Below are 144179 nucleotides of genomic sequence, written 5' to 3' on the forward strand. Positions count from 1 at the left end.
AGTCTGTTATCAGGTCTTGGTTTTTGTTTGAATGTTTTGTGTTTTGTTTTTTCATCAATATCATTCTCTCTTATCTACTAGAATTCTGGATTCTCTAATTCCTGTTAATTGTCTGTGCAAATAACCATGGCTAAGAGTTCCAGAGAGCTGGAAATATTTAGTTCTTAGGCTGACCTTTGTGCTGTTCTAGTCCCCACCTCTCAGAATCTATTGGCCATTTCCTTGAGACATTCTTATCAATAGTGAGGAGGACAACATCCCCAATCCCATTTTCTTCAACTCATCCCTTCTTTACCTAGCCCAGAATGTTTAGGTTCTGGGCTCCCAGGCATGTCCTGTCATGCCTGCTGCTTCATCTGCACTTATCTGGACATCAGGTGAGGTACTGAAGCATTTGACTTTTTCACTCTCATAGACTCCCAACTCCAGGATGCACATTGTCTAAGAAGATTAAATTTTCAAAACTTCAGTGTGCTGTTAAACATGATTATTTGTCTCAAGCCACAAAAAGTTCTGTAATAAGCATGTAGTTCAGATCTAGTACAATGCATTCTCTAGCCCAGACTATTTTTTTAAGAGAGAGAGAGAAAGATTTATTTATTTAAAGAACTTGTTCACATAATTATGGGAATTGGCAAATTTGAAATCTGTATAGCAATCAGGAGTCTGGAAATTCCAATAAGAGTTGATATTGCAGTAGTAAATCTGAAATTCACAGGGCAGGAGTGTAGGAACTCAGGCAAGATTCCATGTTGTGATTTTAAGGCAGAATTGCTTCTTTTGGAGTCCTTAGTTTTTTGTTCTTAAGATTTTCCTCTGATTAAAAGAGGCCCACTCTCATTATTTAATTAAAATCAATTGATTGCAAATTAATCACGTCTAGCCCAGACTCTTAAAAATTCTCTGTAAAGGATTATATAGCATAGGGATTCCCTGAAGTCTAGGCAAAATTTTCTCATAAAACTTTCTGTCAACTTTCTGTTGACAAGAAATAATTTTCTTCACATTGAGTTACTTTTTATAATAAATATTCTTTTAAAAAGCATATTTTTAAAAATAAAATTTGAACTTATATTAGCATGAAGATATTTTACAATTCTTTTGTTATTAAAAGATTTGGTCCAGGCATGCTGGAGCTCAATCGTGATTTCAGCAATTTGGGCCCTGAGGCAAGAGCATCATGAGTTCAAAGCCAGCCTCTGCAACTTAGTAAGGGCCCAAGCATCTTAGAGAGATGCTGTCTCAAGATAAAAAAAAAAAAAATTAAAAGACTTGGGATAAAGCTCAGTGGTTAAGCACTCTTGGGGTCAATCCCTGATACAAAGAAAAAAATTTGATCCTATAAAATTATATCTCTGAGGATCCAGGGATTCCTACCATGGTCATTTCCCATGCTATCTCTTCAGTTTTGCAGGAACCCATTTTAGGTACCCACTACATCCTCTACGGGTCTGACTGACAAATTCTCTGCAAAAACCCAGACCCAAACAAAGCCAACAAGTTCCTAAGGAGTTCTTCATTTTCCTTTTCACAGTAGTCCTGCAAGGAACATTTTGTGCACTTCAAGACCCACAATCTAGCGGTCTGTCATGAGGGGAAAACATTATCTCTGTCTATTGGAGGATGAAAAGGGTTGTAGCAGATCAATGAGCAGAAAATGGTGTCAGTGAGCATGGTGGCCAGGGGGTCAGGAGGAGATGAAGGCCTATGTGGGAATCAGAATATGTTCAGGTTGTTAGTATCAAGGGAGATTTCTGAGATCATTCACACCTGGTTCCCTACCCATTCCAATCACAATCCATTGATTCCTTCCTTACTCCTCTTTTTACTCCTGGCATTTTCCTTGGACAATTTCTAACCAGGAAATATCTGGGCAAAATGCACAACTCAGTGGAGTTGCTGGATCTTGCCTACCATCTCATTTATGGGTGAGGTAGAAGAAGGTGTTTCTCATGGGCAAAATCTTTTTCCCTAAATGAGGGAAGGCCTCAGGAACACAGCCTGACCTTGTCAGTAAATCTAAACAGGCAAAGGGAAGTGATGATTGCTCATGGGTCTGGGGTCCCAGGACCAAAATTTGCTGGCAGGAAAAAATATTTCCTCATCCAATGGCCTCTTACCTCTAGTTATGTTTGCAGCTCTTTCTCTAAAGATTCAATGGAGTGAGATAAGGGACTGAAAGTCATATCCAGGATCTCTCAATCCTTCAACTGCAATCCCTTCCACTGAAAATGGCCTCAATTTTGGTTTCCAGTGTACCCATGCCATAAGAGCAGGAGAAGGGAGAGTAACTCTGTTCTCAGTGGATGGGGCAGAATTTGAGCATTGTGGGTGTGAAGGGAATGGAGGTTCCAGGCTCCAGTAGGGACACACAATTTTTCTCTCTCCCCAGAGGCTTTCTTCAGGCCTTGGGTCACCTGGATGTTGAGCAGTGGATTCTGTGACCTCGTGCCTGTACTTCAGACAGTACCTGAGGTCACAGAGGGGTGGCATGACAGCTCAATGGCATCATGTTTCCCATGGCCACCAGAGAGGCTTCTGGTCCTGGCTGCTTCAGACTGAAATTGAAAAGAAGTGCCAGCTCTGTCGTGATGGTAAGAGGAAAGAGGAAGGGAGTGAGGGCCAGGGTCCTGATCTTTCAAGAAATGGGATCCTAACTTCTTGGCTCAGTTGAAGTGGAGCTATTTGGTGTGCGGGGCAGAGCCCAGTGGACTGTGGATTGCTCTGGGTCCAGGCAGGACAGGGGACCCTGCTGAAGTGTGAAGCTCACACTACCCTCCAGGCCTGATAGGTGGGGCTGTGCTAGTTTGGCATCACAGGGCATCATGACAGCCCAGTCACCTAACTCCTGCTGTGGGCAGTGAGCTCACATGAGGTCTGGGGAACCAGGCAGGGATGGAGGGCTGAATGAGGTCACAGGGGTCACCTAGCTTAGCACTTGTCCCATAGGCTTTGCCCTCTGAAAACACTCCTACAGGTCTGGGCACACTAGGGATTTGGCCGAGTCAACTTGCCTAAGGTTCTATCAGAAACATGTCATGATGGCTGATGACAGCTCAGGGCAGAGGAGCATGCAGTGCATCTCCCTGACTTAGGTGATCCTTGAATTGGAAAACATTGCACCCCATGTAGTTGATTGCCCCTCCTATCAGAGACAGCCCTAACAGGAGACAGCTGCAACCTGGGGAGTCAGTCTTCCAAGTGGGAGTGGGAGACTTCTGTGATGGCTTATGAGGAAACCAGTTAGTCATTCACTCAGCATGTTGGAAGGAGGAGAAGAGGGAACACTCAGGCAAGGAGAGATGTTCTCTTCTCACTCCACCTGCCAGTGCCAACCACCTTGGCTGCTGCCTTACAACTGGGCTGCACTCAGAATTTGTACTGCTGTGATTTTTCCAGATGTCTTTCAACTCACCTTCAGATGCACAAATATGTAGCCAATATCTGTTCACTCAATGGTTTATTCCCTTGACCACACTAGTGCCTCTGTGGAACAAGGCCCTCTGAGAAAAGGCCAGGAATCCTATTACCAGCCCTTGTAAGATGCAGAGCACCAGCAAGTGGATGAAACAAGAACCTTCTCTTGGCAGGATGAACACATTTTCACAGGGCAGAATACCAAATGGGAACATGCATCATCCTGAAAGAGAAATGGCACAAAGCTTCAGGGCTAAATACTCCAAAATAAAGAGTAAGGACCTTTGGGGAGCCTGAAAAGCAGAAGGATGTTGGTGCTGAAAACCAACTTCAGTGAAGGGACACTAACAAAATGGGCATTGTTTATGGTCTATGTCCAAATTTCAGGATATTTCTTCAGCTTCAACATACTGCACAGATACTAGTGGTTTTCAGTGACAGATCATAATGTGAGCAAACATCATGACTGACCCTAATTTCCTTTGCAATGACATCAATGCCCTTACAATTTCGTGAAACTTTTCCATTGCTTGCAAGGGACAGCTGATAATATATATGCTGATTTTTAGTTTTTTCAGCACAAGGCTTCTCAAGGAAGGTTTTCCTTACACCACACCCACTACTCCAGTGACATTCAATGTCAACAACTTCATGATGAGATATGCAGCACAGAAGCATGGCTCTCAAAAATCAATAATGCAACTCAATATCAGACATTTAGTCAAAACCATCCTGTTCAATAGCAAATGTGAATAACCAAAATGGGAAAAACCTGAAAATCAAAAGAGGACACGTTAAAGAACATCCAAAAGTGTGATAGGACTTAGTGAGCAGGAAGAGTGTATTCCCAAACATTTTCTAATTTTAGCATCCTTTTTAATTTTTGGACTGGCTATATCCACCACCAACACAACACGTGCCTAGTATCTCTGCTTTCTTTCTTTCACTCTGACTTCTTTCAAATAGGGCTTCTTGTTTTATTCTTGACCCTGCAAAGCACAATTTACTCATTCCCAGAACCATGGTGCATGTGAGAACACCATATCCTTCACCAATTCTACACTGCATCTCTTAAGAACCTTCATCTGAATTAACAACAGTCTATAAAAGGGCTTCATTCCTTGTGACTCTGGACCTCCAATGATACTGGGAGACTAGGTTGCAAACACCGCCAGTTCCTCCTGAATGCTGTCAGCAGGAGTTAACACGTATGCATACCAAAATCAGACAATTTGACTTCAAGTCATTTGCAACCCGATGCCAAGGAAACCTGACTGAGAAAAGCCAGGGTCAAGGGCGGCTGTCCTAGGTCCTCACCTCTTGCTTTTCCAGATGACATGGAGGTTCTCATGGAAAGGGTCAAGCTATACAAGTCCCCTTCAGCTGCACAGCATCTGAAGTGTGCCCAAGATGCTTTGGTAATTGCCAAAGACTAGTGTAGTTGTTATTTTAAAGTTCCTGTCATTTGCAACCTGGTGAGCATCATTTCTTCATAGTTGCTGATGATATAACCTGACCAGCATACGCGTGAGAGTGAGCTAAGGTATGAGTTCCTGTGAGTTGACTCACATCAAGGAACATCTCCTCTTATGAAATGAAGGTCACTGGGAAAGCACTGCTAATTTTGACCACAGATCCATGCTGGAAGTCTGACTGGAAAAGGCTTGCATGTCCAACTGGTTTTTTTCAACTCTGCCAATTCAGATACTGATAAGAGGAGAAACAGATGAGAGGAGGGAGTGTTGGCATATTGAAAAGATTTATTTTTGTCACTGCACAATCTGAGGGTCCAAGGATTCAAACCACGTTCCTTGGGCATGCTAGGTGAGCACTCTCCAAGGGGAGTTCAGCTTCAAAGGGTCTCCTTTTACATACCCTCTAGATCCTCTACTAGTCTGACTCTGTGAACTTCTCTGTAGAGAACCAAGCCCCAAACAAAGCAAACAAATTTGTAAGGAACTGTTCATTATCCTTTCACAGCAATCCTGCAAGGAAATTTTGTGCACATCAAGACCCACAATCAAGTGATGCATAGTGAGGGAAAATATATATCGCTGTCTATTAAAGGAGGAAAAGGGTTGTAGCTGATCATTGAGCAGAAAAATATATCAGTGAACATGGAGCCCAGTGGGGCAGGAGGAGAGGCAGGCCTATGTGGGAATCAGAATATGCTCAAGTTGTTAATATCAAGGGAGACTTCTGGGATCATTCACACCTGAATCCCTATACATTCCAATCACAATCCGCTGATTCCTTCCTCACTCCTCTTTTTCCTCCTGGCATTTTTCTTGGACAATTTCTAACAAGGAGATATTTGGGCAAAATACACAACCCAGTAGAAGTGCTGGAACTTGCATATCATCTCATTTATGGGTGAGGTAGAGGAAGGTGTTTCTCCTGGGCAAAGCCTTTTTTCCTTAAAGAGGGAATGCCTCAAGAACACAGCCTGACCCCTGTCAGAAAATCTAAACAGGCAAAGGGAAGTGGTGGTTACTCACTGGGTCTGGAGTCCACTGATATTTGATGGCTCATTTTTTAAAAACTCCTCATCCAGTGTCAACTTGCTGCTAGTTACTTTTGCAGCTCTTTCTCTCAAGATTCAAGGGAGTGAGATAAATGGCTGAGTGTAATATTGGGGATCTCTCACATGCAATCTGGTCCTCTGTGAAAACAGCCTCAATTTTGGTTTCCTGTGATCCTGTGCCATGAGAGCAAAAAATGTGAGAGTGACTCTATTTCCAATGGAAGGGGCAGGCTTTGGGCATGGCGGGTGTGAAGGGCACAGAGGTTTCAGGCTCCAGTAGAAGCACACATTTCTCTCCCACCCTAGAGACTTTCTGGTCCTTGGGCCACCTGGATATTGAGGAGTGGCTTTTGTGAACTCATGCCTGCACCTCAGACAGTGCCTGAGATCATAGAGGGACAACTTGAGAGTGTGATGGTGACAAGGTTCCCATGGCCACCAGAGAGACTTCTGGTCCTGGCTGCTTCAGACAGATTGAAAAGAAGTGCCAGCTCTATGGTGATGGTAGGAGGAAAGAAGAAGGGAGTGAGGGCCAGGGTCCTGATCTTTCCAGAAATTGGATCCTAACCTCTTGGCCCAGTTGAAGTGGAGCTATGGGGTGTATGGGGCACAGCTGCTCAGACTTTGGTTTATTCTGGGTTCAGGCAGTACAGGGGACCTCGCTGAAGCTTGACAGCTCACAGTACACTCCAGGCCTGCTAGGTAGTGCTGTACTGAGTGGTTGCACTGGGCAACAGGACAGCCCAGTCACTGAGCTTCTGCTGTAAACAGTGAGCCCCCACAAGGTCTGAGCAAACAGGCAGGGATGGAGAGCTGCTTGAGGACACATGGGTCACCCAGCTTAGCACCAGCTCCATCGGCAGTGCCCTCAGGAAACACTCCTCCAGGTCTGGGAACATCTGGGATTTGGTCGAGTCAGGCAACTCGCCTAGGGCCCTAGCAGGCACACGCCATGATGGCTGATGAAAGCTCAGGGCAGGGGAGGGTGCAGGGCAGCTTCCTGGTTTAGGTGATCCTTGAATTGGGAAATGTCACACCCAGACTGGTCAATTGCCCCTCTTTTCTGATATAGCTGTAATAGGAGACAGCTACAAGCTGGGGAGTTGGTCTTCCAAGTGGAGGTGTATGACTGCTGTGATGGCTCATGAGTTGACCAGGGAGTCATTCACTCAGCATGCTGGAAGGAGGACAGGAGGGAACTCCCAGGCAAGGAGAGATGTTCTCTTCTCACTCCACCTGCAAGGGGTGGCCACAATGACTGCTGCCTTACAACTGGGCTGCACTCAGAATTTGTCCTGTCATGATTTTTAAAGAGGTCCTTCAACTCCCCTTCAGATGCAGAAATAACTAGCCAATCTCTGTTCACCCAAAGGTTCATTCCCTTGACATTATTAATGCACCTGTTGCATAAGGTACTCTGAGAAATGCCCAAGAGTCCTATTACCAGCCCCTGTTAGATGCACAGCACCAGCAAATGGATGAAACAAGAGACTGCTCTTGTCTGGGTGAACACATTTTCACAGGGCAGAATACCAAAGGTGAACTTGCATCATGCTGAAAGTGGAATGGCACAAAACTTCATGGCTGAATACTCCAAAAGGAAAGGACCTTTGGGGAGCCCTGAGAAGCAGAAGGGTGTGGGTGCTGAAAACCAACTTTAGTGAAGGGACACTAACAAAATGGTAATGGTTTAAGGTATATGTCCTAATTCAAGGACATTTCTGCAGCTTCAAAATTAGGGACAGATACAGGAGGTTGTCAATGCCAGATCATTCTGAGAGCAACAATCGTGACTGACACTAATTCCCCTTGCAAGGACATCTATGCCCTTGCCAATTCCTGGCTCTTTCCTGTTGCTTGCAAGGTACAGCTGATGACATCTATGCTGATTTTAGTTTTTTCAGCACAAGACTTCTGAGGATAAGCTTTCCTTACTCCTCACCCTCTTCTCCGTTGGCCTTCAAAGTAAATGAATATACTGCATCTCTTCAGAATCTCCATCCAAATAAACAACAGTCTATATAAGGGCTTCATTTCTCTTGACACTAGACCTCCAATAAAAGTGGGAGACTATGTTGCAAATTTCCCCATTCCTTCTGAATTCTATCAGCAGGAGCTTATGCATATGCATCCCTAAATCATACAATTTGACTTCAAGGCATTTGCAACACAATGCCAAGGAAGACTGAGTGAGAAAAGTCAGGGCCAAATGTGAATGTTTTTGGTCCTCACCTCTTGCTTTTCCAGATGACATGGAGGTTCACATGGAAAGTGCTGAGCTGTGCATTTCAACTTCAGTTGCACAGAATCTGGAGTGTGGCCAAGAAGCTGGTTATTTGCCAAAGTCTAGTTGCAATTGTCATTTTCCTGCCATTTGCAACCTGGTGAGCATCATATTGTTCAAGAAGTTGCTGATGATATAACCCCATGAGCATATGCGTGAGAGGGAGCTAAGATATGAGTTTCTGTTAGTTGACTAATGCCAACTCTCCTCTTAAGAAAACAGGTGACCAGGAAAGCACTGCTAACTTTTACCGCAGCTCCATGTTGAAAGTCTGATTGGAAAAGTCTTGCATTTCCAACTGCTTCCTTTTCAATGGTGCCAATTCAGTTGGTGAAAAGAGAGAAAAAAAGGAGAGGGACAGTAGGCATATTCAAAATAGTTTTTTTGTCCCCACCCCATCTGAGGGTCCATGGATTTGAACCATGGTCTTTGGGCATGCTAGGTGAGCTCTCTCCAAGAGGAGTTACATCTTTAGTTTCAGAGGGGACAATTTGATGTACCCTATAGATCCACTACTGGTCTGATTTTCAGTTATTCTGCAGAAATCCTAGAGCCAAACAAAGCTAAAAAGTTCCTAAGGAGCTCTTCATCTTCATTTTCAAAACAATTCTTCAACAAATATTTTGTGCAAGTCAAGAAAAAATCTAGATGTAGGACATGAGGGGAAACATTTATCCCTGTCAATTGAAATAGGAAAAGGGTCGTAGCTGATCACTGAGCAGAAAAATATGTCAGTGAGCATGGAGATTGGGGGGCAGGAAGAGAGGAAGGCCTATGTGGGAATCAGAATATGCTCGTTTTCAGTATCAAGGGAGACTTCTGGGATCATTGACACCTGGATCCCTAGTCCTTCCAATCACAATCCGCTGTTTCCTTCCTCATCCTCTTTTTCCTCCTGGCATTTTTCTTGGATAATTTCTAACCAAGAGATATCTGGGCAAAATTCACAGCCCAGTTGAGGTGCTGGAACTTGCATTACATCTCATTTATGGGTGAGGTAGAGAAAGGTGTTTCTCCTGGGCAAAGCCTTTTTCCTTTAATGAGGGAATGCCTCAGGAACAGTCTGAACCTCTCAGTAAATCTAAACAGGCAAAAAGAAGTGGTGATTGCTCACAGTGTCTGGGGTACAAAAACCCATATTTGCTGGCAGGAAAAAAAAATTCCTCATCCAGTGTTCACTTGCCGCTAGTTACTTTTGCACTTTTGTAGTTCTTTCTCTCAAGATTCAAGGGAGTGAGATAAGTGGCTGAATGTCAGATCTGGGATCTCTCAGTCCCTCAACTGAAAACTGGTCCTCTGTGAAAACAGCCTCACTTTTTGTTTCCAGTGCTCCAGGGCCATGAGAGCAAAAGATGGGAGAGTGACTGTATTTTCAGTGGAAGTGATAGGCTTCAGGCATGGCGGGTCTGAAGGGCAGTAAAAGCATGCATTTTATTTCCCACTCCAGAGGATTTTCCAGGCCTTGGGCCATCTGGATGTTGAAGAGTGGATTCAGTGACCTCCTGTCTACACCTCAGACAGTGCCTGAGGTCATAGAGGGGTGGCATGACAACTCAGTGGTGGCAAGGTTCCCATGGCAACCAGAGACACTTGTGATCCTGGCCATGTCAGGCCGAGAATGAAAAGAAGCACCAGATCCACACTGATGGTAGGAGGGAAAGAGGAAGGGACCAAGGGCCAAGGACCTGATCTTTCGGGAAATGGGATCCTAAATCTTTGACCCAGTTGAAGTGGAGAAATGCAGTGTGCAGAGTGCAGCTTTTTGGTTCTGGGATCCTTCATGGTCCAGGCAGGACAGGGGACCCTGCTGAAGCCTGAAAGCTCACACTACACTTCAGGCCTGCTAGGTAGCACTTGTACTGGTTTGGCAGCACCAGGCATCATGACAGCTGCATCACCTAGCTCCTCCTGTGGGCATTGAGCCCCCACTAGGTCTGGGGGACCAGGAAGGGATGGAGAACCGCATGAGGACACGTGGGTCACCCAGGTTAGCACCAGCCCCATTGGCATTGCCCTCAGAAATGACTCCTCCAGGTCTGGTCACACCCAAGATTTGACTGAGTCAGGCAACTCACCTAGGATCCTAGCAGCCACATGGCATGATGACTGCTGAGAGATCAGGTCAGGGGAGTGTGCAGTGCAGCTTCCTGGCTTAGGTGATCTTGAATTAGGAAATATCATACCCAGTCTGGTTGGTTGTATTTCCTTTTCCAGCCAACCATAACAGGAGAAATCTGCAACCTGGGGAGTTGGTTTTCAAAGTGGAGGTGGTGGGATGCTGTGATGGTTCATAAGGAGACAGGGGAGTCATTCACTCAGCATGTTGGAAGGAGGACAGGAGGGAGCTTCCAGGCAAGGAGAGATGTTCTGTGCTCATTCCACTTCATTGGTCAGGGCAAACCAGCTTGGCTGCTATCTTACCACTGGGCTGCACTCAGAATTTTTCCTGGAATGACTTTTTCAGATGTCCTTCAACTAACCTATAGATGCAGAAATATCTAGCCAAACTCTGTTCACACAAGGTTTCATTCCCTTGACCAGAATTTTTTCTCTGTGTCACAAGGCCCTCTGAGAAAGGACCAGGAGTCTTATTACCAGTCTCTGTAAGATGCAGAACACAGGTCAGTGAATGAAACATGGGTTTGATATTGGCATGAAGAACACATTTTCACAGGGAATAATTCCAAGGTAAGCATGTATTGTGCTGAAAGAGGAATGGCACAAAGCTTCAGGGCTCAATACTCCAAAAAAATGTGTAAGGACCTGTGGGGTCATGAAGTGCAGAAGGGTGTTGTTGCTGAAAACAAACTTCAGTGAAGGGACATGGACAAAATGGGCATTTTATAAGGTCTATGTCCAATATATAGGACATTTCTTCAGCTTCAACATACCGTACAGGTACAGGAAGTAGTCAATGCAAGACCATTTTGTGAGCATCCATTATGAATGACCCTAATTCTCCTTGCAAGAACATCAATGCCCTTGCCAATTCCTGGTTCTTTCTGGTAGCTTTCAAGTAATAGATGATGAACTATATGCTGGTTTTTAGTTTTTTCAGCAAAAGGTCTCTGAGGAAAGGCTTTCGTTAAAACACCCTCTACTCCATTGATGTTCAATGTGAAAGACTTCACATTGAGATATGCAGCACTGAAGCATGGCTCTCGAAATCAATAGTGCAACTCAATATCAGACATTTATTCAAAACCATCCTACTCAATAGCAAATGTGAATACCCAAAATGGGAAAAAACTGAATATTAAAAGAGGACACATTAAAGAACATCCAAAAGTGTTATAGGCCTTCGTGAGCAGGAAGACTATATTCTTGAGCATTTTCAAATTTAGCATCATTTTATTTCTTGGACTGGCTCTATACTACACCAACACACCATGTGCTAATGTCCCTGCTTTTCTTCTTTCAGTGTGACTTCTTTCAAATAGGGCTTCTTGGGTCATTCTATTTTTTTAAATATTTTTTAGATGTTAATGTATCTTTATTTTATTCATTTATTTATATGTGGTGATGAGAATCAAACCCAGTGCCTCACACATGCTAGGCAAGTGCTCTACCAGTGAGCTACAACCCCAGCCCTTTTATGTCATTCTTGATCCTGAAAAACATAATCCACTCATTCCCAGAACTCTGGTGCACATGGGAACACCATATCCTTCACCCAATTCTGAACTGCATCTCTTCAGAACCTCTATCCAAATTAAACAACAGTCTTTAAAAGGGCTTCATTCCTCTTGACACTGGACCTCCAATGATACTGGGACACTAGGTTGCAAATTCCCCGTTCCTCCTGAATGCTATCAACAGGAGCTTACCCACATGAATCCCCAAATCATACAATTTGACTTCAAGGAATTTGCAACCCAATGTCAAGGAAAACAGAGTGAGGAAATCCAGGGCAAAGGTCATCTGTCTTTGGTCCTCACCTCTTGCTTCTCCAGATGACATGGAAGTTCACAAGGAAAGTGCTTTGGTGTGCAAGTCCTCTTCAGTTGCGCAGCATCTGGAGTGTGTCCAAGAAGCCTGGAAATTGTCCAAGAGCAGTTAAGTTGTCATTTTGCATTTCCTGCCATTTGCATCCTGGTGAGCATTGTTTTCTTCAAGAACTTTCTGATGATATAACCCCATGAGCATACTCGTCAGAGGGAGCTATCCTATGAGTTCCTGTGAATTAACACACGTCAAAGAACATCTCCTCTTAAGAAATGCAGTTGACCGGGAAATCAGTGATAAATTTCTACACAGTTCCATGCTTATACTCTGATTAGAAAAGTCCTGCATTTCCTGCTGGATCTTTTACAACTGTGCAGAATTTGCTGTTGAAAAGAGGAGAAATAGATGAGAGGAGGGAGGGTTGGCATATTCAAAAGAGTTTTTTTTCCTCCCTTCTCCATCTGAGGGTCCCTGGATTCGAACCATGGTCCTCGAGCATGTTAGGTGAGCACTCTCCAAGAGAAACTGTTTCCTCTGCTTCACAGGGACCCCTTTGAGGTACTCATTAGATCCTCCACAGGTCTAAATCTGTTGAATTCCCTGAAAGAAAAAATAGCCCCAAACAAAGCTAATGTGTTCTTAAGGAGCTCTTCATCTTCATTTTCAAAACAATCCTGCAAGAAATATTTTGTGCAAGTCAAGAGCAAAATCTAGATGTGCGACATGAGGGAAAAATTTCATCCCTGTCTATTGAAGGAGGTAAAGGGTTGTAGCTGATTACTGAGCAGAAAAATATGTCAGTGAGCATGGAGGCAAGGGGGGTAGGAGGAGAGGCAGGCCTATGTCAGAATCAGAATATGCTCAGGTTCTTAGTATCAAGGGAGACTTATGGGATCATTCACACCTGGATCCCTAGCCCTACCAATCACCATACACTGATTCCTTCCTCACTCCTCTTTTTCCTCCTCTCAATTTCCTGGACAATTTCTAACCAGGAGATATCTGGGCAAAATGCACATCCCAGTTAAGATGCTGGAACTTGCATTCCATCTCATTTATGGGTGAGGTAGAGGAAGGTGATTCTCCTGGGCAAAGTCTTTTTCCCTTAATGAGGTAATGCCTCAGGAACAGTCTGACCCTGTCAGAAGATCTAAACAGGCAAAAGGAAGTGGTGATTGCTCACAGGATCTGGGTACCAAGGACTGGTATTTGCTTCAAGAAAAAAAATTTGCTCATCCAATGTCCACCCATGGCTAATTATGTTTGCAGTTCTTTCTCTCAAGATTCAAGGGATAAGTGTGATAAGTTGCTGAATGTCATATCCAGGATCTCTCAGCCCCTGAACTGCAATCTGATCCTCTCTGAAAAGAGCCTCACTGTGTTTTCCAGTGCTCCAGTGCCCTGCAAGCAAAAGAATGGAGAGTGACTCTATTCTCAGGGGAAGGGGCAGGCTTTGGGAATGGCAGGTGTAATGGGTGCAGAGGTTACAGGCTCCAGTAGGAGTACACACTTTCCCACTCCAGAGGCTTTCTCCAGGCCTTGGGCCACCTGGATGTTGAGGAGTGGCTTTGTGACTTTGTGCCTGCACCTCAGACAGCTCTGAGGTCATAGAGGAGCGCCATAACAGTGTGGTGGTGTCATGGTTCCTATGGCAACCAGACAATCTTCTGTACCTGGCTACTTCAGACTGAGATTGAAAACAAATGCCAGTTCCATGTTGCTGGTAAAAGGAGAGAGGAAGGGAGCAAGGGCCAGGTGCCTGATATTTTAGAAAATGGGAACCTAAACTCTTGGCCCAGTTGAAGTGGAGCTATGGGGTGTGCTGGGTGCAACTGTTGGGGTCTGGGATCATTCTGGGTCTGGGCAGGACAGGTGACCCTGCTGAAGCCAGACAGCTCACTCTACCCTCCAGACCTGCTAGGTATAGCCACCCCGGGCATCATGACAGCCAAGTCTACTCACTCCTGCTATGAGCAATGAGCCACCGTGAGGTCTGAGTGAACAGGCAGAGATGGAGGGCTGCTTGAGGACATGTGGGCCACCCAGCTTAGCACAAGCCCAATCAGCATTGCCCTCTGAAACCACTCCTCCAAATCTGGGAACACCTGGAATTTGACTGAATCAGGCAAGTCACCAAGGGTCCTAGCAGGCACATGGCATGATGGCTGATGACATCTCAGGACAGGGGATCTTGCAGGACAACTCCCTGTCTAGGTGCCCCTTGAATAGGGAAATGTCACACAAGTCTGGTTGTTTGCACCTCCTTTCTGAGGCAGCCCTAACAGGAGAAAGCTGCAAATGGGAAGTTAATCTTCCGAGTGGAGGTGTGTGGTTACTGTGATGGCTCATGAGGAGACCAGGGAGTCATTCACTCAGCATGGTGGAATGAGGACAGTAGGGAACTGCCAGTCAAGAAGAGATGTCTGTGCTAACTTCACTTGCCAGGAACAACCACTGTGGCTGCTGCCTTACAACTGGGCTGCACTCAGAATTTGTCATGTCATAATTTTTCCAGATGTCCTTCAACTCACCTTTAGATGTAGAAATACCTACTAATCTCTGTTCACCCAAGGGTTTATTCCCTTGACCACACTAGTGTCTCTGTGGCACAAGGCCCTCTGAGAAAAGAACAAGAGTCCTATTACCTGTCCCTGTAAGATGTAGAGCACCAGCTAGTGGATAAAACAAGAACCTGCTCTTGTTATGATGAACACATTTTCACAGGGCAGAATACCAAAGGTGAACTTTCATTGTGCTGGAAGAGGAATGGCACAAAGCTTCAAGGCTGAATACTCCAAAAGGAAGTGTAAGGACATTTGGGTGCCTAAAACACAGAAGGGTGTTGGTGCTGAAAACCAACTTTAGTGAAGGGACACTAGCAAAATGGGCATTGTTTAAGTTCTATGTCCAAATTTGAGAACATTTCTGAAGCTACAACATACTGTACATTACAAGAAGTAGTCAGTGCCAGATCATTCTGAGATGATCATGACTGATTCTAATTCCCTTTCAAGGACATCAATGCCCTTTCCAATTCCTGGCTCTTTCCTCATGTTTGAAAGAAACAGTTGAAAATATACATGCTGATTTTTAGTTTTTTCAGCACAAGACCTCTGAGGAAAGGCTTTCTTTAAACTACACCTCTACATCATAAACCTTCAATGTAAATGACTTCATGTTGGGATATGCAGCACTGAAGCATGGCTCTTGAAATCAAGAGTGCACCTCAATATCAGACATTTAGTCAAAACTATCCTGTTCAATAGCAAACATGAATACCCAAATTGGTTAATACTTGATATCAATGGAAGACACATAAAGAACATCCAAATGTGTGATAGGCCTAAGTGAGCGGAAAGCATATATTCTGAAGAATTTTCAAATTTTAGCATCTTTTTATTTCTTGGACTGGATATATCCACCACAAACACGTGACATTCCTTGTGTCTCTGCTTTCCTTCTTTCAGTGTGACTTCTTTCAAATAGGGTTTCTTGTGTCTTTCTTGACCATGCAAAGCACAATTCACTCATTTCCAGAAACATAATGCACATGAGAACACCATATCCTTCACCCAATTGTACACTGCATCTCTTCTGAACCTCCATCCAAATAAACTAAAGTTTATAAAAGGGCTTCATTTCCTCTTGACACTGGACATCCAATGAACTTGGGAGTTTAGGTTGCAAATGCCCCATTCCTCCTGAATGCTATCAGGAGAAGTTACCCTGTATGCATCCCCAAATAATACAATTTGACTTCAAGGCATTTGCAACACAATGCCAAGGAAAACTGAATGAGAAAATCCAGGGTCAAGCGTGGCTGACTTTTGTCCTCACCTCTTAATTCTCCAGATGACATGGAGGTTCACATGGAAAATGCTCAGTTGTGCAAGTCCATTTCAGTTGCACAGCATCTGCAGTGAGCCCAGGATGTGGGTATTTGCCAAAGACTAGTGCATTTGTCATTTTGAACTTTCTTCCATTTCCAAACTGGTGAGCAATGTCTTCTTCAAGAAGTTGCTGATGATATAACCCCATGAGCATACTCATGAAAAGGAGCTAAGCTATGTGTTTCTGTGAGTTGATTAACATCAAGGAACCTCTCCTCTTAAGAAATGCAGGTGACCAGGAAAGCACTGCTAACTTTGACCACAGCTCCATGCTGAAAGTCTGATTGGAAAAGGCTTGCATTTCCAACTGGTTCCTTTTCAACGGTGCTGATTCAGTTGGTGAAAAGAGGAGAAAATGAGAGAGGGACTGTTGGCATATTCAAAATAGTTTTTATGTCCCCTACCCATCTGAGAATCCACGGATTCAAACCGTTGTCCTTGGGCATGCTATGTGAGCTCTCTCCAAGAGTAGCTATTTCTTCAGCTTTGCAAGAGACTCTTTGATGTTTCCTATAGATCCAATACTCTTCTGATTCTATCAATTACTCTGCAGAAAACCTAGTCCCAAACAAATCCAACAAGTTCTTAAGGAGCTCTTCATCTTCACAAAAATCATGCAAGGAATGTTTTGTGCAAGTCAAGAGCAAAATCTAGATGTGGGACATGAGGGGGAAACTTTATCCCTGTATATTGAAGGAGGTAAAGGGTTGTAGCTGATCACTGAGCAGAAATAATGTCAGTGAGCATGGAGGTTTGGGGGCAGGAGAGACAGGCCTATCTCAGGTCTGAATCAGTATATGCTTAAGTTGTTAGTATCAAGGGAGACTACTGGGATCATTCACACCTGGATCCCTAGCCCTTTCCATCACAGTCCGCTGATTTCTTCCTCACTCCTCTTTTGCCTCCTGGAATTTTCCTTGGACAATTTCTAACCAGGAGATATCTGGGCAAAATTCACAACCCAGTTGAGGTGCTGGATCTTGCATTCCATCTCATTTATGGGTGAGGTAGAGGAATGTGTTTCTCCTGGGCAAAGCCTTTTTCCCTTAGTGAGGGAATGATTCAGGAACACAGCCTAACCCTCTCAGTAAATATAAACAGGCAAAGAGAAGTGGTGATTGCTCACAGGGTCTGGGGTAAAAGGACCAATATTTGCTGGCAAGAAAAAAAAATTCCTCATCCAATATTCACCTGCCACTTGTTACTTTTGCAGCTTTCTCTAAAGATTCAAGGGAGTGTGATAAGTGGCTGAATGTCATATATAGGATCTCTCAATCCCTCAACTGCAATCTGTTCCTCTCTGAAAACAGCCTCACTTTTGGTTTCCAGTGCTCCAGTGTCATGAGAGCAAGAGATGGGAGAGTGACTTTATCCTCTGTGGAAGGGGCAGGCTTTGGGCATGGCTGGTATGAAGGGCACAGAGGTTCCAGGCTCCGGTAGAAGCACACATTTCTCTCCCACCCCAGAGGCTTTCACTGGGCTTTGGGCTATGTGGATGATGAGGAGTGGCTTCTGTGACCTCATGACTGTATCTCAGACAGCACCTGAGGTCATAGAGGGGTGGCATGACAGTGCATTGGTGTCAGGTCCCCATGGTAACCAGACAATCTTCTGGACCTGGCTTCTTCAGACCGAGATTGAAAAGAAGCATCAGCTCCATAGTAATGGTAAGAGGATAGAGGAAGGGAGTGAGGGCCAGGAGCCTGATCATTCAGGAAATGGGATCCTAACCTCCTGTCCTAGTTGAAGTAGAGCTATGGATTATGTGGGGCGCAGTTGCTGGGGCCATGGTAGAGGCAGGACAGGGGAAACCACTGAAGCCTTAAAGCTCACACAATGCTCCAGGGCTTCTAGGTCGCACCTTACTGGGTGGCCGCACTGGGCATCATGACAGCCATGTCACCTAGATCCTGCTGTGGGCAATGAACCCCCACTAACTCTGGGGGACCAGGAAGGGATGGAGGACAGCACGAGGATACATGGTTCACCCAGGTTAGCACCAACCCCATTGGCATTTCCCTCGGAAACCTCTCCTCCAGGTCTGGTCACACCCAAGATTTGACTGAGTCAGGCAACTCACCTAGGATCCTAGGAGACACATGGCATGATGGCTGCTGACAGATTAGGGCAGGGGAGTGTGCAGCTCAACACTCTTGAGTTGGGAAACATCACACCCTGTCTGGTTGGTTGTGTCTCTTTCTCCAGCCTCTCCTAATAGGAGACAGCTGCAACCTAGGGAGTTGGTTTTCCAAGTGGAGGTAGGGGACACTGTGATGGTTCATGATGAGACAAGGGAGCCATTCACTCAGTATGTTGGAAGGAGAACAGGAGGGAACTACCAGGCAAGGAGAAATGTTCTGTGCTCACTCCACCTGCCAGAGCAAATGACCTTGGCTGCTGCTTTACAACTGACCTGCACTCAGAATTTTTCCTGCAATGACTTTTTCAGAGGTACTTCAACTCACCTACAGATGCAGAAATATCTAGCCAATCTCTGTTCACCCAAGAGTTCATTCCCTTGACCAGAATTTTATCTCTGTTTCACAAGGCCCTCTGAGAAAGAACCAAGAGTACAATTACCAGCCTCTGTAAGATGTAGAACACAAGTCAGTGGATGAAACAGGGGCCTGATTTGGCATGATGAACACATTTTCACAGGGCTTAATTCCAAAGGTGAGCATGCATCATGCTGAAAGAGGAATGGCAGAAAGCTTCATGGCTCAATACTCCAAAAAGAAGTGTAAGGACCTGTGGGGTCATGAAGTGCAGAAGGGTGTTGGTGCTGAAAGGTGCAGAAGGGTGTCAGTGAAGGGACACTAAAAAAATGGGCATTGTTTAAGGTTATGTCCAATTTCCAGGACATTTCTTCAGCTTCAACATTTTGTACTGGTACAGGAGGCAGTCAGTGCAAGGCCATTCTCTGAGCAACCACCATGAATGAACCTAACTCCCCTTGCAAGAACATCAATGCCCTTGCCAATTCCTGGTTCTTTCTGGTTGCTTTCAAGCTGATGATCTATATGCTGGTTTTTAGTTTTTTTCAGCAAAAGGCCTCTGAGGAAAGGCTTTCTTTAAACCACACCCTCTACTCCATTGACGTTCAATGTGAAAGACTTCACGTTGGGATATGCAGCACTGAAGCATGGCTCTCGAAATCAATAGTGCAACTCAATATCAGACATTTATTCAAAATCATCCTGCTCAATAGAAAATGTGAATACCCAAAATGGGAAAAACCTGAATATTAAAAGAGGACACATTAAAGAACATCCAAAAGTGTGATAGGCCTTAGTGAGCAGAAAGACTATATTCTTGAGCATTTTCAAATTTAGCATCATTTTCTTTCTTGGACTGGCTCTATACATCACCAACATGTTATGTGCTAATGTCCCTGCTTTCTTATTTCAGTGTGACTTCTTTCAAATAGGGCTTCTTGGGTCATTCTTGACATTGAAAATCACAATCCACTCATTCCCAGAACCATGGTGCACATGGGGACACCATGTTCTTCACCCAAATCTACACTGCATTTCTTTAGAACTTCCATCCAAATGAACAACGTTCTATAACTTCAATCCTCTTGACAGTGGACCTCCAATGTTACTGGGACACTAGGTTGCAAATTGCCCGAGTTTGTCCTGAATGCTATCAGCAGGAGCTAACCTATATGCATCCCCAAATCATACAATTTGACTTCAAGGCATTTGCAACCCGATGTCAAGGAAAACTGAGTGAGGAAATCTATGGCCAAGGTTGTCTGTCTTTGGTCCTCACCTCTTGCTTCTCCAGATGGTGTGGAAGTTCACATGAAAAGTGCTTTGGTGTGCAAGTCTTCTTCAGTTGTGCAGCATCTGGAGTGTGCCCAAGAAAGCTGGTAATTTCCCAAGAGCAGTTAAGTTGTCATTTGCATCCTGGTGAACATCATCTTCTTCAAGAACTTGCTGATGATATAACCCCATGAGCATGCTTGTCAGAAGGAGTTAGCCTATGAGTTCCTGTGAGTTGACTCGCATCAAGGAACATCTCCTATTAAGAAATGCTGCTGACCGGGAAATCACTGCAAAATTTCATCACAGCTGCATGCTTATTGTCTGATCAGAAAGTCTTGCATTTCCAACTGGATCTTTTACAACTGTGCAGAATTAGCTGTTGAAAAGAGGAGAAATAGATGAGAGGAGGGAAGGTTGGCATATTCAAAAGAGTTTTTTTCTCCCTGCCCCATCTGCAGGTCCCTGGATTCGAACTATGGTCCTTGCACATGCTAGGTAAGCACTCTCCAAAAGGAGCTATCCCCACAATTTCACAGGGATCCCTTTGAGGTACCCTCTAGATCCTTTACTGGTCTGAATCTTTCAAATTCTCTGCAGAAAACCTAGTCCCAAACAAAGTCAACAAGTTCCTAAGGAGCTCTTCATCTTCCATTTCACAACAATTCTGCAATTAACCTTTTGTTCAAATCACAATCCACAATCTAGCGGTGCATCATTGCTGGAAACTTTTATCCCTGTCTACTGAAGGATGAAAAGGGTTGTAGCTGATCACTGAGCAGAAAAATATCAGTGAGCATGAGGGCTTGGGAGGCAAGAGTATAAGCAGACCTATGTGGGAATCAGAATATGCTCAAGTTCTTAGTATCAAGGGAGACTTCTGGGATTATTCACACCTGGATCCCTTCCCATTCCAATCACAATCCATTGATTCCTTCTGTATTCCTCTTTTTACTCCTGGCATTTTCCTTTGACAGTCTAACCAGGAGATATCTGTGGATAATGCACAACCAAGTAGAGGTTCTGGATCTTGCCTACCATCTAATTTATGGGTGTGGTAGAGCAAGGTGTTTTCCTGGGCAAACATTTTTTCCTAAATGAGAAAATGCCTTGGGAGCACAGCCAGACCCTGTTAACTAATGTAAACAGTGAAAGGAAAGTGGTGATGGCTCTCAGTGTCTGGGGACCCAGGACTGATATTTCAGGCAGGAAAAAAAAATTCCTCATCCAGTGTCCACTTACCGCTAGTTACTTTTGCAGCTCTTTCTCTCAAGATTCAAGGGAGTGAGATAAGTGGTTGAATGTCATATCCGGGATCTCTCAGTACTTCAACTCCAATCCGTTCCACTCTGAAAATGGCCTTAGTTCTGGTTTCCAGTGCTCTCATGCCATGAGAGTAAAAGATGGGAGAGTGACTCTATTCTTAGTGGAAGGGGCAGACTTCAGGCATGGTAGGTGTGAAGGGTGCGGAGATTCCAGGCTCCGGTAGGAGCACATACTTTCTCTCCCTCCTCATTGACTTTCTCTGGGCCTTGGGCCACCTGGATGTTGAGCAGTGGCTTCTTTGACCTTGAGCCTGCACCTCAGATACCACCTGAGTTCACACAGGAGTGGCATGACAGCGTGGTGGCATCCCAGTTCCCATGGCAAGTATAGACACTTCTGTTCCTGTCTCCTTCAGACTGAGATTAAAAATGTGTCAGTTCCGTGGTGACAGTAAGAGAAAAGATGAAGGGAGCGAGGGTCAGGGGCCTGTTATTTCCAGGAATGGAATCCTAAACTCTTTGCCCAGTTGAATTGGATCTATGGGGTGTGTGTGGCACAGTTGATTGGGCCGTGGATCGTTCCAGGTCCATGTAGGACAAGGTACACTGCTGAAGCCTGATAACTCACACTACACTCCAGCCCTGCTAGGTGGCACTGTGCTGGTTTGGCCACACTGGGCATCATGACAGTGAGGTCACGTAGCTCCTGCTGTGGACCATGAGCCCTAACTAGGTCTTGGAGACCAGGTAGGAATGGAAAGCTGCATGAGAGCACATGGGTCACCCAGCTTAGCACCAGCCCCATTGGCATTACCCTCCAAAACCTCTCCTTCTTTTCTGGGACTACCCGGGATTTGGCTGAGTCAGGCAACTCACCTAGGATCCTAGGAGCCACACGGCTTGATGGCTGCTGACAGCTCAGGGCATGGGAGTGTGCAGTGCATTTCCCTGGCTTTGGTGCTCCTTGAATTGGGAAACATCACACCCTGTCTGGTCAGTTGCCCCTTCTTTCTGAGATAGGCCTAACAGGAGACAGCTTCATACTGGGGAGTTGGTCTTCCAAGTGGAGGTGTGTGGATGCTGTGAGGACTCATGAGGAGACTAGGGAGTCATTCACTCAGCATGTAGAAAGGAGGACAGGAGGGAGCTGAGAGGGAAGGAGAGATGATCTGTGCTAACTCCACCTGTCAGGGTCAAGCACCTTGGCTGCTGCCTTACAACTGTGTTGACTCAGAATTTGTTCTGCTGTGATTTTTCCAGAGGTCCTTCAACTCACCTTCAGATGTAGAAATATCTACCCAATCTCTCTTCACCCAAAGGTTCATTTCTTTTACCAGACTAGTGCCTCTGTGGCATAAGGCCTTCTGAGAAATGGCCAAGAGTCTTATTACCGCCCTGTAAAATGCAGAATGCAATCCAATGGGTGAAACAAGAGCCTGCTCTTGGCATGATGAACACATTTCACAGGGAAGAATACCAAATATAAACAACCATTGTGCTGATAGAGGAATGGTACAAAGCTTCAAGGCTGAATACTCCAAAAGGAAGTGTAAGGATCTTTGGGTCATGAAAAGCAGAAGGATGTTGGTGCTGAAAGGTGCAGAAGGGTGTCAGTGAAGGGACACTAACAAAATGGGCATTATTGAAGGTCTATGTCCAAATTCCAAGATATTTCTTGAGCTTCAACATACTGTGCAGGTACAGGAGGTAGTCAGTGCCATATCATTCTGTGAGCAACCATCATGACTGACCCTAATTCCACTTGCAATGATATCAATACCCTTGCCAATTCCTGGCTCTTTCCTGTTGCTTGAAAGGGTCAGCTGATGATAAATATGCTGATTTTTATATTTTTCAGCACATACCTCTGAGGAAAGTCTTTCCTTACACCACACCATTTACTTTATTAACCTTCAAGTAAATGAATTTACATTGGAATATGCAGCACTGAAGCATGACTCTCAAAACCAAGAGTGCACCTCTATATCAGTCATTTATTCAAAATGATTCTGCTCAATAGCAAACATAAATTCCCAAAATGGGAAAAACCTGAATATCAAAAAAGAACACATTAAAGAACATCCAAAAGTGTGATAGGCCTTAGTGAGCAGGAAGAGTGTATCCTCAATCATTTTCAAATTTTAGCATGCTTTCTTTTACTTAGACTGACTATATTCCCCACCAACATGTTACATGCCTAATGTCTCTGATTCAGTGTGACTTTTTTCAATTAGTGTTTCTTGTGTCATTCTTGACCCTGCAAAGCACCAACCACTCATTCCCAAATCCATGGTGCACATGAGAATACCATATCCTTCTCCCAATTCTACACTGCATCTCTTCAGAACCTTCATCCTAATTAACAACAATCTATAAAAGGGCTTCATTCTTCTTGAAACTGGACCTCCAGTGATACTGTGAGACTAGATTGCAAATGTCCCCTGTTCCTCCTGAATGCTATCACAGGAGCTAACATGTATGCTTCCCCAAATCATACAATTTGACTTTAATTCATTTGCAACTCAATGCTAAAAAAAACTGAGTTAGGAAAGACAGGGCCAAGTGATGCTGTCATTGATTCTCACATCATGTTTTTCCAGATGACATTGAGATGGACATGGAAAGTGCAGAACTGTGGAAGTCCACTTCAGTTGCACAGCATCTGGAGTGTGCCCAAGAAACCTGGTAATTTCCAAAGACTAGTGCAGTTGTCATTTTGAAGTTCCTTCTATTTTCAATCTCGTGAGCATCATCTTCTTCAAGAACTTGCTGATGATATACCCCCATGAGCATACTCATGAGAATGATATAACCTATGAGTTCTTGACAGTCAACTAATTTCAGAGAACACCTCCTCTTAAGAAATGCAGGTTACTGGTGAAGCACTGATAAATTTGACTGCATTTCCATGCTGAAAGTCTGAGTGGAGTATGCTTGTGCTTCCAGCTGGTACTTGTTCAACTGTGCTAATTGAGTTGATAAAAAGATGAGAAAAATTTGAGACCAGGGAAGGCTGGCATATTCAAAACAGTTTTTTATCTTTAAAGAATTTGGTTTTTGCTGGACTTTGTTATGCATGCCTGTAATCCCAGTGACTTGGGAGGCTGAGACAGGAAGATCTCCAGTTTAAAGACAGTCTCAATAATGCCAAAGTGCCAAGCAACTCAGACCCTGTTTCTAAATATAAGAGAAAATAGGGCTGGCAATACGGCTTAGTGGTTGAGTACCCCTGAGTTCAATACCTGGTACTCTTCCATCTTTCCCCTAAAAATAGAGAGTTGGTGTCTTTCTGTTGCCCAGTCTGGCCCTAATCTCCAGGGTTCAAATGAAGCTCTTATCTAAGCCTCCCATGTAGTGGTGACTTACAGGTGCATGCCACCACACATGGCTGTTTAGATTATTGTGTGTGTTGGCGAGAAGGGTGCTAGAGATCAAATTCAGAGCCATATGTGTGCTAGACAGACATTTGCTCTGCCACTGGTCTATGCTCACAAACAGGAGAGCAATTTAATAAAATACTATTCTTAATTTTCTAATGAAAATAGTTATGATTCAGTGTCCTGAAGTAATGAAACATTTGTATAGTTTTGTGAAGATGTTTCATTTTAAATTCTCCATAACAACCATTGCTACTTATAATAGGCCATGCCTTCCATGTGATTTTTACATATTAGTAGATGTCCCAAATAGTTGAGAAAATTTTCTTGCTATCCCACAGTCTACTGAAAGAAAATGCCCCAGCCACTTAAAAAAAAAAGAAAAAGAAAGGGGCTGGGGCTGTAGCTCAGTGAAAGAGCTTTTGTCTCACATGTTTGAGGCACTAGGTTCAATCCTCATTACCATATAAAAATAAAGATTAAAAATAAAAAAGAATATGTCCCATTTTTAGGTTGTGCTTTATATAAGCATGGTTGTATGCTTTATTCTCTCCCATAGGACCATTTTATTGATGGTCATAATTGATTGGATCAGGTTAAGGCTTTCTTACAGTCAGACATTTTGTATGCCTGCCAATGACCTAGGTGATTTGATGATGCCACAATGGGTGGCTGGTGATCATATCTCAGTAATTTGATGTAAGGACCCATGAGAGTCAATCAGTAATTACTAGGAAGAGGTAATTTATACAACAGGGAATTGAGGCATTGAGACAAATGTGATGGGGTAATTCCTACTGCTGAGGGCTGATGAGGCAATCCAGTTTTTGGGGTTGTGCTAGATCTTAGAACTCTCCAGCCTCTGATGACTGACTTCAGCTTTCCTGGGTGGTACTGGGGAGTCATCTGCTGATATTTCACTTGAATTTTTATCTCTTTCTGTTTTATGTGTTTCTTTCCCTGTCCCTTTCCCGAACAAGGGTCTGTTTCTTGTGACTAATAAGGTCCATCTTCCTCTAGGACCTTCTAATTTCTGTATCTATACTACTAACTCATCTCTCACACATGCTTAATTTTTATTACCAGTTGTTTTTCTGAGTATTTTCACTGAAATGACTTACTCTGACCTTTCCTTTATCATATTTTAAAGAGAACTAATTGACACCATCCAGCAGAGTCAATTTGGTACAGGGGACAAAAGAGTAGTGAGACTCTTGAATTTGGAACGGTTTATTGATGAATCAGGAAACCCAGGAACTGGAACCTCAAACCTTGAACCTCTTAAAAAAAACCCTCCAGCGCTCGAGGAGAGCCAGCTTATATCCCCTCTAGGAGGCGAAGGGTAGGGCTGATGCTAATTATGCAAAGATTAGGTGAGAGCTAGCTGCCAATCATGGTAAAGGTCAAAATGAGCAGGACCGAGCAGGAGCACCTGTGCACACCTGTGCGTGGACTTAATTGGATACGGCCACTGACAAGTCACCTGGGTGTGCTTATGCTATTCAACCTCCTCAACACTGATGTGATCAAAGCAACCTCTGACTGGCTGCCAAGGGCCATCCCAGCACCGTCTGCATGGCATAGCCCCCAACACTAATGATCTTTGTTTTTGTTAATGTTTGGGTGCTGGGGTTCTAACCCAGAACCTTGTGTGTGCTAATGAGCAATATCCCCAGCCCCAGAACTAATGATTTTTAACCTAAAATTCATAAACATTCCCTATTTTAGTTTTGTTCATTTTTTTCATTGTTTTTGAAATGGGTATTGAACTCAGGAGCACTTAACCACTGTATTTTATTTAGAAACAGGGTCTTGCTGAGTTCTTATGGCCTCACTAAGGTGCTGAGGCTGGTTTTGAACTTCCAATCCTCCTGCCTTACATCTCAAGCCACTGGGATTGCAGGCATGTACCACTGTTTCTGGCACCTATTTTAGTTCTTAATATCACCATCCTCCCTTTTACTAAAATTAAATTTTTTAATATTATTTTTCACTCTCCATTTTCTTTGACCCTTTTTTCAAGAAATGTTTAAAGAGGTTGAATAAAATTTGTCTATAAAATACCTAGTGCTGACATTATTATTTTTTAGGTACCTCAAAATATCTTGTTTAGTGGTTGGCATATAGTGATTGGTTCTTTTTTTTTCTTTTTTTGTATTATTGTAAGCAAATGGGATACATGTTGTTTCTCTGTTTGTACATGGCATAAAGGCATACCATTTGTGTAATCACAAATTTACAGAGGGTAATGTTGTTTGATTCATTCTGTTATTTTTTCCCTTCCCCTCCACCCCTCCCACCCCTCTTTTCCCTCTATACAGTCCTTCCTTCCTCCATTGGTTCTTAAGAGTATTTGAATTGAGTTATAAGGAGAATGAAGAAATATGCTAGAAAACAAACCAAGTTGAAACTGATTTTGGACTTCATTATTTTCTTAGTTCTTAATTTGATGAAAAAGGCTTGGTCAGGCAACAACTGGATTCTTTTGATGAGTTTATTCAGATGTTTGTTCAAAGAATCATGGAAGATAATCCACCTATTGACCTACAAGCTGGAGCTCAACATGCTAGTGGAGAAGTCAAAGAACTGGTAAGATGGTTATTCTAATAAGTTATGTGGATAGAAGATAGTTTGAAATTTCAACCCTGCTTGCACTTGGATTAAACGTTAAAAGTCAGTAAGAATTTTTTGTAGTGTACTTACAGCATCTTTAGTCAACTTCTGATTTATTCTTACTAGAGATGTGTTTTTGTAAATAAGTCAAAACCATAATTGTTATGCAGATGGGGGTATTTAATATTTGGGAAGAAGGAACTCAAAGATGAACAACTAAGAGAAGCAAGCCAGAAATAATTACTTTAGATAATTTTACTTTTTGCCTCTTTTTTCCTCTTACAGTTCTGGGGATCGAACCCAGGATCTTGTACATGCTAGGAAGGCACTCGACATCTGAGATATTTATATTGAGACACTCTTTCTCATTGAAAAGGCTGTCCTCAAACCTGAAAATCATCCTTCCTTAGACTTCCAAGTAGCTAGGATTACAGGCAATGCCATCATGACTGGATAAAAAAAAAAAAGTGTAAGTAGGACATTTTCTTCTGATTTTTGTTAATTACATAGGATGCATTATCATAACAATATGAGACTAAAAAGAGAAAAATCACAAGCTGAATGTGGGAGTACCTGCCTATAATTCTAACTACTTCAGAGGCTGAGGCTGGAGGATCTCCAGTTTGAGTCCAGCCTGAGTAAGAAGGGGAGACCATTCTCAAAGTACAAACAAAAGACAAAAAGGAAAATCATCAAAACTTATGTGCCCTTTTTATTTTTTCAATTCTTTAAAGTTTTATTCACATATGTTCATTTTTAAGCATTGTTAAAATTAGAACTTAAAATTATAGCATTGTTAAATGTATGATTTTAGTTTTATATAATGATTGTAAAGTCCAAAATAATGCATTATCTATCCCCAGTTTTAGAAATGTAGAGAGGCAGCTGTGGGATTATGTTGAACTTTGATTAACAGTGAAAACTGTAAAGCAAATAGGGTAGAGTTAGATAGTGGGAAAAGTGGTTATTTCTAGCCATTTCAGTCTTATGTCTCCATAGTTTATATTAAGAGGTTTGGTTTGTTCTGATTCTAATTGGACATGCTACACTGAATTTTGCTTTCCACAGCAAAAGTAATTGACTTTTCAGGGGCTGTGTTGAAAAAAGGGACATAAGATTTCTTCTTTCTCATTTTTTCTTCATCGTTTATGCATAAGTAGAGAGATAATAATATAACAGCATATTCAAAGTATCAATAGAAGTGATCTGTAAAGCTTACTTATCAGAGCTTTATAGAAAAGAAGAGCAGAGGAGAAAGAGGCTTAGGCCTTTCCACAAGAAAGTATCTGATATATTTGGTTTGAGAATGGGATTGGAACCATAGCAATCGACCACTGAATTTTAGTTTATCATTCCCCCACCTCCCACCCCATAATACTAGATATTTAACCCAGGGCCTCGCCTGTGGTGAGGCAAGTCCTCTACCACTGAGCTTCATTCCCAGCCCTTTGTATTTCATCTTGAGATAGGGCCTTAATGAATTGCCCAGGCAGTCTTTGTCTCAGTCACTCAAGTAGCTGGGATCACAGGTGTGTGCCACTGCACCCAGCTGATTGTTTTTGATCTTACTGGATGATAAGATGGAGCCAGATTGTCAGAGATTTTGGATGATGTGAGGAATTATTGAAATATTATCAGAGAATATGCATAAAGCATTTTTAAGAAAGGTAACTTTGGAAATGGTATTTACTTGAAAGGGAAAGAGGCTGGAAGTAGTTGAAAATCTTAGAGTAGTCTAAGATAGTTTTCTACAGTAGAGTGATGATGTAAGTAAGGAATGGAGGGTTCCTTTCCCTTGGTTCAATACTCCTACAAATTCTCTTTTCCCTTTATCTATTCCAGCTTGGGAGCCTTGGATATCAATAATTTTCCCTTAGGAAAGGGTCTGCTTAGTCTCATCTTCTATGAGATTTGATGTAGCAAGAAATCCTGTATCTGTTTCTCTCTGAAGAGTTATATTCATGGATCTTGTTTAGTTAAGCAGCAGATGTTTGAGAATTTTTTGTTTGTTTGTTTGTATTTTGTGGTGGGCTGAGGTATAGTCAGCCAGGATTGGAAGTGTTTACTACTTTATACAGAATGAGAATGATTGGGATTTCTCTTCTGGTGTGTGTGTGTGTGTGTGTGTGTGTGTGTTTGGTACTGGGAATTTAACCCAAGGATACTTTACCACTGAACTGTATCCCAAGCCTTTTGAAATTTTTTGTACAATTTTGAGACAGGGTCTCACTAAGTTGCTAAGGAGTTTGCTAAGTTACTGAGGCTGTCGTTGAACTTGCCATCATCTTGTCTCAGCCTCCTGAGTTGCTGGGGCTATAGGCATATGCCACTGTGCCTGCCCTTTTATTTATTTTTGTTTTGGTTGTTTAATGGAAGAGTTAGGTTTATTTTTTCTAATATTCTATTGATTAGATTTGAGAAGTTCTAAATGTCAATTTATTTTTGTTCATGGTTCATTTTATATTTTTGACTTAACCAGAGAGAGGGGTATGAAATAGTATAGATCATTAATAAATTTTTTTGACTGATAAAAACCTGTATGCAGTTTTTATGTACCTATGGCATAATAAGTCATTTTATTTCTGCCTTAAGAAAGCAATCAGGTGTAAAACTATACTTATATGTAGTGTGTATGTTGACTTTGAAGAGTTCTTATATCAATAAAATGGATTAATTTTGCCAATTTGAAGAGCTAAATTTACTTAAAATACTAATGTCAGTTATGAACATCAGAATCAATAAAGTATTTATGGGAAGATTTATTTACCTTTTTTCTGTTTCTTGTTTAATTTTAGCCAATGTATTTGTTAAAATTTGAACAAATTTACCTCTCCAAATCTACCCATTGGGAAAGAGATGGTGCTCCTTCACCAATGATGCCAAATGAGGCCAGATTAAGAAATCTCACATAAGAGCTCTCTCTGTATATATTTGTCATCAGCTGATACTGAAATAGATTTAAGAAAATATGTTAACCAGATGAAGATTTATGTTTTAGTAAATACCCTACTATTGCTCAACTGTGATCTACTTCTATTTTCAAAGCTGTTCTGCTCCATTTTATGTTTACATAACAAACACAATCATTAAAGAAGGTGAAGAACAAATTTAGACTCAGCATCAGAAAACTTTTACAGGAAAAATTCCAATTATGTTGCATTCAGCTTACTGCCTGTTGAATGGCTTAACGGATCATGTTCTTTGTGAGTTAAATGAATGTCCCTTGGATCCTGGTGACTATTTTTTATTAGTGGATCTGAAAAAGTGTAGTAACATTATTTTAAAACATTACAAAATGATAGTTACAATTTAAATTATTAAATTTGAAATGAAAAAGTAGACTTTCATACAGGGTAACCAGAAAGTGAATTTAGAATTATTATTATTTATGGTGTGACAACTAAACTTAAACTTTATTTAGATGAATATAATATAAACTAGCATTTCATCATTTGTTAGAGTTATATATTTTTACAAAGCATTTAATGCAAAATGGAGTTTACAAAATTTAATAATTGCTGTTTCTCTGTGAACCTTTATGATCAAGTTAAATTAAGGTGCATATTTCACTCTTTGTACTTCAATGAACTTATGCATGCAAGCTGTTGTTCCAGGAACTTATGTCTATGAGCATTGCACCTTGAATGATGAGTATTTAGATCTTTGAAGGATTCTGAACCAGATTCTTGTAAATGTCCTTTTCTTGCTGGGCACAGTGGTACAGGACCATAACTCAGGAATGTGGGAGGCTGAGGCAGGAGAATGGCAAGCTCAAGGTCAGTCTCAATAATTTAGCAAGACTCTATCTATAAATAAATAAATGAATAAAAAGAACTGGTGATATAGTTCAATGGTGGAGTACCCCTGGATTTTATCCATAGTACCAGGAAAAATAACAAAAACACCTGTCTTATTTCTATGATGTAGCTTTAAAAGAATGACAATGTATTGAGTTGTGATAGAAAGCATTTTATTTGTTTTGTTTAATGATATGCACACTTTTCTTCTGTAAATAGACAATAAAGTCTTCTAGATAGTCCTGTTGTGTTGTCTTCAATTGGTATTTCTCTGTGTTAAAAAATAAGTAAGTATAACTAAAGCCTTAGTGGATTGGATTACATAAACTTGTTACTAGGCAAGAACAGGGTTGTAGTTATCTGTGACTACTTTTAGTTATTGTTGAGTAATATATTTTTTCAGTTTATAGTTCAGCACCCTCACCTATTAAAAAGATAACAATTAGTTACATATATGGATATGGTTGACTTTCTGATTAGCAATTAGTTCAGTGTTACAGATAAATAAAGATGCTAAAATTCAGGAATAAAAGGTAGGGCATGGTGATGTGCACTTGCATGCAGTCCCAGCTTCTTTGGAGGCTGTAACAGGAAGGTCTTTTGAACCCTGGTGTACAAGGCCAGCCTGGGCAACATAGCAAGACCCTATATCTTTAGGAAAGCAAAACAAAAAGCATCGGGATAAAGGATAAATGGGTAATAGTATAAATGACATGCTGAAGTCCTCTGAGGAATTTTAGCTGTACAATGTTAGATATGGAAGGTAGTTCTGCTGTATCGTTCTATGTACAAAAGAGCACCTTATTATAGTCCTGGAAGAGGACATCTCACAAACACCAAGATGAGATCCAGCAAGACTAAGGACCAGTTGTCATTCAAAAATGCCATGTAGGTAGAAAAACTTATGGGAAATAGAAGCCATTCCAGTCAGGTTTTAGTTTTGACTCTATATGAAACATAAGTTGAAAGCCTCTAAATCATAACAATGGCCTTTGTCAGCCATCCAAATACTCATTTGGAACCATGTAATCTACATTTTTATGGCATACTTAATGCCCTTGCGGATTCCTGACTTTACTGAATTTTTATTAATAGTTGTTTTTGATGCTTTGATTCTTGGTTCAGATTATTAAACAAAAGCACTCATCATTGTTTTGAGTGGCTGTGAGATTGATTACATACCTTTTTCACTGATATTTCATGTAAAGCATCAAACACTATAATTTTTTCTGAAGCAGAAGCTTGTTCTTGGGAATTGGATGCATGGCACTCATATTCTCCAGCATCTTCCTTACTTCGGGGAGATAACTGTGGAGGAAAGAAGCATCTTTATTTCCTCTGGTAGTCTTTTGTTTTTTCCCTAGTAGTTTCCATGACATCATAATTTCCTAAGATGACTAAGGGATTTGTAGCAAAGACACTGCTAGAAGTAGTGCAAACTCTGTACTGGGAGACTTACTGTCTGTTGAGAGGATTCATACTCTGAGGAAATGTCACAGGTAACTTTTTTAATTTAATTTTTTTATATAGACACAATATCTTTATTTTTTATTTACTTATTTTATGTGGTGCTGAGGGTCAAAACCCAGTGTTTGACAACATGCTAGGCAAGTGCTCTACTACTGAGCTACAACCCCAGCCCTTGTGGTTAACTTTTGAAATATTGTTGAAGTTAAAAACTGGATAGGTGCCCATGCCAGTTTGAGGGAAAACTTGATAGGTGATATTTTCTGAGTAATATCTAATTATCAAAGGTCAAAAAAGTATTTATTAATCAGTAATCAAAATAATGCTTAGGTCATTTAGTTTCCCATGAGAATTTTGCTTTGAACTTTTAGGAAAAATAATTGAGTTCTTATTAATTCATTGGTTGTTTCTAAAACATCCAACTTCACTTCCTTTAATTCCCTTTGAATGGGACCAGTGACTATTTGGTCAGACTGTTCCAAAGAGATGTGGAAAAGGAAGTGCTTTCAGTCTGGCAGGACATTGGGTACATTTTCCAGGTCTGTGTGTGTCTAATACTAAGAACAAAATTCTTGCCAGCTCTTGGTACTCACCAGTAACCAGCCAGTTACTTCATGCTTTTCTGGGCCACCCTGGGTCTCAATGGCCATGTTGTCCTGGTCACCAGGCAAGATTTCTGTCCTTTGAACTCCATACTGACCCCTTTGTACCTGCAAAAACACAAGAGAAGTCAGTTCTCTGCATCAAAACATCAACTTGGAAATGGCTACATTGCTGGAATTGCACATGGTGGTCATCAGATGTTCTCATTGGGTTAAAACCAGCACTTTACCTACTTGTTCCATTTCCCCAAACATTTGCAAAATAGAGGTTCTCTTATATTTCCTCTTTTCCCAATATTTACAAAACAGAGGTTCTCTTATATTTCCTCTATTTCGCTCTAAGCAGCATGTTTTAACCAAAACTAATGTACTTCTCTACAAGCTTGGGGAATGCATGAGGTCAGACTTTGTGCCACTAGCTACTATCACTTACCTAGACCTTTAGAAATTCTCCTTAATGCTGGGCCTTTCTTGCCCAACAGGCCATGTTATATTGACAAACTCTCACCCAGTACTAGTTTGATTCTTGGGGAACTTGGGGCTCTTTCTATAATAGCCTAATAAATGGATAAACAGTAGCTTGAGTCCAAAGTAGTTCTATTACTTTATTCTGACAGTTAAGTATTCATAAAATAATTTACAGAAGACCTGAGGTCAAAAAGTCCTGCCAAATACATGGTGCTATCCTTGTTCTCTTATGACAAAACTTGCTGCCTATTTCTGTGCATGTCATGAAGAGATTCAGAAGATGGGTTAAAAGTAATTCTGCTGGTTTAAGGTCAATAATGAATACCATCCTTACTTTCCTCTTAATCTTAAAGTTCACTATATAAGCTTTGGAACAGAAGAAATTGTAGTCCCTCTACGTGTACTCCTTAGCAACTCAGTTACAAAGTACAAAAATTTAAAGTTTAAAAAAGATACAGGAAGCGATGTTCGTTCATTCTATCCTAGGCCTCTTTTAAGAACCAAGTGAGTGTTTATTATTAGTATCTTTGTAGTTAGGAAGAATTTACAATTTCAGAGAGGTAGTTTACTTTTCATTTTCTTCTATGCTAAAGCAATTGTTAATTTTTTTAAATGGAATTTTCTCACATTGACCATTAGAGAAAAACAGAAAATTCAATATCTTTCTCATATGAATGCTTTTGTTTTTATAGATGAAATTGATAACTGGTATGTTTTTCCTTTAGTTCTCCAAATAGCAGGCAGAAATGGTTTATGTTAGCAGGGTTTGAATTACTTACTTAAAAATGGTCTTGGGGCTGAGGGTAGAGCTCAGTGGTAGAGTGCTTTCTTCACTGGTGCAATGACTGAGGTGTGGCCCCCCAGCACATGCAACACAAGAGACACACACACACACACACACTCACACACAAATAATGGATCTTAATAAGCTGGGATAAGTAGTAATTTGATTCAGTGGTTAAAGTAATATCTCTGGCTTTTGCTTATGAAATCCCAGAATTGTACAAATTTTTGGTGGTGGATTTGTTTTTGAGAAATATCTTTATTTTATTGCTTTGGTAAAGTGAAGATAAAAAGCATGCATTTTTGTCTTTTTATTAACTGATTAAAAATATGAAATGCTTCATGAATTTGTGTGTTATCCTTGCACAGGGCCATGCTAATCTCTGTAGCATTCCAATTTTAGTATATGTGCTGCCAAAGTAAGCACTTGTATAAAGGTTTTGTGCAGGACCAAAACAAAAACACTATACCACAGATGTACTGGATCTTAGCAACTGAGTAGTTGATTCCTGCCATTGCAAACTGGTGAGTATTGTCTTCTTCATGAAATTGCTGATGATATAAACCCATGAGCATACTCATCAGAAGGAGCTAAATTATGAGTTTCTGTGAGTTGACTCACATCAAGGAACACCTCCTCTTAAGAAATGTAGGTGATCTGGGAAGCACTGCTAACTTTGACCACAGTTCCATGCTGAAAGTCTGATTGGAAAAGGTTTGCATGTCCAACTTGTACTTTTTCAAATGTGCCAATTTAGTTGATGAAAAGAGGAGAAAAAGATGAGACTAGGGAGGTTTGGCAAATTTAAAAGAACTTTCTTTATTTTTATTTCTTTTTCCCTGAGCCACATGGGATTCAAACCACAGTCCTTCAGCCTGCTAGGCAAGTGCTCTACAAAATGACCTATTTTTTCAGCACTGGAGGAACCCCTTTTAGGTACACTCTAGATCCTCTATGGATCTGAGTCTCTGAAATTCTATGCAGAAAAAACAGCCCTAGACAAAGCCAATGAATTTCTAATGCATTCTTTATTTTCTTTTTACAACAATCCTGCAAGAAACATTTTGTGCACATCATGACCCACAATCTAGGGGTGCGACATGAGGGGGAAACTTTATCCCTGTCTATTGAAGGAGGAAAAGGGTTGTAGCTGATCATTAAGCATAAAATGATGTCAGTGAGCATGGAGGCCAGGGGGCAGGAGGAGAGGCAGGCATATGTGGTAATTAGAATAGGCTCAGGTTGTTAGTATGAAGGTCATCAAGCCTGTGCATAAGAGCAGACTCACTATCTATACCAATCTACACTTGTTACCATGTTTTCTTGAGCTATTCATCCAATGGAAAGAGGAAGGACTGGGGGATATTAACTCTTCTCCTTTTGGGTCACTTGCCATGCCCTCAGCTGGAGTAGTCAGGGACTAAAACTGACTTAAATGGTTCTCAACTTTCCAGCTCATCAGCACCTGGTAGCATGGAATGAGAAAAGTACCATCCACTTGAGCTTACTCTTGACAGATTAGATTAAGACACTCCCAGAGTGCTGCTGATTTTTGGAGTTCTAAGTGGAAAATTTGAGCATCAGAAACCAAGCTCTGCATGGGATATTTTCTTGGCTGAAGTCTACTCTGGACATATCAGATAGACATACCCCTACAACCTGCTTGTGTCTGGATCTTGGGAACTTACCAATATTTCTACTTATAGGATGGAGTGGCCAAACATCTCAGGTGGTGGGGATGGGGTTTACATCAGATTCTGTGCCATACACCCCCACAACTGTGGCCTTCCAAGGTCAAGTTCTTACAAGCAATCACTTGTTCCCATTCAATCTTCCAACTCTTCAACTGGTTATCCTCACTACCATACTCAAAAGGAAAGCAGGCTGCACTCCCTTTTGTATCTCATTGTGCATAATCTTCTCTGTGCATATTTCAATAGCATTTCACCAGGGTCACCCTGGGCCACATGTAGGCACTCTAGGGTTTTCACACAGTGAACTCAGTTGTGACCTCCACAAGATGGCTCTCTGTCATAGGCCTCTGCTCACAAGTTGAGAAATATGGATTACTTGTGAGTTAAGTTCAGACTGTCTTTCTGCTCTGTAGCTGTTTTTTGCCAAATATGACCACTATGTTTTTCTCTTTTCCTTTTTGTAATACCCCACAATGCCTGCCTGCCAGGCCTTGCTTTTGTCACTGCCATCAGGCAGAGTGCTGATGTATCCTTTCTTGACCTCTATGACAAAGACCAGACTTTCTGGGTCTCTTCATGTCTCTCTAACAGTGAACTCCCTCAGTCACTTGCCTGGTTGTATAGCTGTTTTTCAGCTACTTCAATTCTGAGCCACAGGGAAACTAAAAAGTATATTTCTCATATATGCTGCCATCTTAGTTTTTTAAAACTTTAAAAACATAGTGTATTTTTTAGTTATTAAAAATAAATCTTCTTACTCTGTTTCCTTATAAGGAACTTTCCCCACTTGAAAACTTTATACTGAGAAAACATGTTGTCTGTACACTGACTAGAAACTGTAATGACTAGAAACAGGTGGGTGTACATTAGATTGGTCCTTTGTTGGAAATAAAATATGTATAATTTTATTAGATTATTCTTATTTCAATTTCCTTAAAAAAGATCTCAGAGAATATATTAAAAATGGCAAGAAGGGAAGACATAATGTTACCCACATCAAGGAAAATTAACTGTCAAAGAAAATGTCAGTTACACCAACTAAGAAATAATGACATGCCTTAGAAATAAGTTCTAGAAATACAGGACACATTGCATGCATCAGAGTCCAAAATATTTGATGATTCTTTGGCATCTTTAAATTTATTACTTTTTCTTATCTATATTCCCAAACAGATGGGTAACTAAAAGCAAGGAAAAAAAAGCTTGGTACCTCTTCCTCCATTGTCTCTTTTATTACCTTAAACTTTGGATCAGCTCTGCAAACAGGAATGCTATTCACTTAAGGAGTTTTATAAAAACTGGTAATACAAGCTTGATTAGCTCTCAGCTTATCTAACCTGTCCCATCTCCTCCAAAACTGGGGGATCAATAAGAGAATGAAGGTAATGTGAACAGTCTGTTAACTGTCAATTTCTGTGCCATCCTGTTTCAGTCCCTTAGAATGGTACCAAAGAGTCTCCAGTCATTATTCTTAATGTTCCAAAAACAGACAAATCACAATGAGACTGATTTCTTCTTGAGGTTCATAGAACCAGTTCTGAGATAATGGCCAACAAGACCAATTTGACAAAGGCTGTCCACTTATGCATACCTCCTGTTTTCTGCCCCAATTTTTCTTCTATTTGAACCTAAATCTCATATCAATATCCTCAAAGACAGGCTGGTCTTTGATCCTGCTTGTCTTTCTGATATAGCTCTGCTAATTAAATTGTCTGTCTCCAGTATTTTTTCCCATTTGATTTCTGGAGTGAGTGGTCAGATCTAATTTTTTGGAACTCTTTGAAGTTGGATCCCTATGGCCTAAATCTCTGGTAACAATCTCTGGGATCCAACCATGTGAAAGAAAAGAAAGAAAAGAAAAGAAAGAAAAAGAAAAGAGAAAGATAAAGGTAACCAACATAAAAAAAAAAAAAAAACATCTACAGCAAAAAATAGGAAGTCCAAGTTCACAGGAAGTAAATGGGCACATTTTTGAGTGTTTTTTTTTTCTGGAATTTTAAAAAATAAGCAAATAAAATTGTATTATTTATGTTGTAGAACATGATGTTTTGGAATATGTATACAATATGGAATGGTTAAATCAAGACCCCTCTCTGGAGATGGTGTGGACCTCACACAAGCCAGACATATACTTTTACCTTTGAGTTATGTCCCCAGACTGCATGAATCAAGCTCACTAACATATATGTCACATATATTTTTGGGCAGTGTGGTGACAGCAGTTAAAATTTTCTCTCTTACCAATTTTCCAGTACACAGTACATTGCTATTAGTATATTCATCACATTATGCAACAGAACTAAATGTATTCCTAACTGGAATTCAGTGTATTTTGACCAATATCTCCCTAAACTCCACCAAGACTACTTTTTGCATATTTGCAGTTTTCCAAGTTTCTATTACTTTTATAGTAAAAGTGAACTTCAATTTTTAAAAAAAACCTGCAAAATATACTCAAATATATGGTTGCCATTTAAGGGTAGCATGGTTACCTAGACAAAGCAATATCTAGGCCACAGGAGAGAATAAACTAAATAAACCTTAAACCCCTGTTTTTGAACTAAGACTGACAAGAAAAGGAAAGTATTCTTTGTAACAAAATGACTCAAATTCATATATATTTAAACCTAGAAAAGTAAATGTTTTCAAACACTGACAAGAAAAAGAAACAACAAAGTAATTTTCCAAAAGCAACATCACAAACTTATTACAAGTTATACACCCATACTAAAAGTAGACAAAATCAGAAGCCCTCAACCTTAAAAAAAAGTGCTGATAACATATATAGCCAGATAAATCAAGATGCAAATTTTAATTTATATTCCAAGAAATGATTTTAGCACCTTTTGAAAATCAACAATTATACATTTGATGACATTTCTCATAACTGAATTGATACATCTGGGAGAGGGACACAAGAGAAGAGAAAAAAAATCACTCTGAAGGACCATAATAAGATTAATTCAAAACCTTCTGCTGAGCTGGGCAGAGCACTTGACTAGCATTTGTGAGGCACTGGGTTCAATTCTCAGCACCACATATAAATAAATAAAACAAATGTCCATCAAAAATTTCAAAAAAAAGCCTACTGCTTCTAGTGTGGTGAATGGTCATTTTGTTTACATTTCCAGTTCAACACAGATATCACATTTATACAACATGTCATTCAAAAACTACTAGAAAATTTAAAAATGGAATAGAAAATATGAGTTTATATGTTTAATTATTATGACATAATAGAGAAATTACTATCAAATTAATCCACAGGTTTTTCAAAGCCTTCAGGTTCTATACTGACTACTGCAACTCCAGTGTACTGATACCTCTTCCTGGTGGGCGCAGGGTTGGAGCACTGCCAACATGACATTCACAGCTGATTCCCAGTGTTCACCAGTTAGACATCAGCCACCTGCAAATAAAGTCCACTGAGACTTCTTTTCCCACTTTTCTTTCTGTATAATATTGAATAAAATGGTATGTGAAAATTATACAAAGGGAAAAGAGTTTCCTGTCTCAAACCTAGACAAACAATACAAAATTTAAAAAATAATAGCCCAACTGGAAATTCATATGCAGTAAAATGCAACTAAACCTGAACCTCTAAACCTGCAAAACTCAACTCAAAATAGATCAAGGTTCCAGAAACTAGACCACAGACCTTGCACCAAATAGAAGAAAAAATAAGTCCAAAGCTTCATCATATTGGCTTAGGATCAGACTTCCTTAACAAGACTCCCAAAGCAAAAGAAATAAAAGCAGGAGTCAATAAATGGTATAGATTCAAACTAAAAAGCTTTATCTCAGCAAAGAAAAAAATCAACAATGTGAACAGAGAGTTTACAAAGTGGGAGAAAATATGTGCCACACACACTTCAGATAGAGCACTAATCTCCAGAATTCATAAATAACTCAAAAAACTTTACACCAAGAATAAAAATAAACCAATCAATAAATGGGCTAAATAAATGAGCAGATACTTCACAGAAAATCTAAAATCAACAGATACATGAAAAAATGTTCAACGTTTCTAGTAATAAGAGAAATGCAAATTAAAACCACCCTAAGATTTCATCTCACCCTAATTAGAATGTTTATTATCAAGAATACAAGCAACAATAGGTGTTGGTGAGGATGTGGGGAAAAAGATACACTCATACATTGCTGATGGGGTTGCAAATTGGTGAAGCCACTCTGGAAAGCAGTATGGAGGTTCCTTAGAAAACTTGGAATAGAACCACCATTTGACCCAGATATCCCATTCCTTGGCCTATACCCAAAGAACACAAAATCAGCATACTTCAGTGACACAGACACATAAATGTTTATGTAGCTCAATTCACAATAGCTAGATTGTGGAACCAACCTAGATGCCCTTCAATAGTTGCATGGATAAAGAATCTGTGTCATATGTACACAATGGAATATTATTCAGCCATAAAGAAGAATAAAATTATGGCATTTACAGGTAAATGGATGCTGTTGGAGAATACATGCTAGGTGAAGTAAGCCAATCCCAAACACGCAAAGGCCAAAGAATTTCTCTGATAAGTGGATAGTGATACATAATTGGGGGTGGGGGAATATGAAGGAAAAATGGATGAAGGATGGATTATGTAAAGGAAAATTAGGAGGGAGGAGGGGACAGGGGGAAGAAAAGATAATGAGATATCATTACCCTATCTACATGTATGTTTACACAGTGTGACTCTACTTTGTGTACAACCAGAGAAATAAAAGTTTTACCCCATTAGTGTACAATGAATCAAAATATTAATAAAAAGCCCAAGAAATAATTACTCCATTTTGATCTATTCCTTTAAGTGAGAAATACCAGGTACTAGATTTCCATTTAAAATGGGAACTATACAAAACAAGTAAATATGCTTCAGTCAGATATCAAATATTTGCCACTTCTGATCTTCTAAAACTTTGTTACTAAACTAACTATAGCATTTTCATAGAAATAAGCAGTAGAAATTGGTTTGTTTACTCAACTAGAGTAAGAATTGGTTTTGAGAGTACCCTGAATAAAGGTAAACAAACACAAAAAGCTAAACACCTGTTGACTAATACAATTTCTCCAAATGTGGAATTGTGAAGCCACAGTCATATTACCTAAGTAGGTCAACTATTTCATAAAATTATATTTAATTTTCCCTTCAAAATACAAAGAAAGAGTTAATCTGCTGGATATATTCAAAAATATTTGTTTCCAAAAAATAAATATTTGTGTCTGGTAGAATTTTTTTACCTCATTAAAGCAAAAATTTTCTGCAAAGCAATTGTAATTCTGGTCACTTAAACAAGTAATCTTAGTAATCTTTAAACTTTTCATTCTACTTATTACATTAGTAATCTGAAATACTAAACTCCAAGATTACTCATCCAGATGGTCAGATCCTGAACTTTAAATCTAATATCTGAACAATTACAATGGTTATATATATTGAAAAAATATATCACAAAACAAATGATATTTTGGAGCAGGAGAAAAAAAACAAACCTTGGAAATCCAATTACACTGCTGTGGTAGAATAAGTCTCATGTGTAGAGTCAAAGACTCAGTTTTACATTGCATATTGTGGGCACCCTGAAAAAGTCACCCAATTGTTTTAGGCTTCAGTTTCCCTACCAGGCCTATTTCAAAGAAAAGCAGGACAATATACAGAAATGAATTGAAAATGTGAATCCATACACTAAATGCTCCTAGTAAGAAGCATACCCATGCTTTGTACCCAACCACTAGGGAGCTAACCACAGCAGCATCAAATTCAAAGGTCACTTACTGACAGGAAGGGCAAAGAATTTCTAATTTGAGATTCCACCTCTGGAAGACATAAACATTTTATTTTTAGAAGTGTTGTAAAGAAAATAGAACACTACAAATGAAAAAGAATTATTTAAGCAAAATGGCTACTTGTCACATGTCAAGAAGTTACAGGAGATTCAAAGAGCAATACCCAATTAAATTATTTATGTACAGAATTTCTATATAATCTGTGTTATATATAAAATTTACAAAGATAAAACTCACAGACCATAAAAATATCACAAATGCAAGTTAAACAGATTAGTCACATATAACACCAAAATATTGCTGCCCTGCTCTCAATTCTTCCAATAAAACAGTAAAGAGGAGCAGGCAAGAACAGGTACATATCTCTGTCATTATTCTAATGTTAGCTAAAGATATATTTGATAATCTCACTCCCCCTGAGAAAACAAGGATTATATGATTGGTTCTGTTAGGACAAGAGAACAAAAGAGAATAGAGAAAGAGACTCAAATATGTAACATTTGCCATGTGCCCATAAACTAATGACAACTAGAAATTGTGCTGTTAATGAACATCTGGACAAAGGGTTAGAAATATTTTTTTGAAAAATTTTTTTAGTTGTTGATGAACATTTATTTGTTTTTAAAGTTTTTAGTTGTAGGGACACAATAAATATCTTTTTTAAATTTAATTCTATATGGTTCTGAGAACCAAATCCAATTCCTCCTCACACATGCTAGGCAAGCACTCTACCACTGAGACACATGCCAGCCAGTGTTTTTAACTCTTACTGATGTTGCTGATTCAATTATACAACTTTTAAAATTATTTTTAAGAATTTAAATTATAATTTATAATTAAATTCATGTAAATTATAATACACATTAAATTATAAAGTAAAATAGTGTCTGATATGTAAAGTAACTTCACTCTGATATGTGAAGTTACAGACTAGAGGAGGATAAAAAAACATTTCACTTGATTCTTTTCACATTTATAAAATTTAAAGACTTACTAGATTCTACTGTCATCTGAAGAAAACTATCAATGACATTGTCTAGGAGTCCTTTACGGATATTCTCAAATGACCTAATATTACTGGAACTGCTTGATACTGCAAAAACAATGTTTTCCCTTCATCTATCTTCAAATCCAAACAGAGAGAAAGAATGAAATGCCTACGTCAGGTAATCAGCTGAGAAACAATGCAAAATCATCTGCATATCAGTGGTCAAGTTGGTAACCGGAAAGATAAAAAGAGAGCATCATCTCTTTAACAAAATCAAAAGAGAAACAAAAACTAAATGACAAGAGATCACAGACTAAATTTAGATTAATTTCCCCTTAATTTGTTAGAACTCAATGAGAAAGGGAAAGAAAAGGCATTACATCTTGATAGGGTAAATTTTCTTTAAAATTTTCATATTTTAGTACTGAAACAACAAATAAGACCTATTTCTTTCTGGCATGAAGAAATAAAACATGGTTTATATTAAATATCACAAGGAGAGTTTGTTTTCCATATTTGATTATAACTGTAATATGCTTCCCAAAAATCGAACAGCATTACTTTAAATCTTTCTGAATGGTTATTTCAAAATGTAACTATATAAACTTGCCAAATGGATTTTAAATAAGGATTTCTGTTTCTGACTAAAAATTTACAAGTTGAAGAAATTGTTCTTTAAGAGTTTTAATGAGTAAAAAATAGTACTTGACTACTTTTTTCAAGAATGAACTTAGAGATAAATTATGCTCTCATTTGAATTTATCCAGTTGTGAAGCTATTTCTAAAAACAAGACCAATTTATCTTCCAAAAGAAAATTTTTAAAATATTAATTTTAACTATTTCAAAACATTCATTTTTTAAAATTTGTTATATTATTGAGTCTTTTAACAAAGTCCTGTCATTGAAATGTTACCTTTATATTCTTTACCAAAAGTCAATCTGTTGATCTTAATCAGTGTAAGATAAGGTTTTCCTTTATTTAGTCTATATGGCAGCTTTAAAAAGCAATTAGAAACTCTGCCACAATTACCATCTACAGATGTGCTCCACTGCCCAGCTCTGAGCCTAGGCTAACTCTATGCTCTTAACAAGGTGCAGAAGAAATGATGCTATGTGCTCAGGATCCCAGCCTCAAGAGCTGTTGCATTGCCAAATTTTCTGCCATATGTGAATAGGCCACATGGGAGAAAACCCAACCCAAAACAGGGAGCCCAGCCCAGAAAAATCTGTCAGTTGAGTCCATCCCAAATTACAAGTCCAAAAAATTGTGAGTTAGTAAATAAAAGGTTTTTGTAAGTCCCATAAATGCTTGGTTGTTTACATAGCCATGGACAGCTAATGTGATCTAATATACCTTAATTCAACTCTTAAAAGTTAAATAATATAAACAATAATGAAGTCTTTCAACACTGATAATAGAGAGCTATATTGTTATATGTAATATAGCTACATGTGGAGCCACATGCCTATGATACAGTGACTCAGGAGGCTGAGATAGGAGGATTGTAAATTCAAAGTCAGTCTGGGAAACTTAGTAAAACTTGTTTCAAAATTAAAAAGCAACCATTTGTTCTTTCAGTTCTATCAGGTTTTGCTTCATGTTATTGGTACATAAAGGATTATGATGTTTTCTTGATAATAAGACCACTTAATCACTCTGAAGGTTACTTGGTCATCCAATCAACCTTAATAACATTTTAATTAAGGTGTTTATTATCTCCTTTGTTGGCATTTTAGCTATACCTCTTTCCTTTTATTGGCTCTTTTTAAAATATATATTTTTAAGAAGTTGTTGGACCTTTATTTTATTCATTTATTTATATGTAATGCTGAGATCTGAACCCAGTGCCTCACACATACTAGGCAACTTCTCTACCACTGAGCCACAACCCCAGCCCCAGCCACAACCCCAGCCCCTCACTGGATCTTTTATTGGTTATTTTATGCTTTATACATAAGCATTCTTGAATTCAGAGTTTTCTCTACTGTTTTCTAATTGTCATACTTCAAGACTCTTTAAAGATGATCAGAATGTCCAATAATGTACTGAACAAAAATGGTGACAAGGAGCACATAATTCCCTTCTGTTATTTCCCCATTTTAAATAAATATTCCTTACTGTATTTTTGCCTTTTTACAGTTATCAAGAATGAACATGACAGTTTATCAAACTATGCTATATGTTGATAAATGATTTTGAATTTTCTTAATTAAATTATTAGTGGTTAAATTTTTTTCTTGTACTAATGTGGCACTGAATTTCTGATATCAACCTTATTGGATCTCTGATGAACATGTACATGTTTAAAACTGTGGCTATGGTCTGATAAAACTTTATTCATCTATGTGTGCATGGAAACACATAAGTTCTTGAAGTAGGCCTGCAGTAAACTTTACTTTGGGCTAATTGTGCCTTTCTATTCTTTTTCTTTTTTTTTTTTTTGATACTAGGGATTGTACTCAGGACACTTTACCACTGAATATGTCCATGCCTTTTTAATTTTGAGACAGGGTTTTGCTAAGTTACTGAGGGTCTTATTAAGTTGCTGAGTCTGCCTCAAATTTGTGATCCTCTTGCCTCAGTCTCCTGAGTTGCTGGGATTACAGGCATGAACCACCATGCCTGGTTCATAAGTGATCTTTCAAACAGTTACCAGTCTATCATAATTTTGAGAGCAGAAACCAAGCAAAAATAACTAAGAAGGCAGAATTATGACTTTTTTTTTCATTAGTTCACTTATCACTGGGAGTAATGACACAGAACAAACTTCAGATAAAGTAGCCAAATTAAATTATTGTCATTGCCCATTTAAAGAAACAACCATTCTGGGTCATATAATTTAGCAAACACAATAGATATAAAACTGATATATTTATTGCTTGACTACACTGGCATTACTCACTTTAACAAAAATTCTCTTAATGATTTAGAATGACAACTGGTTACAGGTAATAATTTAAAGTATATCAATTAAGTTGACATTACATATAATTAAGCTGCACACCTGTAAGTCCCAGCAACTGAGGAGGCTGAGACCGGAGGATCACAAATTTGATGCCAAGATGGCAACTTAGTGAGATACTGTATTTAAATAAAAAATAAAAAGGGTTGTGATAGAACACACCTGGTTTCAATCCCTAGTAATGGAAGAAAAAATTATGGTCATCTTTAGATGAAGCATTTCATTCTTTCTCTCTCTTTTGCCACCTCCTCCATTTCTTCTTTCCTTTGCACTTCTGGGGATTGAGCCAAGGTTTTGTGCATGTAGCATTATATTTAATTGATTCATTTCTTCATATATCAATAAATTCATTCTTATACACCAAGCACTATGCTATGTATGGATGGATAAACAAAATAAGTTTTTATCCTCAGTAAGCTAATTAGTGCAGGATTGATAAGCTTTTTTGGTATAGGGTCAGGTAATAATTTTATAAATTTTAGAGGCTACACAGTCTCTGTTGCCAACTACTCATCTCTGCTGTTCAAAGGCAATAAGAGTCACAGATAAGACATTACGAACAAGCATGGCTGTATGAGAAAATTTTATTAACAAAACAGATGGTAGACCTCATATGCTGTATAAACTATAGTTTGCCAACTTTGTTGTCTAGCAGAAAATAAAAAAAATCTATTTTATTTTATTTGCCAATTTATGTGGCAAATAACCCAACAATTTTAAGTGAAGGGTGCTATTAGAACATTATTTAAGAGGATCAAAACAGGCTTCTGGGAAGAAGAAACAATACAAAAGACTTTGTTCTCATCAAATAAAATTTAATTTTAAATAATGTGGCACCATTATGAAATAAGCCAAAATCTCATGCTGAAAATTTAAAACATATTTGATTATAAAATAATTGCTTTAATATATGGTTATCTCTCCTAGTTACTAATAATTATTCTGTAAGCATGCTTGAAAGCTTACCTTGAGTGACTCTCTTGAGAACAATTAAGGTTGACAAAAATCTCAATGGCAAATTGGAGTTCTTGAAGAGAGCATCTATCTTTGGTTTATTTTCCATAGAATGTTCTGAAGAATTATCCTGAATTCCTTTAATTACCACTCTTTTAAATATATCTTCACCCAGTCTTCTCAATGTTTATGTCATAGTTGAATGCTATTAAAAATATGTACAATCTTAGTGTATTTGCTCATGCTCAGAAAACATTTATTTTAAATACTGCAATCAAATAAATGAACTAAAAGTAAATGGATTTCCTGTTAATTAAAAAAATAAAGCAATTGAAAACATGCAAGACTGGAAGGTTACATTCAACTGAAAAGAATCTTAAGTATGTGTATTTTTCTAAAATATGTAAAAACATAAGATGAAGCTATATTTCTGGAAGAGAGAATCATCAAAGGAAGAGAAGTGAACTGCCCTGTTCTCTGTTCACCATTGCTCCACCATCACTGACTATCAGTTTCTCAGGTGTATCTTACTGTATTTGGTTAGGAAAAGACCATCTCTAATCTTACTGTTTTCAGTCTAATCTGACTATAAATGTCCTCAGTGACTCTGAAAAGTGAACAATTTCAAAAGATTAAAACACTAGAATTGAATCAGAAAATTCCCATGGAGAACAAACTGAAACAAGAAAATAGGCAAAATAGGACTAATGACATAGAAAAAATTACCTCTAAAATAAAAGAATCTACTAGTATTCCATAAGTTCACAAAGAATCAAATGAAGGAAAACCATTTCAGACTGCTGCAGAGTATGTTTTGCTAAACGAGACTAAGAAAAAACTAAAATTTTCCTTGCTATGATTCTAATTCTTCAATTCCATGTCACTGAGTTTCTAGTAGTTACCTGCCTCTGAAAGGGGAATTGTTAACAATTCCTGACTCAATATTGATCCTGCAATGTACATAACAAGCTTCAACTTTTAACTTACAAACAGATATACTGAGATTTTGTGAGTATCAAATGCCAAATGACTGGGTGGTACAAGCTGTGTAATCTAATTCAAATACATTGCTAATAAGAGTATAATATCATTAGGAAAAAGTAATACATGAGATTTAAAATCTCAATTTAAAATTAAATATTTCAAGACTAGTATAGTAAAAATATTAAAATGACAAGATTAAGGAATTCTACTTATTTTTGTTTAAAAAATTTCTAATGCTTTATACTACTTTTATAATAGGAAAATAAATTGTTCTTTACTTTTCAAATAAGTGTGTGGACACTATTTCTCTTTAATAGAAAAAAACTAAAAAAACCACAAAAATTTTTTTTTTTTTAAATTATTGTTGAGGCTTCACCAATATCTGCAACCAATATTGGCTGAAAATGTACACTCACCACACCAAAAATAAGGGAAGTCTCAAAACCAAATGTACACTCACCACACCAAAAATAAGGGAAGTCTCAAAACCAAATGTAAAAAGAGAATCAATACTTGCCAATCCCAATATATGACAAAATATTACAATTATCCAACAAAGAATTTAACACAGCTCTGATAAAATGAGCAATTATAAACACTGTTAGAAAATCTCATTGAAGAACTGAAAGTCTTACCAAATTTAAATATAGAAGAAAAATCATGTGGAAATTTTAGAACTGGAAATAAAAAGAACACAATAATAATAAACACAGCCTGGGCATCAGTATGGAGGGGATAGAGAAAGAATTAGTTAAATAGAAAGTAAAGAAACAGAAAACAGTTAATCTCAACACCCAAACTAAACTGAAAAGCAAATAAATATGATGTTGAGAAATTAAGAGTGTAACAAGAAATTTAATAGCCATGTTATAGAGTCCTCAAAGGAAAGCAAAATCAGGTAGCTAAAAAAATACTTGAGAAACAATGGTTAAAAACATCCCAGACATGGCAAAAAATACACGTAGAGATTAAAGAAGCTGAACAATTCTGAAAATAAATCCAAAGAGACCAACACTAAGACCTATCATTGTCAAACTTATGAAAAGTAGCAAAAAAAAAAAAAGGAGAAAGAGAAATGATACTCTATATTACATGTACGGGGAAAATAACCCAAATGACAATAAATTTCTTATCAGAAACCATGGAGGTGAGAAGGAACTGGCACATTTCTAAATATCCAAAGGTTGGAGCAAAAAAAAAAAGGCCTCTCACCCAAAATCCAATTCACAGTGCAAATATTCTTCAAAAATGAAAGGAAAATCAGGATGTTAAAATGAAGAAAACAGGAGGATCTGTCATCAGCAGATATACTCTAAAAAATAAAGTTCTTTTAAGCAGAAAGGAAAGACTAAAAGAATATCAGGAAGAAGAACACAAAGAACAAAAATATACAGTATACTCTTATTCTCTTCTTGAGTTTATAAACCTGTTTGATGGGTGAAGAAAAAACAATAACATTGTCTCATGCAGTTCTTTTTAACAATTTTTTTTTGTATCAGGCCAGGGGTACTTAACCACCTAGCCAGATCCCCAGGCCTTTCTTTTATATTTTGTTAAAGACAGGGTCTTACTAAGTTGCTAGGTTGCATTTGAACTCAAGATCCTTCTGCCTCAATCTCTCAAGTCCACTCTGGGATTACAGGCATAGATCATCATGCCCAGCTACAGAAGAAATATTTAGCATGAATATATTTTAGATGAGGGAGGTTAAGAAATGGCATCTCTATCTATTTTACTCAAAACTGGTAAAATGATGGTACTGATTAGAATAATAAGTGATTCATATATAATATTATACCAAGAACTACTAAAAAAGCTAAACAAAGAGATATACCCCTTGGGGGCTGGGGACAAAGTTCAGTTGGTATAGTGCTTGCCTCACAAGCACAAGGCCCTGGGTTCAATCCCCAGCATGAGAGAGAGAGAGAGAGAGAGAGAGAGAGATACCAAAAGATTATAGATAAATAGATAAGTGAAAATGGAATTCTAAAAAATGTTCTAGTAACCCACAAGACAGTAGAAAAAAGAAACCAAAAAAATGAATAACAGACAAAACAAGAAATAAGGTGACAGTTTAAACCCTACCATGTACAAATTAAATACCAAATAAAATACAAAGATTGACAAAACTGATTTACAAACATAACCCAATCCTATGCTGCCTTCAAAAACTCATTTCAAGTATAAGAATGTATGCAGGTCAAAAGTAAAAAAAATGGAAAAATATATATTATGAGAAAATGAATCAAATGAGAGCAGAAATGCTTATATTAATATCAATTAAAGTGATTTCACGGGCAAAGAAAATGACCAAAAAAGGACTTTATATAAAAATAAAAGGGTCAATCTATCAAGAAGACCAAACAATACTAAATGTATATGGACTGAGCAACAGAGATATATTATGTGAGATAAAAATGGATGGAAATAACAGAAGAAACACAAATTTACTACTAATGCTAGAGACTTATTTTTTCAATTTTTTAAAATTTTATTTGCTCTAATTAGTTGCACATGACAGTAGAATGCATTATACATTTTGAGGTATTCAAAACCACCTCTTAACAATTGATAGAACTAGATAAAATATCAATGAGGATATAAAACAACTTATGATTATCAACAAAACAACCAAACCTGAAGAACAGAAAAACCTATAACAGACTAAATAATTAATGTGTCATGATATGAAAATAAAACATATCAAAATCTGTAGGACATGATTAATGCAGAATGGGTGGAAAAATAGCACAAATTAATAAATGTATATATTTAAAGAGAAAATTCTTGAATCAATAAGTTTTCACTTCAGTAACCTAGAAAAGGTAGAGCATAATAAACTCAGAGCAAGGAGAAGCAAGAATATAATACCATGAAGAAATCAACAAAATTGAGAACAAAAAAAATGACAAAACAATCAACAAAAGAAAAGATAATCTTCTGAAAGAACAATGAAAAAGACAAACTTCTAGGGAAAAAAAAAGAAAACCCAATTTCCATATCTGGAATAAAATAGGGCTATCACTATAGGCACTGAAGATTTCAAAAAGATAATATTGTGATAAACTCTACACAAATATATTTGTGTAGACAAAATGGTTCAGTTCCTCACAAAGCACAAACTACAAGTCACTAATATGAGTTATATAAGTATAATTGTATAATTATATAATTAGAATAGTCCTATAACTATTAAGAAAAATAAATTAAAAATTAACTCCCCCCAAAAAAGAAAACTCTAGGTCCAAATTATTCACTTGCAGAAGTCTACTCAGTATTTAAAGAATTAACACTAACTCTACAAAATTTCTTCCAGATGAGATAATTACCATTTTTATAAATGTAACATTACCCTGATACAAAACCAAAGCTCAAAACAAAGAAAACCACAGACCAATATTCCTCATGAATGTAAATGAAGAATCCTTAACAAAATACAAACATATAGAATCCATCAATAAGCAAGAATTAAACATCACAACCAAATCGGGTTTATGTCAGGGATGCACAGCTGTTTCAATGCTTAAAAATCTATGTAATCTACCATATTAAGCAGTTAAAGATGAAAAACATTTTATGACCTTACCAATCAATATAAAAAATTCATTTGAAAAAAATTCAATAATAAACCCATTCATAATAAAACCTCTGAAAAATAGGAAATGAGGAGAAATAATGCAAATTTTAAAAAATCATCTATAAAACTACTATGTTAATGTTTACTTAATGACAAAAGACTAAATGGTGCCCCCTAAGGTTGAGAACAAGGCAAAGATATTTGCTCTCACCACCATGTACAATCAGTATAGTCCTAGAAATTCTAGCCAATGCAATAAATCATGAAAAGGGACTAAAGGTATACATATTAAAAAGGAAAGCAAAAACAAAAGCTACCGTGTTTATATTTGAGGTAACATGACTATCTATGTAGAAAATCCCAAGAAGTCTGTTAAGAAATTTCTAAAACTACTAAGGTCTATGTCATAGGACACAAAATAAACAACAAAAATGTCAATTATATTGTTATATGCTATTGACAAACATATGGACATCAAAATTTAAATTAATGCTAATTAAAATCACATAAAAATTAAATACTCAGCTGAAAACTCATAAAGAGGAATTCTATGCAGAAAACTACAGTGCCAATGAAAGAAATTAAAGTTCTAAATAAGTGAGATGATTTGTGTTCATAAATTGGAAGATGCAACACAATAAAAGGTCAATTCTCAATTTGATATACAAGTTTAATGTTATTCTTATCAAAATCTCTGCAAGACATTTTATAAATACAGAAGATTATATATATAAACAAAATCAAGGAAACTAAAACTAATTGAAGTATTATCTGAAAATAAGTTTCTATATTCATTTACCTGTGTTCCACCATCTAGCTGCCATAGAGACCAATATATAAATTTTACAAAAGGCTCATGAAGTTTGGCATTCACAAATGGCATCCACTGTAGCTTCTCTGTCATCATAGGTAAAAGCAGCAGTTTTAGATGTCTGGAACTAACTACCAAATTTTCCAAAAATTAACTGAAGAAAAAATAATTTCTAATAAAAATATCCCAAAATCCCCATATGCTACAGAATTTGGCAATGTGCACCTGAAATTTTAAGTATGTACTGGGTGCAATGCAAGGGCCTGAATCCCAGTGATCTGGGAGGCTGAAGCAAGAGGATTGCAAGTTAAGGGCAGCCTCAGCAACTCAGTGGGGCTATAAGCAACACAGTGAGAGCCTGTTGGGAGAATAAAAAGCAGAAATGTCTGGGCATATAGCTCAATCCCCAGTTACTATCCCCTGAAAAAACTTAAGTATGCATATTTGCTCTCATCAAGCAATAGCATATCAAGGGATTTATAAAGCTTTACCTTAATACACACACTCTTTGAAGCTTAAATGATAAAATAAACATATATCCTTTAAAAATGATAACCTATGCTTATTCTTATTATCATAGAATATTCCATAACAAGCATAATAAAGAATCCAACTTATATAAAATGTTTATTTAAATTCATATTGAAAAAGATATGTGAAAGTATATTTTCTAAAACTATTTACAGATGGATTTTAATAACTTGAGTAATATTTACTTTCTTTTTACACATCTATATTATCATAATTAATGTCAATTTGTAAAAATAATTTAAAAACTTAAAAAGATGCTAATGACCTTTGCTTCAAAAGTAGGTCATTTTGTTAAATGACTTTAAAGACCATAAAGATATATCCTAATACTCTGATAAAATAACACTACTTCTGGAATTTTAGTCAATCTAAGAAATCACCTAAAATATACCCCTGCAAAACCACATGTACAAAGATATTTATTATAACAGCATAAACCTGGAAATATCTTAATGGTTAACAGGGAAATTTTAAGTTAACTTTACATCCAGTGGACTAAAGATTATGAATGTATTGTATGTATACTTATTTTCTGTATATGTATTATGATGTTTCAATATCTTTAAAAAGGCCTTCTAGCTGGGGAAAGACTGCCTCTCCATGATCTAGCCAATTCTTAGAGACAACAAAAAGCATACTTGAAAATGCCTTTGATCTAACCAATCCAGATTCAAACCTCCTCTGTGTGATCCATTCCTTAGGAAAATTATTCTAACTAGCCACTCCTATTCACCCTGCCTAGTCTTTCCTTTCTAATGCTTTCCCTTTATTTCTGTCTTCCACCTCTTGACCACTCTGGTGTCTCTCATGTATCTCTGCATAAACTGCAGTGCCTTCTGTCTCTAAGACCTGTGAATATATAAACTCTTGTTTTTTTTTCCTCTGAGCCTCTCTGCTTTCTCATGTATCTGCATCTGACTGAGAATATCATAAAAGAATACAAATGGTGTGTGCCTGTAATCCCAGCAGCTTGGGAGATGAGGAAGAAGGATCCTGAATTCAAAGCCAGCCTCAACAAAAGCAAAGCATGAGGTAACTTAGTGAGACCCTATCTCTAAACAAAATACAAAATAGGGCTGGGGATGTGACTCAGTGGTCAATTACCCCTGAATTCAATTCCCGGTACAAAAAAAAAAAAAAACTACAATGAGAAAATAGAAACACATTACTGATAAATTAAGTAAAACAAATCTAGGATAAGAAATCATATATAGAACCACAGACATGACTAATAAGTTATGAAAATAAATCTTAGTTTCAAAGTACATATTTGATCTCTTGAGGCAAGATGTGGTACTTCCTCCTTTTGAAATACTCTCCCTCTTCAGATTTGGTGACATCAATTTCTCCTGGTTTCCCTTCTACTTCTCTGACTACTACTTACCAGTCTCTTTTGCTTATTTATTCTCATTTGCCTGACTGTTAAATATTTGAGTTACTCAAGATTCAATATTAGCTACTATAAATTGATGACTGATATATATATATAAACATATCAAACCTCTCCAAGAGTTCTGGGTCTCTCATGTCAATAGCTTCTAGACACAATCCATTTTGCTGTTTCAAAGTCATCTCAAACTCAACATATCCAAAAGAAACTTGTCAGATTCCCCTACATTCCAAGATTCCCCCCCACAATAGTTCCTACTCTGAGTTACTGCTATCAACACTCATACAGTTGCAAAAGTCATAAACCTGAAAGTCAACTTTGACTCCAATTCTTACATGGAATTCATTAACAAGTCCCATCAATTTTATCTCCTTTCATTATAGTCCAGTTCTAATTCTATAACCAACCTCCCAATCCAAATTGCTACCTTATTTTACCTTAATTACTTAAGGTTTCTTAATTATTCTCCCACCACAGACATGTGATTGACTCCAATCCTACCTCCATGTAACAGTCAGAACAATCCTTTGAAAAAATAAACCTGATACTATTTTCTCCCTCAATGTTCTTCACTGGCTTCCTACTAGTGTTAAGGTAGCATTTCCTATAATTCATACAATAAAACCTCAAACAAAAAATAGTTACAGAACATTTCATAAATTGAAAAATGTCCAAATAGTACTTTTATGGATACTTTCATGAATAAATGCATTTTGATAACCACATACTCTGTTAAGATCACAATCTCAATAAAATCTTATGCGTTAAACTCTCCCATCTCATTTTCATATGTGACTGAATATAAAACATTCCTTCCAGGAAACAGGTTACAAAACTCTACAAGGAAGCATTTAAAATAATAAAGCCTGGAAGATATTCAACAAATTCAGACTCTTCAACATAATAACATAAAACATGAGGAGGGGGGAAAGGAGATGTTAAAGTGTCCAAAATATAGAGACTTAGGAGACACAAAGACCAAGAGCACCATGTAGCCCTGGTATTACTTTTTTGGTTGTGGTAGTGGGTTTTTTAGCAATAACTTTTTTGAGACACAATTTGTAACTGAGGAAAAATCTAAATAATCTCTCCAGCTTTACTTACTTCCAGTTGACTTTAAATATCACCAATTTTGAAGGTCAAATCACAGAGCTGATCAATATATTATTAGTCTTTCACTAATCTCTGCTCTAGATAATACCTGTGACATGTGGGTTTATGAAGATAATGGTTGCCTATATTCCCTTTCAAGGACTTGAAAGCTGCTTTTGTCCAAAGAACTAACTATTGGGCTAGGGTTGTGGCTCAGTGGTAGGGCACTTGACTAGCACATGTGAGGCACTGTGTTCTAGCCTCAGCAACACATAGAAATAAACAAAGGCATTGTGTCCATTTATGACTAAAAAAAAAAAAAAAGAAAAGCACTAACTGTTCACTTGGGCCTATGCAGTTGTCCAAAGGGTGACTAAGCAGGGTGAAAAGTCTGGCAATTTTGCCTTTACATTTTATCTGTCCCCTTTGCTACCTTAATTTTTGGATCAGATTGTTTCTGTTCAACTCTACACATAGCTTAAGAAATGCTTGTTCAGAACTGGTAGTAAAAGGTTGATTTGCCCAAAATTTCCCTAATGTCTCTCCTCCCATTTCAACACCAAAGGCAATAAGAAAATGGTAACTAAGATATTTTAAGTTTTACAGGGGCATCATGATGAACAGATTTCCAACTGCCAGATTTTGCAATATCCAACTCCAGACCATTAAACTTGTGCCTAGAAGTTCCCACTTGTTGATCCATTCCTAACCAGACCACCCCTTCTTTTCTCCTTGTCTAAAGATAAATGGGGTCTGAAACTTGTGTCAAGATGATCTTTTGGGGTAGTAGTCTACCATCTTCTCAGTTTTGTTGGTTTACAGAATAAATCTTTTTCCTCCCTCCAATTAATTGTTCATGATTCACTTATCGACTTTACCAGAGGTGAGTAAATGGATTTGCATTCAGTATCTGATTCACCCACAACAAACTTTTAAACTGTATAATCCAGTTAAATTTTTAGAATATTAATAAAATTGTTCAACCCACCACCACAACCAGTTTTAGAACATTTTCCAACTCCAAAAATAATCTCACCATTAGCATCATCCCAACACATGACCCCAAGTCTCCCAGTCAACCACTAACTACTTTCTGTCTATAGCTTTTTTCTTGACTTTTCATACAAATGGAATCATACCATATGGTCTTTTGTGAATGAATTCTTTCACTTATCATAATGTTTTCAAAATTCATGTATTTTTTAAAGACTATTTTGATTCATTGTACATGAATGGGGTACAACATTTCATTTCTATGTACATGATGTAGATTCACAAAATTTGTGTAATCATACATGTAAATAGGGTAATGATGTCTGTCTCAGTTCACTATCTTTCCTGCCCCACCTCTCCACCCTTCCCCTCTGAACAATCCAAAGTTACTCCATTCTTCTCTTATAGCCCCCCTCCCCCATTACATATCATCATCCACTTATCAAAGAAAACATTTGGCCTTTGTTTTTGGGAATTGGCTTATTTCACTTAGCATGATATTCTCCAATTCCATTCAATTATCTGCAAATTTTATTCTTCTTTATGGCTGAATAACATTCCATGTTGTATATATACCACAGTTTCTTTATCCATTCGTCTATTGAATGGCATCTAGTTTGGTTCCACCATCTAGCTATTGCAAATTGATCAGTTATAAATGCTGATGTGACTGAATTACTGTGGCATGCTAATTTTAAGTACTTTGGGTATAAATGCAGGAGTGGGATAGCTGGGTCAAATGGTGTGTTTATTCTAAGTTTTCTGAGGAATTTCCATAATGCTAAAATTCACAAGCATAAAACTTCATTCCTTTTCAATAATAGTAATATTATTATACATTCAGTAATCCACTACAATAGATATAAAAAATCTATTGATTATTAGTTGGTTGATATTTGGGCTAGTTCTACTTGTTGGCTATTATAAGTCATGTTACTATGAACAATCATGTACATATGTCTACAAATGCCTTCATTTTTCTTTACCACACACCTAGTATAATGGCTGAGTTATAAGATAACCTGAAAAACCTCTTTTGAATGAGCAACTGCACTATCTCTCTATGTAGCTATACCATTTTATAATCTTATTAGCACTGTGTATGAGTTTCAATTTCTTCAAATCTATAATCATGTGGCTTTTTTTATATAAGCCATCCTGGAAAGTGTGAAGTGGTATATCATGGTTTCCATTTACATTTCCCTGATGATTAATAATGGTGAGTACTATTTAATGTGCTTGTTGACCATTTATACATCTCTTATACATAAATGTCTATTCAAGTTCATTGGGTATATTGAGCATTTTTATTGCTCATTTTTTTAATACTCAGAATGGAAGTCCCTTATTCAATATGTAATTTGAAAATATTTTTTATATTCTGTGGATTATCTTTTTTAATTTTCTTGATATCTTTTCTTTTTAATATATTTTTGGTTGTTGATGTACCTTCATTTATCTATATGTGGTGCTGAGGATGGAACCCAGTTCCTCACACATGCTAGGCATTCTTCCACTGAGCTACAACCCCAGCTCTTGATATCTTTTGAAGCACAGAAGATTCTTATTTTCAAAAGTCCCATTCTTCTGTTAGTTTTTTTCTTTAGTTGCGTATGCTTTTTGTTATACTTAAGAAAACACTGCCAGATCCAAGGTCACAAATATTTACTTACATGTTTTCTTCCAAGTTTTATACTTTAACCTCTTTACACATTGAGACTTTTGATGAATTTCAGTAGGTTTTTAATATATGGTTTAAGGCAGGAGTGTAACATCATTCTTTTTATGCCGTCATCCAGATGTTCCAGCATCATTATTTGAAAATTTATCCTTTTCTCTCTGAACTCTTTTAGTACTAAGACAAAAATAAATCCTTGTAAACATTAAGATTCACTACTGACTTGACTCTAGTCCACTGATCAGTATGTCCAACCTCAAGCCAGTACCACTCTATTCACTACTATAGTGCTGTAGTTAATTTTAAAAATAGGAAGAGTGTATACTTCTTTTCTAAACATGATGTTGATATTCTGGGTCAACAACAATTCAATATGAATTTCAGGACTTCCCTTTCAATTTCTGCAAAGAAGCTAGCTTGGATTTTGATAAAGAATATAATGATGCTGTAGATTAAATTGAGGAGTACTGGCATCTTAAGAATATTATCTTCCTGATCATGTCTGTTCATTATTTAGAACTTTTTATTTTATTTTATTTTAACCAGAGTTTAGGATTTTTAATTTGTACTAAAGTCACTGAAGCAAAACTCATAAAATATTCTGCTTCCCTTTACACCCCCCCAATGCAAACAAAACAAAAAAAATTTGTAGAAAAAAACAGCTTTGTACATGGGATGAAACAATATAAATTCAAAACATACAGATAAGGATTAATTTCTTTCAATAATCCTCTATCATTTTCAGAGTACATGCTTTGCACCAAAATTACAATACAGTTACTTACTATATTTGTCCACATATTTACCTTTACCAGAGAACTTTGTTTTCATATGGTTTTATATTTGATGTCTAATGTACTTACATTTCAACTTAAAGGATTCCCTTTAGAACTTCTTGTTGGGCAGTTCTAAAGTTTTTGTTTATCCAAGAAAGACTTAATTTCTCCCTTATTTCTGAAGAACAACTTCACTGAATAAAGTATACTTTGTTTGTCAGGGTTTTTTTGTTTGTTTGTTTTTTTGTTTTTTTTTTTTTTACTTTCACACTTGGAATGTGCTATTCTAATGTCTTCTGGCTTGCAAGGGCTTTGCTGAAAATCTGATAAAATTCTTACACAGATTTCTTTGTGTGTGACAAGTTACTTTTCTCTTGCAACTTTGTCTTTGACTTTTAAGATCCTTTTGTCTTTGACTTGAAAATTTGATTTTATTGTGTCTTGATGTAGTTCTCTGGGCTTCTTAGCTGGAGTGTGTTTAGCTTCTTGAATTTGGATGCCTATTTCTTTCCTCAGAGAAAGCACTCCTCAGCCATTAGTTCTACAACAGCTCTCTGTCCCTTCTCCCTCTCTCTTCTTTTTTGTGACTCCCATATTTTGTGCATTGGTCCAAATGATGGTATCACATGAGCCCTTTAAGTTATCTTTCTTCTGTTTTTTCTTTTACCATTCTTAGTTCATTTTAATGACCTGTCTTCAAGTTTGCTGATGCTTTCTTTTGTTTGATCAAGTCTAATAGTGCATTTCTCATATCAGACATTGTATTCCTATTATGTTCAGATATGTAGTATCCCCCCCAAAAAAGTATGTGTAAGGCAATACAACTATGTTTAGCAGTGAAACAATATGGGTTTTAAAAGCATTAACCTAATCAATATATTAATCCACTTGGATGGATTAACTGAGTGGTGATTGTAGGCACTTGGGATATGACTGAAGAAGGAGGTAGGTCACTGGGGGTGTTCCTTTGGGGTATATTTTTCCCCCCAGTGAGTGGAGATTTCTCTGCTTCCTGATTGCTATGTACTGAGAAGTTTGCCTCCTCCACACCCTTCAACCATGATGCTCTGCTTTACCTCAGGCCCAGAACATTGCAGTCAGCTATCCATGAATTGAGACCTCTGAAAACTTTGAGTGCCAATTAAAATGTTCCTCCTCTAAAATTGCTCATCAGGTCTTTTGGTCACAGTGGTAAAAAAGCTGACTGAAACAGATCCTTTCTTAGAATTTCCATCCTTTTGCTGATACTTTGTTCATACATCATTTGCCCAATTTTGTTTTGTCTGTGTTCTCTTTTAATCCACTGAGTATATTTAAGAGAGTTTTTAAATTTTCAGAAACTTCAGAGATCTGCATTTCCTTACATTCAGTATCTGGAACATGTTTTTTGTTCATTTGATTGAACTAATGTCCTTGTTTCTTTGGATGTCTTGTGATTCTCACCAATCCCAACACCCCACCTCCAGTTTGGGCATTTGAAAAACAACCACCTTGGGGAGATCCAAGATGGTGGACTAGAGGGAGGCTGCATTCCTTGTCACTCTGTAACTCCGGTTTCAAGCAGAGGATATCTGTTTCTTGGTGAGGCAGTTTTTGCTGCTTATCATTCCCCTGGTGTTTACCCCATTTGTCTGCTGTGATGACCTAGATTCTGCCAGCATATCAATGCCTTTTTTGAGTGCAGATTGCTCACTGTCAGGCATCTATCATCCACCATTTGCCTGCCTCTTGCTTGTCTGTCACCTGTCTTACACCTATCCATCACCCAACACATGAGGTTCACGTCCTCATCGTCTGACAACAGTCAGCAAATTGATCGCTGACCACCAGTGCAGCACCAGCTGCCTGCTTTTGCAAGGAAGTTCACTGTTACAGTACCTGTAGGTTTGATTACATGTGGCTGCTGCCATTTTGAGACAACAGTCAGGACCCATAGGACCCCTGACTGGACTAACTGAGCCCTATCTCCAGGATACCTCAGCCAGACCTATCACTCCCTGCCTTTGGGGCCCTCACATCAACTGACTGCTGCCTGTTGCCAGGATCCCCAGACTAACTGACGGCACCATATCACCGGGACCCCAGGCCGACTGATTGCACCCGGCATACAGGATCCCACAACCACACCAAACACACTGGACCTCCAGGAACCCTGCTGAACCAACTACATCCAACCTCCAGGACCTCCAGCTGACCACGTCCACCCCAGAGCTGCAGCTCCCCATTTGCCAACACATTTCAAATTCAGAGCAGCCAACTTGGATAATCCTGGAAGCCGTAGCTCCGATCTTTAGGTGGGGCAAATTCCATCCTGAGAAGCCTGCTGGAGGCTTGAAGCTCACTGTCAGGTACCTCTCAGGCATTAGACTACTGAACACTGGGAGGTTTCATTACTATATGACTGTTATACTGTAGATTTTCTTTTTTCTCCTTATTGAAAAAAATTAAGTTTTTACTTCTTTCCTTTTCTTGCTCTCTTTTCCTTTAGTTTGCCTGATCCCTCAGAGTCTCTTTCTCCTTTATTGCATGCTAACATCTGATTTCTTTTGATTACACTCTCACCCTTTCTATTTTCTAGAACTTCTGTATATTCATTTCTTATAACATTAACAGCCACATTCTACATCCCTCTGCATCCTCTTTGTCCTCCATTAGAAACTGCAGACCTTATTGCAAACCTGTTTGTTTTACTGAAGATAATACTTGAACTCATTATGTTTACTATGACAATATTTTTATTGTCCCCATAGGGGCTATTTGGTCTACTATTGCATAGTGTCTGATTTGGGCACTGCTAATATTGATCTCCCATTAAAGAAAGGGTTTTGGAAACCTATAGGACCACTATAAGCCTTTAGGGGGAAATCTTCAATACCCCAGATCTGCACTGCTAGAGGGGAAGATACATAAACAACATGAAAAAACAAAGAAAGAAAATGATCCAAACAAATCTAGATTCTATATTAATAGAATCCAATGGCAGTATGTTACAAGAAATGTCACAAAAGGACTTCAGATTATACATGATTAAGATGATTCATGAAGCAAAGGATGAGATTAGAGAACAAAGGCAGACAATGAATGATAATACCAATAAGCTGAAAGAGCACCTGCAGGAAGCAAAAGATCACTTCAACAAAGAGATAGAGATTCTCAAAAAAAAAAAAAGTGGAAATCCTTGAAATGAAGGAAACAATAAACCAAATACCAAATAAAAAACTCAGTGGAAAGCATCACCAAAGTCTAGACCACTTGGAAAACAGAACGTCAGACAATGAAGACAAAATATTTAATCTTGAAAATAAAGTTGTCCAAACAGAGAAGATGGTAAAAAATCATGAACAGTATCTCCAAGAACTATGGGACATCATTAAAAGACCAAATTTAAGAATTATTGGGATTGAGGAAGGCACAGAGATACAAACCAAAGGAATGAACAAACTATTCAATGAAATAATATCAGAAAATTTCCCAAACCTGATGAATAAAATGGAAAATCAAATACAAGAGGCTTACAGAACACCGAATTTACAAAATCACAACAGATCCACACAAAGGCATGTTAAAATGAAAATGCCTAATATTCCAAATAAAGATAAAATTTTGAAAGCCACAAGAGAGAAGCATCAGATTACATATAAGGGGAGACCAATAGGGATAATAGCCAACTTCTCAACCCAGACACTAAAAGCTAGAAGGGCCTGGAACAAAGTATTTCAAGCTCTGAAAGAACATGGTTGCCAACCAAGAATCCTATACCCAGCAAAACTAACCTTCAGATTTGAAGATGAAATAAAATCCTTCCATGATAAACAAAAGTTAAAAAAATTTAAAAATAGAAACCCTGCACTACAGAATGTTCTCAAGAAAATATTCCATGAGGAGGAAATGAAAGGCAACAATGGAGATCAGCAAAGGGAGGAGCTACCTTAGAGAAAAACCACTCATAGGAGAAATCAAGCCAACTTAAAAACCAAAAATAAGCCAAATGACTGGAAATACAAATCATATCTCAATAATAACCCTGAATGTTAATGGCCTAAACTCATCAGTCAAAAGACATAGACTGGCAGAATGGATTAAAAAGAAAGACCCAAAAATATGCTGCCTGCAAGAGACTCATCTCATATAAAAAGACATCCACAGACTAAATGTGAAAGGATGGGAAAAAACCTACCACGCGCATGAACTCAGTAAAAAAGTGGGGGTTTCTATCCTTGTATCAGATAAAGTGGACTTCAAGTCAAAGTTAGTCAGAAGGGATAAAGAAGGACATTTCATACTGCTTAAAGGAACCATAAATCAGGAAGACAAAATAATAGTAAGTATTTATGCTCTAAACAATGGTGCATCACTCTACATCAGAGAAATCCTTCTCAATTTCAGAAATTACACAGACCACAAAACAATAATTCTGGGTGACTTTAATGCACCGCTGTCACCATTAGATAGATCTTCCAAACAAAATACAAAGAAACCATAGACTCAATAACACAATCAAAAACCTAGAATTAATAGACATATATAGAATATTCCACCCATCAATGAGTGGTTTCACTTTCTTCTCAGCAGCACATGGAACCTTCTCAAAAATAGACCATATATTATGCCACAAAGCAGCCCTTAGGAAATGCAAAAAAGTAGAGATACTGCCTTGTGTTCTATCAGATCGTAATGGACTGAGAGTAGAAATCAATGACAAAATAAAAAAGAGAAATTACTCCAACACCTGGAGACTAAATAATATGCTATTGAATGAAACATGGATAACAAAAAACATCAGGGAGGAGATAAAAAAATTCTTAGAGGTCAATGAGAACGATGATACAACATATCAAAATCTCTGGGACACTATGAAAGTGGTACTAAGAGGAAAATTCATTGCATGGAGCACATTCTAGAAAAGGATGAAAAGACAACAATTAAATGACCTAATATTACAGCTCAAAGCCCTAGAAAAAGAAGAGCAGAAAAACAGCAAAAGTAGTAGAAGACAGGAAATAATTTAAATCCGAGCTGAAATCAATGAAATTGTAACAAAAGAAACAATTCAAAAAATTGACAAAACAAAAAGTTGGTTCTTTGAGAAAGTAAAGAAAATAGACAAACCCTTAGCCACACAAAGAGAAGGAGAGAGAAGACTCAAATTACTAAATATGCAATGCAAAAGGAAATATCACAACAGACACCACTGAGATACAGAATGTAATGAGAAGCTACTTTGAAAATCTGTAGTCCAACAAAATAGAAACTACTGAAGATATTGACAAATTTCTAGAGACATATGCTCCTCCCAACTGAACCAGGAGGACATCCACAAATTAAACAGATCAATATCAAGCAATGAAATAGAAGAAGCCATTAAAAATATACCATCCAAGAAAAGCCCAGGACCAGACGGATTCTCAGCCAAGTTCTACAAGACCTTCAAAGAAGAACTCATTCCAATACTTCTCAAAGTATTTCAGAATATAGAAAAGGAGGGTACCCTACAAAACTTATTCTATGAAGTTAATCTCACCCTCATAGCCAAACCAGGAAAAGACACATCAAGGGAAGAGAATTTTTGACCAACATCCTTGATGAATATAGATGCAAATATCCTTAACAAATATTGGCAAACTGTATCCAAAAACATATTCAGAAAATTGTGCACCATGATCAAGTGGGGTTCATCCCTGGAATGCAAGGATGGTTCAACATTCGTAAATCAATAAACATAATCCATCATGTCAATAGACTTATGGATAAGAACCATATGGTTATTTCAAAAGATGCAGAAAAAGCATTTGACAAAATATAACATCCCTTCATGCTCAAAACACTAGAAAAAATATGGATAATAGGAACATACCTGAACATTGTAAAGGCTATTTATGCTAAGCCCATGACCAACATCATTCTTAATGGAGAAAAACTGAAATCATTCCCTTTAAAAAGAGGAACAAGACAGGGATGTCCTCTTTCTCCACTTCTATACAACATTGTCCTCGAAACTCTAGCCAGAGCAATTAGTCACACCAATGAAATTCAAGGGATATGAATAGGAAAAAAAAAAACTTAAGTTGTCACTATTTGCGGATGACATAATTATATATTTAGAGGATCCAAAAACCTCCTCTGGAGAACTTCTAGACCTCATCAATGAATTCAGCAAAATAGCAGGATATAAAATCAACATGCATAAATCTAAAGCATTTTTATACACAAGTGACGAAACAGCTGAAAGGGAAATAAGGAAAACAACTCCATTTGCAATAGCCTCAAAAAATATAAAATACTTGGGAATCAATCTAACTAAAGAGGTAAAAGATCTCTACAATGAAAACTACAAAACATAGAAGAAAGAAATTCAGGAAAATTTTAGTAGATGGAAAGATCTCCCATTTTCTTGGATAAGCAGAATTAATATTGTCAAAATGGCCATACTACCAAAAGTGCTATACAGATTCAATGCAATTACATTTAAAATCCCAATGATGAAACTTACAGAAATAGAACAAGCAATAATGAAATTCATCTGGAATAATAGGAAACACAGAATAGCTAACGCAATCCTTAGCAGGAAGAATGAAACAGGGGGTATTGCAATACCAGAACTTCAACTATACTACAAAGCAATAGTAACAAAAACAGCATGGTAATGGCACCAAAATAGATAGGTAGATCAATGGTACAGAATAGAGGACATGGACACAAACCCAAATAAATACAATTTTCTCATACTAGACAAAGGTGCCAAAAATATGCAATGGAGAAAAGATAGCCTCTTCAACAAATGGTGCTGGGAAAACTGGAAATCCATATGCAAAAGAATGAAACTCAACCCCTATCTCTCACCCTGCACAAAAATCAACTCACAATGGATCAAGGACCTTGAAATCCGACCAGAGACCCTGCATCTTTTAGAAGAAAAAGTAGGTCCAAATCTTCAACTTGTTAGCTTAGGATCAGACTTCCTTAACAGGACACCCATAGCCCAAGAAATAAAGGCAAGAATCAATAACTGGGATATATTCAACCAAATAGCTTTCTGTCAGCAAAGGAAACTATCAGCAATGCAAAGAGAGAGCCTACAGAGTGGGAGAAAATCTTTGCCACTCATACTTCAGATAGAGCACTAATTTCCAGAATATATAAAGAACTCAAAAAAACTCTACACCAAGAATACAAGTAACCCAATCAACAAATGGACTAGGGATATAAGCAGACACTTCACTGAAGAAAATGAATAAGCAATCAACAAACATATGAAAAAGTGTTCACCATCTTTAGTAATAAGAGAAATGCAAATCAAAACTACACTAAGATTCCACCACACCCCAATTATAATGGCAATTATCAAGAATTTAAGCAACAATAGGTGTTGTAGAGGATGTGGGGATAAAGATACACTCATACATTACTGGTGGGGCTGGAAATTAGTGGAGCCACTTTGGAAAGCAGCATGGAGATTCCTTAGAAAACTTGGAATGGACCTACCATTTGACCCATGTATCCCACTCCTCGGCCTATACCCAAAGACCTTAAAATCAGCATACTACAGAGATACAGCCACATCAATGTTCATAGCTGCTCAATTCACAGTATCCAGAATGTGGAACCAACCTAGATGCCCTTCAATTGATGAATGGATAAAGAAACTGTGGTATATATATTACTCAGCTATAAAAAATAATGAAATTTCATCCATTTGCAGGCAAATGAATGAAATTGGAGAATATCATGTTATGTTAGATAAGCCAATCTCAAAAATCCAAAAGATGAATGATCTCGCTGATAAGCAGATGATGACACATAATGGGGGCTGGGAGGGGGTCAAGAATGGATGAAGGAGGACTGTGTAGAGAGAAAAGAGAGGTGGGAGGGGTGGGGGGAAGAAAAAAATAACAGAATGAATCAAACATCATTACTCTATGTAAATGTATGAATATGCAAATGGTATGCTGTTACTCCATGTACAAACAAACAACATGTATCCCATTTCTTTAAAATAAAAATAAGTTTAAAAAACCCTCCTTTCCCTCCTTTCCAAGTCTATACAACTAGCTTAATGCAGGGAAGAATTTCATCAATCAGCCTGACTATAGACTGTAAAACCTCTGATGTTTTCTGAGAGATATGTCTTCTCTAGGCCTGTATACTTTATATTGTCTTGAATTCCTCAGCCTTTCTTGTTTCTTCCTAAAAACCCATAATTCTTCTGACTTCTTTGTTCAAAAGTACACATCTCTGAAGCTCTAACATGGTATGGTATTCACCTGTTTTGTGCAACTTCCAACCTATGCCATCATTTTCTTCAGCAAGACAAAAACCAATAGGCATGACAAGACATCAGTACTGTGAGTAGCTTCCAGACAAGTGAAAACATTGACTGCACAATCCATTCTTTTCTTCCATTCCAAAGGAGGAGCTGGGATATGGGAGTTTCTTCCCAGTTGCATTGTACTGTGGGGGGGCATGGACATGCAAAATCCCACAATTTTTCCTATTCCATTTTATGGATTCCCTTTTTGACTGCACATTGACCTGACTGCTACAGCATTTCAACTGGTCTCTGGAGTCCTCTCAAACATGTCCTGGTCTACATATTATAGTTAATTTGGTGTTTCCAGGGGATTATGAGGGTTTGGATCTTCCTAAACAACTTGATGCATAGTCCTACAACCACAATTTTGTAACCATTAGCTGTAATACATCTATTCTTGGCAGATTCTACTTAATGCTACTACATTTTTCCACTCTCAATTTCTTTGGAAATATCCCACTCATCTATTTTGAATCACACAAGAAAACTAAGTTTTGTAAGGTATATCCAGTCTGATCATCTATCTAATTGACCACAGTTAGTTCCCAGTGACTTTTTGCATTTTTAAGTATTAAACCCATCCTTAAATGATAATGGGTTACAACTGTGATAAAATACATAACCAAATGTGTCAGAAGGAATCAAAGGTTAATTTCTAAAGATATTACTCTTTTGGTTTGGGAGATAGCTCAGATGGTAGACTGCCTGCCTTCCAAGCACAAGGTCCTGAGTTTGATACCAAGTACCACAAAAAAAAGAGATCACTCTTTGAAATTACTTTTGAGTTATAGTAGCATTCTTATAATAAATATAAGACTCACCAAAGTGGTTTATGCTTTAATCCTCTTATTCTCTTACCAAAGAAAATAAGTTTTTTTTAAAAAAGGATCATATTATTTTAAAATCAAAAAATATAAATGATATGAATACTTGCTTATGTTGGCCATAAATATTCAATTCACTAATCCATTAATTTGGTACTATTTACCCTTTTCTTATTCTATTAATACTTTTCTTAAGTTTTAAGATTGCTTTACCTTTATTAACATATTAGTAAAGTGAAACAGTATTTCAGATATAAGAATCTATGCTCAGCAAAACTTGCAAATCCCAATTAAGTCAAGACAACCTAGATGTCCTTCAATTGATGAGTGCATAAAGAAACTGTGGTAAATATATAAAATGAAATATTACTCAGTCATAAAGAATGATAGACTTATGGCATTGGCAGCCAAATGGATGAAAATGGAGAATATCATGCTAAGGGAGATAAGTCAATCTCAAACAACCAAAGGATGAATGATCTCAGTGATCAGTGGATGATGACAGATAATGGGGGGTGGGAGGGAGGCAAGAATGGAAGAAGGAGGGACTGTATAGAGGGAAAGAGGGGTTGGAGGGCTGGGGGTGAAGGAAAAAATAACAGAATGAATCAAACACTATTACCCTATGTAAATGTATGATTACAAAAATAGTACATTTTACTTCATGTAGAACCAGAGAAACAACATGTATCCCATTTGTTTTCAATAAAAATAAATTAATAAGTATATCTTTAAAGATGACAAAGCAAATCCCAAGGTATATGTTATAAATATTATATTCTTATGCCATTAAACTGATGTACAGTTATATATGATCCAGATTCCATTTTTGAAAATTGCCAATTGTTAGCTTTAGTGTCTTATGAATGTGCCATCACATCATCTAGTCCTACAAAATGGAATTTCTCTGCAGAACTTAAATACGTCAGGCCTTCCTACTTAGCATATATTCTAAGGTAAGGTTAGCATTGGCATAGGGGAATACTTGATGTAGGTGATAAAAATTCTATACAAAGGTTCATTTGCCCCCCATCACTGCCATAACAATTTACCACAAACAATATTTAAACAACCCACTTTTTATGTTATAGTTCTGTAGACTGGAAGTCTGATGTGAACCTTAGACTTCATTGATCACTATGATTATGATATCTACAGAAACTATGTTCCTTTCTGAAGGTTGGAGATGATCCAGTTCCTTGCTTATTCAGGATGTGGCAGAATACAATGCTTTGAAGTGGTAGGACTGAGATCACCATATCTTTGCTAACTTGTAAAATAAGGGCAATTCCCAGCTTCTAGAAGTCACTCATGATCCTTCATTGTCAAAGAAATAATGTTAGGTTGACTCCTTGAATTCCACCTCTTTTTTTTTTCATTTTTTAATTTTTTTTTATTCTTGCATTATAGTTGTATATATGATGGAATTGGTTATTACATATTTGTGCACACATATAATAAAACAATATAATTTAGCCAATATCACTGATACTTCTGACTCTTCAATGTTTTCATGTATTTCTTATGGAATCTAACCATCAATCTCTAAATATATTTTATCCTATTTATAAATCATTAGTACCAATATTCAATTTAATATCTGTAATATAAGAAGTTCTTTCTTGATAGTCATGAAGCGAGCTGATGGGCAAGTCAGGCTGCTTGCATCATGGAGGTAGCAGGCGGGCACCCAACCTGCCTGCCTTGCAGAGTTGGGCAGCGGGTAGCCAACCTGCCCAACCACCAGGCCAAATACAGATGCCACCACTGAACAACCCCATCCATTCACCACGCTGAGGTTTGTCACCATAATGGAGTTAGCCAGAAGCTTCTTTATAGGCTGGTCCAGGCATTTTGAATTACTCCTAAGGTCATGGCCATCATCATTGGAAGGGCAACTCCCTTCCTGAGACACCTACAGGAGTCTAGAAGACCATTGACAAGACTCAGGAACCAAGAAGAGAATGTATTGAGAGACACAGGAGCAAATCAGAGTTACCAGGGAATATACCCCACCTGAAGGCCACCATCCATAGAAGGCCAGATTCCTAGTGGAGCACCACATAATCAAGTTCCTCCAACTTCAGGCTATTGAAGGCTAAGAGGTGAGTTATTGGAAATCTAGAGAAACTATTAATCAATAGAGGAAATCTGCAATATCCCAGAGTTTCACTACTAGAGGGGTACATACCTGAACAATATGAGAAAACAGGGGAAGAAAATGTCCCAAACAAACCTAGATGGTATAGCAATAATATCCAATGACAACATGGCAGAAGAAATGTCAGAAAGGGTGTTCAGATAGTACATAATCAAAACAATCAGAGAAGCAAATGAGGAGATGAAAGAGCAAATGCAGGCATTCAAGGATGAGATGAAAGGGCAAATGCAGGCATTGAATGATTGCACCAATCGACAGGTAAAAGAGCAAATACAGGGAGCAAAAGATCATTTCAATAAAGAGTTAGAGATATTGAAAAAATAAACAAACAGAAATCCTTAAAATGAAGGAAACAATAAACCAAATTAAAAACTCCCTAGAAAGCATAACCAATAGGATAGAACACCTGGAAGACAGAACCTCAGATATTGAAGACAAAATAAACAGAGAAGATGGTAGAAAATCATGAACAGAATCTACAGGAACTATGGGATACCATGAAAAGGCCAAATTTAAGAAGTATCAGGATTGAGGAAGGCTTAGAGAAAAAAAAACAAAGTAATAAACAATCTATTCAATGAAATAATATCATAAAATTTCCCAAATCTTAAGAATGATATGAAAATCAAGTACAAGCGGTTTATAGGACTCCAAATACACAAAATTATAATAGACCCACACCAAGGCACATTATAATGAAAATACCTAACATACAAAATTAAGACAGAATTTTAAAGACTGTGAGAGAAAACAATCAAATTACATTCAGGGGGAAACTATATGGATATCAGCAGATTTTTCAATCCAGACCCTAAAAGTTAGAAGGGCCTGGAACATTTTTCAAGCTCTGAAAGAAAATGGATGCCAACCAAGAATATTATACCTAGCAAAAATTACTTTCAGATTTGATGATGAAATAAAATTCTTCCATGGTAAACAAAAGCTAAAAGAATTTACAAAAAGAAAGCCAGCATTACAGAACATTCTCAGCAAAATATTTCATGAGAAAGAGATGAAAAACAATGATGTAAGTCAACAAAGGGAAGAACTACCCTAAAATTACAACCAAATAAAGGAGAAATCAATTTGTGTCAAAAAAATGAGCTAAATGACTGGGAATACAAATCATATCACAATAATAACCCTAAAAGTTAATGACCTGAACTCATCAATCAAAAGACATAGACTGGATTAAAAAGAAAGTTCCAACAACTTGCTACCTGCAAGAGACTCATCTCATACACAGAGATTCCCACATACTAAAGGTGAAAGGATGGGGAAAAACATACTATGCAAATGGACACAGTGAAAAAGCTGGAGTATCCATCTTCATATCAGATAATGTGGACTTCAAGCCAAAGTTAGTCAGAAGGGATAAAGAAGGACATTTTGTACTGCTTAATGAAAGCATAAATCAGCAAGACATAACAATCATAAATATCTATGCCCCAAACAGTGGCTCATCCATATACATCAAACAAATCCTTCTCAATACCAGAAATCAAAGAGACCACAACACAATAAAACTAGGTGATTTTAACACACCTCTCTCACCACTGGACACATCCTCCAAACAGAAATTGAACAAAGAAACCATAGTTCTCAAAAACACAGTCAATAATTTAGACTTAATGAACATTCATAAAAGATAGCATCCAACAAAGAGTGATTACACTTTCTTCTCAACAGTCCATGGATCCTTCTCTAAAATAGACCATATATTATGCCACAAAGCTACTGTTAGCAAATACAAGAAGATAGAGATAGTACCTTTTATTCTATCAGATCATAATGGATTGAAATTAGAAATAAATGACAGAGTAAAAAGCAGAAACTACTTCAGCACCCAGAAATTAAATAATATGCTATTGTATGATGAATGGATAACAGAATACATCAGGCAGAAAATTAAAAAATTCATAGAGATAAATGAGAAACAACATATCAAAATCTCTGGGACACTATGAAAGCAGTCCTTACAGGAAATTTTATTTCATGGAGTGCATTCAATAAAAGAAGAAAAAAATCAACAAATAAATGACCTAACACCATGGCTCAATGCCCTAGTAAAAGAAGAACAGAGCAACACCAAAGGTGGTAAAAGACAGGAAATAGTGAAAATCAGAGCTGAAATCAATGAAATTGAAACAAAAGAAACAATAAAAAATATGACAAAATAAATAGTTGGTTCTTTGAAAAAATTTAAAAAAAATGATTAACCCTTAGCCACACTAAAAAAGAGAAGAGAGAAAACCCAAATTACTAAAATTGAGAATGAAAAAGAAAATATCACAACAGACACGAATGAAATACAAAACATAATTAGAAGCTATTTTGAAAATCTATACTCCAACAAAATAGAAAATCTCGAAGACATCAAAAGGTTTCTAGAGACATATGAATTGCTTCAACTGAACCATGAGGACAAACACAATTTAAATAGACCAATTTCAAGTAATGAAATAGAAGAAGTCATCAAAAGCCTACCAACAAATAAAAGTCTTGGACCAGATGGGTTCTCAGCCGAATTCTACAAAACCTTTGAAGAACAGCTCATTGCAATTCTTCTCAAAGTATTTTATGAAATACAAGAGGAGGAAACCCTCACAAACTCATTCTATGAAGCTAATATCACCCTGATACCTAAACCAGACATAGACACATCGAGGAAAGAATTTCAGACCAATATCCTTAATGAACAATGATACAAAAATTCTCAACAAAATCTTAGCAAATTGCATACAAAATATATTAAAAAGATAGTGCTCCATGATCAAGTGGGTTTTATCCCAGGGATGCAAGGTTGATTCAACATCTGAAAATCAATAAATGTAATTCACCATATCAATAGACTTAAAGTCAAGAATCACATGATTATTTTGATAGATGCAGAAAAAACATTCGATAAAATACAGCATCCCTTCGTGCTCAAAACACTGGAAAAAATAGGTATAGTGGGAATATTCCTTAACATTGTAAAGGCCATCTCTGCTAAGCCCATGGCCAATATCATTCTAAATGGTGATAAACTGAAAGCATTGCCCCTAAAAACTGGAACAAGTCAGGGATGCCCTCACTTACTACTTCTATTCAACATTGTTCTTGAAAGTCTAGCCAGAGCAATTAGACAAACCAAAGAAATTAAAGGGATATGAAAGGAAAAGAAAAACTCAAACTATCCCTATTTGCTGATGACATGATTATATATTTAGTGGAACCAGATAATTCAATCAGAAAACTTTTAGAACTCACAAGTGAATTCAGTAAACTAGCAGGATATAAGATTAATGCTCATAAATCCAATGCATTTTTATACATAAGTGAAAAATCTTCAGAAAGAGAAGTTAGGAAAACTACCCCATTCACAATAGCTTCAAAAAAATAAAATACTTGGGGGAATCAATCTCACAAAAGAGGTGAAAGACCTCTACAATGAGAACTACAGAACACTAAAGAAAGAAATTAAAGAAAACCTTAGAAGATGGAAAGATCTCCCATTTTCTTGGATAGGCAGAACTAATATTCTCAAAATGGCCATACTACCAAAAGTGCTATACAGATTCAATGCAATTCAAATTAAAATCCCATTGATGTACCTTGCAGAAATAGAACAAGCAATCATGAAATTCATTTGGAAGAATAAGAAACCCAGAATAGATAAAGCAATCCTTAGCAGAAAGAGTGAAGCAAGTGGTATCCCAATACTAGACCTTCGACAATATTGCAAAGCAATAGTAACAAAAACAGCATGGTATTTACACCAAAATAGATAGGTAGATCAATGGTACAGAATAGAAGACATGGATAGAAACACAAATAAATACAATTTTCTCATATTAGACAAAGGTGCCAAAAATATGCAATGGAGAAAAAATAGCCTCTTCAACAAATGGTGCTGGGAAAACTGGAATTCCATATGCAACAGAATCAAACTAAACCCCCGTCTCTCACCCTGCACAAAAATCAACTCAAAATGGATCAAGGACCTTGGAATCAGACCAGAGACCCTGCATCTTTTAGAAGAAAAAGTAGGTCCAAATCTTCAACTTGTTGACTTAAGATCAGAATTCCTAAATAGGACACCCATAGCTCAAGAAATAAAAGCAAGAATCAATAACTGGGATGGATTCAAACTTAATAACTTTCTCTCAGCAAAGAAACCATCAGCAATACAAAGACATAGTCTACAGAGTGGGAGAATATCTTTGCCACTCATACTTCAGATAGAGCACTAATTTCCAGAATATATAGAGAACTCAAAATCTCTACACCAAGAATACAAATAACCCAATCAACAAATGGGCCAGGGATATGAACAGACACTTCACAGAAGAAGATCTACAAGTAATCAACAAACATGTGAAAAAATGTTCAACATCTTTAGTAATAAGAGAAATGCAAATCAAACTACACTAAGATTCCACCTTACCCCAATTTGAATGGTGATTATCAAGAATACAAGCAACAATAGGTGTTGGAGAGCATGTGGGGAAGAAGGTACACTCATACATTGCTGGTGGGGCTGCAAATTAGTGCAGCCACTCTGGAAAGCAGTATGGAGATTCCTTAGAAAACTTGGAATGGAATCACCATTTGACTCAGGTATCCCACTTCTTGGCCTATACCCAAAGGACTTAAAATCAGCATACAACAGAGATGCAGCCACAATAATGTTCATAGCTGCTCAATTCACAATATCCAGAAACCAACCATGATGCCCATCAATTGATGAATGGATAAAGAAAATGTGGTGTATATACCATGTGTATATATACCATGTGGTGTGTATATATATATATATATATATATATATATATTCCGTTCTATATATATATAGAATATATATATATAGAATGGAATATTACTCAGCCATAAAGAATAATAAAATTATTGCATTTGCAGGCAAATGGATGCAGTTGGAGAATATCATGGTAAGTGAGATAAGCCAATCTCAAAAAAAACTAAAGGATGAATGATCTCACTGATTAGCGGATCATGACACATATAGGGTATGGGAAGGGGACAGGAATGGTGGAAGGAGGGACTGTATTGAGGGATAACAGTGTGGGAGGGGTGGAAGGAGAAAAAAATAACAATGAATCAAAAACTATTACCCTAGGTAAATGTATGATTGCACAAATGGTATGCCTCTAATTCATATACAGAAAAACAAGATGTATCCCATTTGTTTACAATAAAAATGAATTAAAAATGTACTTTCTCCTTGATTTTAGAATCCTCTTGAAAAATAAATCTTTTTAGCCCTTCATGCCTAAAGATCAAGTAGGTTCTAGTAGGTTCTGAATCCTAAAAGTATGGATAGGAGTAATTGTCCATACCACTGAATATTTATAATTCAAATATATAATTATTTCACTACTAAAGTCTTATCTCTATTTTTAAAAGATAAATTCCTATCACATTAGGAAAACATAAGTGTGAATTAGTTTGATAGGGTTCAAAATGAAACTTTTTGAAGTGCCTATTATTGTGTTCATATTTTATCAAAAATACTTTCAATATTTTTCACTTATAAGATATCCTAGACTTTTCCTTATTTAATTTTCATATCTACTGAACCATATGTTTCAAATTAAAAAAAAACCTTTACATAATTTTCTTGAATATTATTTTGCTGAGAAGATTTGAGTAAAGACTTTTCACCATCCATACCAGATTCTTCATGTTTTACTTTGCTAAGGAGATGGTGTGAAATCCAGTCCATGAAGACCATTAGAAGTTCATATACTTTCCCATTAAGTGATATCTATCTGTCAAAAATTAAATCAAACAATTATGTCAATTTATAATCTCATCAAAGTTATAGAATAATTTACCTATTGTGCTTTTACCATGTTTTAGATATTTTTTAAATGACAGAGTCTCTGCATGCAAGCAAAAAAAATTCCAAATCAAATCTGTCCAACTAATATTAAAAAATTAATGCTGGCTAAGATAAGCAAGAAACTGATAAAAATGAAGGTAAAAGAAATGAACTTTATTAACAAATTAAGGAATTTTCATGAAAGTTCTTGATTCAAGTTTGATAAGACAGAAAAGTAAAATTGGCTTTAACTCTACCATTTAAATCATCATATATCTAAGAGACTCTAACAAATCTGCAGGTTTCCAAAGGTAAAGAAATTCCAATATGGGAATACATATTTTCTTTTTTCCAAAAAAGTTACTCTCTGTCTTTATACTATAAATTCTATTAACATGATATGCAAAATTATAAAGTCAGTATTAACAATAAGATCTTATGATTTGAGTTACTGTACCTGAAACACTGCTGAAATATATTGTTTTTGCAAATAAAAATGTATTGCAATATTCTAGAGATATTGTCTCTAAAGGTATACCAAAAAGAATGTTTGCTAAATGAAAGAAAAAGACTAGAGGACAAATAAATTTTTCTCTGAAGAAATTTTCAGTCACATGTTACCTTAGAAGTTTTAGAAACTGGTACTTTTTCTTGTTTTACACTTTTCATTTCATGAGCAGCATGGGAATCTTCTTTCAATCTCTGTGTTGTCATAAATCATACTTCCTCTGCAACAGTACATCTCCATATATTAAAGAATGATTGTATGAAAATTAAGCAAATCCAAATATAATTATGTTGTGAGGAGCAGACAATCTACCTAGAAGTTATCCAGATCAGCTTGATCTCTTTTAGCCTGAAGTTCCATCTTCCTGTTTTCTTCACTTACTTCATTTAACTAGGGAGGAAAAAGTTAAATATTTCAAATATAAAACTCAACCATTTTCATATCAAAAGAGTTTCTCAATCTGGTCTACTTAGCCAAGCAATGTAGCAAAACAGAGGCAGCATTCATGATTAAGTAGGTCACAGCTAAAAATCACCATATTATCCTAAACATTAGTAGTGTCCAGGAAAGTTTCCTTCATTCTATGAAAAATTTGCAAGATCCCTGACATCTTAAAGGCACTTATTGTAGTGAGAAATGTTTTTCAAGTAAAATTTCTATTGAACAACTATATATATATATGTACAAATCTTGAGTGTGCAGTACCATTAGTAACCAGATTGTAACATGTATCTAATAAATGGGAAGAACTGACATGTATACAACAATGAGTCTTTCATTCATGAACATAACATATCCTTCCATTTAGGGTGTTTTTTTTTTGGCAGTGCTGGAGATTGAACCCAGGGCCTTGTGCTTACAAGGCAAGCACTCTACCAACTGAGCTATCTCCCCAGCCCCCATTTAGATTTTATTTTTTAATTTAGTGTTTGTAGCTTTCAGGACAGATGTCCTACACATCTTTCTTTAGATTTATTCCTGGGTAGTCAATTTTTTTTTATGATACTACATATGGGATCTTTCAGTAAATAGCACTTAATACTTCATTGTTGCTATTGGCATATAGAAATATGCTTGATTTGTGCATGGTAATCTTACTTCTAGAGTCTGCTAAATTTGCTTATTCATTCAAAGTTTGTCTACATACCTCTTTGGCTCTATGTAATGTATGTAAGTATACAATCATATAATCTGTGAATGACTAATATTTTTCTTTCCAATCCTTTCTTCCCTTTACTGAATCAATGAGAACTTCATTAAAATGTTCAATAAAGTTTTAACAGCAATAACCTTTTTTTGTTTTCATTTCAGAAAACAAGATTTCAATAATAATTTACCATTAGTTATTATATTGTTGTTGAATTTTTTGTAGGTACTCTGTGAGAACTTAAGAAATTCCCTTCTATTACCATTTGTTGTTGCTGAATTTCTTATCAATTTAAATTATCTAATGATTTTTTCTCCTATAATCAGATGTTAATTTTCAAGTGTTAAACCACCCATGTTTTCTTGAACTAAATCCCATTTAGCTGTATTATTCTTTGTATGACTGGATTAAGCTTTGTAAATTTAAAACTTCTTTGCATGTATATTCTTCTTTTTTCATTTTTTTTTCTTTTTTCTTTTTGCAGTACTGGGGACTAAACCCAGGGCCTTGTGCTTACCAGGAAAGCACTCTACCAACTGAGCTATAACCCCAGGCCTGTGTGTATATTCTTAAGAGACTGGTCCCATTTTTCTTTTCTTCTTATAATGTCAAGATTTAGATTCAAGGCTGTGCTGGTTTTATAATTAAGAGAAGTTGTCTCTCTTCTTATTCTAGGTTGAAGATAAGTGGTATTTCTTCCTTAAAAGCCAAACTTTAGTTTTACATCTTTCAAATTTTCCCCCTCTAACCTACATCTAAGGTTTCCAGCAGTTTTAAAATAGTGTGCCTATGTATGATTTCTTTAAAACTTATCCTTGTCAGTAGTAAAAGTTTCTTGAATCTTTCACCAGTTTTGGAAAATTCTGGTCTATAATCTTTAGCTTTTGCCCTATTCTCTTGTTCCTCTCTTCCTGGAATTCTCATATGTTAAACTTAATTGTATCCCACATATGTCTATTCAAATTTTATATTCTTTCTTTACTTAATACTTCAGTTTGAAGTCTTTTTGTGAAAGGGTTCCTATTCCCTAATCCTATGTACTGCTGTGTCTCATCTATTAGGTGTGTAATTACAGTTAAAGAGTAAGATTTAAAGACAGAAATCAGTGTCTAAAATTTAATTATTTCAGCTTATCTGGATTTTTTCTTTCACTTATTTTTAATCTAGTAATGTAGTGACTACAAAAAAATTTAAAATATTAAGAAAATTTCAGAGTTGGGCACAGTGGTAGTCCCAACTCACTCAGAAGGCTGAGACAAGCAGATCATGAATTTCAGGCTGGTCTGGGAAACAGGAAGACCCTGTTGTAAAGAATAAAGAAAAAATTTCAAATTTTCAAACATCTAACTTGCTTTCCCATATAGAAGAAAAGGATACAATAGCAGTTTAAGACTAATTTATTTATATTTGTGTTTCCAAATAAAATTAACATAAATTCAATCAAAATTTTCTCTAGCCAAAATGTTCTACTATTAACTTATTCATTGTATAAAAATATAGTTTTAGGTCTTATTACCTAAAATATATTAAAATAGATCTTACCTGTTTTTTTAAGTTATCATTCAATTCTTTTAATGCATCAAAAGGATCTTAGTTTCTTGCTTACATTATTCCTTTTCTTAAGAATTTCACTTATGTATTCAACTTCTGCATCATGTTGCTAAGAAGAAAAAAAATACAATCTAATAATCAGATAAGGAACACATATCACTAATGCCACTGAATATAGATTAACTAAATTAGAACACATTCGGTCACAAAAAAAAAAATGTTAAGCAGTTGATTTAAGCATAGATGACTATTGTGGCAAATAATGTATAAAAATTGTGAAATAAACCAAATTAACAGTAAAACATCAAAAACATTTGTGAAAGACCCAAACATATTATCATATAAATAAGTAGAAATAAGTCTATTTTTTGATTCGTGCTAAGAGAAATTCACCCAAAGTCATCAATGTATTTTCTTTTTTATATCAAGGAATAATAAAACAACAAAGGATTTGTGATTTTTTTCAGGAGAGTAACAGGCAATTTGTAGCTCTATAGATTAACATGTAAATTTTAGCTAGTGTGTTACCATAAAGTAGCTAAAATTTTATGTCAGTTTTACACTTCAAACAATGTTAAATACATAATTTCTTTGAGCCCTATTTCTCTCCTGAATCAGTTTCAGAAATGATAAAAATCAACTTCCATCTAATTAAATTTAAATAGGATAAAATGTTTTAGGTTTAAGATATAAAATTCTTTCATTTATTCATAAAATATCAAAGCAAGCAAGTATCTACAGGAAATCAAGAAAATAAATTTCCTTCTAAGTAATTACATAAATATGATTAAAATAAAGCAGTTATGTTTATAATTAGTAAGAATAGTAGATAAATCTAAAGAAAGAAACAAGAATAAAATTAGCATGGAGAGATCTGAGAATTTAAACATTCTTTCCTTAGCCCTATGAAAAAATCCATTGTGAAAAAATTAGTTTCATGTAATTTTATTACTATATTAAGTGATCCCTTATATAACTGAGGATACAATCATAGGTAGTGACTTTTAAAACTACTTTAATATTTCTATTATCTAATCTTTCCACATCCAAAAGGTACTAAAGACATATGATAAGGTATGACAGGGTTAACCCAGTACACTCTTCTTTTCCTACTGATGTCCACTAAAAACCCTAGAGAAAACAGAAAGCAGCTACCTGATGGCTGTGAAAACTAAACAAGAGTCACAAATTAGAGAAGGGGGTAAAAATTTGAAGAAACAACATCAAAGGGGTGAAGTTTCCTGTTTCATTGTTTTTTCTTCTTTTTCTCTCAAACTTCTGCCCCAGGGTGGATTCCTGGATGGAAGTGGAGCTTTCTACTTTCCTAAGAGCTCTGAGATAAAGACAGTCAAGGAAACCAGGACGATGCCACCTTGTGATCTAGATTGTGGGGAGAATATTGGAGAAGAAATCTCAAAGCATCCTCTCACATTGGTGTACATAAAGATGTACAAATTGTGTTCATCTCTGAGTATTCCAGACAGAGGACAAATCAAGCACAGTAGGAAAAAGGCTTGAAGAGCTGAAGTAAGATTTTAAACTGTTACTGAGTCTCAAACTATCCTCTAAGTGGCATATGCACAAGAGAATTATGAAGCAAAACTGCAAAGGTTCTGAAAACCAAACTGAAGTGAGAACCACAGCCTACAGAAGGTCAGAAAGAGCTAAGGCCTTAATGTCACTGGGCTGAATAAATGTTTTAAATAAACAGTATTCTCCAGAGAATTCTAAAAGTTCCAGAACCTATACAATATGTTTCAAATACAGTCCAAATATCACTGAACATGCAAAGACCTGAGAAATGTAGTGAAGTTTCAAGAAAAAAAAAATCAACAGATGCCAATCTTGAGATGACCCAGATGCTGGATATTTAAGTATGTTCTATGAGGTAAATGTAAATGTGAAAGTAAATGTAAAGACAGAAATTGTTATGAGAAAAAAAATTAAAGAAAATAATTGGCGGTTTTAGATCTTCAAAATGTCAGAAATAAATAATCACTAAATAGGCTTGATTTAGTCAGGTATTTCACTGCTGTGATCAAAAGACCTGACAAGAACAATTTCAGACAAAATGTATTTGGGTCTCATAGTTTCAGAGGTCTCAGTCCATAGTTAGCTGACTCCTTTGCTCTGGGCCTGAGGTTAGGCAGAACATCATGGTGGAAAGGAGGGGCAGAGGAAAGCATCTCAGCACATGATACCAGGAAGCAAAGAAAGAACAAACCCTATTACCTACCTTCTCTAGTCACACCCTGTCTATAGTTACCACTCAGTTAAAACTATCAAAGGATTAATATCTGATTAAGATAATGCTTTTGTAACTCAATGATTTCACCTCTAAACTTTCTTCAACTGTATCAGACATGAGTTTTTAGGAGATACCTCATATTTAAATCATAACATTGTTCAATAGCAACATGGAGATGAAAAAAGAAAACAGTGAACTAAAAGACATATTAACAGAAATTATCCAGTCCAAAGAACACAAAAGAAAAAAAATGAGAAAAAGTGAACATAGCCTCAGAAATCTTCTGACTAACAGTAAAATGACTAATATATAAGTCTGGAGACACAGAGAAGAGAAGAGAATTGAAGCATAAAAAATTTGAGGAAATAGTTGCTGCAAATTTCCCAAATGTGGCAAAAGACATAAATTTACAAATTCAAGAAAAAAGATAAACCACAAATTGGATAAAGTCAAAGAAAAGCATGCCAAGTTAACATCATAAATGAGCTGCTGCTAAAAATCACAAGTTAAAGAAAAAAGTTTGAAATGAACCAATTTACAAAATATTCTGGAAAAGGCAGAACTAGTGACAGGAAATAGACCTATGGTTGTTAAAGGCTAAGGATGGGAAAAGAAATATTTGTAAAAGAATATAATAAAATTTTCTGAATGCTGGAATAACATTTTATCTTGAGGATGGTGTCAATTATAAAATTAAAAGCATTTTTCAAAACTAATATAAATGTACAATGAATTTTACTCTGTGTAAATTACATGTATAAGAGATAAGCTGTATGACACCAAGATACATTATAGTACATATAAATATTAAGCAAAAATAAATTATACTAACTGTAGTTAGTATAATAGTTATCAAACTGTACTAACTATATAAAATTCTTTCCAAAAGTATTTGAACAAAATATCATTGTTAGGAAACAATCAGGCATATCTAGGATGCAATATATTCCTCAACACTGCTGACCTAGACTCCAAAGATAAGTCCCAAGAACAATAAAAATAGTAATGGTTATCTACTATAGATTCAAAGAAGTCTAAGATAATGCATAGAGTTTGTGTAGGTCCTTGATTAGAAAACAACAAAATAAAACAAAAAAAGTAATAAAAGTCATGTTGGAGACCAAATGGGAAAGTGAATGTGGACTATATATTAAATTTTATTTTTCAATTAGCATTAATTTTCTGATATATAATGCTATACAGAATGTAGTTATTCTTAAGAGACACATGCCTAAGTATTTAGGGATACTATGTATTGATTTTTGCAAGCTAGTTTCAAATAGTTCAGAAAATAAAGTGTGTGTGGATCTGTGTGGGTGTGTGTGTGAGGAAAGGAGGGAGAAGGTTAAATGAGCAAATGTGACAAAATGTTAATTATTACACAAACTAAGAAAAAAGAAGTATATTACTCTAAAATTATGACTTTATAAGTACCTCCTTTAGAATTTGAAATCTTGTAAGAACCTCTTCTTCAACACCTTTAATTTTATTTAAGGCATTTTTATGTCTGAAAAGCAGTTGTTCTCTTTCAACTAAAAAGCATTATAGCTTTTGAAGTTCTTCAGCAAAATTCTGTTGTGCTGCAGTTTAACACTGTATCAAAATACCAGATATGAATGACTTTTAAAAAGAACATTCACAAAATCTGCAAATTACATTTTTATCCACTGATACTGATTTAACCAAGTGATTTTTGAAAATGCATTGTTACATAAAATAGGGATTATAGTAGTTGCTGCACATGGTCCATTATTTTACCTATATCCTCCACTCCCTTACTTTGTTGTTCTTCTATCACCAAGGGCTGAAAGACTCCAGGCCTGGGTTAACACACTTACCATCTTCCCTGTCCTGAGGATGAAAACCACAGATTAAAAACCATCACAGAACAATCACACACCATGTAAAGTGATACATTTTGAGTTCATGGTCTCAATTCTCTATTAAGTTATCAATGCTATTCAGAAAACTTGCTACATTTTCATGGTCATCTCTTTATTCTGTTCTCCATGTGTCTATTTCAAACCATTTTACTTTTTCCTAATTTTAAACACAACACCTTGGAACATTGTCTGTGGATGGCCTGGTAAATTCATAGGGAAGACCACAGAAGGGAACATCAGTTTCATGCCCTTCTCTTCTGTGCACAGATAGGTTCAGGATCTCATTGCCTTAAGTCCCTTTGTGAAGACTGCTCTGATTATCTCTAAACATTTTCAATCTCTCTTTTCACATCTGAAATAAAATATTTTGCTCCTTCCCATATTACCTCCCCAACCAAACCTCCTAAAACATTGTCTACATTTGCTGAACCTTCTTTACCTCCAAGTCATTCCTCAATTCATTTTTAATCTGGTTTCAGCCCACACTGCCCTACTAAAATGACTTACTTGTTATGAAATTTAAAGAAAACTTCTCAGATCTTATTTTACTGAATCTCTCAGCAGCATGTTATATGACTCTCTCTTTCCTTCAACTTAAAATACTTCAATGTCTTGCATGATATCATGTTCTCCTGGTTTTCTACCACCTTCTCTGGTCATGGCTTCTCAGTCTCCACCATCCTGTAACTACTATGGTTGCTCAGGATTTGGGTTTAAGTTATTTTTCTTCTCATTCTTCACACTCTCTGCTTGATTATATCCATTCAATGGCTAAAATTACCATATGTTCCCAACCTGCAACTGTTCAGTTGATAGTCTCAAGTGCCAAACTCAAGTCTAAACAGCCTATTTAACATCTATACCTGTATACTTTCAGGTAGCACAAAATAAGCATGTCCAAATCTGAATTCAGCTAGACATCACAGAAATATATAAAGCAAAACCACAATAAGACCCAGAAAAATAAAGGATGTGTTTCTCAAAAACAGAAAAATAACTGATGGAAAAGATGTGGGGAAAATGGAAGCCTTATATACTGCCTAGTGGAAATGAAAAACAGTCTTCCAGTTCCTCAAAAAAGTTAAACACAGTTATCCTATGACTCAGCCATTCCACTGTAAGTATACACCCAAAAGAAATGGAGTACATGTCCACACAAAACATAAATAAAACATTCATAGCAGCATTACTCATGATAGCCAAATAGTGGAAAAAACTCAAATGTCCAGAAATTAATGAGTAAAATAAAAATGTGATATATCTATATAATGGAATATTACTTAGCAATAAAAAGCATGTGCTAGGCAGGCACCAGGGAGCATACATGTAATCATAGCTACTCAGGAATCTGAGGCAGAAGGATTGTAAATTCAAAGTCAACCTGGCAATTTTGCAAGAACTTGCCTTGAAATAAAAATAAACAAGTTGGGAATGTAGCTCAGTGATGTAACTCCTCTGGGTTCAATCCCCCAGTACTAAAAGGAAAAGAATAAAAAGCATGGGCTGATATATGGTATAACATGAATGAACCTTAAAATTAGCATGCTAAGAAGTCAGTTATTTTAAAAGATCACATATTATATGATTCCAGTATTATGAACAGTTCAGAATAGACAAACATATAGAAACAGAAAGTAGATTAGTGGTTACCTAGGGCTGAAGGGATTTTGGAGAACATGAAGAATAACCTCTAATGTGTTGGGGTTTCTTTTTGGGATAATGAAATATTCTAAAATTGGTTACAGTGACAACAGTACAACTCTGTGAATATAATAAAAATAATTTAAATATATACTCTAAGGCAGCTTGGGACCCACGGCCATTCTAGCCAACGCTGCACACTCCCACTGAACTGCCACCTGCTTGCTCGTCTCAGTTGCAGTTCACTAATAGCTCCCAGAAAAATGCACTGTGGACACGAGGTCTCAGGCAAGAGACTTTATTATGCGGACAACAAACACATCTGCTCCAGGGTGAAAAGAAAGGAAAAAAGAGAAAGATGGCGTGTAGCTTCTCCCAGATATTGGAATCTCCCAGGCTGGAAGGAACCAATAGCGAAGGAGAATACTTGCAAGCTGACTGATGAACCAATAGCTATCTAGCATGTTAGGATGTAATGTGGGGAGCAGGAAAATGGTGGCAATGTAAGCCAGAAATTCCTGTAAGTAAGAGACAGGCAGAGTGCAGATTGACAGGTGGTTGGGAGGTTGGAAATTCCTGTAATGTAGGAGGCGGGCAGAGCACAGATTGACAAGTGGTTGGGAGGTGGGGTACCGGCTTTATATTACATATACTAAAAATTAATTTTTAAGTTATGAGTTAAAAAGGAATAAACTAATCTCTTCTTCCTCCAGTTTTCTGTATAAGCAAAAAGCAGCATGATTTATCCAACTGTCCAAAAACTAAACTTGCATTTTGCCCTTGATAAAACTTCTAGCATATCTCCTACATCCAAACAATCTCTAAGTCCTATTTAACCCACCTTTTAAGTATCTCTGGAATCCAACCCCTTCTCTGTATCCTTGAGGTCCCCAGCCTAATACAAGACACTTCAGACTATTAACATTATTTCACACCAAGTTCTCTAACCTCTCACACTGGTGACAATGCATTAAACACTAACACATTTGGATGCTGACTGTCCCCCAAAGGCCCATGTATTAAAGGCATGGTCGACAGAATTACACTAAGTAGGAGGTTGTGAAATCTTTATAAGCTGGGTCCTAAAGAAAGATCTTTAGGTCACTGGGTATGTGCCACTGAAGGGGACAGTGGGACCCTGATGCCTCTGTCCTTTGATTCCTGGCCATGAGGTAAGCAGTGTTTTTTATTCCAAGTTCCTTCCATATGTACTGCCTTGCTACACACCCAAAGCAAAGGAGTCAATCAATCATGAACTGAAATTTCTAAAACTATGAGCCAAAATAAACTTTTTCCCTTTGTAAGTTGATTATCTCTGGTATTTTGTAACAGTGATAGAACACTAACACATAGATGACTCCCAAATTAGATAATCACCCACTATCTACTTTCTAATAGCCAGGTTAATATGTTTTACTACCAAACCTGACTCATTTCAAACAGAAATATTGCTCTTCTTCCTGAAATGCATTCTTTCTCCACAACGCACAAACCAGAAACATGAGAATCAACTTACTTACTTTAGTCTTCCTATACTTCATTGAATTCATCATGCCAAGTCCAGAATATTTTACCTCTACAATAACCTTTATTCTATTCCTCTGATACCACCCCAGTCCAAGTCACCCTTATTTCTTACCTGGGATCCTGCAGTAGAATGCTCTCTGATCTCTCAATTTATACCCCTGTCCCTCTCTAAGACATTTATGTAAACACACATTAAATTTTGCAACTTTCATGCTTTAAAAATCTTCAGAGCTACCTACTACATTTTCTTTTAATAAATACATTAACTTACCATGCCTCAGGAACTTCTCATACTGGAATTTCTCAGTGTAGAATCTAAATCTTTCACTGGGCTAAGCTCTACTCATTTTTCAGGATTTAACTTAAATGTTAATTTCTCAGAAAAGTCTTACCTCAATCTCCTCCAATTTCAATCAAAATCTCTCCCATCAGGTACTTACATTATACATCTATTTTCCTTCATTTAAGTTTATAAAATTATAATTATATGGGTACTTATGACTTCTTCTAATAAGCTACATGTAGCAAGAGGCATATATGTTTTACTCAACACAAATGTATATTAATAGGTACACCAATATTTACTGAATACATTAAATCAATAGTGTAACAAAAATGTATATGCTTGGAGACTACCAATTCCACTTCAAAGCATCTCTGAGTCTTTTGAATAGACAACAAGCTGACAAAATTTATAGCCAAGGAATTATCACTGAAATTAAATTGTTGACAGACATGATCAAGAACTACTGCAGGGATGTGGCCCCTTAAATATTGGGATGAATGTGGGAAGATGATGACTAGTGGGCAACAGAACAAGACTGGAATGGTGACAACATGAGGAAAAATACTGTCAGGTTAGAAGCCTTGAATGAGTATGAATAATGGCTTTTCAGAGAAATCCAGATACCCTCTCTAAATGTGCCTGTTTGGTGCCTATTCTACTATGGCATAAAAATTGGATCAAGTATATGTTCCTATTAAACTTTTGTCAAAAAACTCTTTTAATTGTAAAAGCAAAAAAAGTACATGCTTAATAACAACTCTTAACACTACAAAGCAAATTTTGAAGTCAGTCTAAAGATTAAATAAATCAGATTAATCCCTTGTACTTTACTTTTAAAAAGATATTTTTCTTTATTGTTTACTATAGATGATCTATCCTTGCAACCTTGCTTCTTTTTTATTCTATTGAGTATTATCAAGTCTTTCTACTGTCACTTCTTTGATTAAAATAAACCTATAAAATAGCTAGCCTCAGTTTTCACTATTTTATTTCCCAGACAGGAAGCTAAATTCACAATATGACAATCACTCCTTTCCAAACAACACTCATCTCTTAATTCCTTGTACCTGGATTGACCTTTCCATTGTTCTCCTCTCTAAATTCTACCTCTGGGTCAAAGACCAGATTTTGTCTTTCTCTAATTTTTTTCCTAGTGATTCAGGTTAAGAAAAACTTTTTTCTGAAATGCTACATTATTACAACATGAATTAATTTATTACAACATGAATTAATTAATGAACAACTGGTTTTTAAAATGTTTTTGGTATTTCAAGTGTATATAATGTTTCCAATGAAAAGAATAGCAAACAGAAAGTATTACATGTGTTTCTTTCTGTACTCCTAGTGGAAATGTGATAAATATATAAATTATATCCTTTAGAAACAAACACCAAAGAAAAGATAGACTGCAAGAAGCTTCAAAAATACATTTTAGTTAGAATTGACAAGGAAACTTCTTACTATGTAATACTTAAAACAATGAATCTCAAATACCTAGTTCAAAAAGCACACTTTACCTGCAGATTTGTTTCAGAAGAATTGGATGGGATGAGGATAAACATAGAACATAGGATAATCTGAAGCCTAATACACATTGCCCACAGAAAAAAATCACTACTACCAATATTTTTCTTTCATTCTCTACATTTTCTCACTCAACAGTTCCTACAAATTGAGTTTGTTCCCTTCTGACCTTGCCTTAACCCAATTATCTATACTAATTAAAATTTTATTCAAATTTTGCAAATACTTAGTACCTAGAATATAAATATTTCTGAATTCTCAAATCAGTATTTAGATCTTACCTGCAGTTTCAGATGTATTTGAAATAACTCATCATATACCTGATTTATCTGATGTGGAAGTAAAGTCTGCTTGTTTGACACTTTGGATTTTGGATAGCTGGCACTTTTCAAAGAAGAGTCAGTGACATTGCAACATTCAGTCTGAGGTCTTGATGAGGCCCTATCTGTTGGCAGGTCAAATGCAAAGTAAACAAAATTTTAATTATAAACTTTATTATAGCTCCAAATAGTCTCAGAGTAACCTTCAAGAAAAATGATTTTAACTATAAAATTACAGTATTGTGAAAAATTTCAGAAAAGAAAGAATGTTACAGCAAATACAGTAAAATGTTAATATTTAGAAAATTTGGGTTAAAAGTATACAGGAATCCTTCATGCAACTTTTCTCTAAGTATGAAATTATTTCAGATTTAATTATTTTAAAATGCATGAGAACACTATGTATTAACTGCCTAGAATATGAAATGGAATATCACTTCAGAAGCTTAACACACCCTTCTCAGTACCCAAACTAACAAGAAGTCTAAATACAATGTTAATTATTGCCTTATTTTTATTTTTAATTTCTATCACTTATATCTAATAAGTCCTTATTTATGAGGCAGTAAAAACCTCTACAGTAAATATTATAAAATGCTTAAGAAACTGAAGAGACTAGAAGATAAAGATGAAAAGACATCCCACATTCATATACTAGGAGAATTAGCATTGTTAAAATGACCAAACTATCAAAAGGCAATCTACAAATTCAATGCAATTCCCATCAAAATACCAATGACATTCTTCACAGAAATAGGGAAAAAAATCTTAAAATTCAGAAGAAAGCATAAAAGACCCAAAGTTGCCAAAGCAATCCTGAGGAAAAATTATAGAGCAAGGCTAGAGGCAGCATGGTTCCTGATTTCAAATATGCTAGAATGCATTTTGATGGTAATAAAAATATCATGGTATTGACATAAAAAATAAATACAAAAAACAATGGAATTAGAGGACTCAGAAATAAACTCATGCCTCTATAGTTATCTGATTCTCGACAAAGTAGTCAAAAACACATTGGAAAGAAGATAACCTCTTCAACAAATGGTACTGGGAAAATTGGATATTCAAATGTAGACAATTGAAACTAGACCCCTATGTCTCACCCTGTACATGAATCAACTCTAAATAAATCCTAATAGTTCAGGAAATGGTAGCAAGAATTGACAAATGGGATTACACCAAATTTTAAACCTTCCACACAGCAAAAGAAAGAAGAGAGTTAAGAGAGATCCTACAGAATGGCAGAAAGTATTTGCCAACTATTCATCTGAAAGAAGATTAACATCCAGAATTATAAACACAAAAAGGTTATCAACAAAAGAGCAAGTAATCCAACAAATAAATGGGCAAAGAGCCTGCACAGACACTTCTCAAAAGCAAGTATAAATGTCCAATAAATATGTGAAAAAGTGCTCAACATCTTTGGCCATCAGGGAAATACAAATCAAAACTACACTGAGATTCCACCCCACCTAGTCAAAACAGCTAGTCAAAAAACCAAAAATAACAAATGCTGACAAGGATGTGAAAAAGGAACACTTACACATTGTTGGTGTGAATGTAAATTAGTACAGCCATTATGGAAAACAATAGTCAGGTTCCTCAAAATCTTAAAAACAGAATTACCATATGATGCAACTATATAGCATCCCTGGCTATATTTCTGGAGGAAACGAAGTCAGCATACAAAAAAGATATTTGCATACCTATTTTTATTGTGGCATTACTAACAATAATCAACTTAAGGAATCACCCTAGGTGCTGTCAATAGATGGATAGGTAAAGAAAATATGACATATATACATATGGAATATTATTCAGTCATAAAAAAGAAACAAACATGTCATTTGCAAGAAAGCAGATGGTACTGGAGTTTCTCATGTTAAGTGAAATAAGCCAAACTCAGAAAGATAAGTGTCACATGTTTTCCCTCATACATGGAAACTGTTAGGAAAAAAAGATAAAATGAAAGTAGAGAAGGTATTTTAGGGAAGGAGAAGAAAAACAGACAGTGAAAGAAAAGAGTAAGAGAAAGTAGTTGGGAGGGTGCATACAATTAAAACATGATATATGCATGTATGGAAAAGTCAGTGAAACCCATTAATTTATAAAATTAATCAGTTAATATTTGTAACAAAATTTGTCTAAAGTAAAAGAAATATTAAAGCAATTTTAACACATACCCCCACACACAGTTCTTGCTTGTTTTTCCCAATTTCAACTATATGTCTCTAATGATTTCTATAACTTCCTTCTTTAAATAGTAATAAGTTCTCTGAAATCTACCCATGATGATTTCAGAATAATGGGCTCAAAAACTTTCACTACTTTATCCTATTTAATAAATACATGAAAACTTTCTCCCACAGAGAGGTATTTGAGCTGCTTGGGTTATACAGGTGCTACACAGTCATGCATCTGATACACAAGTTCAAGAGTTTTTCTGGTGCATATGACTGTAGCATACATATACTATGCTATATGAACAAGTTTAACTTTACTGTTGATGCATTTTCTTCCAAAGTGGTTACATTAATTTACTCCCAAATGCAGTGGATAAGTAAGTTGCTTTCAGTTCACATCCCTGTGAACACTATACCATCAGAATTCATTTTCTTCTAATAATTAGAGCATAAAATGCTCTCTAAGAAGTGGTTATAACTTGCATTAGCTTAAGGAGCCCAGCATTTTAGACAGATCCTGAACTAATTTTTAAGAAAGAAAAGTTTCACGTCATTCAGTTCAGTAAATACACTAAAAGTAAGATCAGTTCAGTGTTTTGCTTGCCTCTCCAAGTTCCCACCTTACCAATTTCTGGTCTAAGCACTCCTTACATTTTTGGTAAACTTTCACATACATTTAGCTTTTAAAATAGTTTAATCTATGTTTTTAGTGGGAAAACCCAAGTCCAAGTTGAAAGAATCTTCATTGTCTTCAAACACTGAGATCCATATGTCAAAGGGGGTGAAGGTGAAGCGAGAAAGGGGAAATGAGTATTTATTGTGTGCAGAAAACATATTTGAAGGAAGAAAAGAGAGAATCAACAACAGAGCTGGAATCCTTACAGACAAAAGGCAAAAGGCTTCATCACTGGTTGCCTCTTTGCATGAAATCCTGACAAATCTGTGAACGGAAGACAGGTACACAGAGAGTTGCTACTAGTTCAGTGTTGTGGAAGCAATACTATAAATAATCTGTACTGTTTTCTCAAAATATTAGGGTTAGGAAAACATTACCACAATCATTCCCTCACTTTCTAACAAACACTGACATGAGAAAGAATTGAAGGCATCACAGAAGTATTGTTACTAACTTATCTTGAGAAGTTTTGAAAGCACAGACATACAACTGGAAAATAATAAAGTTCACTTTTCATTTCGCTAGTTAATAACAAGCACAGTAACCATCTCATGGTTTACAAAAATTCAGAACATAGAAATACCCAGAGAACAGAAATACTCCTAAGGACCAGTGTTATTATTAAGAGGCAAGTTTTATGTGTGCTAAAAAAAAAATTACTATTTAAATTTTTTTGTAGATGTAAATGGATAAAATGCTTTTATTTTATTTTTATGTGGTGCTAAGGAATGAACCCAGTACCTCACACATGATAGGCAAGCATTCTGCCATTGAGCCACAGCCCCAGCCCCTAAATTTCTATTTAAAATGAAAAATGCACACACACACACACACACACACACACACACACACACACACACGTATATATTACATTTTTTGATTGTTTTTAAGACTTGTTATTTTGGAGGTACTAACTCTATGATCATTCTCAATCACTTCTTCTATTTTCCGATATTTCAAATCATGAAAAAAGTCCAGGTCATCATCTAGACTTTTAAAAAAAGTCCATCACAGAAACCTGGAAGTTTATTATAGTATTTCAAAAGAATAAAATTTCTTTTTAAATATTAGGAGCATAACAAATGAGAAAAATTTGAAAAGCAAACATTTTTTAAATGCAATAAATAAACATGTAAAAGACAAAAAAAGTAAAAATGAACCATTATTGATTTTGGTAACACACTAAGCATCCTTCAACCTTTTCTCGTCATTACATAAGGCTGATTAGAAATGACATATATCTCTAGAATGCTCTAGAACTGCCAAATTCTTTCTGCTAATCCCCAGTAATTCAGTGAGAGAGATACAGCATATACTATTATCTATTTTAGGTAAAGAAATAAAGTTTACCCTGATGAAACTGAACTCTTGAGAAGTTAAGTAACTGACATTGACATGACTAGTAAAGACTGAAATGGAACTAGAATCTAAGGTTTCTCTCAAAAGATCATCTTAGACAAGAAATTTCTAGAGCAGCACTGTTCAAAGGAAATACAATGCAAGACACATAGGTCATTTAAAATTTTCTGGCAGAAATAGGTAAACTTTAACAATATATTGTATTTAATTTGGTATAACTACAATGTTACCACTTCAACATAAATCAATATAAAAAATTATTAAGAAGACATTGTACTTTCTTTTATCCATGCTAAGTCTTTCAAATCCAATGTGTATTTTAGATTTACAGTATCTCAATTCAGACCAGCACATTTCAAGTTCTCAGTAGCTACATGTGGTCTGTAGTCACTGTGCTGGACAGGGTACTTCTAGATGGATTGTAGACAGGAACTGTGAAAAAGATCCACTGGTGTGAAAACCTTCATAATCCAAAACCTTCATATTAGAACTTGGAATTATACCCATGTCACTTATATAAACATAAAATGACTAAAATATCAGTTAAACATAAGAACATAATTTCTAGGAAGGAATAATTATTAAATTATTTTCTACTTATCTTATTTTACCTTCAATCTACCTCATGTCCTGGTCTTGAATTGATTATTTTGTGAATGACAAATTAAAGAATACTACCAATAATGAAAACAGTTTATTTTTGAGTATTTTACTATGTATCCAGCAATGTTCAAAGTGCTTTACATGAATCAACTCATTTAAGGAGAAAAAGAGGCAATTCATTTAAAATATTCAACCTCCCAAATATGGTTATGTTAATAATATAGAGATATTTAAGCACAATTATTTATTTCAACATTTTGTATATGCACACATCTTTATAGTTTTACATTATTTCAAAATGTTTTTTTTATTCTTGAGACCCACAGTATTTTTTTACCCACAAACTGTTATAATTAAAGATTTAATTGAACATTCATTTCACCATTATCTCCTTTATAAAACTATAACCCTGTTTAACACAGTATTCCATAATACATTTTTGGTTACTACATCCCCTTCAATTGTTTTCCCAACTACTTCATGTACAGTGCCTAATATTAATGGAATAGACACTGACTTGAATGTCACCACCCCAAAATCCTATACTGCAGTTTTTTTCTGAGTTCATTTTTTAAAGAAAAGAGAACAGTTTTCATTTCCATATGCATGGATGAATACACACATAAGTAATTTTTTTATTTCTTAAATTAGGCAAATAATTTACCTTTCCATTATGCCACTAAACACAAGCTGTCTATGCTTTAATAAGAAATTCTCAGCAAAAATTAATAAATTAGTCTCTTCAACTATTCAGTGGGTCCCAGACTGCTTATTCATCTCCTCAAGGAAAAGCAAACACAAGAAAAATTTGCTCTTTTCCCTTTCTCAGTTTCTTGAAGTACTGAGTGAAAAATAACAGTAATAATTCAGACTACTTAACCAATTCACGTTTAAGTGCTTGAATGAACTGCAAAAAGGTGTTGTGCAAAGTTTTCTTTCATCAGGATATTTTGAGTAACCAACTTTATCTCTAGAGAAGTGAATATCCAAATCATCTGTCAATAAAAAAGGTATACTAACAACACATACTAATTATCTAATCCTAGACTCCTACAATAAGACTCCATCCACCAACTGCTTTCTTATCTGTATGTCACCTAAATGCAACTTTAGAGAAAACTGGAATTAAGAACTCCTGAATATGGTTGATTAGAGGAACTCAAGGCTTACCTACTGCTCTGTGAGACTGAACCAAAATGGAAGCTATGCAGCTGCATGTTGAGGTAGGGGCCATAGAAAAGTATTGGAGTGCAAACACAGGGAACCAGTGATGAGGCAAACCCCAAAATATGGTGCTTTAAAATAAAAAGAAACTCAGAATCTACATAGCAAGCTATCAAGGGAGAAGAGATTACCTGAACTTTGCAAGAAATTCATCAATGTCATGAGGAGTCATCTAAAGATGGGTCCCACTGTCTGAATTTATTGCATGGGAGATCTGAAACCCCTGCATTTTTTTGTATCTCCAAAATCCAATGTCCTCTCCTCTTCTCTGTTCCAGTAGGTGTCCATTCAGAGAGTCAGTTTGGGCCCAGGAATTGACTGCTGAGGATTCTAGGCAGTGGAAAATATGGTCTATGTGGCAGAGAGAAGCAACAAAACACTTCTACATAAAATGTATGGTTGGATCTCTTGAAAAGGAGGGATAGCATCTGTGAGTGGACTTATAAGAGGGCTCAGTCCAGGAGCACCATGGTTTGAACTGGTAAATCTCTTCACCCAGGAGGCTCCATACCCCAGTGCAGATTCCACTGATTTGGTGGTCCATGCTCAGAGGCAGACAACAAACCACTACAGTTTGGATATTTGTCACATGTCCAAGAGTACAGACTGAAGATCTTGGGACCATGGGTGAGCAAACCAAACTGGTTCACAGGCATGGAGGCTGAGAGGCTAGTGGATGGCTCCCACTGTCACTGCAACCCCATTCTTGATGCAAAATCAGAGATCTTGGGCATGAATTTAGCCCTGCCGCAGGTAACTTTGACTTAGCCTTGGCTTGTGGGCAAGGGGAGGCTGAGATCAGTTCACACACTGCCCTAACTGGTTTGGCCTGCCTGAACTGGAGCTGAAAATGAACACATCACACTGCCACCAGCACTCACAACATCCCTATATCTGGCAAATGACAAAAATTTGAGGTCTTGGAAAGAAGTGTCTCCATCTTAAATATCTTGGCAAGGAGGAATATGACATTCTTTGGTTTTCCTTTCATTTTAATTTTGTTCTTTGTTGTTTTGTTTCCCTTTTTTAAATACTTTTATCCAATTTTATTAGTTTTAATTATTTAATTGTAGTTTTGCTCTTGTCTCTACTTTCTCATTTTTATCCTTTCTCTGTCTTTTCACTTGCCTTCTTTCTTCTGTTTCCTCCCTTTAAAATTTTATCCAGTATTTTTTTTTTTGCACAGTACTGAGGATCGATCCCAATGTTGTTCTTCCACTGAGCTACAAGTCTTTCATTTTTTACTTTTAAGACAGAGTATCAGGGCTGGGACTGTAGCTAAGTGGCACAGAGCTTGCCTAGCATGTGTGAGGCACTGGGTTTGATCTTTAGCACCACATAAAATAAATAAAATAAAGGTATTCTGTTCATAAACAGCAAAAAAGAAAGAAAGAAAGAAAGAAAGAGAGAAAGAAAAAAAGAAAGAAAGAAATACAGAGTATCGTTAAACACTCAGGCTAATATCAAACTTGAAATAGTCCTGCCTTGGCCTCCAGAGTAGATGGGATTATAGGTATGAGTCAATGTGCCCAGCTATTTCAATATTAATTTTACTTTCATTAAGATCTAATTTTTAACCTATTCTATATTATGAGTACCCTTTTCTTCTCTCTGGTTATTGGGGTTGTAGAGGTTCTTTTTTTATGTTTTCATTGTATGTTGATATATGACTTGCTTTCAAGTTGTTTGTTGTTACTGGTGGTCATTTTTCTCCTCTCAAACTAGCACTATGGATTAAGTCCAATACCTGGAACATGGTGGATGCTATGACACTGAGCTTTAGCCCTGACCCAGCTGACAGAAATTGTACCTTAGTCTATCCAGGACTGAGTCTTCCTCAAAGTTTGATGGATCCTTCAACATGAAAATAGGGTGGAGATAAGCACCCAGTAGACAACCTGGCTGCAAGTATGCACAGATGACAGGGGTGGGCTGAAGACTTCTACAGTCCCTGAGCAACAACATAGAAATAACATGACTGTTGTTACCATGCCACTATTAAGGGTCCCTAGCATCGGCTGCACCCAAGTCCTCTTACACTGTACAGTGCTGAGAGAAACAGCCATGTAAAGTATACTTTGTATATTCCACTGTCTACATCATGCTCACAGAAGGCCTACAATGAAAGAATATCCCTCAGTTTCTGACAAAGTACTCAGAGTCAAAATCCACCAAACACAGTCTAAGAAACTTCAAGGAAACTACAGCATAAACTCCATTTGCAATGAATCTCAACACTACACAAAAATCTAATATCCCACAGCACAATGTAAAAAGGTTACTCACTAATAAGACCCTCACATAATAATGGAAGAGATCAGTAGTTCAACAAATGTGAAAGTCTTAAGACAGAAAACAAAAACATGAAACAAAGCAACATGACTCTTCAAGTTTATAACTTCCCAAGAACCAAATCCATAAGTACCAATGGAGATAAAATACTGGAACAAAGAAGTTTAAAAACTGATTATTCAAATAATCAAATGAGGGCTGTACATAGCTCAGTGGTAGAATTCTTGGCTCACACATGTGAGGCACTGGGTTCAATCCTCAGTACCACAGAAAGATAAATAAATAAAATAAAGGTATTTTGTCCAACTATAATTAACAGTAATTTAAAAAATGATTAAATTAATTCAAAGAAGATACAAATAAGTAAATGAATAAATTAAGGAATAGAATGCAGTATGAAAGAGTAATTTAATAAAGAGAGATTCTGGGTAAAAGACAAACAGAAATTATGGAAATAAAAAAACTCATTAAGTCAAGATAAAAACCCCAGTTCCAAGTCTCACCAATAGACTAAACCAAGCAGAAAACAAATTTTCAGAGTTTGAGCCCAGGGCCCGTGTTATGCTTCAATGGTAGAGCACTTGGCTAGCAAACATAAGTCCCTTGGGTTTGCTACCCAGCATCACATAAAATAGAAAATGAAGTCACTTAAGAGAATAGAAAAAAACACAAAGCATACTCTCAAACCAAAATGGAATTAAACTTGAAATCATTAACAAAAATATTCACTGGAAAAAATCCAAACAATTTGGAAATTGAACATAAATAACATGTCAAAAAAGAAGTTTCAAGAGAAATTAAAAATACTTTGAGTTGAATAAAAATTAAAATGCAAATTATAAAAATTGGAGAGATGCCATGAAATCAAGGATGTGGACAATTTGGAGCAATAAATGCATCAATTTAAAAAGATCTAAAATCAAAATATAAACTTCTACCTTGAGAAACTAGAAAAGAAGAGCAAAATAAACCTACACCACATAGATAGAATTAAAAGATCAGAAACCAAGAAAATGGAGCTGAAGATGTAGCTCAGTAGTAGAGCACTTGCCCAGGATGTGTGAAGTACTGAGTTCAATCCTTAACACCATATAAAAATAATAAAAGAAAATAAAATAAAGGTATTCTGTTCATCTACAAGTATAAAATATAAAAATTTAAAAAAGAAAAATCAATGAAATGGGAAATCAAGAGATGAAAGAAAAAGATATCAAAACCCAAAACTTCTTTGTCAAGATCAATAAAAGTTGAAAAACCTGTCACCATGCTAACCAAGAAGAGAGGAGTCACAAATTACATCACAAATGAAACAGGTCTCAGAACTAATGATCATGGACATTAACAGTAAAATAAGAATATCATGCACAGCACTAAATATACAAATTTTATTTAGATTTATACTTTAAAAAATGCAATCTATCAAAATGCATACAAGGAGAAATAACCTCAATAGATCTGCACAAGTATGTGAATTAACAGTATCTTCCAAAAAGAAAACTTCAGATTCAGATGGTTTCACTGGTGAGTTCTATTAAATATTCAATAAAGAAATACAAATTTCTACAATATCTATCAAGAAATAGAAGCAGAGGGAATGCTTCCTAATTCATCCTTTGAGGAAAGCATCACCCTAATACCCAAGTCAGATATTACAACAAAGGAAATTAGTCCAGTTTCTCTCATGAGAACAAAACCAAAATCCAACAAAATCCACAACAAAATCAGGGTAGGTGGGTGTAACTACTGGTATGGCACATGTTAAAAAGGCTGTGGGTTCAAGAAAGTATGCAACTCCTAGAATAAAACACAGTCAATACTACAGCTTATAGGCACAGGCAATGACTTTCACAATAGAAACCCAAAAGCAGAGAAAATAATGCCAACAATTAAGAAATAGGATAGCATCAAATTAAAAGTCTTCTACCCAGCAAAGGAAACAATTAGGAATGTGAAAAGAGAACCTAAACAATGGGTGAAAATGTTTGCTATCTACTCTTCTGATAAATAATATCTAGAATATTTAAAGACTTTACACTAAAAAAACACACATCCAAACTTTACACCCCAAAACCAAATAATCTTATTAATAAATGGGCAAATGAATCAAAGACACTTCTCAGAAACAGAAATACAAATGACCAACAAATGTAAGAAATAAGGTTCAACATCATTAGCAATTTGGTAAATGCAAATCAAAACTACACTGAGATTTCATTCACACCAGTGAGAATAGCAGTCATCAAGAACAAAAATAATAATAAATGCTGGAGAGGATGCAGAGAAAAAGGAACATTTTATACTGTTGGTGGGATTGCAAATTAGTACAACCACTGTGGAAATAAGTATAAAGTTTCCTTAGAAGACTAGGCATGGAACCAGCACATGACCCAACTATACCACACCTCAGTATTTATTCAAAAGAATGGAACCAGAGACAATTATATTAAGTGAAATAAGGCAAACTCATAAGGTTAAGGGTCATATGTCTCTCTCATCTGCAGAAGCTAGAGAAGGAAGAAAGAAAAAGTGGAGGAGGGGGAACCTCCTAAAAATCAAAGGAAGGTCATTAGAGAAAAGGGATCAAGGACTGGGAGGTGTGGGGGAGGGATTTGCTAGTGAGGGATATTGACCAAATTACACTAATAAATTATATGCATATATGAATATACAACAACAAATTGCATTATGCACAAACTATAATTAACCAATTTTTTAAAATATGGGAGAAAAAATCAATATATGAAAGGAATTATATACACAATTAAGTAAGATTTACTTCAAGGATGGAAGTCTGGTAGAATATGTGAAAACTGATTACAGCAATGTACTCATAAAACATCTGAAAGAAGAATCCTGAGCTCATGTTAATAGTTGCAGAAAAATTATTTGCCAATATCCAAAACCATAAAAAACTCTCCATAAATATGAATAAGGAAATTATTAAATTTGATAAAGAAAATCTACCAAAAAATTGCAGTTAACATGATATTTAACATTGAGAAAATAACTTTCTTATTAAGAACAATACTGAGGTATGAATGTTCCTTCATATCAGAAGATACATTAGAAGTTCACTTATGTATAAAAATGCATTGTATTTATGAGCATTGATTCTGTAACCTGCTACTTTACTGAATTCACTTATGAGTTCTAAAAGTTTTCTGGTGGAATTTCCAGGTTCCTATAAATATATAATCATGTCATCAGTGAACAGGGATAGTTTGAGTTCTTCTTTTCCAATTCATATCCCTTTAATTTCTTTGGTTTGTCTAATTGCTCTGGCTATAGTTACAAGGATGATGTTGAATAGAACTGGTGAAAGAGGGCATCCCTGCCTTGTTCCAGTTTTTAGGGGAAATACTTTCAGTTTTTCACCATTTAGAATGATATTGTCCATGGGTTTAGTGTAGATGGCCTTGGAAAACTACCCTATTCACATAGCATAGAAAAAAATAAAACACTTGGGAATCAATCTCACAAAAGAGGTGAAAGACATCTACAATGAGAACTACAGAACACTAAAGAAAGAAATTAAAGAAAACCTCAGAAGATGGAAAGATCTCCCATTTTTTTGGATAGGCAGAAAGAATATTCTCAAAAGGGCCTTACTACCTAAAGTGCTATATAGATTCAATGCAATTCCAATTAAAATCCCAATGATGTACCTTGCAGAAATAGAGCAAGCAATTATGAAATTCATCTGGAAGAATAAAAAACCCAGAATACCTAAAGCAAACCTCAGTAGAAACAGCAAAGCAGGGGGTATCGCAATACCAGATCTTCAACTCTACTACAAAGCAAAAGTAACAAAAATGGCATGGCATTGGTACCAAAATAGACAGGTAGATCAATGGTACAGAATAGAGGACATGGACACAAACCCAAATAAATACAATTTTCTCATTCTAGACAAAGGGGCCAAAAATATGCAATGGAGAAAAGATAGCATCTTCAACAATTGGTGCTGGGAAAACTGGAAAACCATATGCAACAGAATGAAATTAAACCCCTATCTCTCACCCTACACAAAACTCAACTCAAAATGAATCAAGGACCTCGGAATCAGACCAGAGACCCTGCATCTTATAGAAGAAAAAGTAGGTCCAAACCTTCAACTTGTTGGCTTAGGATCAGACTTCCTTAATAGAACTCCCATAGCACAAGAAATAAAAGCAAGAAACAACAACTGGGATAGATTCAAACTAAAAAGCTTTCTCTCAGCAAAGGAAACTCTCAGTAATGTGAAGAGAGAGCCTACAGAGTGGGAGAATATCTTTGCCACTCATACTTCAGATAGAGCACTAATTTCAGAATCTATAAAGAACTCAAAAAACTCTACACGAAGAATACAAATAATCCAATCAACAAATGGGCTAAGGAAATGAACAGACACTTCACAGAAGAAGATGTACAAGCAATCAACAGCTATATGAAAAAATGATCAATATCTGTAGTAATAAGAGAAATGCAAATCAAAACTACCCTAAGATTTCATCTCACCCCAATTAGAATGGCGATTATCAAGAACACAAGCAAGAATAGGTGTTGGCGAGGATGTGGGGAAAAAGGAATACTCATACATTGCTGGTGGGGTTGCAAATTAGTGCAGCCACTCTGGAAAGCAGTATGGAGATTCCTCAGAGAGCTTGGAATGGAACCACCATTTGACCCAGCTATCCCACTCCTTGGCCTATACCCAAAGGACTTAAAGTCAGCATACTACAGAGATACAGCCACATCAATGTTCATTGCTGTTCAATTCACCATAGCCAGATTGTGGAACCTACCTAGATGCCTTTCAGTTGATGAATGGATAAAGAAACTGTGGCATATCTATAATGGAATATTACTCTGCAATGAATGATAAAATTATGGCATTTGCAGGCAATGGATGAAATTGGAGACTATCATGCTAAGTGAGATAAGCCAATCTCAAAAAACTAAAGGACGAATGATCTCGCTGATAAGCGGATGAGGACATATAATGGGGGTGGGGGTTAGCGTTAAGGTTAGGTTTAAGTTTAGAGTTAGGTTTAGAGTTAGGTTTAGAATTAGCAATAAGGAGGATGATAAGAATGAAGGAAAGAAGGACTATATAGAGGGAAAAGAGGGTGGAAAGGGTGGGAGGGGTGGGGGGGAAGGGAAAAATAATGAATCAAACATCATTGCCCTATATAAATTTATGATTACACAAATGGTATGCCTTGACTCCATGTACAAATAGAGAAACAACATGTATCACATTTCTATACAATAATAAAAAAGTTAATAAGAAAAAAGAAATTCACAAGATACACTGAAACAAATGGTATAAAGATATAATGATTGGAAAGAAAAAAATAAAACTTTCAATGTTACTGATTATATGATTTTAAATGTAAAAATTCAAAAAAAAAATACACAATTTCCTGGAACTCCTAAGCAATAACAAGATTTTATGTTGAAAACGAATACACAATAGTCAATTGCCAACTGTCACACACCTGTAATACACAACAGTCAATTGCCAATTGTCATGCACCTGTTATCCCCAAATGACTCAGGAAGCTGAAGTAGGATTGCCTGAGTAATTTAGCAGGATCCTGTCTGAAAATAAAAATTTAAAAAGCAACAGTGATATAGTTCTGTGATAGAGGCCTTGCCTAGCCCACACAAAGCTCTTCTTTTCAATTCCTAGTACCACACCACAACAATGGTACAACAATAAAATGTAAAAGAATTCTGAAGAATATTGAAATAATTAAAAAAATGAAAACAATAATGAAAAATAAAAGGGATAAATGCAACTAAAAAGGAAATGATAAAAGTCTAACCATGACAATTACATTAAATAAAATGTAAATTGTTTAAACACCAATAAAACATTATCCGATTCGATTTTTAAAGAAACTGCCAAAATTTAGTCCAAAGAAAATCATTATGGTATAGGTGGTTAAAAAAAAGATTATACCACACAAATACATATACTTAAACACAAAAATATGATTGAGTTAATCTTTTTTTTTAACCAGATAAAGCAGATTCAAGAAAAATAACAAGGGATAAAGAAGGATTATCAAGACAAAGGGGTCAATTTGTCACTTCTGAAATGGTGGAGAAAGGGCTATTATAAATACACCCCTTCTTAAAAACAAGAGAAACATTAACAAAGATGATGAGAATCAACTTCTTAACCCACCCTAGAAATTAACCAAAGAGGGGCTGGGTTGTAGCTCAGTGATAGAGTACCTGCCAGGCATATGTAAGGCAATGAGTTCAATTCTCAGCACTGCATTTAAATATATAAAGGTCCATTGATATCTAAAAGATATTTTAAAAAACAGCTCAACAACCATGTGATCAGTGGCATATAGGGATGGGGAAGCCTAATATAAACTATAAACTTTGGGTGGTGATACATGAATACAGGTTTTATGATTGTAACAAATATGCCCTCATGGTATAGGATGTTAATGAGGGAGAACATGTCTACGTTGAGGGAAGAAGATACATGCCAGAAAAAAACTGCTGACCAATACCCCTGATAAATATAAATCCAAAAGTTGTAACAAAATTTACTCAAACCTGAATGCATATAAAATTTATAATTAATATACCATGATTGAGGTTTATTCCAGGAATGCAATCTTGGTTTCCTGAACGTTCAAAAATCAATATTCTTCATAGATTTAATAAAAAGTTCCATGACTGCAACAAGAGATGGAGTGAGAAAATTTGACAAAATTGGATATCCATTTTAGGTAAAAACTCAAAACTCTGGGTGATAATGTCTCAGTGTGGGTTCATCAATAATAACAGACATACAATTGTATCTTTCCATAGAAATTTTGAGAATTAGCTTATTTATGTCTTCAAAGAATCCTGGTGAAGTTTTGACTGGCACTGCACCTTAAATCTATAGCTCAATTTTGGAAAATCTAGTATCCTAACTACTTTTTGAGTGTACCAATTCCTAAATAATATGCCTCTCCACTTACTTAGATTCACTCTATCTGCTAGTCACACCCATCATGACCATTTACTAAAAACATTCTACTGCTTACAACATCAACAAAGTCAAAGGAACCAAAAGGAAAACAATGAAGACATTCTTACCTGAGCTTCCTCAAATTTTTGAAGCTCTGACTGAAAGTCTTTCCCATTTCTATTGTCCTCATCAGTATCACTGCAGACTCCCCCCCAAAAAATGTAGATGGGAGATTTACTGAATCTGATTTTGCTTTCTCTTCAACTGTTGACTTCTTTTCCCAAACAATAACACATTCTTTCTCATTATCTGAAAAATCTATACAACACAAGCAAAAGAAAAGATAAAATTAGATGAAGTTCAACTACTCTACAACAATGATCATCTTTTCACTGGGCCTCAATGTTAACCAAAGACCCAGATAACAAGATCCCGGAATACTAAAGAAGAACAAGGATCACCAAGAGGCCCACATTTTTCAGGCAGCATTGTTTTTCAAATATTTTAAACCACCAAGAACAAGGATATTTTAAATAAATAAAATAATTTTTTATTGATCATCAGATCAGGAGGTTCCTTTCAAATAGATGATTTGCTTAAAAAAAATCCAATTAGTCATTTAAACAACATACCTGCTGAATTTTTTTCTAATGGCCTATGTTTTTCTGAGTCATCCTGTAAGAGTTTTCCATTAATTTTCTTGACAGCAATTTCTAAATATTCATATTTAAGTAAACACAAGTATTTCTAATGATTAGTTTCAATGGCTTTCCAAGTCACAAACCTAGAAATTATCTCCAACTGCATTCTTTTCTTCACTCTCCATATGCACACAGTCCATTTTGCCAACTGGAAATCCCTATGGCCTCTCCTGCTGTTGGAGTTTTCACTTGTACTCTACTCATGTTTGAGCAGCCTTGCTATCATTTCAGTACAGTTTCTAATCTCCTTTTCCCACAACTCAATCCTCTACACCACTGCCCAACTGATTCCAGTAGTTGACAGTGTCAACCAACATGTTGTCTCTTCGTTTTTTTTTTTGTTGTTGTTGTTTTTTTTTGTTTTTTTTTTTTGCAGTAGTGGGGATTGAATACAGGATTTGCACATGCTAGGGCAGGCACTCTGTCACTCAGCTACATTCCTAGTAACAACAGGTATTTTATAAAGCTCCTTTATCCCTACATGCAAAAATGATGATTCTTCCTCTTGCCTTCTTGTTCTGACTTTGCTTCGCCCTATCTTTTCCCTCCTTCTCAGTAGTCTAAATGTCAAGCCTCATTCTTATCTTTCTGTAAGACTCTAATAATGATTGCCATTTGAAAGTCCTCCTTACATGTTTGGAAAGGGCATTGTCCATTTAACACTCAAAACAACCCTGTGCATGCCAGGTGTTTTTCCTAGCACTTCCCCTCTACAGCTCAATTTTCCTCTCCTCCAATTCCTGCACAGATTAAAGGCACAATGCCATAACCCATCAACCGCCTCTAGACCTAGCAATGCACAGTCCCAATCTGGTGGCTCAGAAAGAAAGTCAGACACCCAGGAGCTCCTGCTTGCAAAGTTCTCCATGCTGAGCCCCTGGGACAGGGTTTGAAAGCCAGAGCCCACCCAGCCTGTGCCCACCATAAACCACCCAGCAGGTGCCAACCTGAGCCCACGCCCTTTTATCCCCTCCCCTCATGACACCCGTCTCCAGCGCCCACCTACCTTGAGCCAGGGACCAGAACTGATACAGCTGGAGCTCTAGCAGCGCCCACCATCCCAATCGCCTGGGCCGAAGTTTGCCGCCTGTCGCTTCCTGCTGGGGACCTAGAAGGTCATCGCTACAGCATTTTCCGGTATCTGCCTGGTGCCCACAGGTTCAGGGTGCGGCGGGCTGCTGCTGAGCAAGAACTGAGCGCCACAGGCACCTGATTGGGCAGGAACGACATGGGCCGGGACAGAGAGAGGCGGGCGGCTGACGGGTGGCGTCCCAAGCCCACAAAGGGCCTGGGGAAGTTGTCGGGGACAAACCATTCACACGGCACCCTTGCCATTTGTGAGTGAGGCCCGCACTGAAAACAAAAAGCGCCTGTCCCCACGCAGGATCTGGCCTGTGACACCGTGGCCCCCACGCACAGTCCCTTAGCACCAACTGCCGCACATGTCGCCAGCTGCTGATTGGCCTGAAGAGGCAGCTCAGCGCCCAGGTCCATCCCCTGGTGCTGGCCTATTTTCAAACTCGCCACGCCCTCCCACCTGCAATTTCTCATGGGATTCAGAAGCTTCCTGCACCACTGTGCCCCCTAGGGACCTGCGGCAGACACCGCAGTCTGCAAAAAGATGATTTGTGTGGACACATCTGGACAAGCAGAAATGGAATCCTACAATGAACAAGAACCAGTTACTAAATGGGCTGAGGCAGAATGTGGTTCAAGAAAGTTTGGGATGCTGAAAGCAAGAGTAGACAGGATTATTTCTCAGTAGGTGAATCCAGAAAAATTCAACCACAGATCAAAGGAGTGATTCATAAGTTCCTGGAGGCCCAGCGAAAAGAAGCTGTGCTGAGCCCCCTTCTGAGTAGAGACTCAGGACCCGCCAGCCCGTCCCAGGACACTTGTAAGAATATTCCTGGCACCTTGGAAAGTTCTATTTAATTAATGGTGAAGACTTGGATCTCTGTTCTCTGAGAGCATGACTTCATTTGACAGGAGGCGGGGTGGGGGGGGCGGCACTCTACTCAAAATTTCTACCTTGAATGTGGGTCAGTGCCCAAATAGAACAGGAATAAATTTATCAGTTAGAATATTGTTCATGTGTTCCCGCTGCATTGGGCTGCCACTGGACCTGCTTGTCCTAGGGTGTAAAACCCAGTACACACTACAGGTTATTGACACTACAGCCACTGGGGTGGTTTTCAAACAACTTTATACTTGAACATGGAGAATGCACATGGATTTGAGGGTTTGTGTTCTGGGATAAAGAGAAGCTACAGTGAAAGATTATAAACAGTATCAAAGGGCAGTAAAACTTAGTGAGGAGTAGGTATTTGACAGTGCACATCCAATATCTTTCTAAGAGTAACAGGCTTGAATGTACAAGCCCATTGCATCAGATATCCTTAGAATTTGTTGTGACCTTCTGGTCCATGACTCTTCTAGTCAGTTTTCTTTTGTCAGATGTGACAGAAAGTGGAAGCCTGGAGTGAACAGGGACAAAGAGACATCAGGAAAAAGGACATAGGAAAAAGATTTGTGGGTTCCCTGTCCAGGGCTCCCTCCTGTCCTCCAAGGACTGGTGATCCTTGGATGTGTTTATCCCTTTCTCAGGTTCATGTTGATTTTTTAAGTGAGTTAATGGCATTGAGTTCTGTAATAAAATTATTTGATACTCTTACAAACAAAATGCAATAAAATAGAGGTATACTTATTTGGATGACCTATTTTAATATAATGCTTTAAGGAATCTTGTAGTTGCCTCAGAAGCCTCAAATGGGTTGGACCAGGAGAAAGGGAGCAGAATTCCACAGACCTCTGTTTCAGTTGGAGGAGTTTTCTTACACTTCCTACATTGGAATTTTGCATAAAATATTATTGTCAAACAATCTTGACTGGGGCTTGAGTTGTAGCTAAGTGGTAAAGCACTTGCCTAGCATGTGTGAGGCACTGGGTTCAATCCTCAGCACCACATTAAATAAATAAATAAATAAATAAATAAATAAATAAAAGTACTGTGTCCATCTACAAATAATTTTTTAAAGTGTCTTGACCCCTAAATTTTAAGAAATGGTGACTTATGAAATGGCAGTCTCTAACTAAAGTATTAACAATTTTATATGTGTTTTTGTTGTTTAAGAAAATTGATTTTTTCTTTATAAGTGAATTATGATTGCCCACCGCCCATGGGGACAATCACAATGCGTACGCTCTTCTTGAGCACAGGAACCAAAAAGAGGCTTTATTCCACAAGTCTCAGACTTATATTGAGAACATCAGCCTATCAGAGAGTAGACTACCAGGAAAGTCAATCTATCAAGGAACAGTCTCCAGGCAGATACCAGGATCACCTCATATACAGCAGCCAATCAGAGTTACTTCCTGAAACTTGTTTATGAGTACAGCTTATTCTGGCAAACTGCCAGGTGCCATCTTAGAGATCAGGCCAGGGTGTGGCTCTGGGGCCCTCAGAGCCCGCCCCAACAGTGAACTACATCTAATGAAGTACTTATTATGAAGTTGAAACTTTTCTGGGACTTTCAGTGAACTACTTAATAAAATTGAATTATTCCTTTTAAAATATATATGTGTACACACATGTGCATACATATATAGTGATTTTGAAACATATTCAATTTCATATGCTTTAAATATCTTGGGATGTATTGTTCAATTAATTTTAACATTCTTGACCATATATATTCATATTATCTTTCTGATAGTCAGGATGAAATATTATGTGACTCAATAGACTAGTAAGAGTAAAGTAAATATCTTTACCACTTACACAGTTGAGATCTCTTTATCATAGTACCCTGTCAAAAAGCCTATGCTTTCTTTAAAAGTATACTTGTATGGAATGCACAACACCAAAAGAGAATCCTAACAAATTATGGACTTTGGACAATTTTGATGTGTCTATGTAGGGTCATTAATTATGAAAACTGTGGCACTATGGTGGAGGATGTTAATAATGGGGAAGGCTGTGCACATTGGGATGTGGGAGATAGACAGGAAGTCTCTGTACCTTACTCTCAATTTTCCCATAAACCTAAAACTGCTCTAAAAACTGAAATCTTTAGAAATAGTGAGCATGAGCACTGTCTGATATTGAAATTGTAATTCTGAAACACTCCAGTCATGATGCAAATACATTTTTACAGTACTGCTCTTAGTGGCAAAAAATGTATCAAGTATATTAAAGTTATCACTTCCCCTTACAAACAATTATGAACCACATACATTTATTTTTCAATTTAAATCCACAAAATTGAAATTTAAAATTTTGTTTAGTATACGATATTTCAAATTCCTTAATTACAAACATAGTTAGGTGCATTCTTGATTTATTTCATTTCCAAATAACTGCATTCTTATATACTTTGAACTCTGGTGTCAATATAGCTAGGTTTAATCTTTACTTCTATTTCTTTGCCTAATTTCTGATTTCAGATAATGTGAAATGCTCTACTCACTATTTAATCTTCTGAATTTCAACTGTGGTAAATCTTAAGGTTGTTTTTAACTCTTCAAATTGTTGCCCAATTATTATTCCCTATGACCTGTCTGTCTCTTAATCTCAATGTCTTATGCCAAAATATACCTCATGTTTTAGCGTGGGACTGGTGGAGTTGGTAAATTCAATAGAATACACTTGTAAATTTTGACTCCTGCCTTTCCTCTTTCCCCTCTTACTTCTTGGAACACAGGCATAATATCTAAAAATACAGAAGTCATATTTGAAAGAATGGGGAGGATTCCTGCAACAAAGGAAGGTATAATGGAGGCTAAAAGGATATAAGTTCACACAGGGCATAATAAACCACCATACCTTGGCTGAATAGTTCTGAAAAATTATATACTTCTTTTGTAATATAAATACCTACTTGATGAAAGAAATCATTGGCTCATACAGTCTCAATTAATTCTGAAAGGGAAATTGTAGATATTTAGTGATTTATTTTAGTAAATATCCCTATTGTGACCTCACACACATAATACCAAAATTGTGATTGCTTACACACATAGTATACTCATTGAGGTCTTTGAATCTTACATAATACCTTAAATGTGGCCTATGACACTGATATAACATCCTTACTTGGCATCTGACACTGACATGTCATTCTGGATTTTATACTCACATAACAAAATCACTGTGGCCTCTGAATATCATACAATTTGCTCACTGTTATCTCTGACACTCACATATTACCATACTGGAACTTCTGATATAAAACCATCAAAGTGACATGTAAAACACAAATATCCTCTCTCTCCCTGCTGCCTAAACCCCCTCAGCAACTTGGCCTCTGACACTGACATAATTTTCTCACTGAGACCTCTGATCCTCACATATTTTTACTCTGTGACCTCTGACACATAATTACCTCAGTATGACCACACTCATATAATATCCTCAATGTGACTGCAGGCACTCAAATAATACCCTATGTATAACCATTGTCACTGATAAAATATTCTAATGTGACCTCTGATCCTCAAAATATGCACTCATTGTGATTTATCACACTCATATAATACCCTCAGTGTAACCTCAGATACTAATGTAACACCTGCATGTGCTCTCTGACACATAATACCAAAAATGTGAACTCTGAAACTCAGAATATTATCTTTGGGGCTTCTGACACTCACCTAATACCTTCACTGTGCCTATTGTCCATCACATAATACCTTCATTCTGCCCTCTGACAATTACAATATATTCTCAATTTGCAGTCTCACAATATATTCACCAGACCTCTGATATTATATAAATTACGGTGACTCAAACACTCCCATAATACCTTCATGTGTCCTCTGGCATTTGCAGAATATCCTCACTTGTCCTCTGATAATATCCTTAATGTTCTTGTGTCATTCACATAATACCATTACTGTGGACTCTGATCACACACAAAAAAATTCTCACTATGGCTTTGGGCACTCACATATTATTGTCACATGATCTCTGTCATCCACAAAATATCCTCACTGTGGCCTCTGATATGAACACAGGCTAGTCAGTATGATCTCAGACATATAGTAGTCTCCTGTGGCCACTGACACTCACATAAAACCCTCATTTTATCCTGTCATTCACATAATATTTTCACTTGACTGCTGACACTCACATACTACCATACTGTGTTCTCTGACATTCACATAACACCCTCACTCTGACCTCTGACACTGATATAATTTCACCACAGTGACTCATATAATATGAGTCACTCATATAATATGAGTGACTCAATCTCACTCATATTATTTCATTAGTGTGACCTGAGTCACAAACCTGATACCATCAATGTGTCCTCTAGTTGACATATCCTCACTGTGGCTTCTGATGCTCATATAATTATCTCAGAGTGACCTCAGATGCTGACATAATACACTCACAACACCCTCTGACACATAGTATTCTCCCTATGATACTGCAATGAAGCCCCCTCACTGTGGCTTCTGACACTCACATAAATCCCTCACTCTGATCTCTGACACTCACATAACAGCATATCAGTGGCCCATGACAGTATTACAATAACTCACTGGGCTCTGACACTACATAGTATTTTAGCATGGCCTCTTAAGCTAACATAATATACTCACTGTGACACTGAACACTCATTTACTATCTGCACTGTGTCCTATGACACTGACATAATATCCCATTTTGTCCCCTTACATTCATTTAATAATATGAATATGACCTCAGACACTCAAATAGTATTCTCACTTTGGCCTATTCTCTGATACTCACATAATACCCTCACTGGTACCTTGACACATATTATATCCTCATTTGATCTCTGATGTTTATATGATAACTTCCATGTGGCCTCTGTCATTCACAAAATGTCCTCACTTGACCTGTGACCTTAACAAAATACCCTCATAATAACCCATTACAGTCATAAAATATCCACACTATGGCCCCTGATGTTGAAAATATTTTCTCATTATATCCTCTGACACATAATATCCTCACTTTTCCTGTGTCACTCACATAACATTCTGTGTGACCTCTGATACTCATATATTACCCCCACTGTGAACCTTCACACTCAAACAATACCCTTATGTGACCTTTGACACTGACTTATTTCCTTCAGTGTGGACTCAGATTATATCCTAAGTTTGACCACAACACTCACATGATACACTCACTGTAACCTGTGATGCTTACATAATACCCTCATCATGACTTATGACTCTCACATTATAAACTCATTGTGACCTCTGATCCTGATATATAATATCCTCACTGTGGTCTCAGACACTCACATAATAATCTCTCTGGTACCTCTGACACTTATAATTCTCTCAAAGTGTGACCTCTGACACCCATATAATAATCTTACTGTGACCTCTGATTCAGATAAAATATTCTGTGACTTCTGACTCTCACATGATTCCCTCAAAATGGCCTCTGACACTTACATAACACCATCACTTTGTTTTTTGACCTTCAAATATTATTCTCAATTTGCCCTGTCACTCACATAATACCTCACTGTGATCTCTGACACTCAGGTAGTAACCTCTGTTTTACCAATGATGCTCAGTAAATATGCACATGGTCACCCCTGAAGCTCATATTTTACCATCAACATGGCTTCTTAGACTCACATAATACCCCCATATTTACCTCTGACACTGAAAACATATCCTTCTGTGACCTCTGTCACTCAAAAAATACCTTCAGTGTGACTTCAGGTACAATCATGATACTTTTATTGTGGCCTCTGAAACTGACATAATAACCTCACATTTTTCTCTGATACTCATATCTCCTCATAGTGGTTTTTGAAACTCACATAAATCCCTAAGAGTGCCATAACAACCTCACTGTGACCACTGACACTAACAATATAATTATTGCTTTCTATGATACTCACTTTACCTCCCTATGGCATGTGACACTCAAAGAATTTCTTCACTGTGACTCTGATAGTCACAAAATATCCTGACTTGACTTCTGACACTGAACAATCAACACTTCTGACTCTCAACACTTTGACATCTCACACTCACAAAATAAGCTCATTGTCACTTGTGACACTCAAAAATATCCTCACTTCTCCTTTGACACTAATGTCATACTCTCAATGTGACATTTGACATATACACCCTCACTCTGACCTCTGATGCAAATGTCCTCCATTGGCCTCTATCACTGACATGCTACCCTCATGTAACATCTCACACTTACAGATTACCCTCACTGTGACCTCTAATGCTTACTTATTACCCTCACTCTGGTCTATGATGCTCATAAAATATACACACTCTGGTCTCTGACAGACACATAATACCCTCCTTTGGCCTCTAACTCTGAAATAATATCCTCAGTGTGACCACTGTTACTTACATAATAACTTCAGTGTGACCTCTCTCACACACATAATATCCTTACATGGCCTGGGTCACTCACAGAATACCCTCAATGTGTCCTCTAGCTCTCCCATAATTCCCCTCCTGAGCCCTGTGACACTCAAGTAATATTCCCATTGTTCTTTTTCACAAACTGACATAATACCTCTGTGGTCACTCATACTTACATTATATCCTCACTGTGATCTTTGACACTCACATTATTTTCTGAAATGACTTTGGACACTTTCATTCATCTTCACTGGTGCCTCTGATACTCACCTAATTTCCTCACTTGTTATGTGACACTCACATGATATCCTCACTTGGAGTCTGATAGTCACATAATATCCTCACATGACCTCTGACACTCACATAATGTCCTCACTGTCACCTCCTATAATCACAGTATAACCTCACTGGGACCTCTGTTACTTATGTAATACTCTCACTCTGGATTATGACATTCACAAATTATCCTCACTTGACTTCTGACACTAATGTAATATTCTCACTTTAACCACTGACACTCAAATAATAGCCTCACTGTGATCTCAGACACTTTTATTATGCACTCAATTTGACCTCTGACACAGACATTATACCCTTAATTGACCTCTGACACATTATATCAACAATGCTACCTCTGACACATAATAACTATACTGTGACCTCTGGCACTCATATAGTACCCTCACTGTACCCTCTGACACTCACATAAATCCCCAATTCTGGTCTCTGACAATCACATAATACACATATTTTGACCTCAGACACAGAATACTATCACTCTCACCTCTGTCACTCACATAATATTGCACTGTGTCCTCTTAAAGTCACATAAATATTTTCACTGAGTCCTCTGACACACCTAAGATATCCTTACTGTGACCTCTGACATTGACATAATATTCTCATTGTGATGTCTGAAACTGATATAATATCCTCCTGTGAATTCTTGCACTCTTAATGTCATCATTTTGGTCTCTGATACTGACATAGTATCCTTTTTCTAACCTGTGATTCTGACATAGTACCCCTACATTGGCCTCCTATACTCACATATTACATTCAATGTGACTTGTCATGCACTTAATACCTTTTTGTGACCTAAGACACTCCCATCATGCTTGCAATGTAGCCTCTGACACTCACATAATATCCACATTTGGTCTCTGATATTTATATAATAAATTCAATCTGACCTCTGACACACATAATATTCTAACTGTGACTTCTGTCGCTCACTTAATATACATACTTTTGCCCCTGATATTTACAGAATATTCTCATTTGGCATCTGACACTCACAAACTGCCATCTCTATTACCTTGACACTCATATAATACCCTCAATGTGGTCTCTAATACTCACCATACTTTCAATGTGGCCTTATACAGTCACATAATATAATTGTCACATCTGAAACATAACACACTCACTGTGGTCCAAGACAGTCACTGTGACTTGGGACACTCAAAATATCCTCATGCTGGCCCCAGATGTGACAAAATATCCTCACTGTAGCCACTGACACCCATATAATTTCCATATGGTTGTCCCTGTGATTGGCAGTATATCCCAACTGTAGCCTTTGACATTCATACAATATCCTTTCTGGGATATTTGACACTCACATAATATCCTCATTTGGTTCTGACACTCATATAATACCAATATAATACTATGGCCTCTGACACTTATATAATATACACAATTAAACCTCTGACATTTACTTAATACCCTCACTCTGGCCTCTGAAACTCACAAAATATCATTACAGTGGCCTCTGACATTCACAAAATATCCTCAATTTGGCTTATGATATTAATATAATACCCTCACTGTGGCCAGTAAGACTCACATAATTCCCTCACTGTAGCCTCTGACACTCACATAATATCATCACTATTACCACTGACACATAATATTCTCAATGTGACCACTGTGACCACTGTCACTCATTGAGTATTTTCCCTGAGGCCTCTGGCCTTCAATAAACATAGTCTGGCCTCTGACACTGATATAATGTCATCAGTTTGGCCTCAAACATTTATATAAAATCCTCACTGTGACTTCTGATGCACAATATCCTCACTATGGTCTTTGACTCTCACATAATATCCTGTGTCCTCTGATACTCATATAATACACTTACTGCTGCCATTACAATCACATAATATCTTCCCTTTGTCTGACTCAAAAAATTTCCTCACTGTTACCTTGATACTCACATAAAACCCTGATTGTGGCCTCTGACACTCACATGTAAACCTCAATGTGGCCTCTGACTTTCACATAATATGTTCACTGTGACCTCTGAAACTCACATAATAACATGTGACCTCTCACACTCACATAATACCCTCACTTTGGACTCGGATATTCACATAATATTCTCACTATGAAAAAATTACATGCACCTAATGTCCATACTGTAACCTCTGACTCTCATATAATACTCTTCCTCTGGTCTCTGACACACATAAAATATCCTCATGTGGCCTCTTAAACTCACATTACACCCTCACTATAACATCTGGCACTCAAATAAAGTCCTTATCTGACCTCTGACATTCATATGATACCTCAGGTACTATACATACTATAGCCTCAGGTTTTTACATAATATTCTCACTCTGACTGCTAACCTTGACAAACCGTCCTCCCTGTAGTCACTGAAATTCAGATATTACCCTCACTCTGGCCTCTGACACATAATGTCTTCACTCTGGAAACTCACATACACATATTATCTTTAATCTGCCTGCCAACACTCACATAATACCTTCACAATGTCTCTGACACTCTGATAATTATCTCAGTATAGCCACTGAAACAGAATATCATTGTGTGGTCTATGACACTTACTTATCCTCATTCTGCTCCCTTTTACATAATATTTAACACTCACATAATATCTTCACTGTGGTCTAAAATACAAAGTACTTGCACTGTGGATACTCACATTCATATGCAATCCTCACTTGACCACTTTTTTAAAAATATTATTTATTTTTTAAAGGTTAACATGTAAATTACAGAAAAAAATAAAAATACAAGCAAACAACAAACTTATTAATTTGCAAGCAGCTTACTTGGACATGCCTTCCAGGTCATGAGTATACATACACAACAGCACATTTTATGTGATTGAGATCATTGTGAGTATCATGCTTTTCCACACATGAATATTCACCAAAACAAAATCTAATACCTAACTCATTTTCCACTTACATTCACATATCATAACTCTGACACAAGAAACTCACATAAATATCATCACTCTGACCTCTGACACTCATGTAATGTTTACACTTGGACTCTGACACTAACATATCCTCACTGTGGAACTTGACCCTCATATAATGCACTCACTAGGACTGAAGACACTAATAACCTTAATGTGACTGCTGATACTCACATAATATCCTTAATATGCACTGTGTCCTTTAGTATTAACATAATATTCATACATTAGAGCATATAACTAATATAGTAGTTATTCTTTGGCTTTTAATGCCAACATTTATTATCAATCATTTTACTTCCAAAATTAATAGTTTCCCTGAGTCCTTTCAAATTTATGTAATATGGAATATGTGGCCTCTTAAACTCATATAAAAACTGTCCTTTGGGGCTGGGTTTATGGCTTACTGTTAGAGCACTTGCCTAGCACAAGTGAGGCACTGGGATCAACCCTGAGCAACACATAAAAAATAAATAAATAAAATTAAATTTAAAGTAGAATTTTGTTATTTTTTAAACAGTCCCTTGTTCTTTTTATATTGATATTATATTCATACTATAGCATTAAAATTGCTGTAATCACTAGTCTCTACCTGTTCATACTAACATGCTTTCCATTCTATAAAATCTAAACCTAACAGAATAGTTGCTGGCTTGGTACCCTTATTGTGAATTTGATGAATTCGTTGTGCCCTCTAAAACTAATAGTTGCCATGTGGCCTTTAATGCTAAAGAAATATTATTACTATTCCACATTAAAGTAATATATTCCCTGGGACCTTAAAGATGATTATCATATCTATAATGACCATCTACAACACATATAATAGCTCCTGTGTAAACACCAATAATAATAGAATATTCCTATTATGGCCATTCCATGTCCTTCTTTTGACAGTATATGCATACAATAACATGGAAAACTATACAAAAGCTGTTCTGTCCTTTAATATTAACATAATTTGCCTGATATTACAACATCAGAAATGGATATCACAGCAATTCATAGTGCTCAAATATTAATATAATATTTGAAATAGAGAATCAAATACAAATATAGAAACTGTGCTGTTGTCTCTAAATCTAATGTGTTTTTCATAGTCTAGCATCTAAATGAATATACTAGCTCCCCTCTACCTTGAAATACTAATATGACATCCATATTTTCACCTAAAAAAAACAATGAAATATATATCCTGTAGACTTCAATATTACTATATGTCATCTTTTCCATAAACCCTGAAACCAATATTGTAATTCAGTTGTGGATTTTAATATTCATTTAATATCCTTGATATAACACCTAAAGCTAGTCTGTAGCATTTAACATTAGCATATTTATATTATACAACCTTATGCTATTAAAATATGTGCATTTTTGTCATTAAATAATTTTTATGAGTTATCGTTAAAATTAATGTATTAACTACCATGTTGATTTCAATCCTAAGATGATATGCATACTTGAGTTTCTAAAAATGACCTAAAGGTTTATTTGTGACTTTTAATACTAATATGATATCCATACTATGACATATCAAACTGATATGAGAGCTGCCTTTTAAAATTGATATAATATTCATACTATAGGAAGTACAACTATTATAATAATGGCCCTGAGGTTTTAATATTACTCTGTTATCCAGAGTATAGCATTTAATCTTAATAAAATAGCTTCTATAGACCTTGAATATTGACAGAAGAGGTGTGCAATAACATCCATAACAAATATAATAGCTGTTATGTAGTCTATTATGCAAAAATAATATCGTAATAAAACACCTCAAGATAATGCAATATCTGTCCTTAGTTATTAATAGTATTACCAATACCACATCATGCAAAAGTGATAAAAAAAGTTGTCCTGTGGATTGTAGTCCTATTATAGAATCCATTCTATTGTAGATTTCTCATGACTAGGGCTGCTGTTCGTGAGTTCACTAGGAGTGAGCAGAGAGGTAAGACACAGAACTAACTGGAACCAGGATGCAAGTTCTCAACAGGCTCCATTAGAAACAAACCATGCCCAGTAACTGAAAGAGTTCAGAAGGCAACTGATCAAGCCACATAAAAAGCATTGTCTTTGTCCCACTTCTCTGGGAGGAACATGTCACCAATAATACAACTGTAATGAAACATCCCTCAGTCATGCTCATTTCATGGTCCTATAAGGCCTATCATGCCACCTGGGATTTGACCCTTCAGACCTGACTTGAAGTCTTAAACCTGAGGCAACCCCAGTGGCCCCTAAGTTCCATGGTCTCTTTGTCAGGATCACCATACCCTGAGTACAGAGCTGCAGATATGAGGACATGAGGAGGGACATATGTAGCCTGCACTGCCTTGCTGCTCCTTGCTAAAACAAGACTACAGGGCAAAGTCTGTGGGCTGTGTTTCCAGGGTGTCTCAATCTCACACTGACATTGATTGTTCTGGGCTTCACACTGTGCCTTTACTCACTGTATTTTCCTCATTTGGATTTCAGAAGGGAAGCTGTGGCCATAATATATCACTTTAAAATGTATTGTTTTGTTTACATAGGTCTAGCTGTCATAAAAACCATAATTTTAAAAGAATGTGTGTTCTTGTGATTTTCCTATTGAGAGTTTGGCACACTACACCTCTGTCTTGGATGCTCTTCTTAGAAAGAGCCCTCAGAGCTTGGTGCCTCAGTATTTGGATCTGGTGATGCTGTGCTTCAGAGTGTGAGAGTCAGCACTGTGACAATTGGGTACAGAACCATGTTGAAGATATTGGTAGAAAGATGTATTAGAGCAAAGGGACTAACACTCAGGCTGGCTTTATTGATATGCTTGTTCATGGGAGTTCTTTGTTAAGACAGTGAATCTGTTTCCAGTGGAATCAAACCCCTCTGGAACCCAGGATCCATTATCCTTTTTCTGTGATTTCTTTTTTCTCCTATTTTGGAGAATTAAGGAAGAATCCCAGCAAATCAATTTTTAGGTATTTTTCTAAGAGTGGTCAAAAAAGATAAATTATCACTAGCTGAACTTGTTAGCTTAAAGGCTTTTTACAATGACTTGGAAACTGACTGAACTTGTACTCATTTCATGGTCCTATCAGGCCTGTCAAAGCTCATACAGGGATCTTTCTCCTTCCTGAAGAAACTTAGTGGATAGGGAATGTTATCACATAATGCCATAATGTCGTAAGATGAATACCTATAACAGCAGGAGAAAAGAGGGGAGAAATTTCCATGATTTCAATTTTTGTCAACTTAAAAAACAGGGACTGTTTTCTTTTTTCAAATTCACTGGTGCCTCAGGGCTTACCAAATTCAGCACCTTTCAGAGTTGCAGGTCTTACTTGTGGTGATCTTCCCCATTTGTTTTCCCAGTAAATTTCAAGGAACACAGAAGCATTCAGCAATGCACTATCCTGGGACCCTTCCCAAAGGGTTGATTGCACATATGAATATTGATATTCAAATCTTTCCAAACTGGTGGTCTATCACCAGACTCTCACCTTTGTGTGGGAAGGTAATGAAAAGCCAATTAGTTCTGCGTGCAAAAGAAAGATGGTTCTAAGACTTTGAGATAGTTTGCTAATTTTTGATGTTTCTTAATAGAAGAGAAGGACATCAGATTCTTGTGTTCATTCAAAAGTGGGCACAGGACACTCTGTGATCAAGCATTAGATTAATGACTATCCCCTGAAGAGAATGGTTACCTAGTCCTTTTCCATTTTTCAAAACTGAATTGTCAGTCCATCTCTCTCCTCCAGTAATCTTAGCTACTGAATAAATATTGCTTTCACAGCTGTTTTATTGTTCTTCTACTGGGGCCTTCCTTCCAAATTTTAGTTAGAAGAATAGAAACTGTCTTCAACAACACATACAAAAAGAAGATACCTGCTATGACCTTGAAAGAAGCAATGCAGATGTTACCTAAAGAAATAGAGAAAGATAATTCCACACCCATGGTTTTGACCATGGTATTGAACAAAGTTTTGTCAATTTCACACCATCATTTCTTCTGGATAAAAATTGCTTTTATATATTTTATAACCAAAATGTTTTAATCTATGTGAGGCATTTAGAAATGGAAACTGAAATGCCAGTACCTTGCTATTTAATCGGTTCCTTGGAACTTTGCCTGCTGCCACACAATCTTTTCCAAAAAATCTCTGGAATTACAGCAGTACCACTGCTATGAGACTATGGAGACAAAGAAATTAGACTTCTGATGACTACATCTTGGAAGTGAAATATCATGGCTCTTGCTGAATTATTTATCTTTGAAACCAGATGCTGATATGGATTCACTTAGATGGGGAAGCAACAGGTTTTGGACAATAGAATTCTCTGGTGCCAGTGATCCCTTGTAGTGTACCTACATCATACAATGAGAAGAAATATTGAAGCAATTCTAAATTTCACAGGAAGCATTGGAAGGTCTATGGCACAGGAAGTCTATCTCTGAAAATAAGTCATGACAAACTTCCAGTGGGGCAGAGTGGGAACAAGGATGAGGTAGAAGTTGATTTTCCCTCTTTCACTGCTGGAATCACACCATGGAAGAGTTGTATGTCATCACTTGTCCCTCTACTTTCTGTGTTTTGTTTTCTGTATGTTGGTGCATCACAGACATATGACTCAAACATTAGGGTTCCCAAGGAGTACATATATAAATATTCTTATAAACCTGATGACACTTCAAAAGCATATGCTAGAATAATCCCAGGGGAATAAATGGCAAAAGTATTCAGGTCTTGTAAGGCATAATGACTTCTTCAGGACCAACCACATGGCCAGAGGAGTAAATGGGTCTGATCCAAACTGTATCTCCAAAACAGGTGTGTTTCCTACACCTGGGACAGTCTGAGGACCAGATCCAGTGTGTGTTGATGTAACAATGTCCATTTGTGTATTTGGCAAGGGAAGAGGGGAGAATTTTTCATCTCAGTGGGCCATTAGAAACATCTTGTGTGAGAAAGGGCTTTGGACATGGAGTCCCCAAGGAAGTGACCTCACTTCCTTGGCAGTAGAACACACAGAACTTGGAACCCTAGTAGCTAGGCACCCACTTTCCAGATAAACTCCCATTCTGCTCACTTGTGTTGAGATGGCAAGTCAAGAGCAATGAGTTCTTGTTATCTACACATTTTGGATGCTTATTTCTCAGGAAAGTCCCTAGAAGGTGCCTTTCTCAAGATTGGAAGTACTGCATCATTTTTGGGACTAACAACTTTGTTGATATTTCCCAAGAAGACCAGAGGTGAAACAGGGAAGGATATGGAAGTGAGTAGAGTGTAGCCCTCCACTCAAATTCCCATTTAGATAGCACCAGACCCTTACAGTTTTTGTCTGTGTGTGTTTATATTTTTGTCTTATATTTGTGACTCATTGTTTTTGATATTGATCAAGTTGTGATACTATCCTTTAAAAGAGTGCCACCTTACATCATTCCCTCAACACCTCAGAGAGACATAACTACATATTTGAGTGAGTAAAAACTAGTACTACACAAGCCCTAGTAACTATACTTCTTAGCAAGCCTTCTCTAAACACATTAGAGAGCCTTTCTACTCACATAAGAGAGCCTGCAACACACACATCAGAGAAAATTTTGACTCAACATAGAGACCTTTCCTATCCACCGCAGCAAATAACCCTGTTATTCACATAGGTGAACACTTACACTCTCATCAATAAACCTTCCTAAAAACCTCATAAAACCCTCCTAAACCCTTCAGAGAGCCCTCCCTATGTCAGAGAGCCCACCCTACATAAAAATGAGAACCCACTTAACACCTCAAAGAATCTTTTCTTCACACCTCAAACTCACTTTCCTACATATCTAAATAATGACTCCCTACTAAAATGAAAAACTTTTCTACACACCTCAAATTCCCCTTCATATACCCCATAGGGACACTGCCTTCATACGTTATTGAGCAACACTTAAACAACTCAGAAAGCCTTTCCTATAAACCCCAGAGAGTACTTTCTATAAATTCCAGTAAGATGTTAATTCAAAACTCAGAATTACCATACTACAAACAACAATACACCCTACTACACAACTTGGATACAACTTACTACTCACTAAAATGCCCTTTCTACTCACCTCTGAGGGTTGGCCTGACACACTTCAGAGAAAACTCTGGATACACTGTTGAGTTGCCTTCCTAAACATTGTAGGGATTTCCCCTATTATACTCAAAGAATATTCCCATTACATCTCATTGTGTTCTATCTAGTCATATCAGATGATTTCATTATCATTTCTGAGGGACCTAATTACACAACAGAGAGCACTCCTATGCAGACAAAACCCTTCTACACCTCTCATAGATTCCTCCTGCACACTTAATAGAGGCCTCCATGCATAACTCAAATCATCTGCACTGCAAATCTCAGAGAACCTTCCCTTCACATTTCAGTGAACACTTCCTACACACATAGTACTCACCTCTCCACACAGTTCAGAGTCCTACCTACTCATATCAAGTGCTCTTTCTGCAGAATTCAGAGGGCCATCCAAACACACCTTAGACAAAATTTCCACACACATTATTTATCAATCACTGTATCAATGTTGGGACCAGAGAAATGTTGCTCCACACCACACACTATGCCTCTACACACCTTAGAATGCCATAATTTTATTATTCAGAGGGCCCTGTTACACATCTCATAGAACCTTCCTTTCAAACTTCAGTTTGCCATCATTTACCTTAGAGATCTCTCCTTACTCACCATAGATGTCTACAAATACACACCTCAGCTAACTCTTAATTTTTACCAATGAGCACCCACGTTATACACCTCATTCAACAGTCCTCCATAAACATCTCAGAGAGGTGCCTATACAAACATCAGAATGCCCTTTCAACAAAACTTTAAAAACCCTACCTGCACATCTCTTGTAGCCCTCAAAACTAGCCAAAATGTCCTCCATATTTACTTCCAAGAGCCAAAACTACAAACCTAAAAGAACCCCAAAGATACTCTTCTGATTGTCCTACCAAAACACCTCACAGTTTCTCTCTTCTATCCTCAAATATTCCTCTCACCTCACCTGAGTTTATTCTTGCTACTCATATCAGAGATCTTAGTATTCACTGTAGAAATTCCTCCATACATATCTAAGATAGCATTTCCACTATGTCAAACAGGCCTCCTATACTCCTCAAAGATCCCTCTGCACACCTAATATAGACTTCCCTACACAACTTTCAGAGCCCTCCAAACACACATCAGAATGCTATCCCTCTGAATTTTAATTAGACTTCACTACACAGCTCAGTGAACCTACATGGCAAAGCTCAGAGTCCAGTCTACTCATCTCCATGATTACTAACAACAGACCATATAGATCCCCTTTCCAAACTTCATGGGACCCTCACTTCTACATCCACTTTTACTCTTTACTCATCTAACAGAGCTCTCACTACTCACATCAAGAAACATACAAACACAACTAACTGAACCCTTTCTACTCATCTCAGTTCACCCTATCTATACACCTGAGTGAGCCCTCCCAACTCAACTGAAAAGACCCTTACACACAATTGTTGTAGCTCTCCAACACACATCATAGAACCATTCTGCACACCTCATAAAGTCCACAGAACACAGCACAGAGGCCACATGCTACCAAATTCACAGAGACTTCTCTACACACCTCAGTTTAACCTTCATACCCAACAAAGTGTACCCTCCATACTCAATTCTAGAGCAGTTTCTATAGATTTCAGAAAAGTCCCTACATAACTCAGTGATTAAAATCATGCTTCCTTGAAAGAAGAAACAATGTTTCTTTGCAAGTCCTCTATAAATACTTCAAAAAGCCTATATACTCACCTCACAGAGGTCTCAATATACACACCTCAGAGAACAATTTTGACTCTCCACCATGGCCTTCCCTATACTCCATAAATACTGACGCTTACTCTGAACCTAACCCTAATCCTAAGCATAAACCTAAGTCCTCCCTCGATGCCACAGAGTCCTCCCTGACCCTGGAACTGATCATGAATTGGCCCTGACCCTAAACCCTAACCCTAGACCTAAACTAGCCCTAACCTCATAGTGCTCTCTCTTCTACACCAGTTTTTCCTCCCTACTCATCTTGCCAAACTCTTACTACTCTCCTCAAATGGCCCTCCAACCACAGCTCACTGAGTTCTTTTTATAATTTCCAGTGCACACACCCTGTGCAACACTGTGAGCCATCCCAACTTGATTCAGGGGACCCTATCACACACAAAAATGTGTCCTAGGACAAGCATCACTTAACACTTTTACACAAATCATACACACTTCCTAACACAGCTCAGCAGCTGCAAACTACCAATCTTAGAGAATCCTCTCTATACATACCATAGTATGGTCAATAAACATCAAGGGAAACCACCCTTATATCAAGAGTAGTATCTACTTGTGTAGACAGCCTCAGGTAGACATCCATATATATCTTAATGAGCACAAATTATGCAAGACCTTTGTACTAACTATACTTCTATGCAGTGCTCTGTAAACACTTCAGAGAGAATTTCTACTCACCTCAGAGAGCCCTCACTACACATCTCAGAGAGCTCTTTCCAGTCACGTCAGAGGTCTTTCCTATACACTGCAAAAGCCCTATTTATTCAGTTATGTGAGCCCTCCCTCTCCTAGTAAGAAGTCCACTGACAAACCTTATAAATCCCCCCTACACCTTTCAGAAGGTCCTCCCAACATACATCACGGAGACCTCCCTACACAAAGAGAACCTGTTTTAACAACCCAGAGAACATTTACTACATACCACAAATTCATTCCACTACACATCTAAGTAATCCCACCCTACTCACATCAAGAGCCTTTCCTACACACCTTAAAGTGACATCCATGCACAGCTTAGTGATGCTTCCTCCACACTTTATTGAGCAACAAACAACTCATATAGCTCTCCATATACATCCAAGAAAACACTCCCTATAAGCACCAGAGAGAAGTTGATTCAAACCATGAATGCCCATGCTACACACCTCAACCAGTGCTACAACCCAAAACAGATAGATTTCACTTCTATGAAAAACTCTCCCTACTCATCTCTGGGTGCTGCCTGTACACACCTAAGAGAGCCCCCATCATTCTCCATTGAAAGCCCTCACAAAAACTTCAGAGATTTCTTATACTATCCTGAAAAAACCCTCCCATCAAAACACAGTGTGTTTTCCCTACGCATGTCAGAGAGATCTCACTATTCACTTCAGGGGGTCCTACCACCACAACTGTGTTAACATCTCTTCTCAGTTATAAGGCCCACTTGCACTCCCATAGATCCCTTGGCATATCAAATAGAAAACTCCCTACACACCTGTTAGAGCCCTCATACACACATCAGAATGCCATCCTTATGCATTTAAACCAGACCCCACTATACACCATGGAGAACCTACACTACAGAGTTCATAGTGTCTTCCATACACATCTCACCAGGTCTCACCTACATGTGACATAGGACCCCCCTTCACACTTCATATGGTCCTCCCTTCTACATCAGTTTTTCCTCCCTACTTCTCTTACAGAACTCTCAATACTCAGCTAAAGAGGCACTCCACAAACACTCACTGAGTCCTCTCTATTCATCTCAGTACACACATTCTTTGTATAGCTGAGTGACCCCTCCTGATTCATCTCAGAAGGACCACCCACAAACATCATAGAGACCTCTGACACATGTCAAAGATCTCTTCTATGGACCTTATAGAAGTTCCTCTAAACAGATCAGAGACTGCAAATTACCAACCTCAGAGTTCTCTCTACTCACCTCAAAGTAACATTCATTCACATTAAATAAAGCCCTTCCTACTTACCTCAACATCAGCCTCTACACACTTCAGAGAGACTTCCCTACACAACTCAGCAAGTATGAATTAGATTCCTTTAAATGCCCTCTTTACTAACTACACTTTATTTCAAGTACTCTCTAAATACCTCAGAAAGTCCATCTATTCACCTCAGAAAGTCCTCAATACATGCCTAAGGGAGCCCTTTCAATTCACAACAGAGACTTTCCCTATACACTGAAAATACTGACCCCAAACCACCATTCAACCCTAACTCTAACCCTAACACTTAGCCCACCATACATACCACAGAGAGTCCTTGCTGATATTGACAGTGACCGTGACCCTGACCTTGACACATTGCTAATGCTAATGCTAACTTTAATCCTAACCTCATAGAACCTTCCATTCTACATCAGTTTTTTTCCCTACTCATGTCACAGAGGTCTCGGGATTTACCTTCAAAGGCCCACCAAACACTTCTCCTTAAGCACTTTCTACAATTCACAGAACACCCTTCCTATGCACCTCTGTGAGCCCTCTGAGCTCACCTCAGGAAACTCTCCCAAACACCACTAGGAAATCTCAAACACATTTTGCAGAGCTCTCTTACAAATGTCATAGTTCCCATCCTCCACAGTCATATACTACCAATGTAAAGCACCTCCCAAATTATCTGAGTACCCTCCTTAGACAAATAACTGCCTCTACTTACCTCAAATGGATTTACTACACACTTCAGAGGGACGTCCTTGCATTTCTCAGTTTGTACAAATTAGATTCCTTTGCAATCCAGTTCTACTAATTAAACTTCTTTGCAAGTACACTATAAACACCTCAGAGAGTCTATCTACTGATAACAGAAAGTTTTCAATATACATCTCATAGAGTCCTTTTGACTCACAACAGAGGCCTTCTCTATAAATTGCAAATACTGAACCTAACCCTAAGCTTGACACTAACCCTAATTTAAACCTAAACCTCAGCCCTCCTTACATACCAGAGAGCTGTCCCTGACAGTGTCACTGACCATGAACCTGAAACTGACCTTAAATCCTGACCCTAAGCCTAACATAATAGTGCCTTTCCTCATTTATCAGTTTGTTCTCCCTACTCATCTCACAAATCTCTGAATAGTCACCTCAAATGCCCCTTGAAACACAAGTCAGTGAGCTCTTTCTACACTTTACAGAGCACCTCCCTGATTCACCTTTGTGAACCCTCTCAACTCATCTCAGGGGGCACCTCCACATATGTAAAGGAGCCCTCTGCCACACATAATAGTACCCTGCATACACAGCTCAGAGGCCACTCCCTAAAAACCTCAGAGGGCCCTCTGTACACACATTTTTGTTTCCTGCTGACACATCAAAGAATACCCTCACTGCATATATGAATAACTGTCCCTACATACCTCAGAGAGACATCCTTACAGACCTCAGTAAGTACTCACTAAGGTTTTTTGGAAACCTTACCTAATCACCTCAGTGACCCTCTGTATTCACCTCAGGGAACCCTCATAATACACCACAGAGAATCATTACAACAATTCAGAGAGCCATTTCAACATGCTATAGAATCCTTCCCATTAAAATCCAAATAATCATTTGGATCCTAACATCAACACTGAACAAAATCTTAACTCTCTAACTATAACACTAACCCCCTAATTCTAATACTAACTCTAAATATAATCCTAATCCAAGCCCTAACCTCAAAATCTAACCTTAAACCTAAGAGTAATCCTCCCTTCTCAGCTCAGAATCATCTCCATACAAAAATTACAGAAGCCTCCCTACCCATCTGAGTACCCTCCTGACACATCGAAAACTGTCCTCACTATATGTCTCAAGAGAAGTCTCTACACACCTGAAGTAGACATGTCCCTATACAAATAAGTGAGTACATACAATACTCCTTTTTAAGTCCTTCTAAACACTGGAGTGAATGTTTCTATTAACTTCATAAAACCCTGACTACACTCTTCAGAAATCCCTTGTGACTGGCCTTCAATATACACCAAAAATACCCCTACTTACTTAATTGGGCACTGACACTCAGGTCAATTAGCCCTCCTATGAACCTCATAAAGCCCTCCTACACCCTTCAGAGACCCCTACCACAATATCTCATAGAACCTTTCTTACACAATGGAAATAATTCACTTTCATACCTCAGAGAAATTTCCTACAAATTTCCTCAAACATACCTCCATCTACATCTAAGTATTTCTTTCCTACTCACATTAAGAACACTTCCTATACAACTCTAAGTCCCATCCATACACACTTTAGGGACACCCTCCACACTTCATTGAGCAAACCTTAAACTACTCAGAAAGTCCTCCTTATACACCCCAGAGAGAAATTCCTAAAAATGCCAGAGAAATGCTAATTCAAACCTCAGAATTCTCATTCTACAAACCTCAGCAAACCCTACCCATACATCTCAGATAGATGTCAATATTCACCAAAAACTCCCTACTCACCTCCAAATGCCTTACATACACACCTCAGAGATTCCATCTACTATCCTAAAAGAAACCTTCCACCACAGGTTGTTCTCCTTGCTTATATCAGATGGATCTCTGTATTTACTTCAGAGGGCCCTCAATACACAACTGAGATAGCACTCCTGCATGGGGAAAAAGCCATTTTTCACATCCCATAGATAGCTTCTGCACACCTAATGGAGACTTCTCTACACACCTCAGAGAGTCCACACAACAATCCTCAGAGAATCCTTTCTTTCCTACACACCTCGGAGTCACCTTCCTCCACATCTCAGGAAACCCTCCATACTCATATCAAGCACCCTTGCTACACAACAGAGGGCCATCCATTCACACCATAGAAGCCCATACTACACACATGATTTGTCAATCCCTACAGAACTTGGTGAGCAGTTGCCCAATACTACACACCGCCTCTCTACACTACTTTTACAATTCAGAGGACTCTGTTACACACTCATAGAGCCCCCCATTCAAACCTCAGTTTGTCCTATTATTCACATCAGAATTCTCCCCTTACTCATCTTAGAAATTCATATCTACACCTCTCAGACAGCACAGACCTCTCACCAAAGAGGACACTCCCTAAACAAATTTTTCAACTGTCCACTATACAAATCTCAGAGAGGTTTCAATACAAACCACAGAATGCCATTTCATCAAACCTCAAACCTGAAAAAATGCTACCTGTGCATCTCAGGTAGCCTGCACTACTCACCAAAAAGAACTCTCTATTCACTGCCAAAGACCCAAACTACAAGACTCAGAGAGTCCTTGTGATACTCCATTGTGTGCCCTCCTCAGAGATTTCCTATACTATCTTCAAAGGATCCTCCCATCAAACTTTAGTATATTTTTCATGCTCAAATGAGATATCACAGTATTCACTTCAGAGGGCCTTCCATACACAACTGAGATAGTATTCTCTTCAGATGTAACGTCCTCTTACACACCTCCTACATTCTTCTGTACACCTAATAGGGACCACTCTACACACCCCTGAGAGACATCCCTTCACCTATCAGTGTGCCATCCCTATGCAATTCAATGAGTCCTCACTAAACACCTCAGGGAACCTACACAACAAAGCTAAGAGAGCCCTCCCTACTCATCTCAGTGAATCCTACCTATGTACCAAAGAGATTTCCCACTCCACACCTCATAACTCCTCCCTTTCTATATGAATTTGTCCTCCATACTTAAAGAGCTCTCTCTGCTCACTTCAAAATGTTCTCTGAGCACAACTCACTAGAGTTCTTTCTACTACTTTCAGGAAACACTCTGTATAGACCTGTGTGAGCCTTCTCAGCCCATCATAGTTGGACCTCCCACATATGTCTAATAGTCCTCTGACATGTCATAGAGTTCTCCTACACAACTCATAACGTCATAGTGTACTCTACACAGCTCAAAGACCATGCACTACTAACCTCAGAGAGCCCTCCCTATGTGGCTTAAAGTATCTTTCACGTACATATATAAAAGCACTCTCTAATCACCTCAAAGCAATCTCTATATACCTCAGTGAAACACCCATACATACCTCAGTGAATACAAACTATGCTTGTTACAAATTTCCTTCTGCTAACTATAATTCTTTGCAAGTCCTCTCTAAATGCCTCAAATAGCCTATCTATTCACATCAGAAAGCCTCCAATGCACATCTCAGAGAACACTTTTGAGTCACTACATAGGCCTTCTATGTATACCACAAACACTGACCCTGATAATAAACCTAACATGAAACCTAACTGTAACTCTAACCCTAAGCTCTCCTTACATAAAATAGAGAGCCCTCCCTAACCATAATACTGGCATTGATCATGATCTTGACCCTAAACCCTAACACTAACCACAACCCACACACTGACCTCATAGTTTTTTCCCTTCTACATCAATTTTCCCTCCCTACTCATCTCTCAGAGATTTCACTTCTTCCCCTCAAAAGACCCTACAAACACAACTCACTGAACCCTTCCTACACATTACAAAGCAACATTCCTCTGCATTACTGTGTGCCCTCCAAACTCACATCAGTGGTACATTCACACTTCTTAAATTTTCCTGATGATATACATCATGGAACCCTCCTACACACCTCATAGAACCCTCTTTACACAACTCAGAGGCCATAAGCTACCAACATCAGAGGTCACTCCCTAAACATCTGAGTGTACCCTCATACACATCAAAAGTAGCCCTCCATAACCAGGTCAAGACCAGTCCCTAAACACCTCAGAGAACCATCCCTACAAACCTCAGTGTGTCATGTCTATATACATCAATGGGTACAAAATATACTCCTTTCCATGCACTCCCTACTATTTTTCTTGGCAAGTCTTCTTTAAACACAACAGAGAGCCTGTCTACTCCCCTTAGAAAGCTTTAAATACACACCTCAATGAGTCCTTTCAACTCATCACTGTGTCATTCTTTATATACTGAAAATACTGACCATGACCCTTAACATAACCCTAATCCTAACCACAACCATAAACACAAACCCTCCCTACATATCATGGAGGGCTGTCCCTGACCCTGACACTAATCAAGATATGAATCCTGACCCAAAACTGTAAGCCACACCCTAAATCTAACACAAAATTTATATTCCTTTCCCTTTTATATCAATTTATCCTTCCTACTTATCTCACAGTGCTCTCAATCCTCACCTTGAAAGGCTGTCCATAAATAACTTACTGTGGTTTTCTACCCAGCAAAGAGCACCATCCCTATGCACATCTGTGAACCCTTTCAACTCACTTCAGGGGGCCCTCCCACACACATCAAGGTGCTCTCCTACAATCATCAATGAGCCCTCCCTACACACCTCAGAGAGAACTCCTATGCAATTAAGAAAACCAAGAGAACCTTTCCTCAACACCTAAAACACACAGCCCTACACATATAAGTAATCCCTCCCTATTTTAAATCAAGAACATTTCATATACTTAAAAGTGCCATACATACACACCTTAGGGATGCTTCCTCAACACGTTTTTGAGCAACACCTAAGCAATAAAGAATATATATACCAAAGCAATAAAGAATATATACCCCAAAATGTACTCCTTAGAGATTTCAGAGAAATTTTAATACAAACTTTAGAATGCCTTTGCTAAATACCTTATCAAACACTACCTACACATCTCAGATAGACCTCACTACACACCAAAAATTCCTCCCTAATTATTTCTGAGTGCTGTACCTACACAACTCAAAGACCACTTGTGTGATACTCCTTGGATTGGCCTTCCTTTTTTTTTTTTTTTTTTTTTGGCAGTGCTGGGGATTGAACCCAGGGTTCTGTGTCTGCAAGGCAGGCACTTTACTAACTGAGCTATCTCCCCAGCCTTGGATAGGCCTTTCTAAACAGCATTGATATCCCCTCTACTATCCCCAAGGAACACTCCCATCACACTTCAGTGTACTCTCCCTATTAATATCAGATGGGTCTCACTATTAACTTCAAAGGGCCTTTGTGCACAAATTAGATAGCACTTCTACACAGACAAAAGCCATTTACCCCCACAGAGATTTCTACTGCACACCTGATACCTCCCAACACATATCAGAGCACCTGAACTATAAACCTCAGGGGGACCTCTGTCCACACCTCAGAGTACCCTACCTACACACACTACAGACACCTCCCTATACATCTGAGAAAGCCCTCCCTGCTCACAATAGGGGCACCCTTACACCTCAGAGGGCCTTCTGTACACATTTCAGAAATAATTCCCACACACCACATTGAGCAATTTCTACACATCTCAGAGAACTGTCACTAAACACTACACACCATTTTTCTGCACATCTCACAATGCCCTACTTTAAAAATTCAGTGAGCCATCCAATGCATTTCAGAGATCTCTTCTTATTCACATTAGAGGGACATTCCTACACAACTTGGGAATTCTTAATACTCACCTAAGAGCACCATCCCTACACACTCTAATCAAGAATCCTCCCTACAAATCTCAGAGAGACTTCCATAAAAACCTTAGAACACCCTTTAAAGAAACCTCAAAATACTCTACCTGCATGTCTACTACATAACTCTCACTACCCAGCAAAATACCCTCCCAATTCACCTCCAGACACCATAACTACAAACCTCAGAAATTCCTTTAAGTGCTCTCCTAAAATGTCTCTGATTCCATCCACTATCCTCAAGAAACACTCCTATCACACCTCAGTGTGTTCCCCCTACTCATATTAGATCTATCTCACTGTTGCCTTGAGAGGACCCTCCCTACACAACTGAGATAGCCTTTCCAATAAGTCATAAAGCCTTTCTATACCTCTCATATATCCATCTGCTCACCCTAATGGGGACCTATCTAGACACCTCTGAAAGCCCTCCCTACACATCTCAGAGTTCTGTCCCTATGTATTTCAAGGACCCCTACTTTTATACCTCAAATAAACTACACTACAAATCTCACAGATCCCTCCCTACTTATATCAGGGAGTCCTACCTACACATTATTTAGATCACCCAATCAATAACTCTTAGATCCCTAATTTATATGTCATTTTGCCCTCCATACTTATCTCACAGAGCTCTCACTACTCACTTTAAATAGCCTTCTGAACAGAACTGAGTCTTTTCTACTCATCTGAGTATGCATTCCCTATCACCTAGGGGAACCGTCAAAACACTTCTTAGAGTGCCCTCCCACACACATCTAAGAGACCTCTGACACACATAACAGAGCCCTGCTACATTCCTTATATAGCCCTCTTAACTCATCTCACAAAATACAAGTCTGAAAGCCATTCATACAACAATTAGAGTACCCTTCATACACATTAAAGAGTTTTCCCTACTCAAATCAAGAGCAGTCCCTACATGCCACACAGAGTCATCCCTACATACTTCAGTGTGTACAAACTCTTCTGTTTTAGAAGACCTCTCTACTAATTATACTTCTCCACAAGACCACTCTAAGTACCATAGGGCCTATTTGTGCACTTTTGAGAGCCCTCAATACATACCACAGAGAAGCATTTAAATTCACAACAAAGGTTTTCCTATACACCACAAATGCTAACCCCGATCCTGAACCTAACACATACCCTAGGCCGAACCATAACCCTCAACTCATAGTGGGCTCCCACCCACATCAGTTTATCCTAACTTCTCAATTTAATGAGCTTTCACTACTCACATCAAACAGCCCTCTAGAAACAAGTCACTGATCTCTTTCTAACATTCATGGAACTTCATACCTATGTAACTCTGTGAGCCCTCCCAAATAACCTCAGGGGTCCTTCCCGGAAACATAAAGAGCACTCAGAAAAACATTGTGAAATCCTCCTAAATACCTCATCAAGTTCACACTACACAGACCAGAGGACACTCACTACAAATATCAAGGAGCCCACCCTGTAAACATCAGAGTGCATGTTGACACATAAAAAATACTTCACTACTCATATTGTGATCTGTAACTACACATTTCATAGAGAAAATCCTACAGAAATAAGTGAGTACACACCATTCTTCTTTTCATGTCCTACATATACACCTCAGCAATCCCTAAACAAACATCTAAGATTGACTTCACTGCTCACTAAAAAACCCTCCCTACTTACTTCCAAAGGCTATACCTAAACATCTGAGAGTTCTCATGTTTCTTTTTTTGACTGACCTCCCTAAACACCACAGACATTCCCTCTACTATCCTCAAAGAAAACTCCCATCACAACTTGGTTTTCTCCTTACTCATATCTTATGCACCTCTGTGAGCCTTTCCAACTAACAACAGTGGGCCCTCCCACATACATAAAGGAGCCCTCCCACACCCTTCAGAAGCTCTTTATACATGCCTTAGAGAGACCTCACTACAAAATGAAAAGAAGCCACTTTTCCACCTCAGAGAACATTTTCTTCTCACCACAAACACACTTCCCTACACATCTAAGTAATCCCTCCATAATTAAATCAAGAGACTTTCCTACACACTTGAAAGTGCTGTGCTGTACATACTCACTTTAGGGACACTACCCCCACACTTCTTTGGGAAACACCCAAACAATTTAGAAAGTCCTTATCTTCCAAACCATTTGACAAGTTAATCCCCCAATGGGATTAATTGAGTGGTAACTGAAGGGAGGAAGGGTGTTACTGGAGGAGTTGTTTCATTGGAGGCATGAGTTTGGGGTATACATTGTGCATCTGGTGAGTGAGTGTCTCTTTCTGATTCATTCATATTAGTCACTTCCCTGCACAACACACTTCTGCCATGATATTTAACCTCATCTCAATGCCCAAATAATGAACTAGATTTCTTTGGACTGAGATCTCTGAAACTGTGAACTCTTAAATAAAACATTCCTCCTTTATAATTGGTCCGGTCAAGTCTTTTAGTCACGACGGAGAAAAAATTGATGTAAACACAGTCATAGCCCTTTTCATAGAACTGTTTACATAAAGTACAAAGAAGGCACACTGAAAACATTATATAAAGGTAAATGCACATGTTCCAAAGTTATTGTTTGTGACTATGTGTATATACACTGAATCGAATGTTTCTGGCATTGACTAACCACAACATAGTAAATCCCCAGCCCTGACTACACAATAAAAGCAACATTTATGGCATGCTCGCAATATTTTCTGCCTGTTTTCTAAGCAAGGGAGTCTTGCTAAAGCCATTTTGAGACTGCACCAATAGTGGGACAGAGTTTTAGTAGTAAAGTTTAAAATTCTAATAGTTGTGTTTGTCTTACTGAACTATCACTCTTCCTATGCAGATCTCTAAGGACAGACACATAATGATCCCTTTCTTTGGATCCCATATTTCCCATATTTTATACCTGACTCTGACTCACTCCCCTTACCTCCTTACATTTGATTTTGACTTATAAGGTGCACCTCCAGGAGTGTCCCCTTTTCTAATGGCTGAAAAATGTTACCCTGTGTCCAGATCCGTATGGGTGGCCAACTGTCTTAACCAATGCAACCAAACTCCCAGGTCCAGCCAGGTGCAAAGTGGGATTGGAAAATATTCACAGACACAGACTGTGAAGATTAAACTGGGATCAGGTGAAGCTCTGCTCTCTGATGGAGATGCAGATCTAAAGAGTTATGCCAGCAATCTTTATTTATATGTGTCTCATTATCAGGTTAAAGACTATGCAACCATTATTCTTTGTATTCAAGATAATTACAGAAACTAGGACATCATATGTTGCTTTTCTGTAGGTGGAAGTCACAGTTGCAAAGTGCAATGTTAGGAGATTTGTGTAGCTCTAAAGAAAGACCATTGTTAAAAATTATTCTAAGGTAGGCAGGAAGTGGAGAAGTGGAGCTGGTGAAACATTGTGGTTGACTAGCATAAAAATTTCCTCCTTTTCAGGAGCTGTGTGTCTGGGGTCAAGGTCAGAGCTGATAGGACTCTTGCAGAGAGCCTGCTTATAAAGGGCATTGCCACAGCAGCTAAGCATCATCTGTCCTTTCACAGAAACTTTCCAAAGCACCAGACATGACACAGACATGAGGTCATCAGAGACCCTCAACCTAAATCACTTCTCTCTCATCCTCTGTCACCACTCACCACACTCTGGTTCACAGGAGACAAGGAATATCAGGAGATATCCCTAGTCTTCCCTCTGCCACATAGATTGGATGCAAGGTTATACATCTCTGGAAATATCTCCTCAAACTTTAAGGAACAAATTCTATGTTTATTCTGCACCTGAGACTGACTTGATTACCAATGGAAAAAAATGTTTTCTGAAGAAAAACATAAATTATTACCCTATCTTATAGAAGAACTCGAGTCCAGATTAATACCAGATCTGGGTCCTTCCATTGTCCCGATAGAATATCCTTCCAGAGCACTTGAGGTAGATGTTTTTTACTAGGCTCTGAGTGACGGTCAGCAGCCAATCAGCCCTCAGAATCGAGATTTAAAAAACTTAAGATGAACAAGGCAACAGATAATTTGTCTTTTGGGTATCTGTATGATGCCCCTATTCCCCCTTTTTGTTTATAAAGCATGTTTTTAAGGGTTAAGTGGGAACGCTCAACAATGCTTTGTCCAGTAGGATTATAGGGAATTCCTGTGACATGTTGGATACCAAAGGTGGAACAAAATTGTTTAAAGGCTGGGATGTATATCCAGGACCATTATCTGCTTCAATTTGTTTGGGAACCCCCAGGATGGAGAAAGAGTGTAAATAGTGTGTTACTACATCTTTGTTTTTTTCTCCAGTATGAACAGAGGCCATAATAAATCCTGAAAAGGTATCAATATATGATTGCCCACTGCCCGTGGGGACAATCACAACACGTACGCTCTTCTTGATCACAGGAGCCAAAAGAGGTTTATTCTGCAAGTTTCAGACTTATATTGAGAACATCAGCCTATCAGAGAGTAGACTACCACGAAAGTCAGCCTATCAAGGAACAGACTCCAGGCAGATACCAGGATCGCCTCATGTACAACAGCCAACCAGAGTTACTTCCTAAAATTTGTGTATGAGTGCAGCTATGTCTGGCAAGCTGCCAGGCACCATCTTAGAGATCAGGCAACGGTGCAGGTCTGGCACCCTCAGAGCCCACCCCTGACATCAATAGACACATGAATGAATTGTAGTTTTCCAAATTCTGAATAATGAGTTACATCCATATGCCAAATATGATTGGGCTGAAACCCTTTTGGATTTACTCCTAATGAGGGGTTAGGAATAAGTGTAACACATTTAGCACAAGACTTGACTATGTCCCGAGCTGTTAATGCTTTAAGGATTAATTCTGCCACAGATTCAGTAAACAAGGATAAGACTTTGTTAGGGGCATAATTCATGTGAACCCATAGAATAGGACCCTTTGCCAAAACACTCCTGTGGGTAATTTATTTGTGGCCAAGACAATGAATGATACAGGCTTAGCTAAGTCAATACAATCAAGATGAACCTTTTCCATAGCTGTTTCAACAAGCTTGAAAGCTGTTTGAGACTTAGGGGTAAGCACCCCCTTAGAAAGGGGATCACAATCACTTTTAAGAATATCAAACAGGGGGCCCAAACTTGAGATGGGTAAATGAAAGTAAGGTCTAATCCAATTAATATCACCCAAAAGTTTTTGAAAATCATTTAAAGTTCTAAGTTTGTCCACCTGAATGGTAATTTTTATGGGTTTAACCATAGTTGCATTTGTGATAGATCCCAGGAAGTTTTTGGTGTCGGTCATTTGTACTTTATCAATGGCAATATGTAAGCCCCATCTTTCCAGTGACTTTAGTAGGTAATTATAACATTGCTCTAAGACAGATTTTTCCTTATGAGCTAGCAAAATATCATCCATATAATGATAGATTAAAAGTTGAAGGCTAATTCATTGATACACACCAGGGTGGAAATTAATCTGATTACCTTGCCCTTCTTATGGTCCTTGGCCTGACAGCATGTTTAGATTCCTTTGAGGATTGCCCACAACTGCATTACATAGGGCAGTATCAGAACATAGCTCCTGGTTAGCCACCTTCCACATGAGATATTGTCCCCCAGATAAACATGCCTTTGCTAAATTACACCAATCAGTCGGAGTAAGATTTTGACTTGCAACATTCTCTAATAAAGAAATGGTAACTGTAGCTTGTACTCCATAGGACATAACTTCCTCTTTTAACTGTTTACTAATTTTATATCTAATATTTGATGATATCTCTGATTGTTTTGATCTTCAAATACCAGGAATATTGGGAACACTGATCGAGATTCTACATCAGTCCACTGTCTAGGGGCTGCCCCTGTATCTAATAAGCCCTCAAAACTTTTGCCTTCTATCACTAACTTTGTCATAGGTCTATCTTTTAAATCCAATGTTAACATGCCCATATTTTGGCCAGTAAAACTTAATCCTTTATTTCCCTTAATAATATTCTTTGATGGATATTGATCATGGCAGTTGGGTAAGACCAACAATTATGCTATGTGATTTCCCTGAGCTATTATTGCTACACCTCTTGGTGAAAAAGCAAGGATTTTTATTTCTCCTGTAAAATCAGGGTCTATAACTCCAGGGACAATATTTAATCCTTTTAAAGCAGAAGAACTCCTCCCCAGAACTAGTCCCATTGTTCCTTTAGGTAATGGGCCGACAACCGAAGTTGGTATTGGTTGTACTCCCAACTCTGGAGTTAATACTGCTCTGGCAGAGGCATAGAGGTCTGAAAATCTACTTTCTCTTTCAGAAGCTTGAATTGATTGTTCTTCTTTTACAGTTTCTAATATCTTTTCCCCTTCTCTTAACTGTTCTTGAAATTTTGGTTTTTTGGAAGTCAGACAGAAACGAACTAATGTCCATATCGCCACAACAACAAACAGAAATGAAACAAGAAAAGGTAACACAAATAACAACTTACACATATTTGTTTACTACCGGACATCCTTCACTGTCACTTAGGACAGCCTTTCATTACATTCCCTCACTAGGGGAATCTTCTGTTAAAACCTTAAGGCAATGGTTTCTTCAAATAGGGAAACCATCTCATTAATTAAACTAGTGAAACAGTCTTTTACTTACCTGAGCGCTCACCGATTCCCCGTTCGGGCCACCACTTGCCACTTGCCACCAAACAGCGGGACAAACGACATGTACTCCTCAGAAGTTCATGAAGCAGCTTCCGTCCGCTTTATTTGGATAACACCCTCAATATATAAGCAGTCTCATGCATAAGCAATTGTAACCAGATATGTCCATCCAATCCTATTAAAGGTCAAGCGATCACGAGCTCAAGCATACATGTAAGATATATCTGTCCACCCACTAGGTGGCTGAACTAATTATCATACAACCAATCATAAACACTTCCTGTATTTCTCAAGGTGCATTCAGCATGCCATTTGGCTCTCTGCCAGTCGCCATCTTTGGATGCATGTGGCATAACCCTGGACCTTGGGTCTAGCCTTCCACAGATGTCAAAAAATATACCCCAGTGGGTTGATATCAATGAATCTACATCAACAAATCCATACTGACAAATCAGTATTGATGAATCTACCCGTATAAGTTGATATCTACAAATCTCCACCAAAGAGTCAATATCAACAAATCTACCAAGACACATCAATATCAACCAATGTACATGAACTAATCAATATTGATGAATGTACATTATCAAATTGATTTCAACAAATCACTATTGATGGATCTACCCAGTTTAGTTGATATCTACCATGATTGATTGATGATGACAAATCTACTGCAATTGGTTGATAATGACAAAACCATACAAAATTGTGGATATCAAGAATCTATCATGGTGAGCCTATATTGTTGATGTACCTTGTTGAGTCAATATTTACAAATCTACATTGATGAATCATTATCAACCCATCAATATCAACAGATCTTTCCACTGAGTTGATATTAACAAATATACCCCAGAGTCAATATCAATGAATCTATATCGATGTGTCAATCTCAACAAATAAATCCCATAGAGTCAATGTTGATAAATCTTCCTCAATGTGTTGATATCAATAAATCTACACCAGTGTGTAGATATTAATGAATCTAACTTGATGAATCATAATCCATGAATCTACACTGATGATCCAATTCTGACAAATCTACCCAGATGAGTAGATATTGACAAACATTCCCTATTAAGTCAATATTGACATATCTACTTTGAAGAGTTGATATCAACAAATCAATATTGAACAATATACCCCAACAAGTCAATATCAACAAATCCACACCAATGAGTTGAAATTGAAAAATGTATGCCTACGGGTCAATATCAACAAACCTATGTTGAAGGGTACACATAGAAGTTTCTTCAACAATGTGTCAATGTTGATGAATCTAAACCTTCAAGTCAATATTAATGAATTGGAACTGATAGGTAGATATTGATGAATCTGCAGTTTAAGGTGACATTGATGAATTTATACCTTCGAGTCAATATCAATGAATCTAGACCAATGGGTCAATATTAAAGAATCTGTACTGATATGTTGAAATCGTCAAATCTACCCAATTGAAATGATTTTGATGAAAATACCCTAATGGGTAGATATGGAAGAATCTACACCAATGATTCAATATTGATGAATTTACACCAAAAAGTCAATATCAACAAATCTGTACTTAGGTCAATAACAATGAATCTATCCAGAAGAGTTGATATTGATGAATATACCCTGATGGTTCAATATAGATGAACGTACATCTATGAATCAATACTGACAAATCAGTATCTGATTAATCAACACAGATAGTTCAATATCAACAAATCTACACTTAGGAGTCAATATAGATGAATCAACATACACAGGTCGATGTCAATGAATCTACCCCATCAAGTTGATATTGATGAATCTAACCCAATGGATTGATATGGATAGATCTACATTGAAGAGTCAATATCAATGAATCTGCTTCAATTGATTGATATCAAAGAATCTGTGCCAATGAATCAATATCAATGAATCAACACCTATGACTGACATCAGTGAATATATCCCATCAAGTTGATAATGACTGTTTTAACAAAATGGGTTGATGTGAAGGAATCTACATGGACAAATCAATAACAATGAATATACACCAGAGTCAATATTGATAAATATACTTCAAAGGGTCAATACAGTTGAGTCTACCTTGATGGATTGATATTGATGATTGTACATCTATGGGTCAATATTGATGATGTACACTGACAAGTTGATATCCACAAATCTACTCAACAAGTTGGCATCAATGAATCTACATCATATCATTGATAATGACAAATTGATAATGAATAATCTACCACAACAAGTCAATATTTATGAATCTACATGCTTGTATCAATATTGACAAATCTACCCCAAAATGTTGACATGAACAAATGTAACCCAATGGGTCAATATTGAACAAACTATATTGATGGGTCGATGTTGACAAATGTACCTTGACAGGTCAATATTGATGAATCTACACTGATGGATCAATGTTGAGGCATCTATCTCAAAGGGTCAATATTGACAAATCTACCCTGAAGAGTTGATATAGATGACTCTACACTGATGAATAAATATTGGCAAATCTAACCTTTGAGTTGAATTTGACGAATCTACAGTGATGTATCAAAACTGATGTATCTACACCAATGAATCTACATTGGTGATTCAATATTGATGGCTCTACCCCATAAATTCTAAATCAATGAACCTACAGCATCATATCAATAGACTTATCAAAATCAAAGAATCTACACTGAATTGTCACTATTGATGAATCTATGCTGATGAATCAATTTTGATGAATCTACACAGATGGGTAGATATTGATGAATCTAAAGAGAAGAGTCAATATTGAACAGTCTATTTTAATGAATTTATATGGACTAATCTACTCTGACAAGTCTATTTTGATGCATCTACACCAAAGGGTTATCAACAAGTCTAACCCCATTGGTTGATATAGACGAATCTACCCCAATGAGTACATTTTGACAAATTGAACCAGTTAATATTGATGAATCTAATCAGAGAACAGATATTAATGAATCTAACCAATAGAGTTGATATTGAGGAATGAATCCTGATGAATCAATATGGGCAAGTCTATCCTGATTATTCAATATTGACAAATCTGCAACAAAGTGTTGATATTGATTAATCTATTTCAAAAGATTGATATTGATGAATAAACACAGAAGACTCGATATTGAAGGATCTACCCTGATGGGTCAATATAATCAACATTGACAAATTAATATCAGCATATCAATATCAGTGAAAGAAAGCAGTTGAGTCAATCTCTATGAATCTCTAACAATGAGTCAAAATTGATAAATTCACTCAGTTGAGTCAATATCATCAAATCTCTATGGCAGATCAATATTGACTAATTTTCTCCATTTGGTCATTATCACTGAATCTACACTGAAGAGTAGATACTGACAAATTTACTCTGAGAGTTCAATACCAATGAATCTACACCGACTAGTAGATATTTATGAGTTTACACTGATTGGTTGATATTAACAAATTAACCCCTTATGGTTGTTATCTACAAATCTACACCAATGAGTAGATATCAATAAATCTACCCTGTCAAGTCAATATTGATGAATTGAGACTGACAGGTTAATATTGATTAATCTACTTCATTGATGCTTTATTGACCAATCTAAACCATAGATGATCTCAATGAATCTACACCTTCTTGTTGATATCAATGAATCTACACTAATGGGACAACAGTGACAAATCTACACCAATGAGTAGATATTAATGAATCTACCACAATGTGTCAATATAGCCAAATCTAGACTGATGGGTCGATTTCAATGAATCTAATCAGTTGAGGTGATGTCAGTGATTCAAATCATTTGAGTTGATATTGAGGAATCTATTTGGTTTGGTCAATATGAAAGAATCTACACCAATGAATCAATATAGATAAATATACACCAAATAGTTGATATTGAAAAATCTACCCCAATGGGTAGTCAATGACAAATTTACCCCTATGGACTGACATGACCGAATCTACATTGACAATTCAAAATTGATACATCAATATTGACAAATATACCTTGATAAGACATTATTTTTATTTAATATATATATATTAAAGACTGAATTTTGATTCATTGTACACAAATGGGATAAACTATTGTTTCTATGGTTGTACACAATGTAGACTCACACCAATTGTGTAACCATACATGAACATAGCGAAAAAATATCTGTTCACTATTCACTATTTCTCTTTCCCCACCCTTTCCCACCCCATTTTTCTGTATGCAATTCAAAGTGTCTCCATTCTTTATTTACCCCCATCCTCCACTTTTTGTCTCATCATCCACTTATCAGATAAGACAATCAACCATTGTTTTTTGGGGAATGACATATTTCATTAGTATTATATCCTCCAACTCCATCCATTTACCAGTAAATGTCATAATTTTATTCTTCTTTATGACTGAGTAGTATTCCACTCTGTATATATAACACAGTTTCTTTATCCATTCATCAATTGAAGAGAATCTACATTGGTTACACAATCTAGCTATCATGAACTGAGCAGCTATAAACATTGTTGTGACTATGTTACTGTAGTATGCTCATTTTAAGTCCTTTGGGTATAAACTAAGGAGTGGGATAGCTGGGTCAAATGGTGGGTCCATTTCAAATTTTCTGAGGAATCTCCATACTGCTTTCCAAAATAGCGTCATTGATTTTCAACCCAACCAGCAATGTATGAGTGAACTTTTTTCCCACATACACACCAACATTTATTATTGCTTGTGTTCCTGATAATTACCATTCGAATTGGAGTTAGATGAAATCTTAGGGTAGTTTTAATTTTTCTTATTACTAGAGATGAGGTGTACTTTTTCATATATTTTTATATCACTTCTAGATCTTCTCTGAAGTGTCTGCCCAGTTCCTTAGCCCATTTACTCAATGGGTTCTTTGTATTTTTGGTGTAAAGTTTTGTAATTGTATTTTTGTTTTTTAACATGTATAGGCTTCATTTTTTCTGGTTCTATAAGCCAAGGGAAATTACAATCTACAGTAAAGTAGAAAAGCCAAATTCTAGGGGAAAATTAAGACCTGGATGATTATGGATGCCATTAAAGTGCTAGTATTGTCGGTCATAGAATATGTAAACCCAGGGTCTTGGAAACTGACTGGCCAAGAGTTTTGTTTAGCCTGCTTTAGTATTTGTTTGGGGTTAAGTTTTAAAATAATATTTTTATATAAAAATGCAGGTCTCTAACTTCTTTTTATATGAATAACCCATTCCTGGGCCTACCATCCCTGTGGCAGTCCTGCTGCTTAGTAGTAATAGCTGTCTTAAGTTGGAACTTGTATTTCCTCATTCACCATTGCCCAAATTACTTTCTATTTTTCCAACATCTTGAATTTGACTCTACAGTATATAATTGTTAAAATGGTAAACTTCAAAAAAAGTCTTGAGCTTTCTGGTGGCCACATGGTAGTAGAAAAATCCAGGGGTACCTAAAGAGCTGTTTTTCTTGTGAAAAGGCTCTTGTGTCTTTAAAAATTTACTCTCGGGTTTGCTTTATTATGGATGG

General features: G+C 37.1%; 1 non-coding gene and 1 pseudogene across 1 annotated transcript; both read right to left on the reverse strand.

Moving 5' to 3' along the window:
- Positions 1-309: 309 nt before the first annotated feature.
- Positions 310-94882, reverse strand: LOC124974654 (coiled-coil domain-containing protein 138-like; annotated as a pseudogene).
- Positions 34524-34626, reverse strand: LOC124974658 (U6 spliceosomal RNA). The gene has a single exon (XR_007106808.1). It is a non-coding gene; the product is annotated as a U6 spliceosomal RNA (small nuclear RNA).
- Positions 94883-144179: the final 49297 nt, after the last annotated feature.

This window comes from Sciurus carolinensis, unplaced genomic scaffold, assembly GCF_902686445.1.
Source record: "Sciurus carolinensis unplaced genomic scaffold, mSciCar1.2, whole genome shotgun sequence".
NCBI classification, from domain to species: Eukaryota; Metazoa; Chordata; class Mammalia; order Rodentia; family Sciuridae; genus Sciurus; species Sciurus carolinensis.